General features: G+C 46.7%; 1 protein-coding gene across 4 annotated transcripts; it reads left to right on the forward strand.

Moving 5' to 3' along the window:
- Positions 1-8,452: 8,452 nt before the first annotated feature.
- On the forward strand, positions 8,453-120,943 carry CEP164 (centrosomal protein 164). Of its 4 annotated transcripts, XR_008598236.1 has the most exons (29): positions 8,453-8,630; positions 8,735-8,846; positions 9,622-9,841; positions 14,638-14,796; positions 14,926-15,045; positions 22,117-22,194; positions 39,291-39,365; positions 39,741-39,848; positions 40,252-40,337; positions 41,962-42,129; positions 44,240-44,458; positions 55,606-55,737; positions 61,095-61,311; positions 73,328-73,405; positions 73,597-73,728; positions 78,238-78,360; positions 81,827-81,970; positions 91,662-91,730; positions 99,161-99,339; positions 99,721-99,850; positions 104,454-104,521; positions 114,383-114,590; positions 115,829-115,936; positions 116,340-116,457; positions 116,999-117,370; positions 117,933-117,999; positions 118,560-118,682; positions 119,086-119,416; positions 120,688-120,943. XR_008598236.1 is itself a non-coding variant. In XM_054998624.1 (28 exons), the coding sequence occupies exons 1-28, from the start codon at positions 8,549-8,551 to the stop codon at positions 119,183-119,185; spliced, it is 3,795 nt and encodes a 1,264-aa protein (XP_054854599.1). In that variant the 5' UTR covers positions 8,453-8,548; the 3' UTR covers positions 119,186-120,619. The 4 variants fall into 4 exon arrangements, 3 of the variants coding, with proteins under 3 accessions (XP_054854599.1, XP_054854600.1, XP_054854601.1); XM_054998624.1 differs by lacking the exon at positions 120,688-120,943 and having other exon boundaries at positions 119,086-120,619; XM_054998625.1 differs by lacking the exons at positions 8,453-8,630; positions 8,735-8,846; positions 120,688-120,943 and adding an exon at positions 8,907-9,230 and having other exon boundaries at positions 119,086-120,619.
- The last annotated feature ends 2,601 nt before the right edge of the window (positions 120,944-123,544 follow it).

Below are 123,544 nucleotides of genomic sequence, written 5' to 3' on the forward strand. Positions count from 1 at the left end.
AGCCTATGTGCAATATGCTAGTACAGTGGCGTGCCCCGTGTGTGTGTGTTGTAAGGATTGCTGAGACAATGGCCGTTTCCACACGGCTTACCTTATTCTGCAAAATAGCGAAATCTCACGAGAAGACAGTTATCGCGCGAAAAGATGCTGTTATTGCATGAGAAGACGCGATAACAGCGTCTTCTCACAAGATTTCGCTATTTTGCAGAATATGGTAAGCCGTGTGGAAACGGCCAATGCTGTGCTTTTATTTTTTAAATGCACTATTGCATACAGCATGAAAATACTGTAGGAGGAGGCTGGCAAAAGGTTTAGCTTGTGTTAGACCTGAATTAAGCTACCCTGTGCCCTGAGTGGGCATTCACACTACAGACCACATCCAGGCCTTGAACTCGGCATCTGGGAGTTGCTAAGGAGTTGTCAGGACTTGCCAGATGATCCTTCTCCAAAACACTTCACTGCATCACTCACGTGAAAGAGTTAAAGTTGTTTATTTAAGAATAGAAAAACCAGTCGCAAGTAACTCAGACAAAGGTATTGACTGGAATACCTAAAGGTTAGAGAATACAGATAGATATGGGGTGGAGTTCCTCCCACCCAGTGGGAAAAGGGTCATGTGGAGTTTCCGCGGGCAATGTCTAGGTGGCCGGCCTGAGAACGAGGGAGGAGGGAAAGGGGGTTTGACTTCGCCAAGGTCAAATTTTCAGCTTGGCAGGAACAGTCTGGAAACATGCCTGCAGGGAAGATAAACAATTAACTGCGGCACATTAAACATCAGGTGCCTCTCTGCACTCACTCAGAGAGACATTCAGATGCATGGCAGATATGCAGGGCTTATCTGACAGGAATACGTGGTGCTGCTCAGCTTGGTACTCCGGGTCACATAATGAACTGGGAATCCCTTACAGCCAGTTTGGAGGGAAGTATTGCAAGCCCTCTAATATTCTATTGCTAGGAAGAGACATTTGACACCCCCCCTACAATGGCACAGACACCCCTTTCTCACTACCTATGGATGTGCTCTGTAGTGGACTCTTCTGCATTGGCTTCTGATGGGGGGGGGGCACAAGAAATACTTCTGCTGGCTTAGCCATTAGTACTCTTCAGATGGCTGCTGAGTCAGAGGCCTTTAAAAGAAGAGTGGACACTCTTGCGATGGTCAGCTCTGTCAACAGCTGCAGCAACTAAATGGAACCTCCAGCTGCAGAGGCAGTCCACCTGGCCACAAAGAGCAGCACTGGGCCGTGGGAGCTTCTCTGGACCAGGCAGTGTAGTAAAGCCGCTAATAGATGGACACGAGCCGCAGCCCTGGCGGTGAGTAACACTCCAGCGCTCCCCCTCCGCTCCCCGGCAGCCAGGCTTTCCAAGCCCACTGGGCAGCTTCTCGGGGGTTCTCTGGGGATGCTCGAGGCAGGGCCTGGAGCCCAGGCATATGGCGGTGTGCAGGCATGTGGCATTGTTGTGCACCCTGCATGGCAGTCACTGCATGTGCCTCTCCCCCTGCCCACAGTTACCACCCAAAGTGCCATTGGGGGATGCAGTGGGCAAGCATCGAAGGTGAGGTGGGGCTGCCCCTTCCCTGCCCCTACCCTGGGGCAGCCCCTCACCATGTGCTTCTCCATGTGCTGCCCCCTGCCCATTAACGGGGAAGATGCTTTCTGGCCCAGCTCCTGAAGGCTCCTCCCGGACACCCTTTGCCCCCTCCCTGCATGCCTCCCTGCCGGAGGCGTCTCTGGGGCGAGCTGCTACTCTGGGGCTGTGCGTTGCGATGCCCTCCAAGCTCCCGGACTGCACCGACTCCTCTCCGCCGAGCCCACCTGGGAAGGCCCCCACCCCAGCCGGCAGCAAGTGTGATGCGTTGGCAGGCCCCTCCTTTCTCACTAGCCCAAGCCCTGCTTTCGACCCCCCCACCATCACTCTGTGCTGTAGCCACCTGGCTGAAGGGGGTGGGGGGCTCCGCCTTGCAGGGCCCAGAACATCTGGCTCTCTTAGGGGACTACCCCATTGCCTTGAGTTTTAGGGGAAATGGTTCAAATGCAAACGCTGTAAGAAGCTTGTAGCTGTAGGGGTAACTGAATGGAGGTATATATTTCCATTTCCCCGTGAGCCAGTGGATTAGTGGGGGGGGGGGAGGATGAAAGGTGAAGGTGCAAAACAAGTTCTGTAGTAAATAAAATTCTTTCCTACACAGAATAAGTAGGGCTGTCAGCATGCTTGGATATTAAGCTAAGCTTTGTAATGTTCACCACACTGAACATTTACCCCACTGAACAATTTAATTATGTATTATCAAGCAGATTATCAAGCAGATTGCATGTGTGTGCATGTGTGTAGGGGGGGCTGGTTACACGCTGTTACATGCTAGAGGATGTGGCTTCTTTTACTGAGAACAAAGGGGAAAAAGCGGGGGGGAACTCAACCCAAAATAGTATGTGAGACAGAAGGGTCAAGCTAACATTAAAAACATAACAAAATTACATAAATTTATTAAGAAGTGTATATACAAACCACAATTAAAAATATTTAATTTTTAAAAAAACTTTAAAAGGTAACCATATAAAATACATGAGATTAAAAAACTTCATACATAAAAATGGATGACCCAATGATCAATAATAAAAACATCCAAATAAATAGTAAAACATATACACTAGATGGACTATCTAAGACTAATTAGACCACACTGGGTGGACCATATACAACTAAATGAACCATACATGTTTTGCCCCCTACAGGCCTCCTCAGTGGTCAATATTATTATACAGCCCCACACATCCAAGAGTTAATAATAACAGTAATAAATATATTCAAATTAAAAGTCAGGTATTGCTGACTGCAACTACTAGCGTGTGGTTGAGATTTATACCAGAAACCATGACTGCACTCCCATGGTATCTTTATCCACACATTTGGCTCTTGTACCCAATGTTATTCTGGTATAAAGTATTCCCTAACTCTGGAAGGGGAATTAAGATTTGATTTTTTCTAGAACTCACTTACTTGTCTTCTTGGCCATCCGTGATATCCACAAAACTCTTCTTCAGCACCACATTTCAAATGAACCAGTTTTCTTCCCGTCAGTTTTCTCCATTGTCCAAATCTCACATCCATACATAGTATTGGGGAATACCATAGAATCACAGAATCATAGAGCTGGAAGAGGCCATACAGACCTTCTAGTCCAACCCCCTGCCCAATGCAGGATGAGCCTAAAGCATCCCTGACCAATATTCATCCAGCCTCTTCTTGAAAACTGCCAGTGAAGGGGAGCTCACCACCTCCCTAGGCAGCTGATTCCACCTTTGAAGTATTCTGACCACGAAAAAGTTTTTCCTAATATCCAGCTGGTACCTTTCTGCATGTAATTCAAGCCCATTGCTTCGGGTCCTATTCTCTGTGTTCATGTGTTCCTATATATTTTCCACAAAATGCTATAACGCTTTTCCCTACAAGATGGCAATGTTTGTCCATGCCATTTCTCTGCCACTAATTCATTTCAAGAATATCTTCCCATTTTCCACAGAACGCTATAATACTTTTTACCACAAGATGGCACTGTCCGTCCATACCATTTCTCAAACTGAACCTCTTAAAAGAATTCATGGACTTTAAATTAGAATTTTTTTTACAATGTAATTAAATGATGCATTCCTTTACCTTTGCAAATTTTAAGTCTCTAAAAACAGGACGCTTAATAAAACTGAATGGCACTAGTGATGTATGAGGGTTCAGCTATGGTTTGGCAAGGCCTGGGGTTAACTTAGTCTAAAGTTATGGCTGGCCTAGGTTGTGGTAGGGTTGGGGTCAATATGAGGCTAGGGTTATAGCTGACCTAGGTTTGAGATAGGGTTGGGGTTAACATGGGTCTAGGGTTACAGCTGACCTAGGATTCCGATAGGGTTGGGGTCAACATGGGGCTAGCCTAGGGTTGAGACATGGTCAGGGTCAACTTGGGGCTATGGTTAGCGCTGGCCTAGGGCTAGGGCTACAATACAATACAAATACCAGACTAGAACTTTCTCTCATGTTTACTCAAAAGTAGACTTGTGGTTACCTGTTGCATTAAATGCACCGTACAAAAACCTAAATTCTGACATGCCACCTTAGGTTCTGCAGGATGCAACTGTACGGATTTTAAAACTGTTTTGTAAATTTATTTTTAAACAAGAGAAATGTGTTAAAAGTGGTGTTAAAAGTTCTATTGACGCTTTCATCTAGTTGAAATAGTTGGTGTCAGTGGCTTTACACCCTCCCTCCATATCCTTCCTCCCCCCTCAGCTTTACTTTATCTCGCAAGCAATTGTGTAGTGGTGCAAACCAGACACCCGATTCCTTAAAGGCTTCTTCATTTACGATAACTGCAGAGCAGGTACGATGGCTCGGAAGAAAAGATATAAGAATAATGAACTGAAAGCTGTTCCTTGTCCACTGAACCAGGGGTGTTCTTGGAAGGCCCTGAACTCCTGTGGGCTTGGAACTTGGAACTGAAACTATCCCTTCTACAATCCTTACAGTGAGTTTTGCTGGGAGAACTTCTTTAAGAAGCAGTATGCAGTACTTAGGGGAAAACCTCTACAGAGGAAGCGTGGGGCAGTGTTTAGAGTCTCAGAATGTTTCTTGGGAGGTACAGGTTCGAATTTCCCCTCCGTAAAGGAAACTTGCTCAAGTCAGGCTAGACCACCTCTCAGGGTGCTTGTGTGGAGATTCTAAAGTTGTGTGGAAGAGGAGAGAACTATGCTTTAAGCTGCTGGAGATTTCCTGGGGTTATGAAACCCATCTCTAACACAACATTTCATTAAATAACCAGAGCAGCAAGGTTATTTTTGGAAAAAAAATGAAAGCATTAGGTGAGAATCATGGGTTCAACACAGTGCTACTTAAATTAGTGGGATATACTGCCAATTTCAACAGAAAGTGGCTCATGTGTATCCTGAATTTTGAAGAGTGAAAATACTATTCAATATTGAAAATGTTTTTGGAGGAGATATCAATATTGGTAACATAAAAAGCAAAATCATTGAGCAGTGTTAACAGCAATTAGCCCCTCCCCTGCTTTTCAGAGTCTGTTCTCAGATAATTTTAGGACTGTGAATCCCTCCTGTTGATGCTTTCTCCTAAATTATCTCCTTTTCAATTAGCTTTTATTATTTTAATGAACGATCCTCCATCCCTCCCACAGCTTTTGGACTTGTTCACATAATTGCCTATATTTTATGTAAATGGAATTGCTACTCTGTAAAAGTATACAAACGTGTCTATCACACAAAATCTAATAAACAGCTTGAATAAACCCATTATTTGCAATATTATGGCATCTGATGGCAGCTTGGAAAACACAGACCTGACAGATACAGGCACCTGATAAGGCCTGAAAAATGTGAATGGGGAGGGCTCCAAAAGGCCACAGTTAATTGACTTTAAAAATAACTTGCTTCTTTACAGCTCTGCTTGGCTGAGTAGGATTCACAAATTGCTGTCTTGAACTTCTTAATGAGAAAAATAGCTGCCACTGAAAGTCTCAATGACATGGACTTTGAATGGAATGACAGACACTTGAGTGGAATAACGGCCCTTGGGTGCAGAAGACGGGCTCTGGGACTGAAATGACAGACCCATGAGTGGAATGACAGCCACTAGGTGTGGTAGAACACTCTGAGACTGGAATGACAGACACTTGAGTCAGCTCCTCCCCCCACAAAATGTGGCTCCAAACACACACATCTCAACTTGTCAGCAGACACAAAATTGCCTCGAGAATGTGCAGTACAGAATGATGGGACCCCCAAGCTGTTTCAGCACCAATCCAGCTGCGATGTGCAGAACGGGCCACGGTGCTTGTGGGCACTGTGGCACCAGGCAACATTTTAAGTTGTCAACGGCAGTGGTGGTCAACGGTGGTGGTCAACGGCGTTTCATCAGATTGGAGGGAGGTGTCCAGTGGGGTGCCGCAGGGCTCAGTTTTGGGCCCGGTACTTTTCAATATTTTTATCAATGATCTGGATGAAGGAGTGGAAGGGCTGCTCATTAAATTTGCTGATGATACCAAATTGGGAGCGGTAGCAAACACCCAAGAAGATAGAATTAAAATTCAACAAGACCTGAATACTCTGGAGAAGTGGGCAGCTGTGAATAGGATGCAATTCAACAAAGACAAGTGCACAGTATTACATCTGGGCCACAAAAATGAGAAGCACAAATACTGGATGGGGGATATATTTCTGGGCAGTAGTATATGTGAAAGGGATCTTGGGGTAAGAGTGGACTGTAAACTGAATATGAGCAGTCAGTGTGATGCGGTGGCAAAAAAGGCTAATTCAGTCCTGGGTTGTATCAAAGGGGCCATAGCGTCAAAATCGCAGGAGGTCATAGCCCCTCTCTATACTGCCTTGGTCAGGCCACACCTGGAGTATTGTGTGCAGTTCTGGAGGCCTGACTTCAAAAAGGATGTGGACAAAATCGAGAGGGTGCAGAGGAGAGCGACGAGAATGATCAGGGGTCTGGAGACCGAGCCCTACAAGGAATGGCTGAGGGCCTTGGGAATGTTTAGTTTGGAGAAGAGGAGGTTGAGGGGGGACATGATTGCTCTCTTTAAATATTTGAAAGGCTGTCATTTGGAGGAGGGCAAAGAGCTGTTCCAGTTGGCAGCAGAGGGTAGGACGCAAAGCAATGGGCTAAAACTACATGCACAAAGGTACCGGCTGGATATTAGGAAAAACTTTTTCACCGTCAGAGTAGTTCAAAAGTGGAATCAGCTGCCTAGGGAGGTGGTGAGCTCCCCTTCACTGGCAGTTTTCAAGAAGAGTCTGGATGAATACTTGTCAGAGATGCTTTAGGCTGATCCTGCACTGGGCAGGGGGTTGGACTAGATGGTCTGTATGGCGCCTTCCCACTCTGTGATTCTATGAAGTTTTAAGAAAGGGGGGGGCAGGTGGGACTTCTGCCCAGCAAGGCAGAAAATCATTCCTGTGACACAAGCAGCCACCACATTACAAAAATCTTCATTGTGTGCCTGGGGGTACGCTGTGGTCAGTCTTTCCTGGCCGGCTCACCTGTGGCAGCGGTCATTTTGTGTCTGCACCCACCTTAGTGTGTCAGAATTACAAAGGGGCCTGCAGGCTCAAAAGGTTGAGGAGCCCTGAACTATTTATTTTATTGGATTTATTGCAAGCAGGCTCAGAGCTGATAACAATAAACTAAGTACATAAAGGAATAAAACAGTAATAGCATAAAACAAGGTAAAACCATCTCTAGTGATTTTAAGTGGGTGTGTGTCTTTAAATGCTAGGTGTGGTACAGCTGAAGAGTGGGGGGTGAAAGAGAGGGAGAAGTGAGGGAGATGATTGGCTGAGGACTGAGAGGGTGGGCGGAGTGAAGGCAGTTTTTAGTTACTAAGTGGAGAGAAAAAATTCAGTCAGGGCAAGAGAGGCTGGTTGTGGGCAGCCTGAGAGTGTCTGTGAATTACTGAGAGAAATATAATCTGTGCGGAAATCTGGACTCTCTGCATCTGAGAGAAACCCATTCATTCTATCTGAAGCAGGCAAACTGTGTGTGCAGCCTGAGAAAAGATCGGTGTTTCCACGCAGGTGTCTTTCATTCCAGTCCCGGAGGCCTTCTGTCTCACCCAGAGGCCTGTCGCTCGTGTCCCGGAGCCCTCCGGCTACTCCTTGGGGCGGTCACATTCCAGTCCCTGAATAGTCTAGCTGCGTCCCAAGGCATTCCTGGGAAATCCTTTCCACCTTTTCTTTGCAACTTGTTTTGCGCTGTTGTGTATTTCAACGGAGCCCATGCAAATCAATGGGCCTTCCTGGTTCCCATTCCTTCCAACGGACCTGCAAGCCTCTCCGGTGGTTTCCAGCGGGCGGCCCCCGCCTTGCCTTGCAGGGCATCTCCCCCCCCCTCCCCGGGGCTCTTCCTTGCCCCCCCCCACCTCGCCGCCAGGCGCCCAGCAAGGGAAGGGCCGCGGCAACGCTGCTCCGTCCTTCCGCCCCCCACGACGGGGCCGCGCGCGGAAGACCCCCCCCCCTCCGCCCCCCCACGACGGGGCCGCGTTTGCCGCCGGGCCGGGGAAGTGACACCGAGGCCTCCCGGCCACTTCGGGGACCGGATCCAGAGGCGGCGGCGGCGGCGGCGGCGGCGTAACGTGTGAAGGGGGCTGCGGCAGGCAACGCGCGTCTGACGCCGAAGGTCGCGCGCGGCTCTCCCGCCTCCCGGACCAGCCGCGGCCCCACCTGGGCGGGCAACCGAGAGCGGCCCGGGAAGGGAGCCGCACGCAAGCCCCTGGGCGGGCCGGGAGGCCTCCAGGAATGCCGCCGCCGCCTGCGGGCCCGGAGAAAACGGCGAGGGCGGCGGGGCCGGGGCAGGCCGCCCGCCCGCCCCTCCCTCCCGGGTCCTGAGGCCGCTCTAGGCCTGCGCGGCGGCGGCGTTGCCAGGCAGGCCGGAAGGAAGCGCCCTCAGCTGCCGCCGCCGCCGCCGGTCTCCCGGGCAACGGCCAAGCGGCAGGGCCCGGCGGGCGGGAGCGGCTGCGCTGGGCCCGGCGGAGGGGGCGGCCATGGCCGGGCCGGCGCTGCGCGTGGGGGACCAGCTCATCCTGGAGGAGGACTACGACGAGGCCTACCTTCCCAGCCCGCAAGGTAAGCGGCGGCGGCGGCCCCTCGCCCCGGCCCCTCGCCCCGCTCCCGCCGCTCCCGGCGCCCCCGCCCGCTGACCCCCCGCTCTCCTCTCGCCCCGCCGGCAGAGATCGGGGACTTCGCGCGCGTGATCGGGATCGACCCGGACCGCGAGCCGGAGCTGATGTGGCTGGCGCGGGAGGGCATCGTGGCGCCGCTGCCCGCCGAGTGGAAGCCCTGGTGAGAGCCCAGCGGGGACGGGCAGGGCAGGGCAGGGCAGGGCGCTCTGGCGGCGGCGGGGCTGCCTGGCCGCGCGGGCCGCCTGCCGTGCCGTGCCGTGCCGTGCCGTGCCGGGACGGAGGCGCGAGAAGCCCGAGGCCGCCTCAGGCGGAGTCCGCGCTGGGCGGGCGGGCGGGGGCGCCGAAGGCCGGTGCTTCCGCGGGCAAAGCCGGCGCTCTGCCGCCCGGGCGCCCCTCCGGGGCCTGGCTGCGGGAAGGGCGCGGCGGCCAAGGCGATCCCGGCGCCCACAGCCGGGCCACTGGGCGGGGAGGAGGAAAAGCGCCTCCCGGCTGTGCCGTCCTGGTTTCCCAGCGAGGTCAACGGAAGGCGCCAGAGGCGGGCCAGGTAAGCCCCTCGCTCGCTTCTTGACCCCCCACCCCGCCCCGCCCTTGCAGGCACTGCCGCCGCCTGTTTCCCCCTTTTCCCAAATAAAGAAATCACGCCCGCCTCTCGCCAGCAGCAGCACCCTTCCTCACTAGGCTGGAATAGTCGAAGCCGCCCCCCAAATCTGGCTGCCCAGTGATCAACTTCGGTCGGCCATCTTGCAGTAAAAGTAGGGCCGCGCCCGTAGGGCACCCGTTCCCTTTTCCCGGCGTCTGGCCCTGTTAGATATTGTTCCCACCTTGTTTCTTCGGTACTGGTGCCATAGTGGCTCCTCGCCTACGCTAGGAAGGCGCTGTCGTTCTGCGCTTTTGGTGTGCGTGTGCAGTTTCTTACAGCCTGTGTTTTTTGTCAGCCAAGATATCACTGGGGACATCTATTACTTCAACTTTGCCAATGGTCAGTCAACATGGGACCACCCATGTGATGAGCATTACCGACAGCTTGTGCTCCAGGAGAGGGAGAAGCTTTTGGAACAGGGAGAAGGCTTCAAGAAGAAAGACTACAAGAAGAAGAAGAAAGAAAAGAAAGAAAAAAAGGAAAAGAAAGAGAGAGACCTCCTGAAACGGCCAGCGGTGAGCGTTTTGGTGGCTTATTCAGCTGGTTCAGACAGCGTGTTCCTGGAGCAGGGTCGGCCTGCCACATCTGGGTTTTTTTTCTTCTCTGCTCCTGGTCTCTCTTATCCTAATACTCATTTTGTGTAGTTGGAAAGCCCACTCTATTCCTGTAAACATTTCATCATGGGAAGTGCTTGCCCAGTCAAGGAGCTGTTCCTCTCTGCATGTAGAGCGAGAAGCAAAACCCAGCCTGTAAGTTGCTGTCTTGATCTGCAGTTTCTGTAGATCCACGGTCCAAACATGCTGAAACTACTGTGGCCCCTGTCACAGTGTGGCTTATTTTGTCTTCACTTTTCCAGATTGTAATCGCACGTTTTGAGAACAGGTTGTTTTGGGCTTGGGAACCCAATAGTCACCACTCTGAATTTCTCTAAGGACGGGCATGTTCTGAGAATATTCCAATGGGTGGGAAGGTGACTTTGTTAAATGCAGTGCTAGGGGCAGCAGTCAGCAGGGGAGGGTTACTTATGGGTTTCCTGTGGCATTTGACTGGCCACTGTTAGAAGCAGAATGCTGGAATAGATGACTGTTGATCTGATCCAGTATGGCTACTTTTATATTCTATAACCAACTGATCACTTTGTGAGTTTAGATTGGGCGGGGGGGGGAGGTTGCAGAAGCTGTTGGAAGCTGTTGCTCATGCTGTTGGAATCACTAAGACAGGTAGGCACATGTGTCTACATATAGTCTGCTTCCCAATAGGAATAAGGTCAGTATTTCTTTCACTTCAGTTTGTATATTTTTATTTAAATGTTACCTGATGGTATTTGTCTGATTAGGAGGTGCAGTCTGAGCCTGGGATTCTTCCTTCAACGTCCTTTTATAAAGTTTCATCCCCTGTCCTGTTATCGAGGCAGATGAGTCCTGATCTAGCGCAGGGTAATCTGATTGCGAGAAATGAAGGCTTCTTGAAGAACCAACAGGCAAAGTCTTCAGGGATCCTTCTAGACTCAGTTGACCAGCCACGGCTGTTCTTTGGCCCTGCCCCCAGTAAACTACAGCCTCTCCTGATAACAAAGTCAAATAGGACTCACCAAATCCTTTCAGATGTGGAAAAGATTCTTGGAAGAACTTCATCCTGTAATAGATCAGTCACTGGCTACCAGCCATGTGAAGTTCTTGGTGCAGATAGCAGTGATGCTACAGCTTTTGTCTTTTCAGACTCTGAACCTGAAGATTTAGATAATATCAAGGTCACAAAACCCATTTTCCAAACACTGACAGAATCCTTTCAGATTGCAGAGAGTGCTAAACCTGTGTTAGCCCCGAGCCCTTCCAAGGACCAAAATCTCTTTCTCAAGGGAGAGAATTTAGGCAAAGACCAGGGATGTAGTCAGGTGGAAGGGGTTGCTGATTCCTTGATTGAAGAAAGGACAAAAAAGTCTGGCAGCTCTGTGGTGAGGGATGGAGGCTTCCTGCATGCCTTTGAAAATGAAATGCTGTGTTCTCCCACTGTCTCTTCTCCCAAGTCTGTTATCCACAAATACAGCCTTGAGACCATAAGTGGACAAACTGACCTTTATTCTACACAAAATGGACAGAGGCTTCTCAGTAAAATGGTAGAGAGCAAAAGGGAGAGAATACTTCCTGAACAGGGCCAGGGTCAGATCGCTGAGCTCAGCCAGAGCAGCAACTCAGTTGGCAAAAGTGCAGGGGGGCAAGTACGACAGCCTGAGCCTGAAATGCCTGACCTCTGGGCTCAAGGCTATAATCCCCCACTAGAGATTTCTCAAGGGACTGCGGTTATAACTGAGCTCAGAAAAGAGAGTAGAATTGGTGAGGATGCCTGTGCTCTGCGGACAGCTGCAGATCTTCCAATTCAGCCCGAAGTGAGAAAGGCCAGTGTTGCAGAGCCCAACTGTGGCAGCAGCAGCGTGATGAGCAGTTTGGTGGACCACTTGGATTCCCAGGTCTTGGGAGAAGTGGACAACTTCTCCTGGGACCTACAGAGCTCTCATGAATCTGATCACCTGCTAGATCAACTGACTGCAACGAGGAGGCCTTATCTGGAGCCTCTGGACTCTCTGGATAAATCAGGAAGTGAATGCTCCTCCGAGGATCAGAAATGTGATCAGCCTGTGTTTCATACGATGAGGAGATGCGGAGCAGCATCTGAATCCCTCAAGCAACAGCCAGAATGCACCAGGGAGCCAGGGCTGGGACACTCAAGAGGTTGTCTGAACTTGGCACCTCACGTGGCTCAAGAAGGGCCTGAGGAAGTAGATGGGAGGCAGAAGCAAGCTGCTGCACCCTTTGAGAGGGAGGGTCTGCTGAGTCCAGGTGAGCATCAGGTGTGCAGGTTTCAAAACAGGCATGCAGAAGCAGATTCAGTCCAGAGCAGAAAATGGACAGAGAATGGCGGCAAGCCTGAGTCTTCACCAGGAGGAGACAGTAAAGAGGTAGGCAGCTTAGATTTATTTTCTGATTCTGTTTTTGTTCCATCCTTTTCTGGGGCAGCTCGGGAATGGTTGACTTACACCATCCCATCTTTATAATAATTCTGCAATGTAGCTTAGGCTGTGAGATGGTCATATGGCCAAGACCACCCAGTCAAGGTTAGGATTACATTATCCAGGCAATGGAATTTGGGTCCTGTAATGCTTTTGAGTGTGTGTTTGTGTCTTCAAATGCTTGGTGTGGTACAGATGAAGACGGGGGGGGGGTGAAAGAGAGGGATGAGTGGGTGAGATGATTTGTTGATGACTGAGAGGGCGGGCGGAGTGAACTGTTGTTTTTAGTTACTGAGCCGAGAGGAAATGAGGCTTTCTAGTTTAGACAGGCAAGCTGTGTGCAGCCTGAGAACGTCTCTGTGTTTCTGAGAGAAATACTGAGTCTGGGCAAACCTGTGTGGAAGCCTGAGGGGATTCTCATTCTAGTTCATTTAGGCAACCTGTGTGGAAGCCTGAACTGTGTATGTCTGTGAGAGAACTTTAGTTGCATCTGAAGCAGGCAAACTGTGTGCACCTGAGAGGGAAAGTTTATGTATACCTGTGTGACTGAACCTATGTGAGGAAACTGTAAGAACTGAGAACTAACTTTGAAACCATCAAGCTTAAGTACTAGAGTGCAACCAATACACTTCTTGTAAAAATAAAAGGTTTTTTATTATCCCAGGGTATCTGTTATTCCTATATCTCCCATTCCTGTTCTCACAGTCACATAGTCCCATGAAGGAGCCTGACACTTGGCCACGTTATTAAAAGGGAAATTTAAATTACTTATTTTGGAATATAATTTCTGGTGGCAGCAATCTACCCAGTTGGTATAAGAAGGTTAAAGGAAAAAGAAAAAGAATGGGGCTCGTTCCTAGTCAACTTTGCACCACCAGTTTTGTTGCATTGGAAAGGTCTTTTCTGGTATGTAAAAAAATGTGTTTGTGACTCGGTGATTCTGCAGAGTGGAGAGAAAGTGTAATCTCAGAATAAATTTGATTATCTGATCATGATGAATTTTTTTCTAAAGTCCCAATGAAGATTTAGGATTATTCTCATGAGGTGAAACAGAAAAGAGAGGTGAACTAGAGGTTTAGGGTAGCAATCAGTGTGTAGAGCCGCTGGCATTAGAAACAGTCGACGTGCTGTTCAATGATCCATAAAGATTTCTCAGTCCAAACATTGACTGTTGCAAGTCCTTTATGGGGAAGTGGTGTTTACATGATCTCACAGTAAGTAATGAATGCAGGAGCATCTTGCACAATTTCTGAGTGTGCTTGCATACATCTGTGCATGGTTGTCACTTGGATTACTGGTAGCTGTTCACCTGTTTCCCTGCCCTTTCTGTAAAGCATCTTTAACAAGAACTCTCCGATGGCCCTTGCGCAAACCGCTCTGTCTCAGCTTGCCATCTGCAATAGGTGGATAGTTCCAGAAACGTCCACACATTATTTTAAAACATTTCCCACCCAAATAGGATCCCCAAGGTAGCATGTAGGGCTGGAATTTGTTGAAGAAAACCCAGACGTTTTAGTGAAAATTGAAATCGCCACGTTGGGGTCAGGATGCAGATTTTCTCTAGGCCAGTTTGGCCACGGATCCTGGAGGTGTTTTGCCATCTTCTGGGCATGGAGCAGGGGTCCCTGGGGGGAGGGGGGAGTTGTGAATTTTCTCCATTGCGCAGAGGGTTAGATTTGATTACTCTGGAGGTCCCTTCCAACTCTATGTTACTACATGCAGTGTTGTGGTAGGGCTGAGTTTATTTTTTTGATTTCCCTTCATGTCATACATATACAATCCCATGGATATCTTAAGTGCCCATCTGTAGTGCGAACTGATGTCACTTATTAACTTCCCTCACTGCATGGCCCAGGCTAGCCCAATTTCATCAGATCTTGGGAGCTAAGCAGGGCTGGCCCTGGTTAGTTCTTGGATGGGAGACCCCAAGGAAGTCAGGTCACTCTGAAGAGGCCAGCAATGGCAAACTATCTCTGTCCTTCTCTTGCCTTGAACACCCTGTGTGGTTGGCATCAGTGAGCTGCAACTTGATGGCACTTTATATACATACAACCACTTTGAAAAGCAAGGAGACTGAGAATTGTGTTGTGACTTTAAAGAAAATTAAAGAAATCCATGGCTGGTATGCCATTCAATTATTAGGCATGACAGCTCAGCAGAGCATCAGTGTTTGGAGGGAGCATGCTTCTGGATACAAGTGACTGGGAACAAGTAGGGAAGGGTTTCTGTCTTCACGGCCTGTACCCAGAAACACACCACAGGCAGCCGTTGCAAAAACTAATTTTTGCCTCTGTTTGTCTCCAGTCTCCAGGTTCTGTACTTAATCCTGTTCAGGCTCCCCCAGGGAGTCTAGCGCCTTTACGTAGCTTTGCAGATGCTCCGTCTAGTGCAGTCCATGACTTGCTAAGTTCCAATGGGAGAAGCTCAGGGGAACCCAGGCTGCAGGGGCCAGCAACTGCAGTGGCAAGTATCTCAAGATTCCGGAACGTCTTGATGTGCTTTTGCTTATCAAGATGATTTCAGTAGCTTTCTGTCGCCTTTTTTCACATTGTTCTCTTAATGTCCCTCCTAACTTTTGTTTGCTTCCTGTAGCTCTCCCAGACCCTCAGACCTGCCAGCTGCAGGAATGATCTCTTAGGCTCCATTGAAGAGGCAGCATCATTGAACCAACTGATCCTTGATGGGACAGAGAAGGAAGAAGGCAGCAGTGAGGTGCAGTAGAAGATGTGGTAGTGCTTCATGACAGTGGGGAACAACCTTGAGCCACCTTGTCTTGTGAACAGGCTGGTGACTCATCATGGTTGGGAGCAAAGTCCAATCCATCTCTCAAGATATCTGTCACTGTTGGTTGAATCTCTTGACAGAGGAACATTAATCTAGATAGAGTCCACTATTTTAATTGACTGTCAGAAGATTAAAACACACCTGTTAGAGTTACCCAACACTCCGAAAAAACCCCCACAGGCGGTTCATCTAGACTACAAGTAAATGGCCTAGTATTGCTTAATATTGATTATTGTCATGTGCTTTTATCTATATTGGTGCAACACCTGGTATGTGCTCGTACTCTCAGTGCAAATTCTTCACAGTACATTTACAGTTACTCTCTGAGTAATGTACAGTTACTCTTACTTTGAGTTTGTTGTTCCTTATTAATTTTTTCCTGGAATGGTCTCTGTAGATTTTCTGAAACTTGTACCTTGATTCCACAAATTATTTGTTGTTCTAAGGAATCTTTGCTCTTGTCAGTTCTGTGGGGTGCCTCTCCCAAGAAGTCATTTAGTCCCCAACATGGAAAGTTTTTGCCTCTGCTGTCTTGAGTGTGTCCTCTGGAAGGTGGGTATTGTGAAGTACAGGAATTTCTTGGGTGGCACTGATTTATCTGGAACTATCAGTCAACTTCTGCCATGTTGTGAACTATTATTTATTTCCTTGTTTACATTATTTGTAGTCACCTTTCTCACTGAGACTTGAGGCAGATTACGCAGTGTAAGTCAACACGATCAGCAGATGGTTCATTCAATAAACAGTAGAATAGTGTATAGACTGCAGAAATTTGAAGGCAGTTGAACATGACATATTAAACGATGCAGAGACTACTCAGTAGGAGCATACTTACAGCGACAGACAGTACACAGTACTATAGTCTACTGTTCCTATCCCTTTATTTATCAAAGTGTCTCTCTGAACCATTTACCTGAGTGTACAGGCAGCTGTTGATTTTGCCCACCTGCAGGGTGGTATCTGCAGAAGGCCCTGTTCAGATGAGTGAAGCTGCCATGGGGGAACATAGGGATAGAGGTGGCCCTGCAGATACGAGGGACCAAAGCCATAAAGCGCTTTGTATGTGATGGCCAGAAGCTTGAATTGAGCCTGGTAACTGATGGATGGACAATGGAGTGACTGCAGAATTCAAACAATATGCATGCTTATACTAGCTCCTTATAGTAAACGAGCTGCGGCATTCTGAACCAGCTAGATTCTCCAAGTTGACTTTGAAGGGGACCCTATGATGAGTCCATTACAGTAGTCTAATCTAGATCCATGGCATGGATCCACGTGGCCAGAAAGGCTGTGTCAAAGAAGGGGGCCGCCTTGCGGGCCGGACTGAGTTGGAAGGAAGTGTTTTTTTTGTAGTTGCCTTAACTTCTCCAGCAGCACTGGATCCAATATAACCCCCAGGCTTTTGATCGAGTCTGCGATGGTCAACTGAACCCCATCGAAAGTAGGGAGTGCAGTGTCCTTCGAGATCTCCACCCTCCCAGCCACCATCACTTCTATGTTGTCTGGATTCAGTTTCAGGTTTTTTTGCTTCCAGCCAATTGAACTGAATTGAGCGTTGTTGCTGTGATTCGTGGCCTGTGTTGTGAGGGGATTGCCCCTGTTGATTGTTCTGGACTTCCTTGCTGCTTACTACACTGGTAAATGTTGTATCCTTCTGGACCAGTGGGCCAGGTTCGGCATCTGGGGCACTAAACTCAAGTGCTTCTGGTTTCTTAATGAAATACTGAAGGATAACTACTCAGCCACAGTGTTCCAGCTTCTCTCCTATCTACATGAAACCACTGGGAGAAGTTTGGAGTAAAATGCTGCTAGTATCTGATGATACTCAACTTTGCTTCTCCTTTACAGATAAGTCAGTTTCAGAGGACTCAGTTTTGATGAGTCAGGATATCATGCATAAGTGTATGGAGGCTATGGTGGTCTGGATGAGGACAAACTCTCAGTCCCTACAAGACTGAGTTGCTGTTGCTTTGTTGACTGAGCGACTTTGCAGGCATCAGGACATCAAACTGTGAGGAACAAAAGCTTTATTGTTAAAACTGACAAAACTGGATAGGAAAGCACAGATGTAAGTCTAGCTGCCTAACTAGTTTGAGAGAGAGAGAGAGAGAGAGAATATGTGTGTGCGGAAATGACAGCGTAAGACCAGCATTCTGTAGACAGACAAGGGAGAAAGAGTATTCCCCCCACAGTCATGTCTGCCTAGAGCTGGCTGCCTCCTGCAGGATCATCTTCTCTACTCCTTCATTGTATACTAGGCATTGCTGTATTCCAACAGTTTGTTGTACAGGCGATTGATCACAGGCCCGAGTCATGAATGGGATCACCTTCCCTGCTAAAAAAGCAGGTTCACAGCTACAATACTGTCCAATCTGTGCTTTTTTACAGGGGGGAACTCAGTACCCCTTTGTAACACATTGTATTTAAAAAACTTCTATACCTTCTTCTGATAGGGGTTTAAGTCAGCTTTGAAAAGGCTAGAATATTATTACAATAAAATACATAAAACAGCCAAAATGACACACAAAAGTAACTTGCAGTTATGTAGTACATTTTATCCTGTCTTTCCTCAAAGTAGGTCAGGGTGGCATATGTAGCTCTCCCAACCCCGTTCTATCCTCACAACAGCCCTGGGGAGTAGGTGGTGACTGGGCCAAGGTCAGCCAGTGACCTAACATAGGAGGGTGGGGATTTGGGTTTTAACCTAGGATCTCTCACATGCTGTAGGATTGACAGATGAGTGGTACAGGCATGTGCACATTTTTGCTTATTTAGTTAGTAAATTTTTATGCCACCTCTCTAGAGTCATGTTTGCAGCAGGTGCTTCAGCTTTTTGATAGGAGGTGAAGCCTGTCTTTGGTCAACATACATTGCCCAGAAGACCCCATTTAGTAAAACCACAAAGTGTGTCAGAATGCTCTTAGGGCAGATCCACAGAAATGCCCACCTGTTGAAAATTGCTTGGAACCCATTCAACTGGATGTGATGGTGGCGGTTGTGCCAGTGACCCGGGGCATCTGCTCTTTGCTGTTCAGCTAGAACACCCAAAGGGGAAGCTTATACATCTTCCCTGTGGCAGGAATCATGAGTTCCCTGGCACCCGCGAAAAGCAGGTGAACTTGGACATCTGCTGTCCTGACTTCTGTGTAGAATGTGAAGTCACCTGAACACTCCAATCCTGTTCAGAGGCAAGTTTACCCTGAAATCCGTGGTGCTTTTTTCAAAAGGAAGTGAATGTATGTTTTATGATTTGTAAGTGTAAACTACCTTGTACTTTTCCAGGTCTGTTTCTGTAGTAGTTCTTGAAAGGGGCCTGAGAAGATACTACAAATTGGTCTAGGGTAGAAAGGCTGCAGAAGAAAAAGACAGCATGCTATAGCCAAACGTTACCTGGAAAGGGTTTGTTTTGTTTTTTCGGTTGTCCACGCTGTGTTGCTTTTAGTTTCACTGAGCCTTATTGCATCTCCCCGTCACATTTTTCTGCCAAGGTGAAGATAAATGGGAAGAGTTTGGCCTGGAGTAACAATGCAATCCTATGCAGAGTTACTCCCGTCTAAGCCTGCCTATTGACCGGTGGACTTAGATTGGAGTTACTCTGCGTAGGAATGCGCTGTAAGTGGCCGTTGTCTTTCTTGAAGCAGACAAAAGGAACTGGTGGATTGTCAAGCACCTTGTGTGTGGATGGCAACCTCTTTGTAAGCTTGGGAAGAAAGATGCAGAGCGGAAGGTGCATGACAGGGCTGTGTCATGTTAGAGGAGGCACGCTGACGTTCATTCTCTTCAGTTGAACACCCTGCCAGTGGAATTCCATCTGGATTTCTTGAGGGCCCACTTCTTTTCAGTAACTTGCTAGACATGGAGCACCTTCCCTATGAGAAAGCACAAAGGAGTTTGGGGCTTTTTAGGTTAGAGGAAAAAACAATGGAGGTGAGGTTGATAGAGCTTCATGAAGTAAACGTTTCATGGAGGAAATGAATAAAGATGCCTGTTTTCCTTCAGCGATGACACTAGAACTTTTGGGCTTCAGGTTACGTCTCTGAACTGTAGATTCAGGACTTACAAAATTAAGTAATTCTTCACTCAAAGAGTAATACATTTGTGGAATTTGAAGCCACAGGAAAGGTGTAATGATGGTCACTTTTAGCAAGGCGTGGAATATGCAGAGAATTAATATCAGATAATGAAGCACAATATACATCTTGACACTTCAAAATATTTGCTAGGGTGTGAGGTTTCAAAAACACGTGACCGTGGGTGTGTATAAACTCTCTCTTGCTCTCGCTCTCGCTCTCTCCCTCTCCCTCTCCCCCCCCCCCCCAGTTGCATTGTTTGTGGGATGTTCCAGCCGTAGTTCCTATTGACTTACACCATGTAATCTGCCTTTAGTCTCACTGTGAAGAGCAGGCTAAAAATAATGTGAATAAATAAGTGCCTCCAAAAGTTCTGTTTTGCATAGTTTCCAAAAGGCAGCACCATAGGAACCTTTCCGACGCAAGGGCAGCTGCTGATGAAACCCCTTGTGGCTGCTGCTGCTGCTGTCTGCAAGAGGGGAGGACGCGGTCAGGCCAGGCCAGATACCACCCTTGATGCTGTGGATAATAGTGGCTGGTCCATAGAAATCTTGCTGCAAAGAGCTGTCTGAGGCATCTCTCTGCTTCTTGTAGCCGGAGGTTGGTTCCTGCAGAGACCTAGAAAGTGGTCCTGTCCTTCTCCTGGAGACTGGCCAGTAGGACTGGCCAAGATTCCAGGTGTGCGCAGTTTGCCTGGCCCAGGGCTTCCCTCTGACGCTCCAGTCTCTGTCCCTGAGGGACACTGGGGAGAGGGCTGGGAGTGGATGGGTCCTCTCTGGGCTGCTGACCTACTTGTTCCTCTGCCTTTTGAATGGGAACCTGCTCTAGAAAAGAAGGCTGGGGGGGGGGGGTTCCCCTCGAAGCTCGGGTGCGGGGAGCCTTGGGTATGGGGATGCCATAGGTGGCTCTCTCCTAGGTTGAGGTGCAGCTAGGAGAGGTCTTGACAACTGTGATGGATCACGTCCAGGTTTGATTACTACTTTATGTGGAGTTCCATTCGCTGACTCTAAAGAAGCTTAAAGTTGTGTAACTTGCTGAAACAATTTTGCCTGCTGGAGTGATTCTCAAGGAAAACATCTTGCCTCTGCCAGAAGACTCATGCTGGCTACTGTTGTGCTGAGAAGCAAAACTGAAATTGCTACTTATTATTTATCAACCCCTAGATGGCTTACAAGTCCAGTGTCCCTGAGCTGCTTCTGCTTGCCATACAAACGTGGCTGTTGTTAAGGTCTGCTCAGTAGATCTACTCTGTGCGCCCTTACTTGCAGAAGTAAGAGGGGTGAACGTGAGTAATATGGCCTGTTCAGTTGTGGTTCTTCAGCTCAGAACTCTCTCGCCACTTTAATTTATGAATGTTGGATGCTGGATAAGGCCATGTTTCTTTTTCCAGGTCAGTTGATTGGTTTGTTTCTTCTCCACAAGCTTTCAACTGTTCTGTATACTGTTTTATCCTGATCTCTGTTCTAGGTTTTGTTGAAGGTTTAGGTTATAAACAACAAATAAATTATTTTTCATCTTTAGGCAGTATTTCTAACTAAGTAGGACTTCAAAGACGAAGGCAATGTCTGTGATTCCTCATAATCAATAACACTTTTCTAACTCTGTTGCCAGATCCCAGTATATACTTATGTTTCTGTAGGTATGAAATGCTGGCATCACAAATGGGCAAGCTAAGTAAAGGCTGTTAGATTATTCTAATTATTTCTAATGTACACCATCATCGTTGTCATCATCATCTAAAAGCACCATTAGTTAAAAAAAAGTGGTGTTACACAATAGATTAGGCACGGTATATGTGAGTGTTCAAGAGTTATAGCAGATTAATAATGAACACTTTGAATTACATCATTGCCATCTTTTTAAAAACTTACTTCATAACAATCATACTGGTACTTGGTTATCCCTGTAGATCAGTATCAGTATCAGCCTTGCATGAGCTTGAAGGAGGCCCACTTGTTCACTCTTGATTTGGTAGGAGCCTTAAAAGAATTAAAGTTAATGTAAAATGAACTGGGCATGAAAAACCACACCCTTTAAATCAGTTGTGGGGAACCAGTGGTCTGTAGGCTGTATTAGGGCAGTGCCTCAAGTGTTCTGTAGCCCATCCATATCTCCTGCTTCAAGGAGGCACAGGCTTGTTGGGGAAGAAGTCAAAAGCTGCTGGCTTCATGAGGCTGTTGCAGTTTTCTTTCTCCTTCTGTCCCAAAGCCTCTCCCTGTTGTACAATGAAAGGAAGCCTCCGAGATGTTGGTGTGTGGTGTTGTGTCCTTTTGTGCAAGGCACCCGTTAAGTGAAAAGCAGCAGTTTACATGTAGCCATGCGCTGACCAAGGCGTAGCTTCTTTCAGGAATATTTGTGCTGGCTGCTCATTGGTCTACAAGCAGTGCCTTGTACAACTCAAAAGGCCCTGCTTGGCATTTCCTAAGTGCTGTATGTGAAACAAGATACTGTCCAAGAAGCGCTCCTTATGCTTGGAGATTGGAAGGGGGGGGCACACAGTAAAGCCTGGAAGAAGGCAGGTGCTCTGGCAGCGGGAAGCAGGCACGGGAAAGGAAGCCTGAGAGAGGTGCCCAACCAACTCAGCTGTTCCCAGTCCTCTTTTCCTTATGACTTGTTCTGTTCTCAGACCTAAAGTTAGAGGATGTACCAACAGTTGGTGCTTGGGGGCTTTGGGGGGCTGGATTCTCTGCAGCCAGTGTGGGACTGGAGCTGCTGTGGCCCAGGAGTCCAACCCTGAGCATCTCAGTTGAGTAAGAACGCACTTGTTCTGAGGAAGCTGGATAGCCATACTTGGAGCGAGCATGCTCTGCTGGGTCAGGGGCCGCTTTGCATCGTTGATCCTGAGTGTGGCTTTTTGAAGCATTCCTTGGGAGCAGCCCCGTGGCACATACGAACCTGTTACCTGTTCTACTTACTGTTGCATGTCTAGCATCTCCGTGGGACAATGGGACTTCTCAAGAACCTGCATATGGATTTTAGCGCTCTTGGCACCAGCTTTGACAATGAGGTACGTGTTGCCTATTTGGAAAACATACTTGGTCTTTCAGAACAGAAAGTGTCTGTCTGCCTGTCAGACCTGCTCCTCTGAAAAAGTTGTAGTGTTTGAGAATATGATCTACCATATCATAGTCTGAAATTAAAATAACTCTGTGTAACTGTGTTTTGCTTTGTCTTGTTTTCTTTGAAATAAGAGAATTGTGTTATGTTCAATATACAATTGAGAAATGAGAGTTGTTTTGCTAAAATTTAAGCGGAACTTAGCTGTTCTTTCTTTTATTGGTCATTGTCAAACGTTCCTTATGTTGGCCAAAATTATCTGGAACACTTAACTCTCTGGTAGCCCCAAGCCACATAGTTCCTCCCCTGCCCATACTATAGTTGTGAGTGTAGGCTGGTGCTCGGGCACTAGAGGGAGCCTGTGCTGGTACTGTAAAGAGGGACACAGACGACAGTAACGGTTTAGAAGAGTATTGAATGGCAGTGGATGAAAGATAAACCAGTGGCAAGTGACAGCAATTCCGTGGAAGGAACTGATGGTGGTTGGTCCTGGCCAGCTGCCTAGATGGCCCCAAATGGGTACAGTGCAGTCACTGGGAATCTCCGCAAGAAGGCCAGAAGTGTGCCAGCTGCTTGAAGAATGCCTAATTTTCCCGGTTCTGAACAACCTCTTTTTCATGAGGGGGAAGGTGCCACTTGATCAGGACAAGTGTTCATGTTTGTGGTTCCCATCCAGTCACACATTGTTGGTACTGCACATGTGCAGGCTGACCGTGGAGATGAACGTTCTAAAGCTTTCTAAATGAGCAGTCACACAAGGACTGCTCATCCCTCCCAGTTGTGTGATGGCATTTCCTGCCTAAACCAACATGCAAGCAACAAGGGGAAGCGCTCCTCCACGCAGTTGTCCTTTTGCCACCATGGAGTGAAGTTCAGTCCCTGCACTGCTTTCTTCAGACCTCTGAGGAAAAAAAATTGCCTTCAGTGGTATTTGGTGGCTTTGACCTTACGTTTGTTCTTCTGCCACCTGGCTTCAATAGCCTTTAGTGCACATCATTTCTTGCCTCAGAAGGTATCAAGAGGGCTTTCCCAGAAGGGTGCTGATTACAGTATAAAGGTGGCCCAGACCGACAGTTGTACTTTGTGACTTCTGTGTTGTGGGAGGATCTCATAGAGAGGGACCTGAACCACCTGCAAACCATTTTAGGGACTTTGTTGGCCCCAAGACCCTCCCCTTCTAAGTGCCAGTCGGGTTCTGAAGTACTGGCCTGTACACTTTGGGTAGTGTCAATGCTCTTGGCTCCAGGGTCAAATCCTGTCTAGGTGCTCAGCCCCCTGGCCACTGTTCCAAGTGCTGCTCCCAGCCTCTCAGACCCTTAGCGGCCCTCCTGCAGGGTTGAACTACCTGGTTTTGTTTGAGACTTCTCAGTCTCTGGGTTCTTTACTTTGGGTGGATTTGCACACAGCTGGTCAGAAACTCAAGACACAGGCTTAAATATGATGGTTGTTCATTTGCTTAGGAGTGTACGCACGGTTGCAGGAACCACTCTATTAAGGCACAAGCAAAGGCAATACAATCAGGATCGCCTCTCCCCATATGTTCCCCAGAGGTCGCTTCGATCAGCTAATAAGCAGTTGCTGATGGTCCCTGGCCCCAGGGAGGTCCGCCTTTTCAGTCCTGGCTCTGACCTGGTGGAACTCTCTGTCTGAGGAGACTAGGGCCCGGCGGGATTTGTTATCTTTCTGCCGGGCCTGCAAGACGGAGATGTTCCTCCAGGCATTTGGTGGGGGCTAGGCTGTCCTCTTGCCAGCCATACCACTGAAGATTGTCCACCACCCATGCAGGAGCTCATAAAGTGTGACAAATACTTATATCCGCCATCCGAGAAATTTTATTGCGCATAGATAATGTTTTTAAATGTTTATTTATAATGTTTTTATTGTTTTAAACTGTATGTTATAAATTGTATGTTGTTACACCGCCCTGAACCCGTCCGACGGGGAGGGCGGTCTAGAAATGTAATAAATAAATAAATAAAATAACAAACAATGGTTGTTGTGAATTTTCCGGGCTGTATTGCCGCGGTCTTGGCATTGTAGTTCCTGACGTTTCGCCAGCAGCTGTGACTGGCATCTTCAGAGGTGTAGCACCGAAAGACAGGGATCTCTCAGTGTCAAACTGTTTGACACAGTTTGACACAATGCCAAGACCGCGGCAATACAGCCCGGAAAATCCACAACAACCATTGTTCTCCGGCCGTGAAAGCCTTTGACAAAATAACAAACAACTTACCTATTTCTCTCTAAAGCTATCTGACTAAAGACATAAGCTTGCATTTCTCTAAAGAGGTTTGAAGAGGCTTTGTAACAAACAAAGTCCATTAGCCATGCCAGGCAGGTCTGGTCATCTCAGGCCTGGCCTGGAGCAATAACGTAGCATAGAATGGTCAAACCAGGTCTCAGTGAGAGTGTGTAGCGCGATGATGAGTGCAGTGAGGAGCCATCTTTTTTAGTAGTGTCAGCCAATCAGGGCACACTTCTCTATCACGTTGCTAGCCTGAGAACAGAGAAGGAGGACATGCAGAGCCAAGACTCCCTTGTGCCTTAAAGACACCTAGCTTGGGCCACAGCTCACAGGTGCAATTAATTAACTCAGCTGCACATTCCCCTCCCAGGGTGACAAGCCAAAACTGGGCCTGTGAGATCTTTAGAAGCCTGAACCAATACATTGGGCAATTGGGCTTAATTTGGCTCTCCTAGACAGATGTGTCTGCTTGATTGGCTCTGAAAGCACCATTGGTTCCTAGGAATGCATTAGGAACATCCCCCCAAAAGGCAAAACTAAGTTTGGTGTAGTGGTTAAGAGTGGCGGGACTCTAGTCTGGAGAATCAGGTTTGACTCCCTACTCCTCCACTTGAAGCCAGCTGGGTGACCTTGGGCTAGTCACGGCTCTCTGGAGCTCTCTCAGCCCCACCCACTTCACTGGGTGTTTGTTGTGGGGATAATAATAACATACTTCGTAAACCACTCTGAGTGGGTATTAAGTTGCCCTGAAGGGCGGTATATAATGTTGTTGTTAAGTCAGTCTCGGCTCTAGAGACTCGGTCGTACCTGTGCCTCTTCTTCTGACTTCTCTTCCACCTCCCAGCAGTGACTCTCCTACCAGCAGGGAGAGATGCTTGCATCCTCTGTGATGAAATGCCTTTTCCCCCAGGATGTGCCAAAGTCTTTAGGCCCAAATGATCATTCTTGGGTTTGTATGTTGTACAGGATCAGAGGATCTTTGCTTTTTAGCAGGAGGAAAGCTAGAAAAAGAAGCCGGTGGATGAGTGGCTTCTCTAGGCACAGCCTTTCAGGGCTGTCGGCATTCTGACGACTGTGCCTTCAGGAGGACAGCTGTAATAACCTCCACTACTTGGATCATTGACTGCTAATGGCATCTTCTTCTGTTTTATCCACATTGTCCTTCACCTTGTCCAGAACCCCTAGGCTTAATAGAAAGTTGACGTAAATCGAGGCTGCAGTTTGCCCAGTACATTTAATTTATGGGAGCAATGTTCAGTTCTATTAGAGCAAGCATTCCTTCCCCCGATAGGGCGCAAGAGATGCAGTGACTGGCAACGTCATTTACCAAGCCTTGGTTTCTGTTCACCTTTAACATTTGGGGCCGTGTGTGTCTCACGGCCTTAACCACATCTGTGATGCCCCCCCCATGCATACTGGCACATGTGTGCTGTGCAAAAGTGGATTCTGAGAAGGGTAACCTTTCTCATCATGCTCAGAGGAAATTTTTTCTCTGTCAGCTTTCTTCACTGTCCAACTTTCACATCCATACATGGCAGTGGGGAATACCATCGTTGGGATCATCTTGATCTTGGTTCCCAGAGAGACATCTTTATCTTTAAGGATCTTCTCTAGCTCCCTCACAGCTGCTCTTCCAAGCCTCAATCTTCTTCTGATTTCTTCATTGCAGTCTCCCTTTTGGTTGATGATTGAGCCAAGGAATAGAAAATCTTGAACAACTTCAGTTTCCTCACTGACAACTTTAAAATTGTGTAATTCCTTGGTAGTCATTACTTTTGTCTTCTTGATGTTCAGTTGTAATCCTGCTTTGGCGCTTTCTCCTTTAATCTTCATCAGTAGTCGTTTCAAGTCTTCACTATTTTCTGTTAGTAATGTGGTGTCATCTGCATATCTCAAATTGTTAATATTCCTCCCACCAATTTTCTCTCTACCTTCTTCTAGATCTAATCCAGCTTTCCTTATGATATACTCTGCATAGAGGTTGAACAGGTAGGGAGATAATATGCATCCTTGTCTGACACCTTTGCCAACTGGAAACCATTCTGATTCCCCATATTCTGTCCTGACAGTAGCCTCTTGTCCAGAGTACAGGTTGTGCATCAGAACAATCAGATGTTGTGGCACCCCCATTTCTTTTAAGACTCTCCGTATCTTTTCATGATCAACACAATCAAAAGCTTTGCTGTAATCTATAAAACACAAGCTAATTATCTTCTGAAATTCCCTGGTGTGTTCCATTACCCATTGTACATTTGCAATGTAATCTTTGGTGCCTCTTCCTTTTCTGAATCCAGCTTGAACATCTGGCATTTCTCGTTCCATATATAGTAAGAGTCTTTGCTGTCTAATTTTGAGCATCACTTTGCTTGCATGGGAGATTAACACGATTGTCCGATAGTTGCTGCACTTCTTGGCATCCTCTTTTTTGGGGATAGGAATGTAGACTGAGCACTTCCAGTCTGTGGGCCATTGTTTTGTTTTCCATATTTATTTTACCTTTTTCAACTTTGAAACCTGTTATTCTTATGAGTTCTTCCTTGCTTTTAGTCTCCATATTTTTCGTTAACATTTTTGTTTTCTAGTCATTTATTTTGAAACCTGCCAGAGTACCAAATTCTGTCAACTTCTCCATCAATGTTTCAATTCCCTCTACTGGATCTTCCAACATTAAAACTAAATCATCTGCAAAGGCTCTTAGTTTATATGACTCTTTCTTATTTTTAAGCCTCTAATCCTTTCCTCCTGTCTAATGTCTCTGTTCAAAATCTCCAACACCAAAATAAAAAGAAGTGGTGACAATGGACATCCTTGATGTGTTCCTTTTTGTATCTCACATGGTAGAATTTAGCAACTTGACATGTAATCATAACATTTTTATCAGATAAAAACCAGTGAAGCCTTGCTTTATTGGTAGTTATATGATCAGGGATCATATCAAATACTGGGGTAATAAATCTAAGATGAACCTCCTTATAAAAAGGACAGCTAAAAATCATACAGTCTACAGACTCGACTTCTCCTAGAGGGCATGAGCCCTCTTTCCTTTCTAGGTAGGGGATTTTTATACCTGCCTCCGTTAACCGCAGATGGAAGAGTGGAACACCTCGCTGGAGCAAACACCCTTCTGAAACTATATACTTCCACTGAGGTCCAGTATGCTGCCGGCTCAGCAGCGCATTTGACATTTAGCAGGTGCATACAGTGTTATCCACCGTTTACCAATTTCCATGCAGATATGGTGGTCCTTTCTCCCAGGCTTGAGCTCCTCCCCAAGGTAGTATCTAATTTCTTCCCGTTCCAGGATACCGTTTTGCTGTTGTTTTTCCACACCTTAACATAAGACATGCAAGTATTCTGTGCTGTAGATGTAAAAAAAGCATCATTATTTTATTTGGAAAGGACAAAGGGCATTTGACATGTTTCGGGGGTTCCAGGAAGGGGCAATGTGTGTTGGTGCAGTCTGTCTCTTGATGGGTGATATCGCACACTCATATCACCTAGTGCCTGTCCCTTGTCCACTATCACTCTCTCCACACTCCACCAGAGCAAGAGGATTGTCTTACTGCCCTCTGCAGTGGTCTCTGCATCTCTAGAGCTGCCATGTGGTCCTCACCTTTTTTTTTTGTTAATAAATTTTTTTATTTATTTTGGTAGGTTAGCATATACATCCAATATAAAAACAATTATTCTTCCCTTAACTAGTGTATGCCCCCCACCCCTCCGTCCCCCCTTTTATTTTGACTTCTAACAGCGCTAGAACCGTTCTATCCCTGATCATTACATCTAATTTACATCTAATCTTTTTGATTACAGGTAAAGTCACTTAATATCTATCTTTCAGTAGTTATCAAAGATTACTAATTTCCCTTTTATATCCCATTCATTTTCTAAGTAATCCTTCATTTTCTGCCAGTCTTCTTGAAATTCTTTTGAGTTTTGTTCTCTCAGTTTTCTTGTCATTTTGTCCATCTCCGCCACGTATAACAGTTTTTGAATCCATTTTTCAATTTCCGGTATCTTCTCTTGTTTCCAGTATTTTGCATATAACAACCTTGCTGCCACAATCATATAAAATAACAATGTTCTATCTCTAACATTAATCTTTTCCATATTTAATCCTAACAGTAACAGTTCCGGATTTTTACTCAAATTAACCTTCAAAATTTGCCCCATTTTCTCATGAATCTTAGCTCAAAAAGATTTAGCTTTTTCACATGACCACCACATATGATAAAAGGAGCCTTCATGTTGTTTACATTTCCAGCACTTATTTGACATATCTTTACTCATATTGGCCAACTTTTTTGGTGTCAAATACCATCTATACAACATTTTATAACAATTTTCTCTTATGTTGACACATGTTGATATTTTTAACGTATTTTTCCACATATATTCCCAGGCCTCCATCGTTATTTCTCTATTAAAATTTATTGCCCATTTCACCATCTGCGTCTTAACTACTTCATCTTCTGTGTCCCATTTCAATAACAATTTATATATCTTAGAGATCATCTGTGGTCCCTCTCCTAGCAATAACTCCTCTAGTTCTAAATTCTTTCCCCTAAACACCACCTTCCTTTTATCAACTTCATATATATCATTAATTTGTCTATATTGTAACCACCCATATTCAAATGGTAGATCTTTTTGACTCTTCAATTTGTAGACATTCCCTTCTGCCATCAGTAATTCTTTATATGTTAGCCATTCTTCTCCATTATATTCTGAACGTGGGCATATCTCTTCTTCTGGGACAATCCACAATGGTCTTTTCTCCCCTAAAAATTTTTTATATTTTTGCCAAATCTTAAATATATTACTTCTTACATAATGATGCTGGAACATACCGTCCATTTTATGCTTTTCATACCATAAATACGCATGCCATCCAAATACATTATTGAAACCCTCTAGAGCTAACAATTTTTGATTAGCTAAGTTCACCCATTCCTTCAACCAGAGCGGACATCCGCTCTCACCTTCTACCTTCATGAAGTGTTACTCTATGGATATCAACTCTAGGGGTGAAGCAGCGGTTGGGAGTGTTCTTCTCCACTGTCTCTTCAGTTGAGAGCTCACATTCATCTCCAGAGTAAGTGAGCTTCTCACTTTCACTGTGTGTCTGAGACTGCAAAGAAGGCCAAAAATGAAAGTAGGGTTGCCCTTACGTGTTACAGTGGTTCATCAAGTGATCTTCTGTGCAGACACATCCTTCCTTGCTTGGGACTCTGCTTTATGTGCCGTGAAGCTCCGCAGTGGCAAGGGGGACCTGAGGGGAAGAGCGTCCCCCCTCCTCAGTCACATGTCAACTTTTGCAGGAAGCACCATCTTTGGCCAGTCTTCATGCTCCTGAAAGCTTTTGAACTTCTGTCTCTGTGGCCAGCCTGCACATGTGCTTGCACAGAGGACTGCTTGATGAACAATAGTTAAAAGGTAAGTACAACCCCGTGTCCCCCTGCCCAGTTTTTCACTTCAGGGTATCTGGAGTAGCTTACAATGACTTTTTCATTAAGAAAATGGCGACACAGTTCCAGGCATATCTGGACAAGAGTTCTTCCCTTGACTTTTTCTAGTCATGTTTTTGCCCAGGTTACAGGTTAGAAAGCTTTAGTTGCAGCGGTAGATGATCTGCTGCTTCAGGTCAATAAAGAGCATTGCCTCCTTTTCAGTCCTGTTAGGTCTGTTTTCCAAATATGATATGATATAATCAATCAATCCTGTCTTGTTGAATTGATTGAAGCAAAGTTTTGGGGTTTCTGAAACCACCCTCATTTGTTTTGGTTCTTAGAAAGTAGAGAGTTTCTTATGAGAGAGAAAATCAGTGCCTTGGGAGCTACTGTGTAGAGGCTTGTCGCTCTTTCTTCTGCTTTTTAATATATACATGCGACTTAAATGAGATCATCTGGAATTTGTCTGTTGTTGTGTGCCATCAATAGGCTCTGAACATCACTCAGTATATTACTGTGACAAAATCCTCAGATCCTGCTACTTGTGTCCTAAAGCAGTGTCTGTATGATGTGATCTAATGGATTTATTATTTACTTGAATCCAGACAAGACAGGCGGTGTAGGTTGGGAAGCCCGATGTTCATCTGTATACATACTTACATAATGTGAAGTTTAGAGCTTTGGGGAGTGTCCTGCAGTCAGCATTGCTTTTCCAAAAGCAGGTTGACATTGTTGCTTAGAGTTCTATCAACATCTGACCCCGAAACTTTCCTCTCTTGTGGGTTCTGCTGACCTGGTCAACCTGATCTGTGCTTGCCTAACTTCCTGGTTAGACTATTGTAACTTGCTCTGTGTGGGGCAGACCCTGAAGGTAACCTGGAATCTTTATCTTGTGCAGAATGCAGCCATTTTTGTTTGGGGCTGCGTGGTGTACATATGCATATAATGGCAATTTTTCAGCAGTTGCCATCAACCTACTCTTAAGCTATGTCCCTTTAGTGTGGGAACTCTCACTGGGCCAGAAACTAGATATTAAAAGCCGCTGTTACTGTTATATACCTTATCCTTAAATGCAAGAAAGCTGTAACTCCACCATATATAGAAACCCCATGAATGACTAGATTTACGTCTGATACACGTAAGAATGAAATTCAGTGCCCTTGAGGCTGCATTGTTACAGCTCTAACAACAGCACCCCCAGGAACAGTACTTCTGTTATTTAAGTGTTTTAGCTGACAGGCCAGGAGTTTTCCAGTTCTTTATGTGGCTTTGTTTAGCAAAGTTTATTAACTTCGTATCTCAGTTTGACCAGTTGCTGATACTGGTCTGTCAGAGAATTTTCTGTGAATTCTCCTCGTATGGGTTGCAGAATTATTTTTAAGTTCATCTTCATGGTTTCTGTGCAGTCTCACATTGGGACTGCATATGTGCAGGCCAGCCACGAAGATATCCAGAACTTTCTAGAAGGAGGAAGGACACTATTCCTCAGTTTTCTTTTTGCTGCTGCAGAGAGAGGATCTCCAATGCTGTTCTCTGCTTTTCCCTCACCTAATTCTTGGGGCTGAGGAGAATTATTTCTTTTAAAAGAGGGTACCCCAGGGCAAGAAGTCCTTGACACGCAAACTTTCATTGAATTGACTACTGTCAGGGCCCCTGCTGGAATCCTTTAGCAGATTTATACTTAATTCCAGTGCTCATTATTGTTGTTGATGGCCTGCAGATTAAATAGCACTTGATCTGTAGTTCAGTCACTGTAGACTGTGAATGCTGTAAGCTGTTAGCCCATGTGGGAAGCAGAATTCCCCTGCTGCAGTTTTTTCTTTTAAGCTGCTAATCCACAGGGCATTATGATCCTTTTACCATCCCCTTTGAAGGGAGCATGGAGCACATTTTAACCGCATCCTGGGGCATAAGGGGTATTGGCCAAAGTGTTATGAATGGAGGTTATTGAATATCTCCAATAGCAGATTGCATCTTTGTAGAATAAGATAAAAGCCCAGTGGCTCTCTAAGGACTAGCATTTATTTCCTATGAGCTATTGTCAGTTCAGATATCTCTGTGTGTCACAGCCTATAACTGTAGTGCATGTGACAGGTCTGTTTCTTTAATCTGGAGCTGGACTGCCCTAGCTCATTCTAGGAATTAAAAGGAAAAAAATGTTATGGCTGTTACTGTGACTCTGAATTCTTCAGTCCAGATAGACAATACTCTATGGAGAGGAATAGGCTTGCTGTTAAATCCTTTAAATTCATTTGTCTATCTTTATTGAAGACTTACTATAGAAGATAAAGTAAAAATTCAGTGATCTGCTGCCTTATCCACCACTCAAAGTTTTCCTACAATTCTTTTTCACATCTGTGTTGCTTTATGGGCTCAGAAGTCCCAAGTTCTTCCCCCCTTGTCTCTCATGGCCTCCCATTAATTGAACTACTTAGTTCATATATCCCCTGAGACTGAAAAAAGCATGTTATTTTTGAGTAATCCTCATTTGTTAAGGAGGACAGATGGAAAAGCCTAATTTAGGTTTAGGTCATCTAACTTTGTGTATTGTAGTCTTTACAGTTGTGCTTCGCTGTCTTAATAACACATCTCTACCCTTCCTGCAGACAGTCCCTCTGCTTTTGGGGGTGCAGACTGCTAGTGGCAGAATCCCAACACCATGGATGTTTATAAAATGCATGACAACTAGAGTATCCCCTTTGAGGTTGTGATATACTTTTTTCCCTGTGCTCTGTTGATGGTCGGTTACAGATTGTTTCCAGGCCAACACTTTTCCTCTACTACTTCTTTGTCCTACTCGTTGAAAAAGAGTCCTTTGCTTTTTCAGTCTGTCAATCCACATTTTAATAAGATTGTTCAGTGTTTTCACTTTCACAATTACAGTTCTGCGTTCTTACATACCTGTATGTGTCACCTTGGCAGATTGTGGTCTTCAGTTTAAGTTTCACACTTCACGGAATACCCACGTTTGTTTTTCTTCTTTCCTAGACAGAGCATACGTGCACCATTCTCCTGCTTTCAGTGCTCTTCTCGTAATGCTCTGACTCTGTGGTTTAATACCATTTCAGGGGCTGCCCCTGCAGTGTGGGGGCTCTACTGTGAGTGTGTGCCTCCAGGTGGCTCCTGGTCTTCTGCCAAGTGACTTTGTCATACTGCTACTACTTTCACCAAGAATACTAGACATACCTTATTTTGCTTTGTTTTTTGTTTTACTGCAAATGCTCCATGTCATTGCAGTAATGTTTGCAGTGCATTGCAATAATGTTTCCAGTTATGTGTAATGTTGTAGTGGTTAAGAGCACGGGACTCTAATCTGGAGAACCAGGTGTGATTCCCCACTCCTCCACTTGAAGCCAGCTGGGTGACCTTGGGTCAATCACAGCTCTCTCAGAGCTCTTTCAGCCCCACCCACCTCACACGGTGTTTTGTTGTGGGAATAATAATGACATACTTTGTAAACCGCTCTTGAGTGGAAGTTAAGTTGTCCTGAAGGATGGTATATAAATTGAATATTATTATTATTATTATTACTTACACTAACTCCAAGATACTCTGATTGGAGGCATGGGATATTTAGCCTTGTGACACACTGAGTTGGTCCATGGCCTGCCCTTTTGTTTGCTGCTTTGCTGCCAGGGACAGCTGTCATTGGAGAATGCTCTTGCTGATCCACTGGCAAGGAAATCTGTTTTTATGTTTCATCTCCTGGCTGTTCTTTGCTTTGCAGATTGTTCTGCTAGCAGCACAAGGTTCATTGATGGTGTACAGTGTCTGTCCTTTCTTTGGCCCCATCATGCCTCCTTCATTGTTTTCATTATTCTGGTATGGATATGCTATGTTTTCATTCCCAATGATGGCTTTGGCAGTTTTGGTCAGCTCCTTTTCCTGCACTATAGAAGTAGTCTCAGTTTTGTTTTTTACTGGCTCAAGGACTGGCTCAAAATTTGTTGAGCCAGTCCTACCAGTCCACCTGTCTCCCTCCTCTTCAAGTTGCTGTGTGAGATTGAATGGCAAGCTGCTTCTTTTTGAGGGCCATGAAAGAAGAAGTCAGAAGGGACTTCTGGGCAGGAGGGGTCTATTTCAGCCTTCTGCCCTGGACCCTCTCCTTCTTGAAACTTACCATAGCGAGAAGTGGAAATATGAGGCTTGGAGAGTTCTGGAACCCAGGCCCAGCACCTGAGTAGGAAAGATGTAGCTGAATTAACCAGGCCATGTGTTCACCAGCCTTGTTGCCCACTTTGGAAAGCTCCGTTTATTTCCTCTTTGCTCCTATCAAATTGACACAATTAATTCCTGGCCCTGTCTCTCAATTATGTGGATTATACATCCTTTAAGAGGAGGGACTTGCTCTTTTCTGCTCAGTTTCAGCCATCTATTCATTTTCATTTTATGTCACTTTGTTGTCTCTGGCATTGAAACAAGTCTGTCTGTTTTTTGTCTTGCCATATTTTTTTCTTTGTTTCCAGTGAGCTTGATAAAGCTCAAAGTGTAAAGTTTTTGGCTTGTGTGGGAATTGAGCTCTGAAAAATCTGTACAGTGTAGAGGGGGGCGGGGCACGGCAGGGCAGGTCATAGCATACTTTTACTTCCAAACACACAATTCCAAAATAAATGCAGTATAGGGGTGTAAACAGTAAACATTTAAATGAGGAAGCAATAAAGATGTCTTTAAACATTTTTCAAGGCAAAAGGGTTTCCTATATATTCCAGGATAGACTGTGCATGTGGAATCTGCAGTTTTCTAATGTTGGCCTTATTGTTAATCATGTGTGCACAAGACTGATACTGGAGCACATTTACATATTAATGCTTCTTAATAAATTAAATCAGTAGCAGAGCTGATAATATTTAAAAATATTGATATGGGCAAGATTGTGAGTTTGGACAGGGTCTTACAGACCATCTAGTCTAACTCCCTGTCCAGTGCAGGAGCAGCCTGAAGCATCCCCGACAAGGATTTGTCCAGCCGCACCTTGAAGACCGCCAGTGAGGGGGAACCTACCACATCCCTAGGCAGCCGATTCCACTGCTGGATTATTCTTAACTTGAAAAGAAAATTCCTAATGTCCAGCCTGTATCTTTCCTCCTGTGGTTTAAACCTATTGCATTAAGTTCTGTCCCTTTCAGCTCCGCTCGCTGTGATTGCGTTTAGGCCGTAGTTGGTGAGATCTCTGCGTTACGGCTGATACAGCGCTCTTCAAAAATTACGCTACTTGCGCTACCAAGATGACCAAGACAGTTGGAGAGTGAATTCCGTCATTGGGACTCGACGAGATCCGACTGGTCCCGTCCAAGACTGTCCAAATACATGCTGGACCTCAGGGAGCCTTACCGCACACACTTTTATCACTTCAGGGTTCGATACCTTTGAGAAACACAAAAGGGCAAGATCGCCATATGAGATCCCTGAGTCTGCTATGTTGTACCATTTGTCGGATAGACGCAGGGAGCAGAGTCCTAGCCCAGTGTCCGACCCGTCTCCCGATGAGATCATTGCCAGAGCCAGCCAGGTCTCTTCCACCGAGGACTACTGCATATATACAGAGCAGCTCCTCAGGATGACCCGCTCCTTAGAAATTGAGGTGGCTGCTGTAGACGCTACACCCAATGATAAAATTCTGAAGCACATCTACTCTGGGAACCCCTCTACAGTGATGTTCCCAATTATCAAGGGGCTTGTGGATCTTATTAATGCGGTATGCGAGAAGCCTGCTTCCATGCAACCCACATCCAAGAGGTCGGAGGACCTCTAGAAGACGAGCGAGGACATTTGCTCCTTTCTTTTCTAGCATCCCCCTCCTTCATCCCTTGTAACGGAGGAGATGCAATCGCGTCAATACCGGGGTTCCTACCACACTCCGTCGGACAAGGAGAGCTGAAAGTTAGACGCCCTAGGCAGAAAGCTATAGTCCTCAGCAGTGCTAAACATTAAAATTGCCAATCATATGGCTATCATGGGGGCTTACCAGATTTTTCTGTGGAGTCGTCTGTCATCCTTCATAGACAAGCTACCCCAGGATCAAAAAGTACTGGCGAAGGTCATCCAAAGGAGGTGCTAAAACTCTCCAAGCAGCAGATTAATGTGGACTGAAATTCTGCAGACACATCTGCGAGAGTGCTGGCATCTTCGGTTGTCCTCTGCCACCACGCCTGGTTGCGTACTACAGCCTTACCTTTGGAAACAAGGAGCAAGATTGAATAACTGCCATTTGAGACCGCCACTCTGTTTTCTACCAAGATGGATGATTACCTCTCCCAGAAGAGGAAGGATTGTTTAATTGCCCGTTCCTATGGTGTACTCCCCAAGTATCCACAAAACCAGCATTACCCTTATCGTCAACAATGCCTGGACCAACAGCCTTATTGTGGGCGGTCTGCCAGATACCAACTGCATCCTTAGTATGGTTTTCACCATCAACTATCGCATCAGGGACAGTTTCAGAGGCGATGCTCTAATAATCATAGCCGGCAGAACCAGCAACCCCCCTCCAATAAGGAGGCATCTAGACAGAAGCAATTCTGACTAGAATTGAAACCATCTGTTGTTTTTGGAGATAGGCTGGCGAATTTCTTTCCCGCTTGGGAGGAGATAACCTCCAATAGATGGGTTTTAAGTGTTACTCAGTGTGGTTATAAAGTTGAATTTAAACATTACCCACCTCAGTACCTAAGAGTGCGCCATGCTCCTCATCGGAGGAATTGCAGGCAGAAATTGAGCTCCTCTTGGGCAAGGGGGTGATACAGCAGGTTTCTAGGGGAGAATCCTTGTTAGATTTCTATTCTGTTTATGGTTGATAAGAAAGATGGGGGTACGAGACCTATATTGGATCTCAGATGGCTTAACATTTTTGGCTGAGGAGATTTAAAATGATGACGCTGAACATGGTGTTACAACTCCTCCGTCAGGATGCCTGGTTTGCTGTCTTAGATTTGAAAGACGCCTATTTTCATATTTCAATTCACCCCCCACATAGGCGATTCTTGTGCTTTAACTGCAATGGCAAAATATATCAATATCAGGTGCTGCCCTTTGGTCTCTCCACGGCTCCTAGGCCGTGTATGGCCGTAGTTGTGGTTCACCTCAGGAGGCAGGGTTGTTTCTTCTACCCTTACCTGGATGACTGGTTTCTCACTGCTTCATCCGCTGAAGCCCTACAGGAGTTCATGGCACTCGTGGTTAGTGAGTGCCAGAAATTGGGCCTGCTTAGTAACTTTAAGAAGTTCTCCCTCACCCCATCTAGGAGAGTTCAGTTTATCGGGACAGTTTCAGATGGTATGATGAACAGAGGTTTTCTCCCGATAGAGTGGGCCAGAAGGATTTCTGGTCCTGTGAGATGTTTTCAGCACTGTATGTTTCAGTCTGTCCTTGCCATCCAAACCCTACTGGGATAATGGCAGCGACAACATTTGTCACCCCTTCGGCGAGATTACACATGCAGGGGCTCCAACTATGGTTTTTGTACATACTATGTACATACTATGTACAACTATGGTTTTTGACTTTGAAACTCAGGGTCTTAATAGGAAATACTCCATCCTCAGACGTGTTGTACATTCTCTGTCTTGGTAGACTGAGGAGGTGAATTTATTGACAGGTATAGAGTTTGGGGCCTCATGGGTCGATGTCTCTATTTCTACTGATGCCTCAACTTCCAGGTGGGGGGCCCACTGTGTGGCTCTCACCTCACACAGAAGGTGGCTTGCTCATGAGAGACAGTTGCATATTAATGTTTTGGAGTTGTGTGCCATCCGTTATGCCCTTATAGTGTTCGCAGATACTGTTCAAAACGAGAACATTCAGGTCTTAACAGACAACTGCATGGCCATGTTCTATTTGAACAAACAGGGAAGCACCACGTCCAGAAACTTGTGCAGAGAAGCCATGAGTATATGGGACTGGGCCATGCCCAGGGGTGTCTTCCTACAGGCTGTCCATGTCCTGGGCACGGTGAATGTGACAGCAGACACTCTGAGCAGACTGAGATCGGAGAACCACAAGTGATCTTTGAAGAATGTGTATCTGGAACCTGTGATCGAACAATGGGGTTATCCAGATGTGGACCCTTTGCAAGAGAGGGAAACCAGAAGAGATATTATATGAGGGAAGTGCCTCAGGATAAAATCTGTGGTTTTTACTTTGTGGATGAAATCAGCCTATATGTGGCAAGTTAACTCCTGGAATCTCAGAGAATTCGATGTTCTTCTCTTTTAGGGATATTTGTAGAGTAAATGGGAAGATTGGACTTGTGACTGAGTCTGTGGATAAACATTTAAAGATCTGTACATATTTTGAAACCACCAAGCTTATGAACCACTCTGAAACCAAGACACTTATAAATTACTCTGAAACTGTTTTGCATAGGTACTTGTAAATAAACTATTTCTGGTTCAGCAAAACACCTCTTACATCTAGAATAAAGGCTCTCTATTTTACGTCACAGCCACCTCCACATGCTAATGGTTCTGTCATATTGCTGTCTATATTTAAGACTTCCTGTACAGTAAATCACCCTGAGAGAGCACTAAGGCGAGAGCCTTCGTTGGCGACTAAATCTAAGGGAACGCTGAGAAAGGCAGAGAAACAGCAATATATAGGTCACAAAAGGGGGCAAAATGCCACACGATCTAATAGAGACCAGAATTTAAAATCTCCACTGTTGATAGAAGGGGAATCAGATTGCAGAATGTGAGCATGAAGAGCTTGGAAGAATTCAGGTGTGTCCATGCTTGGCCCAGAGGCATTGAATGATAACTGGTAGTCAGAGTTAATTTGTGTTTCTAAAATTATATGTCTGAAAACCTCTGCAAAGATGGTGTTTTCAACTATTGAATTGTTTATGGAATAGTGTTGCCAATCCTCTGGTCCTGTTAGAATTGCTTGTACAGTAATAACAACGACAGCAACAAAATTAGATTTATATACCACCCTTCAGGACAACGCCCACTCAGAGTGGTTTACAAAGGGTGTTATTATTATCCTCATGACAATCACCCTGTGAGGTAGGCAGGGCTGAAAGAGCTCTGAGAGAGCTGTGTCTGACCCAAGGTCACCCTGTCGCTCTTAACCTCTTTGTTCAACCAACTTTTTTGCAAATATTGAGAACTGCAGGCAAGTGTGTGCATCTTTCAGATAAAGGCAGTATCTGCTTTCAGACCTCTAAGATCCCTGAGTTCTTGCGTGAACTTATTAGGGGAGCTAATTCCCTTGATGTTTCACGTAATAATATTTACCTACTCGTTATGCGAGACCCGACTTGTTTTCAAGGATTGCCTTTGAAAAGATTGTACGCAGATCACTGACAAGATTAGGAGTGTCCAAGGCTGCTAATGTTTGCCCTTTTTCTTCTCAAAGGCTTCTGAAGGCAGTAGTCGCATGAATGAGTGGCAGGTGTCGGACCAGGTGGACCCTGAGCCCAATGATACTGAGGTGAGTCTGCAGCTGAGAGTGACCGTTGCCTGCAAACAGCTAGGCAGGGGGCCGTGCTAGGGGTCTCAGCAGTGGCTACTTTGCTTCTGGCAAGTTGAAGCTTCTGTGGCGGAAGAGCTGTCTGCCTGGGCAGGGCTAGATGTCTCCTGAGAGGAGAAATTACAGTTTGGTGTCAGGAAACACCTTTTGGGATTTTGGTTCCGTTTTGGAAACATCTAATTCCAAGACTGGTCTCCTGAGTTATCTCGGGCAATTTTCAGACGGTACAAATTGTACTCTTCTAAGTTAGCAGGTGACGCATTAAACTTCCCAAGCATTACTTAGAAAGTAAGAAAGCTGGTCTGCCCTGCCCACTTTTTCTTGTTTGGTTTTCAGATTCCAGTCTTGGAGGATGTCTTGGATAAGGATGTGTTTCCTCCAGCTGTGGGCAGTACTAAGTTTGGGGTGAGCAGAGCCGTGGTGGAAAGAACGTGGGAAGAGGCGGTAAGTAGGACAGCTGAACGACTTGAGTTCTTTATGGTCTTGACGGACTCAGGTGTCTTGGAAAGAGGTGAAGGTGAAGAAAAAATGCCACTGGCCTCCCTTGGAATCAAAGGACAGGCTAAGGGAAGGTTTAAGGTGCAGAAAACATACTTTTTAAGAGGTTGGTGACAATACCCTTTCCGTGAGTTCTCTATCTGAACACCTGCCTGTTCTGCAGGTTATGTTCTGGTGTGTGAAGGGGGGTAGCAGAATTGCATTTTTAGACTTTTAAACTTGTATTTCTAGCTTATTGCCTCTTCATTAAGCAGTTTTCTGGTCTCCACTCCAAAAGTTGTGGCTCTGATTGCCTCTGTCTTCTCACAGAGCGGACGGTGTTTTGGCAAATCTTTGCTTTCTCTTGCAGGCTGATGGGTCGTTGGCACAGGAGAAAGACAAAAGCAAAGAGGAGCAAAGTGCAGGAGGCCGAGGACAGGTGGAAGCAGATGAGCGGTACAGCCCCAAGACTTGCGTGTGCCAGCCTGTCCCAGTAACACCCCCACTACAGCTTTCATAGTTGGGGCACTTGAGAACACACCAAGAGCCCTGCCATGCCCATAGTGTCTTCCTTTATGTCTATCGTTTCCCTTTTCGTTGCCAAACTTCCTCTGTCTGGCACAGCAAGCCAGTAAATGACTGCTCAGACGGCAGTTGTGCTACAGACTTTTGGGCTGTCCAAATAATCTGGTTGTCATTGCGATACCTGGCAAGCTTGCAGCAGCTTGCATGTGCATTTACTAGTAGAACCATTCCCCTGAGTGGAAGCCCCAGAGCCAGGTGGCAAATGGTTCTGTTCATTGGCGTCTATGAGAACACCTTGCCATGCCCCTGTTTACATTACAAATGTTTTCTGTGTCATACACAGAGCTGTTTATCATGCAGTAGGAAACGGGGTACAGTCCGGAACTGTATTATTGAGAGTTGTGGATTTTGCTTTATTAAAGCAAGAGTCTAATTTACATGGTTGCAAGAAAAAATTTGAGAGCATTTAATCCTGGTTTCTTGTGATCTGCTGCCTGGTCCCCTTTTTTCACTTTTCCTAAGACAATAAGAAGCCGAAACAAGAGGACACAGTGCAATTCCTCTGTTGTTCCTTGATACACAATGCATTTTGAGCTGTAAAGCAGAAATATTTTCTTTTTACTGTCAGCTCTTTGGGCTGTGACCTTCATCTCTCTCTAAAAACTTGCTTTTCGCTCGTTGGTTTATTGAAAACGGAATGCCGCTTGGTCAGTGGTACACAGATGTGTGTTTAAAGAGATGGCGCAGATGGTTCGCATATTTCAGCTCTAGGCAGCATGCAGCAGCTTGTTGAACGCCTGCCTGGACAGAGGAGAAGCTGACTGCTGAAACTGGTGGGATGTGGGTCATACGGGACTGATCCTCCTCTTGGTGCACCATCTGTGGGGATGCTTGGAGGGGTGTCTTTGATCTAAACCAGACTTCTGTCTTGGATTTGCTGCTTTGCGTTTGCCTCTGTCCCCAGAGCTGTAATATTAGGATGTGGGCATGGCTTCCATTCTGTCTAACTGCTGTACAGATGTCCTGCAAGAAGTATTGGGAGCAGGGCTGGTTTGGGGAATGCTCCAGAGAAAGGACCTGGCACGGAGCAGAGAGCCAGTTTGGTGTAGCGTTTAGAGTTGCAGGACTCTAATCTGGCGAACCAGGCTTGAGTCCCTGTTCTTCCACTTGATGCCAGCTGGGTGACCTTGGGTCAGTCACAGCTCTCTCAGAACTCTCTCAGCCCCACCCACCTTGTGAGGATAATAATAACACACTTTGTAAACTGCTCTGAGTGTGGCATTAAATTGTCCTGAAGGGCAGTTTATAAATTGAACGCTGTTGTTATACACACCCAAGTCTCTTGCGACTGAATTTCTTGCTCTAGCGGCCCCTCCTCTTGCAGAAAAAATACTTTCTTTTTAACTTATAGATGATCTCTTGCTCTGAAGGCATTTTTCATTGCAGGGTCTGTTGATTATTGAATTGGACTTTCTCCTCACCGTCTGTTGTAGATATAGTCACAAAAATCTCCAGCATGCTAAACTTGTTCTTTTGTCTTTTAACTGCTGCCAAGTGAGAGAAGTGAAAACCGTTCCAGTGCTCGTGAAACTGTTGAAGAAAACTATCCCAGCATGGAGAAGATGGGCTTGGTAGACACTGGTATCCGGGAGGAGGATGAGGAGGAAAGAAGAACTGTAAATGGGGGGAAGGACACCAAGGAGCCCGACACGCCTTGCCAGGAGTAAGGGCCAGGTCTGGGCAAGCAGCTGCGTATACACCTGTGGCCACAGAGTTTGCCCGTATGGCAAGTGGGGCTTTGCCCCTTCCGATGCTTCCTTTCCAGTTGCGGCAGAGCTCTGATTCATACCCACAGGGCTGGTTCACCACCTAAGCATGTGCTCAGGATGCTAGATCAGCACAGGGCAGCAACATGGGAAGGGACATCCAGTATGGCATGTGCCTGTCACTTCCCAGATCTGGGCTGCTGCCGCCCAGGTCCAGGGTTGGTTATAGAAGGGGCGACATGAGTGGGTAGCTGAGCTGCTGCTGCCTTGTTCCAAAGCAGACCCAGCTGCCGCAGAACAGGAAGAGAGAGCGGTGGTTTGGGGAAGCAAAATTTGTTGAGCCAGTCCTACCAGTCCACCTGTCTCCCTCCTCTTCAAGTTGCTGTGTGAGATTGAATGGCAAGCTGCTTCTTTTTGAGGGCCATGAAAGAAGAAGTCAGAAGGGACTTCTGGGCAGGAGGGGTCTATTTCAGCCTTCTGCCCTGGACCCTCTCCTTCTTGAAACTTACCATAGCGAGAAGTGGAAATATGAGGCTTGGAGAGTTCTGGAACCCAGGCCCAGCACCTGAGTAGGAAAGATGTAGCTGAATTAACCAGGCCATGTGTTCACCAGCCTTGTTGCCCACTTTGGAAAGCTCCGTTTATTTCCTCTTTGCTCCTATCAAATTGACACAATTAATTCCTGGCCCTGTCTCTCAATTATGTGGATTATACATCCTTTAAGAGGAGGGACTTGCTCTTTTCTGCTCAGTTTCAGCCATCTATTCATTTTCATTTTATGTCACTTTGTTGTCTCTGGCATTGAAACAAGTCTGTCTGTTTTCTGTCTTGCCATATTTTTTTCTTTGTTTCCAGTGAGCTTGATAAAGCTCAAAGTGTAAAGTTTTTGGCTTGTGTGGGAATTGAGCTCTGAAAAATCTGTACAGTGTTGAGGGGGGGGGGCACGGCAGGGCAGGGCAGGTCATAGCATACTTTTACTTCCAAACACACAATTCCAAAATAAATGCAGTATAGGGGTGTAAACAGTAAACATTTAAATGAGGACGCAATAAAGATGTCTTTAAACATTTTTCAAGGCAAAAGGGTTTCCTATATATTCCAGGATAGACTGTGCATGTGGAATCTGCAGTTTTCTAATGTTGGCCTCTTGAATTATTTTTGCTGGCTAGGCTTGGTTTTGAATGGTTGAAACAGCATTTTGTATATGAATTTTGATTTTAAATTATTTTGAATACTTTGGTGAGAGAGCAAAATAAAAATTCTAACACACAGCTGCTTAACTTTTCTTCTGTGAAAGCCTGCCTTGCTGTTAATCTCATGATTTGTTTCTCCCCACTCAGTCAGCACCAGCTGTCTCTGGCAAGTGCGTTATAGAGGCATGTTGGGAGGCTAGCTGCTGTTCCAGAAGCAGTATGGTGGTGTGGTTAGTGTGGTTACTGAGTTGGACTAGGATCCGGGCGTCTCAGGTTTGAATCCCCGCTCTGCCGCCGAAGCTTGCTGGGTGACTTTGGGCCAGTCACAGGCTCCCAGCCTCACCTACCTCACAGGAGGATAAAACAATGCAAGCTGCTTTGAGTCCCGTCAGAAAGAAAAGCGGAATATAAAAGAAGTAAAATAAAATAAATACGCAGCCACATTTCTTCTTGTCAGGCTTGTTTCTCTTTGCTTTAATGGGGCAGCCATGTTAGTCTGCTATATCAAAATAAAACAAAAGTCCAATGGCCCTTTAAAGACTAACAACATTTATTTCAATACGGGCTTTTGTGAGTCAGAGGTCACTTCCACAAATATGTGGACAAAGATTAAACTGGGAATTCTACCTAAAAGGAAAATGGTGTGTGTGTGTGGGGGGGTGATGTCGAGACAGACAGCTTGAGTGTGAATTCCATCAAGATTCTTTCGTCTAAAAATTCTCCAAGGGAGTAGAGCAAGATTAGCAATTACAAACCGACAAGCCAGGTGCCATCCTCCTCGCTAAACTTTCTCGTCACAATTAGTTTTCAAAATTGGGCTCATTAGTTCCCAGGTACAAGCCATATGATGAAACAAATTTTTTCTTCATTGCAGGGAGTTTAGGGCTGCAGTTAGGGAAACCGAGCCTTGCAAACAACATTCTGGGGACTCCCGGGAGGAAATTTTCAAGGAAGAACAGGAGGCAATGGAGCAGTTAAAAATACACCTGCGACAAGAGAAAGAGGCTCAAGTCCGGCACATCCAGAGAGAGCTGCAGCGGGAACAGGAGGAGGAGGTTCAGCTGCTCCGCCAGCAAAAAGAGGGCTTCCTCAGGTGAGAAGTTTCCCCACGCTACACCACCTCTCTCTCTCTCTCTCTCTCAAAGCAGAAGCTGCTTGGCAAGTCTTTCAAAGAGTTGCTAGTGGAGGAGTCTGCCAAGTTTGGCTGGCCTCATGAGTATGAAAGGTTTATTGTGTTGTCGAAGGCTTTCACGGCCGGAGAACGATGGTTGTTGTGGGTTTTCCGGGCTGTATTGCCGTGGTCTTGGCATTGTAGTTCCTGACGTTTCGCCAGCAGCTGTGGCTGGCATCTTCGTCAGGAACTACAATGCCAAGACCACGGCAATACAGCCCGGAAAACCCACAACAACCAAAGGTTTATTGTATTTAGCCATAGGCCATTACAAGTCACAAATAACAAGAATAAAAACAGAAACACATGCTTGAATGAAATTGATGTGACATTGTCAAAACTAAAATTTAAAACTAGATAAAACCATTAAACCATGTCCGGTTGTCAAATTCATATAGGACAATAAAAGTATACACAGTTAATAAAAACAGTAAAAATCCACAATGTTCAGTGTTTTTTTTTTAAAGAATTTTTATTGGATGGGTTTACAAACAAACATAAAAATCATTATCATTATTCACCCCATTGCATTTTCCCCATCCTTCCCCCCCCCCCCCTTTTCTGGTGACTCCCCGCAGTTTTCCATACCCAACTTAATCTAAAAAGTATATCATATAAATTCATAAAATCTATAATATTAATGTAATATATATCTGTATTATACCTACTATCTACTCTAACTATATTACTTATCTTAGTTAAAAATATAAAGATTACATAAGTAATAATTACATATGCTAAGTAAAACAAAATTACATACATATCCCCTGTAAATATACTATACTAATCCCATAACATATAGTAAAATATACCCCTTTTTAAGCTTAAGTAAGTTTCTATCTCCCCTACTTCTCCAAAGACCACAATTTCCCCTTCATGTCCCACTTTTTTCCCACATGTTTCTTAAATTTTTCCCAGCTTGATGTATAGTCCAATTCTTCTTGTTCTTTCAATTTCCTTGTTAATTTGTCCATTTCTGCCATGTTCAAAACTTTCAAAATCCAATCTTCCATAGATGGTATCTCCTGAGTCTTCCACATCTGTGCATAACACATTCTGGCCACCGTGATCATATAAAACACCATAACTCTGTCCGTTTTATCAAAATCTTCTAGGTTCATACATAATAACAGCAATTCCAGGGTTTTATTTATATTCCTTTGTAAAATATCTGAAATAACTTTAACTATATCCCCCCAGAACTGCTTAGCCTTATCACAAGTCCACCACATATGATAGAATGAACCTTCATGCTGTTTACATTTCCAGCACTTATCAGACATCTGGCTAACCACAATGTTCAGTGTTAATTTAATCCCTTAAGCACAGGATTGGCCCGTATTTTTTTTGCAGCCAGGGCATATAAAGCCATTTTGTAGGATATGTTAGCATCAGAATCGGCTAGTAAAACTACGATCTTCTCGGGATCTGAGTGGGTACAAAGATCAGGCAACATCTCAGGAAAAAATGTAGTCCTAGGTTGGGCATACAACGGGCAGTTAAGAATATAATGAGGTAAGTCCTCAATTGCAGATGTTCCACAGGGACAGAAGCACTGGTCCTTAGGTATTTTATTGTAGCGGCCTGCTAAAACTACGGTTGGCATTGTTTCGAAGTATAGGGATGTGAAGGCTGCTTTAAGGTTATAGTTTGCAATACTAAGTAAGATGCTCTAGAATGATTGCACTAGAAGAGTTTGAACCAAGAGGCTGACAGTTCAAGACCGCCTGTCTTATCTAACAGGGCATCACCCTTATAGACCCAGTCTTGAAGATGTAAGTTATTTGCTGAGGGGTTGAGAAGATTGTCGGGGATGGAATATCTTTTAATATATTATGAAGAAAACAGTGGCGCACCAGGTCCTTAGATAGCATTTGATTAAATGCCAGGTATCTGAATGTATCAGATCTGGCTGCTTTGTTTCCCCCCCAGAATTTTAGTACCACAAGTTGCACCTGTGCCCTCAAAGAGGGCAGACCTGTTTCTGTTCTCATTAGGGCGACTGGCGCTCCTTTGGGAAGAGACAGAATTCGACGTAGAAGCTGATTTTGGATTGTTTCAAAACTGATAATAATATCGATATATTGTCGAAGGAGGATAATAATATCCTCCTTCCATCCCCACACCTCGGCGCCATACGAAAGGTGGGGAATAACCTTACTCTTAAATAATTTTAAAGCGGGGTCTATAAGTACTCCACCCTTGGTAAAAAAAAACCCTCAAAATAGATCCTACAATCCTTGTCACAGAAGCTTTAACTGTGGCAACATGTACATTCCAATTCAGATTTTCTCTGTATGTAATCCCTAGGTATTTAAAGCAGCTACACTGATTAATTGGTTTGCCCAGTATATTCCGGAAAGAGATTTGTGCCCTTTTTCTGAAGACCATGACTTTAGTTTTTTCAAAATTAATGTTAAGGGCCTCTTCCTTGCAGTACAATCCTAATTGCTGAAGCAGTCATCTCATCCCAATTTTGGTAAGAGATACCAATGCTGTATCATCAGCATATAATAGAATTGAGATTTTGTGTCCGCCAAGACACAAAACCTCTCACCAATGTTGTTTGTATATAAGTTAAACAGTACTGGGGCCAACACACAGCCCTGTTTCACACCCTTAAGAATTGGAATTTTGTTAGTCATAGAACCCGCCAAACCCGCTCTGATTTGAGCCCAGATGTCTGAATGCAACTCGATGTTCAGTTCTGCCAGTTTTTGCCAGAGTCTATTCCTGTCAATAGAATCAAACATGGCGGCCAAATCCACAAATGTTACATATAGAGATTTTCTGGGTCCATTTAAGCCTGCATAAGCCAATTGGTACAGAGTTTGGCAGTGATTGACTGTACAAAGATCTTTCCTAAAGCCTGCTTGGTGAGGATGGATAATACAGTTCTCAGTGACCCAGTCCTCAAACTTGAGCAATAAGTATCTGCTATAGACCTTTGCTACTATGTCAAGTAGGCTTATTGGTCTATAATTCTGAGGGTCTGCTTTGTCTCCTTTCTTATTAATAGGAAAGATAATACTTAGCTTCCAACCGGGTGGTATTATGCCAGTTTTGTTAATTTGTGTAAAGACTGGGGCTAACACAGAAGACCACCACTCAGGAAATGTTTTATAAAATTCTGGGGGAATCAAGTCTTCCCCAGGCAATTTCCCAGAAGCCAATGAAGAGATCAAGCCTTTAATTTCTTTCTCCAAGACAGGATCCCATTCAGGCAGATCTGTAATGACTGGAGTAGGGCTCTGTATCTGAGGAGTAACTGCCGTGGAAGAAGGGGCACATGACCCAAAAACCTTGCTAAAATGCTATACCCAAACTTTAGGAGGAATATGCGCATGAATCTGCCAAGAGGGGTCACCCATATCACAAGAGATGATGTCCCAGAAGCGGGCTTCATTTTTCTTTAATACAGCTGGTTCTAGCTCAATCCATTGGGATATGGCATAGTCCCTTTTCTTTAGTTTAATTAAGTTTTTGTAATAGGACCTAAGTTTCAGTAGGTAAGGCATCAAAGAATCGTAATTATTGTGCCTTGACGCATTAGGAACATTAGTTCTTTTTTAATTGCTTTGCATTCTTGATTGTACCAGTGACTATTAAGAAAAGGTAGAGGATTGGTAGGCCTGCTGTTGACAAAAACGGTTTAAAATGGTCAATTATGGCTTGAAAAATTTTAATCGCCTCCTTACCCGATAGAGAAAGAGCTAGCTTCAAATCCTCCAATTCAGGGTCAGCTAAACTTTGAGATAATTTAATACTTAGCTGCTCCGACCACTTGAGTCTCCTAAAACCCGGAGTTCATCTTCTTTCTTCTGTGCAGCCCCACATGGGACTGCGCGTGCGCAGGCCTGCCGACGGAGGATTTTACAACGCTTTCTAGGACTCCAAAGGGGCTGTTGCTCACGTGCCACCGCAACCGTTCCCGCTCGAACGGTCACTTGATTCAACGGCAAGCAACGACCCCTTATTTTATTTATTTATTTATATTTCAACTTATATACAAGGTTTGAAAATTACCTAAACAACTATTTTCCAATACTAAGATGTCGACATCCAGTTCCACTGTTATTAAAATTGCTAGACCTCCAGCACCCCGACCTTTAGTGTGGAATTTTATTGCTGGAGCTATAATGGCCCTATATCCCTTAATAGAGGGCTCCTCCAAGACCTGACACCAGGTGTTATGACCCTTACTTTCTCTTGGGTAGATTTTTCCTTTAATCTTTCCCTTAACACCCTCTGGGTAGTTTGCTGCCACTAGGAATATTATATTCCAAGATATTTTATTTAAATTTTCCCTTTGGTAACGTGCCTAAGCGTCAGGCTCCTTCGTGGTTCTATGTGGCCCTGAGGATAGGAATGGGATATAGCAATGACAGCTACTCTGGGATATAACAAAAACAAAATAAATTTTTATTTTTTCAAGAAGTGTATCGGTTTCATAAATGTAGTTCTCGGTTCTTAAAGTTACTTCCTATAAACTCATTCATACAGATTTCTTCTAAGGTTTCACACACAGTTAGCCTCTTTCTCTGACTCAGTATTTCTCTCACGGAAATGCTTAAAACTCCTCAGGCAGCACACAGCTGGCCTCTCTTTCCCTGACTGAGTGTCCTTTCACAAACATGCTCAGTTCAGGTTCCACTCAGGTTATATTTCTCTCATAAATACTTCAACATACTCAGGCACCACACAGCTAGCCTGTTTTCTTCTGACTGCAACCTTTGCTCTCCACTCTCTGTCTAAACTGCATTCACTCCGCCCACACTCTCAGTCATCAACCAATCATATCACTCACTCATCCCTCTCTTTCACCTCCACTCTTCACCTATCTCACACCAAGCATTTAAAGACACGTGCACACATTTACTTAAAATCATTACACCAGGTCTCCTGAAAAAAAAGTATATGCAAAAAACTGAGAAAGTCCAGGTCATGGAGCTTGTTCCACCAACCCCCAAGGTTCCATAAAAGGAACTTTAATTGTCAGACCTCGGATGTTATCTTATTTAAATTGTCCTCAGGATCTAAAAATACATCACCATTTTTAGAAGATGGTCCAGTTGCCTGTTGACCATCTCTTACAGCCACTGCAGGCTTGCTGAGTGGACATGAACCATGGGTCCTCTGGGTAAGATTGGAGTTTGGGGGCCTGACTGTCTGATTCGTAAGGGACTTATGGGTCATAGTATCAGGAGCAGTGAGCGATGGTGGTTCGGCTTCAGACGAACAGTCAGAAGATTCAATGGCTTGTTGACAAGCGACAGGTGCTGCTATTGAAGAATCTTTTTTGATGCTCAGGAGCCTCATTCTTAGACGTTCCAATCTGACAGTGATCTCGGTTTGTTCTGTAGATGGGAGGCCTGAAAAAGAGTTTAAAAGGTCCTCTTCTATTGTGTTTTTTGATAAAAAGTGTTCCTGTTGTTTTGGTTGTTCAAGCTCCATAATCAGGTATGCCGGAAGTTTAGTCCCCTGGTTAGAAGAAGTTAGAACATTCAAATCTCCTCCTTCTGGAGTCTTGTTGGACTTTGGAGGCGCCCGCCTATTAAGTGCTTGCTGTGTAACCTTAGATGGCGGAGAGAAGTCCATAGTAACAGATGGATTGACCTGTGAGTTAGAAATCTCAGGCTGTTGGGTAGCATTGTCTTGAGTATTACAACATTGCAAAGAGGTTGAAAAGTTCGTTGGAGAAGTGTCCTTTGACAGCCCATAGTCAATTAGGTCCTTCAAAGGTTCAGCCCTTTTTAATGTTGCTTGTGTGATTTGTTTCAACTCACTGACCAGATTAATGGATGTTTTACTTCCATTCAGTAGTTCTCCACTGCCCTCCGTAGGGGATACCATAACTTTATCCATGCACTGTTGTTTCTGAGTTTTCCGAAGGCCTCTGGCAGATGGAGCACAATCACCGCCTCTTGAAAAGAGAAGAGAGTCCAGTGGCACCTTTAAGACTAACCAACTTTACTGTAGCATAAGCTGTCGAGAGCCACAGCTCTCTTCGTCAGATGCGTGATTCTCGAAAGCTTATGCTACAATAAAGTTGGTTAGTCTTAAAGGTGCTACTGGACTCTTTTCGATTTTTCTACTACAGACTAACACGGCTAACTCCTCTTGAAAAAAGAGGACTCTTACTTGTGTCCTGAAAAGTTCCAACTGGACAAATACCAAAAGTGCCTTAAAATCCTCTCATTTTTAGCAGCATCTGTGGGATGGTAGGCTGCCGGAATGAGAGAACCATGCTTCTACTTGAGAAACGGTTAGGAAGTCTTTTAATTAATTCAAGATCCACCTCCTCAGCCTCCAGCCTCAACAGCCAGCATAGTGAGTAAACCACTTCTTGTCTATTAGACCAACGGCCTGCATTCGCTGCAACTTGAGCAATTTCCAGAGTTATCTGGAGCTTTTCCACATCAAAGTATCTTTAGAGGAAAGTTGCTCTGCTGCTTTAACATTCAAAGTGGGAGGATGGCCAGAGGCAGCTCTAGAGCTTCTCGGTTTGTAGATGCAAGGAAACAGCCTCTCCTTCAAATGGGTGTTTTGTTACTTCTGTTTGCAACAGACCTCCATCCAGGTTTTTCTTTAGCAGATTTTCCAAACTAACCAAGTTGGCTGATAGCTTAAGTTGTTGGAAAATGGCTATAACTGTGTCTGCTGTGAGAAGACACTGATCCCCTATGATTTTAATTAGGACTGCTTTTGTAATTTCTCCTGCAGAATTTAAGGGACTTTAATTTGGGGTGGACTTCTGTTGGAGAGTAGAGGTCTCCCCCACCCTGACAGCAGAGACCTCATTAGCTGAGGATGGAACTTGTGTTAGACTGGAGGGGTTCAGGTTCAAAGCAGCCAATACATTAAACCTGTTATTTGAAGAAGGAATAGTCTCCCATGGGGCTCCGTCTTGGAAAAATAAATCATCTATGTGAAGCTACTTGTGAGTTTTGTGGCCAGAGGTTACCAGGGAATCAGAGTCCAAATTGTTTCTGTTCCTTTTTTTGCTTTTAGTCATTTCACCAGCAGCAGGTAAGACACAATAACAGAAGGCTGTGTCAACACAATAACAGAAGGCTGTGTCAACTAATTACCCTAAGATTGGAGGCTTCCAAAGAGATTTACAACTACGGCTGCAGAAGTTTACTGTGGCCTCTTAGAGGCTTATTGGAAAGTGAAAGGAAAATAAAATCTAACTAAACTGCAGGAAAACACACTTATACTATTCTAGCTTTGAGTGTGACCTTGTAAAATAAAATAGGTCCACAGAATAAAAAAAAAGACCTTAATGCTTCAGAGCTCCACAAAAGCATCCCCAGCCGAGCACTACCGGAAGCAGCTCACCTTAAAACGTTACATGCAGCAGCCTCGGCTGGCCTTAGTAGTCAACCCAATTTTGTGCTTATCAGGACCTCAACCCAAAGAATAATGGTTACGTGGTGGTAGCACAGACCCACCTGTGAGGGAGCCGTGAAACTGCCAAGTGGAAATTTATTTATTTATTTGGCTGAATTAAATCAATGTATTGACCACTGTAAATCACACTGCTGTGTAACTGAATGTGGCCTCACAATGTTCTATCCTTCCACAGCCCTCACTTTTAGGAAGACGTTGAGGTGTCTTTATTTCTTCTATGTTCAAAGTGAAAGTTCTGTATTTGCCTGGCAATAAACTGTCAATGTATTGATTAAAACTTTTTATTTTTAAAAATGTCTGATAACGGTCAATGTGATTAAATAAAAATTATTAAATAGATAACAGAACATTGGCATATCCCTTAGAAATTAATCCTATATAAGCATGCATGTCCTTCTTATTCTGCTTTAATTGATTTTAAGGGGAAGCAGTTAAATTTCTAAGCTGCTTATACAGGGTTTTGTCAAAAAAGGAGAAAGCAGAATTTGACAGAATTCCAATTCTGAGAGATTCTGAGGTTATACGGTGTGATAAGCTTATATGCGCATTATTACAAGGTCCAACACATCGCAATGACTGAATTTTATGAGCTATCTCCCAAGCATGCCATGGGGCTTTCTACCTAAGTAGCAAACTTGTTCCTGAGATTTTTCTGTGAATATTATTAGCTCATTGTCATAACGAACAACAGATTTTTATAGGACGTCAAAGCCTCCTTGTCCCACAAGAGGGCTTTGGGATGAGGGACAAGAGTGAAATGTTCAAAGCTGCAGCATGATTCCTCACTTCCCAAGGTAATGGAGCCACCACCAGCTGTCTGACTAACCCTTAGCTGTGAGACCGAGATACAGGCCTCCAGTCCCACCATGCATGAAACCAGAAGTCAGCCCTGCAAGTTGGGCTGTGCAGAGATCCACAAAACAGTTGCTTGGGTAGTTGTAACAAAATAGGCCAAAGTACTGAATTCAGATAGAAGGGCGAAAACCCCAAATAACACCACAGAAAAATAATAATTTTTATTAAAAGAGGTGCAACAGGTTACAATTATAAAAGTGTGCAAACAGGAAAGGAAAATAAAAGATAAATACCTATTCTAACTATACTAGACAGGCTTTCAGTCTTCTAACCAAATGTTACCTTGTCAGGCTAGAGCACAATAGTACTTCAAAGCCCCAAATCCAAGAACAAGAGTCCTGAGCTGGCACCTGTCTTGCTCATCAGGCCCAAAGCAGAAGGAAGGTGTATGGCCACAGGCATCCTCCAGCAACCATTCCTGGGCAGGAGAAGACTAAAATGAAAACCCTTGCTTGGTGGCCGTGATGATGGCCTCATCGGCTTGAGCAATCCCTGAGTAGCTAACCTTGTGACAACATGCCCCTGCAGCAGGCACATATGCGCAGTTAGCGCAGCTCTCTCCACTCCCAGGGTTTTTTGTTAATGAGATGGAATGCAAGTGTAAAACTCCCTCTCTGGTTCTGTCCTTGAAGATCTCTGATCTGCATCTGTGCCTGGTTCCATCCCATTGTCTTCTGAGAACTTGCAGAGCCATTGTGACTGCCCTATCCCAGAGAGGAGCCTTCTTTAGTTATGACTAGGGCCGAAAACAGTAACCAAAGTCTGGAAAAGGCCAAGAAACAGAGTAGGCAAAGTCAGTTTCTTGACAGTGACATCTGAAATATTTGCTTGTAATTTCAACAGGAAGCAGTCCACAGTACTGAAAATCCAAAGTAAATCCAAGCTGCTTATTATTTCAAGGAAATATATAAACTACATAGCAATATATAATCAGCAGTAAATTCCATCACGGTGTGGTCTTTTGTGATACTGTGTTGAGCTTCAGATTTCAGAGGAGTCCAGGTCCCCAATAAGGGAGAAAGAGAGTATTTCAGAGAAGTTACCTAATTGGGATTCTTTAGCAGAGGTAACATGGTGGAAAGTCACGTTCTTTCTAGGATCTTGCTATGCTTATTTAGCGGCTGCCACTGACAGTTGAGAATGAGCCAGGCCTGTCCTGATTAGATCTCATATTCATTATAGCGGCTTTTGTGTCCCATCTAATAACACTGTGATAATACTGTAATGATACAGATTGAGTACATGGCCTTACTTTGTAAAAGATTATTGTTTTTTCTCTCTGTAGGTACCTGTTAGGCGAGGGCGCATTGTGCTCTTTGACTCTAGAACGCTTAAGCCATAATAAGTTTGTTCAGCCATTTGGAAGTTTGTTCAGAAGTTTGCTGCTTCAAAACTCTCCCTTTTTCTTTGAGTTGCTGAAATGCTCTGAGCCCCTTCTGAATGAAGCACAAAGTCAGGGACAGTTCCTTGCTCTCCCCTTTCCCTCCCTCCGTCTCCAAGCTGAAGGGAAGGATTGGGGCCAATTGGGAGCAGGCTGTACTGCCGCTGAAGAGCAAGCTGGATGAACCTTTCCTTCACCCAAAGAGCTACACAGAGTGCCTAGACATTGCGATATAATGGCAGGAATGAGCAGCCCGCCCCCTCCTGCGCTCTGGGTCACCAGAGGGGGAACAGATGATCACCACGGCATGCTTGGAGAGCAAATACTCGTGCCCCTATTATAGCCCTTGGCTGGGATCCAGGGCAGACGGTTATCATGTTGGCTTAAGAAGGGATCCACATCCTGAGGGAAGAGTCTTGGAGTGACAGAGGGATACGGCTAGAGATAAAAGAGAGGTTTTCCTTACTGGGGGGTGGGGGGGGCAATGCGATGCTAGAATGCTGGACTAGGACTGAGGAGCCCCTGTCTTCACTCCCCTCCCTCCGCTTGGCCATGAAGCCAGTCACTCCTGTTCAAGGAGGAGGAAACCTTGGATGTTTCCCAGAGTTGCGTGGAGGGTGAGGGTGAGATAAGAATTTGCTGGATAAGCAAATGGACTGGCAGCCACACCCCTTCGGTTTCCGTAAATAATAACCAGCTGGCAGTCTGCACGTCAGTTCCATCCAGCCCCTGCCCAGAGATGCACGCGGATCCCTTCCACGCTAACCAAGATGGAGGAAGGGAGGGAGGGTTAGGGTTTCTGTGTGAGCCAAACGTCACGAGAAAAATAGAGACCCATCTCTTACAATGGAAGGGCACTCTTAAACGATCACCTTTGTGGACTCGGAGCTTAGGCTCATCTCACGCCAAACGAAGTTTTAAATATTTGGGTCTCTGGCATGCTTTAGCAATGGGCAGGGACAGAAAATGGCGTGTGGAAGCAGACTAATAACAACTGCGCTTATATACCACTCTTCCAGACAGATGGTGAACAAAGTCAGTGTTGTTGTTGTTATCCTCAAAATGCAGCTGGGTCTGAGAGGGGGGGCTTCCCCAAGGCCACCTGCTGAACTCATGGCAGTAATGGAATTTGAACCAGCAGAGTGCCAACTCACAGCCCAACCACTTGACCGCTATGATAAAGCAGCTCTGTAGACTAGACGTGTGCCAGGAGGTATATTTTGGAGCTTTTGACTGGTAGTTTCTTTTCAGTCTTGATCTCTTCAGATCTTTTCTTCCAGGTTCTTAACATTGAGTGAATCTTATCTAACTGTTTGAGCCACCTCATCCTGTTCTTGGAAAAGATAGAAAGGCCTTAGCAGTGCTTATCAAGGAAGGGGTTTTCAGGGGATGCTCAAACTGTCTTCTGCTCATCTTTTAGGTCACTGAAAACAGAGTTGGAGAAGACTAGGCAAGAGGAGGAGCTGCGCTTGAGGGAGGAGTTGCAAGACAAACTCCTGAAGTTGCAGATCCAGATCCAATCTGAACTGGAAGCAGAGAAGGAGAAACTCAGGTGTCACTTTGAGCGGGTCGGGTCTGTGAGTATTGGCCTCTTCATGGCCTGGCCTTGGGAGGGAGAGCACAGGCATGGGGAACTTGGTTTCAGTTGGGTTTGTGTGTGCTCCTTTGCTTGGGAAATTACCTGCAAGATTTCTTTCCTGGGCAGCATTTTGAAATACCCGGCTCTTCTTCTTTGTGGTCTCTGCCTCACATTCGAGCCTGCCCTCAGGGCCTGCTCAGAGTCTTTGATAACTAAGCTAAAAGCTTGAACTGGCAACCATCTTGACTGATGGCGCATGCAGGCATGGAGTGTCTGGGGACACACCTTCCCAATCAGGTTCTTTGCAGCAACGTTGTGGATTTTTCTTGCTGTCAGCTCCATTTTGTCTGTTTTTCGTCATGCTTTTACCTCACACTGTGCTTATCATCTACACTTTATGGAACCTCCTCGTTCTCTTTGCTCTTGATGTTGGCCAGTTTTGTTTTCCCTTCTGTCTGTGGCTCTGAGGAGTGTGTTTGAGCACAGAGAAAATTGTGGGAACAAAGTGCTTCACACAAGTGGACGGTCTGTGCCTTTTGCTTGGGAGGGGGCCCCAGAGTGAATCCTGGCTTCATTGACAAAGATTCACAAAACATGTGGGAAGCAGTTGTTGATCGCACAGCCCTCCCTTTGGATTCCACGACTTTAGGACTGGCAGGCACAAGCTCCGGCCCTCTGGTTCCATCGTCCGCTCAGGTGCCTTCTCGCCCCCAGACTGAATCGCTTGTGCCCACTCCTAAGCACTCATGTGCAGAGGCTAAAGATGAACCTAAGTCCTTGAAGACAATTCAAACTTTCCACTTTGCTAAAGCCAGCAAAGAAGAGAAGGAAAAATTCAGAGCTGTTGCTCCTTCCTTTGACTGTCTCCACTTCGTCGTCTGTGGTTTCTAAATCAAATCCAAGAATGGGCAGTTCAGCACTGGCCTCTGGTTGCAGGACAGCCTGGATCCTTCCATCATCTTATTGTTGGAACATTTCTAAGATGTTACCACGGTTTCGGATGCGCCTACATAACCAAATCATGGTCCTAGATTGAGAGAGCACATGACTAGAGCATCAGACAAGGATTTGGGAGACTGAGGTTCAAATCTCCACCCTGCCACAGAGCCTTGCTGGGTGGCCTTAGGCCAGTCACACACACACTCAGCCAGCCTGACCTGCTTCGCAGGGTGGTTGTGAGGATAAAATGGAGAAGGGGAGAATACTGTAAATAAATCTTAGCCTCTGTGGAGGTGCAGTTCATGTACACCTTTTCAGAAGGCTGTCTGGAGTCAGCGCCTCAGGCGATAGGGCTCTGTCCCGTCACTGACATGTCACTCCTGGGACTGATGGTCTGAATAAGGCTCTGCACCCTGAGGTTTCTTTCCTCCCAGAATGAGACAACTTCATTGGTATTATGAATCCTCAAACTTCTGCTATAGTTCCAGTGATGCTTGAAACTGAGAGTTGGATGCTTATACTCCTCCGAGGTATTGTTCTTTATCCCCTCACTGGTGCCCCTTATCTTGGTGGGGAAATGGCTGCTCTCCTGCCGAGGCTCTTAAGCCCTGCTCTGAACAGCTTGTGCTCCTGGCCCCACACTTGAGGCTTGAACAGTCACGGCCACCTCTAGGCGATCTTGTTTTCACCCAGTCAGTTTGGAGTCTGAGTCTCCGCTAGCACTGCGTGTGTTACCAGCATTGTTACAAGTGGCTAAGGATTCCTAGGATAAGCCTTTCACTACACCTCCAAATAGATGCTTCAAAAACATGTATAAAATTCAGAACAGAAATTGCTCTTTTCATAGCCTGCTCCTAGCTCGACTGTTATTGAAGCATCCCAGAAGAAGGGCAGGTAGTAAGATAAACAAATAAACAAACACATAAATAAAAATGAAAAGGAGTTCTACTAAATCTCCCAAAATAGTTTACCCCCCACCAAATGCTTTCTGTTATAAAACTGTTGTACGTGGCTGTCTAAAGGTAGTAAGTAAAGGCATCCTCCAGATCCGCTCTGGTAGGTCATTTCAAAGGTCTAGATTCCCCATGGATAAAGCTTGTGACCTGGCAGTTGACATCTAGCCAATGGTACTCAAAGGAGAAGACCATCTGAAGAATGTAGTTAGCATGTCCTGACTAGCTATACCAGAAGATGTGGCTTAATAACTATGATCATAAAAGGCTTTAAAGGCATTGACAGTTTGAATTGGGCCCAAAGGTAAATTTATTTATTTTTGTTTGTTTGTTTTAATTTATGCTAATTATATTCTGCCTTCCTCACTGAGATTCAAGGTGGATTACACAGTGTAAGTCAATACGATCAACAGCTGGTGTCAGACTATGGCATCCCAGTTATCCAGAGTCTGCCTTCCTCCCTTCTGCAAGAAGCCAAGGTCTCTTGATTTCAAAAGGTTTATTAGAAAGACAGCATTCATGAATAGGGGCCCTCACTCCAGAACCAAGGTAGTCCTGGCTGAGCAAAAGCTTTGTTAGGAATGAGTTACAAAACGAAAGTTGTTACAGATCAAACCCTCCGTTCCCAGCCTCCCCCCAGAGTTCACATTGCTGGGCGCTCTTCTGTGGGAAAGCCGGTCCGTCAAGGTCGGCTCTGGAGAAAAACAGATAAGACGCAGCATCCTCTCCCATGGAAAGTGCGGTCACGGCTTAGCTGGACCTGGAGGGAGAGAGAGACTACACAACTACCCAAATTAACACGGTGTGACTTAGGTTAAGCTCTCTTAGCATGACAGATCCTGACAGCTGGGACATTCAATAAACATTCAGAAAATGATGCAATATTTATTTATTTATTTATATTCAATTTATATTCCGCCCTCCCCACATCAGCAGGCTCAGGGCGGATTACAACAAAGTTTAAAATCACATTTCACAGTTTAAACAGTTTAAAAACATAAAGCACCTTAAATACCATAGATTAAAATAACACACACATATATATAAATATAAACACAGCAGCACATAATTTGGACGACCACCTTTTTCGCCATTTCCAGAGCATTTTAACAGGGAGATATGTGAGAAATGGAAGGTGTCACTAGAAGGGAGGGCATATGCTTTACTCCCCTGGCTAGCGGGCACCACCTCGCATCAACCATATGCCTGGCGGAACAGCTCCGTCTTGCAGGCCCGGCAAAAAGCTAACAAATCTTGCTGGGCCCTGGTCTCATTGGACAGAGCGTTCCACCAGGCTGGGGCCAGGACTGAAAAGGCCCTGGCCCTGGTCGATGCCAAACAGGCCTTCCTAGGGCCAGGGATCTTTAATAGATGTTTATCGCTCGAGCGAAGAGTCCTCTGGGGTTCATATGGGGAGAGGCGGTCCTGCAGATATGCCGGTCCCAGTCCGCATAGGGCTTTGTAGGTTAGTACCAAAACCTTGAACCTGATTCAGTATTCCACTGGCAACCAGTGCAGCTGGCGCAATACTGGCGTTATATGTGCACACATTGGCATTCCGGTGATGACACGCGCTGCCGCAATCTGTACCAGCTGTAACCGCCGGATCAGGTTCAGGGAAAGCCCAGCTTAGGGTGAGGGTTGCAGATATTTGAAAAGAAGCAGAAATCGGATACAAAGCTGAAATCAATGCTAAAACAAAACAAGCAAATTGACATGACGTATTGCACAATGCTGAATTATCCAGCAGGACCATAGTTACAGCAACAGACAGTACGCAGTAGTATAGTCTACAGTCCCTGTCCCTTTAACAAATGCATCGTCTGAACCAGTTCCTTACAACACAGTCCTGTCACCTGCATAAAAAAGCCCTCCTGAATGATTCAGTTTTGCATAGTTTACAGCAAGCCAGGAGACTGGAGTGCTTGAGGGTTGATGACCCATCACCCTTCCTGTCCTCTTTGCCAGCCATGAACTTGCAGCCAGTCTTCATTACATTGCAGTTATTGAAATATCAATCATATCTCTAGGGCTGAAGGTGTTTTTCCACAGCCAGCATAACCACACTGTCATATCCCCCAACTTCTTCCTAGTCCCAGCTCCCTAGTAAAGCAAGGCACTGGAGCCTGTTTTTTGCAGGGGGAGTGGTGGAGAAGGTACCAAGGACCCGTTCTGTCAACAGCTCCCGCATTTCAGCATGGTTCAGAGGCTTGTGCAGAGTTAACCTCAAGGCTCTGCTAAGTCCCCCATAACTATTCGGAAACCAACTGGATCCATCCGTCTCTGGGGTCAGACCAACATAGCAGGTTGTCCATCCTTGTAGAAGGCCGCAACCCTGTGCCCTCCACACTAGAGATGAGAGTCATTCATCTTGTGGTCAAGCATTGCTAACCTCGTATTTGATTTATGCCCCCTATTCCTGCCTCCAGGGATGTTAGCCCACCATTCTTCGCTCCGTATGATGCACACAGGCAACCACTAAGAAGAACAGGTTGCTTAACTGTAACTCTTTTAAGACTAACCAACTTTATTGTAGCATAAGCTTTCAAGAACCACAGCTCTCTTCGTCAGAAAGCTTATGCTACAATAAAGTTGGTTAGTCTTAAAAACGCTACTGAACTCTACAATTTTTCAGCTACCAAGTAACATGGCTAACTCCTCTGGATCTATTAACTGTAACTGATGTTCTTTGAGTGGTCATCTGAACACCTGCCTTCCCTGCATTTCCATGGGTGCAAGGACCCCTGAAACACAGGGGGGCGTGTCTTTGCTGGCTCCCCCCTTCAACAGCAGCTTGAAATATCCCTTGCAGTCTTGCTCCTGGTGGAGAGGGGATTCACAGCAGCAGGATTTGGGGGATCATTTGGGGCTGCCGCAGGGGAAGGGAACTGGGAAGACCGTGGGCTGTGGATGGAAGTCCTTGTATGTGTGGAAACACAGCATTGGGTCCACCCACTATATGTAATAGCACAGATGGCCATGCAGGAGTGATCAGTCACTGGTGAACAACCTGTTCTTATCTTAAACTGATTCTTTCAGAGTTACACACAGGCTGATGTAGATTCTTAGGTCTCTTGTATAGCCAAAGTTTGGTGAAAATCTCCAAAGCTAGCAGGTGTTGAGCCACACATGAGCTATATTGACCTGCATATCACGTGTCTGCATATCATGGTCCCTGCAGTGTACTTATTTCTCAAAAGTGTGCTCTTCTAGTATTGTATGCAGCAAGTTGTCACAGCTTGGATGCCCAAGGATGCACACTCTGGATTGACGTGCCTTTTCTGGCTTAACTAGGAGTTTCTGTTAAGCGGCTACCTTGCCACCTCTAAACATATAGTTCTCTTTTTTAATGGGGCACTTGAGAGCCTCAGTGCTGAATGGCAACTGCATGAGCTGGAAGGGCGTGCTTCTGACTGGGTCTTGCTGGTTATCTTTCAGGCTGGAGCAGGAGGCTGCCCTGCACAACCTCAGGGAGGATCTGGAATTGTTGCAACAGTCGGAGGAGGAGGAGTTTCAGAAGCAGAAGCAGTTTGCTCTAGAGAAAATGAAGGTGGAAGCAGAAGCTCTTCAGCAGGCAGAACTGGAAAAGCTGGAGCAAGAGAATGTGAGAGCCATGGGCGAGATGAAGGAGAGACTGCAGAGGGAAAAGGAAGCGGTGAGGGCGACCTCTCAACAAGCCTCGGTGCCTTGTGATGGCTTAAGAAGCTGATCTCTAGCGAAGCCCTTATTAGATAGCTAGTAGCCTCTTTCTTGCACCATGATGGTTGCAGAGAGGTTACGTTATTTTTTCATCTCTTCCGGTTCTCTGGAGCCACTGTCTGGTCTTCCCCAAGCTGTCAGCAGGGTGCATAGTGCACCCTAGAAGTCAGTGTGTGGAAGTGCATGCACCAGTGTGTGGCTTATGAATGCAGAGGGGAGATTCCCTTGGTGGTAAGTGATGTTGCTGAATTACATGGGAACAGCTACAGCAGAGGTTTTAGCCTCAGCATATGGGTGAGTAGTTTTAAGTTTCAGAGGGTGGATCTGGATTAAATAAAAGAAAGCAGAATGTCATCGAATTTAAGATTCCATCAGGAATCATGGAAGTTATTGAAAACCTGTGGGGGCAGCAGGCAAGATACTCAGATCACCACCTGGCATTTAAACCTGCTTTGTAGCAGTGGCCATTCTCTGTCTGTGTGTGTGTCTCTCTCTCCCTCTCTCCCCCCCCCCTCTCTCTGTCACTCAGAGTCTAATTTACCTCCCACGATTGGTGGAATACATGCCTCTGAGTTCCTAAAATATTGGAAGAAAATATACTAGAAGCTTAGATAAAATGTGTAGCCTAGATTAGAAAAAAAACAAAGAATTCTAAAAGGATTACCCAAACACATTGCAATCTGACTTCAGGCCGAAGTTTGAATCAGAAACTATTTTTGTCACCGTGACTTCCTGCTTGGAAGTGGCTGCATTTCGCTGAACTCTTCATTTACTGCCTTGCCTGATAAAGAGACACTATCTGGCTGGTATTTGGATACCTTTGCTGGTATGAAAACCTCCTAAGGCACCACAAGGCCCAACAAGTACAAGATATTTCATCTTTCTGGCCCTGCTCAGGGAAGTGTTTAAAAACACACAGTTTTTTAAAGAGGAACAGGACTCTATAAGATCTGAGGTGGTAAATTTAAAATCTTTTATTAAGCGTCCACCAGAATGCATACAGCTCAGGCCTGGAAGATGAGACTATTGCAGATAGAATCATATAATCATAGGGTTGGAAGGAACTTTAGGGTCATCTAGTCCAACTCCCTGCACAATGCAGAAACTTCACAGCAACACCCCCCCCCACTGACCCAGTGACCCCTGCTCCATTCCCAGAAGATGGCAAAACACCTCCAGGATCCCTAGCCAAACTGGCCTGTGGAAAATTGCTACCTGACCTCAAGGTGGCAATCAGCATTACCCTGGGCATGTAAGAAGGGCCACGAAAACCAAGCACTTCTGTCCTTCCCCTCATGATCTTTCCAGGTTCACAGAATCAGCATTGCTGTCAGATGGCCATCTAGCCTCTGCTTAAAAACCTGCAAAGAAGGAGCATCCACCACCTCCCGAGGAAGCCTGTTCCACTGAGGGACCACTCTAACTGACAGGAAGCTCTTCCTAATGTTTAGCCGAAAGCTCTCTTGATTTAATTTCAAGCCGTTGGTTCTGATCCGATCTTTTGGGGCAGTGGAAAACAACTCCACGTCATCCTGTATATGGTAGCCCTTCAGGAACTTGAGGATGGTTATCATATCACCTCTCAGCCATCTCCTCTCCAGGCTAAAGATTCCAAGCTCCTTCAACCTTTCCTCATAGGACTTGGTCTCCAGACCCCTCACCATCTTCATTGCCCTTTTCTGGACACGTTGCAGCTTGTCTATATCCTTAAATTGTGGTGCTCAAAATTGAACACAATGTTTTCGGTGAAGTCTAACCAGAGTAGAGTTTAGTGATACCATCACTTCTTTAAATTGAACTAAGTCCTCAGGGCCAGATGAATTGCACCCAAGGGTACTAAAAGAACCCACAGATGTAATTTCTGAGCCTCTGTCCATTATTTTTTGAGAATTCTTGGAGATCAGGCGAGGTGCCAGAAGATTGGACACGGGCAAATGTCCCCATCTTCAAGAAGAGGAAAAAGGAGGATCCAGGTAACTACCAACCCATCAGCTTGACATCTATACCTGGAAAGTCTTAGAACAAATCATCAGTCAGTCCTTGAGCATTTAGAAAGGGTAGCTGTGATTACTAAGAGCCAGCATGGGTTTCTCAAGAACAAGTCATATTAGACTAACCAAATCTCTTTCTTTGAGAAAGTTGCTACCTTGCTGGACCAGGGGAATGCTGTGGACATAGTTTATCTTGATTTCGGTAAGGCTTTTGATAAGGTTCCGCATAATATCCTTGTTGACAAGTTGGTAAAATGTGGTTTGGATCCTATAACTATTAGGTGGATCTGTAACTTGTTGACAGATCACCTCCAAAGAGTGCTAGTTTTTTTTTTAAAAAAAAAAACATTTTTATTGGTGAGTATACTTTTCAATTTCCGTACATACATTCCCTCAATATCTAATTAACCCTATCCCCCACCCTTTTCCTCCCCCCTCTCTATCGACTTCCAACAGCTTTCCAACCCTTACCCCCTCTTATTACTTAATGAATCCCTTACTCTAAGCACATTCTATTTTTTTTCCAGGTGTTCTATCATATATATCAAATATCCTATCAATGAAATATACTTCTATCAATTATACTATCAAATATTCTATCAGTATAATATACATCTATCAGTTATACTATCAATATAGTATAAATCTTATACCCCTCAGTATAGCAGACCAGTCTAACATAATATAATATAATATAATATAATATAATATAATATAATATATAACAAAACTCTTAGTTTAAACATATTCTATTTCTTTTAGATATAACATATATTCTATCAAATATACTACCGTCATTAAAATCTGTATTAAAACCCCTACTGTGTGCCCTGCCACCAATGTGGCACAGCACACAACACCATACTACACATTCATTATATAATACACAATCTGATCCACTAACATAATAGTATATATAGTATGCCCCATCAATATATTTATTTAACTATTCCCTTATTCATATACTCTGAAAAAAATATTACTTATCCTAACCTCCCTATCTTACTCTTTAAACAATCAATTCTAAATTTCACCCCTCTTCTACTATATTATAGTCCAAGCTTAGATTAAAATAAATATAAATTCTTAATGGTAAAGTCACTTCTCTCTTCTGTTTAAAATGTCTTATTTTAAAAATTCTCAAACTGCCACAGTTCTCCTTTCACATCCCATTTTTTTTCCAAAAATTGTTTCAATTTCGCCCAGTCCGCCAAATACTGTCCCGGATCCAGGTCTTTAAGTTTTCTTGTCATTTTATCCATCTCTGCCATGTACAACAATTTGTAAATCCAGTCCTCTTACGGTAGGTACTTCTTGCACTTTCCATTTCTGCGCATACAGTAATCTTGCTGCAGCTGTCATATAAAATAACAATGTTCTATTTTGCACTGGAACCTTCTCCATTCCCAAGTTTAGTAGCAGCAGTTCTGGGTTCTTATTTATTTGGGTTTGTAACACCTCATTTATTACTTCTATTATATCTCCCCAGTACTGCTTCGCTACTTCACAAGTCCACCACATATGGTATAATGATCCTTCGTGCTTTTTACATTTCCAGCATTTGTCTGACATATTAGCGTTCCCCAGCGCAATTTTCTTCGGTGTTAGGTACCATCTGTATATCATCTTGTATATGTTTTCTTTAATATTCGTACACGTTGTCATCTTAATTGTATTCTTTCACAAGTGCTCCCATGCCTCCATTGCTATTTCTTTATGAAAATTTATTGCCCACTTCACCATCTGTACTTTCACTGTTTCGTCCTCCGTGTACCATTTTAGAAGTATCTTATAGATCTTTGAAATTTGTTTCTTGCCTTCTTGTAACATTACTTCTTCCAATTCTGAATTTTCCATTCTTATTCCTCCCCTTGAACAGTCCGATTTGTAAAGATCCCTAATCTGTCTGTATTGAAACCAACTATAACAAGGAGACAATTCTTCTTCCGACTTTATTCTTAATGTTGAATGTTGTATTTGTGTTATCTCCTTACAAGTTAAACGTTGCTGTTCGTTGTCGACAGTTCTCGGGTCTATTACTTCATACGGGACCAACCAAGAGGGGATTTGATCTTCCAGATACATCTTATATTTCTTCCAGATTGTGAAGAGGCTTCTTCTAATATAGTGATGCAGAAACAGAGAGTCCGCTTTTATTTTATCATACTATAGGTATGCGTGCCATCCAAATATTTTCTTGTAACCTTCCAATGCCAGAAGTTTGCGATTTTTCAGCGTTATCCAGTCCTTTATCCATGTCAAACAAATTGCTTCGTAATATAGTCTTAGATTGGGCAGCTGCAAGCCACCTCTTTCTTTCGCATCTTGTAATACTTTCATTTTAACACGTGGTTTCTTGCCTGCCCACACAAAATTCGAAATTTTTCTTTGCCATTTTTCAAATTGTTTAGAGTCCCGAATAATCGGAATCGTTTGTAGCAGAAACATCAGACGAGGTAAAACGTTCATTTTTACTGCCGCAATTCTGCCCAGCCATGATAAATTCAACTTATTCCATTTTATCAAATCTCTCTCTATTTGTATCCACAGCTTTTTATAATTGTTCTTAAATAAGTCTATATTTTTTGCAGTTAGTTCAATTCCCAAATATTTTACTTTGTTTGTTACCTTGCAATCCGTTAGTTCCATCAACTCTTGCTGCTTTTGTTTAGTCATATTTTTGCATAATATCTTCGACTTCTGTTTGTTTACAAAGAAACCAGCCAGGTCTCCAAATTCCTTTATCTTCTTTATTACCTTTGGCATATTATCGACTGGATCCTCTACAATCAACATTATATCATCCGCAAATGCTCTGACCTTGTAGGTAAACTCTTTTATCTTTATACCTCGAATTGTCTCGTCCCAAAGAGTGCTAGTTAATGGTTCATCCTCTTGGAAAAGAGTGACAAGTGGAGATCCTCAGGGATCAGTCCTGGGACCTGTTCTGTTCAACATTTTTATAAATGATTTGAATGAAGGAATAGAGGGAATGCTTATTAAATTTGCAGATGATACTAAATTGGAAGGGGTAGCAAATTTGGTTGAAGACAGAGTAAGAATAAAGAATAATCTTGACAGGCTGGAAAACTGGGCTAAAACAAATACAATGAATTTCAATAGAGATAAATGCAAAGTTCTGCATTTAGGAAGGAAAAGTCAAAAGCATAATTATAGGATGGGGGAGACTTGGCAGTAGTATGTGCGAAAAGGATCTTGGGGTCTTAGTAGACCATACACTGAACATGAGTCAGCAGTGTGATGTGGCAGCTAAAAAGGCAAATGTGGTTTGGGGCTGAATCAACAGAAGCATAGTGTCCTGTTGAGGTGTTTAGAAACAGAAGTGGGCATCAAAGGATGTGCCTTGTACTGGTTTAAATCGTTCCTTGTGGAACGGACTCAAAGGGTTGCTGTTGGAGATCAGCTATCACCAGAATGGGAACTATCTTGTGGGGTCCTGCAGGGCGCAACCTTATCTCCCATGTTATTCAACCTCTACATAAAACCTTTAGGAGAACTCATTCGCAGCTATGGTGTTGGGTGTCATCAATATGCAGATGACACCCAACTCTATTTCTCACTATCCAGGTCCCCAGAGGATGCAGTAGAAATCTTGGATCGCTGCCTGACAGCCGTAGTGGAATGGCTGAAAATAACAAATTAAAATTGAACCCAGACAAGAGTGAAGTGATGCTTGTTGGGAAGTCAGAGATCTTGAAAAACATTGTACTCTCCACTTTCGATGGAGTTCGTTTGACCCTTGCAGACTCGGTTAAGAGCCTAGGGGTTATACTGGATCCAGTGCTACTACTAGAAAAACAAGTTAAGGCAGCTGCAAAAAAACCTTACTACAATCTCACTCTAGCCTGGAAAATGGCTTTTTATCTCAACACGGCCGACCTGGCCACCTGGATCCATGCTATGGTAACATCAAGGCTTGACTATTGTCATGCATTATACATTGGTCTCCCATTTAAGTTAACTAGGAGGCTCCAGTTGGTACAAAATGCTGCGGCTCAACTATTATCAGGAGTGAGCAGGAGCTTGAACATCACTCCCATCCTACAGTCACTCCATTGGCTACCCATCAGTTACTGTGATCAGTTCAAAGTATTGGTTATTATGCTCAAAGTTCTTCACGGCCTTGGTCCAGCGTACCTACGGGACTGCTGGATTCAGTATAACCTCTAGGCTTTTAACTGAGTCTGCAAGGGTCAAACAAACTCCATTGAAAGTGGGGAGTACAATGTTTTTCAAGATCTCTGACTTCCCAACAAGCATCACTTCACTCTTGTCTGGGTTCAATTTTAATTTGTTATTTTTCAGCCATTCCACAACGGCTGTCAGGCAGCTATCTAAGATTTCTACTGCATCCTGTGGGGACATGGAGAGCGAGATATAGAGTTGGGTATCATCTGCATATTGATGACATCCAACTCCATTGCTAACCTGAGTAGACAGGCACATGATGGGTCGAAGGGCTGATTAAGTAGAAGGCAGCTTCAGGTATTCATGTCTCCATTTATTTCTGCTCTCTGCTTCCTGTCATTTAACCAATTTTTGAGACCCAGAACGGTGTAGTGATTAGATCTGGTAGACCCAGGCTTGAATCACCAATCTGTCATGATTACTTGCTTGTTGGCCTTGGCCCAGACATGCACATTCAACCTAACCTACCTCATAGAGTTGTTGTGAGGGTAAAATGGAGAAGACCCATGTAAACTATTTGCAGTCCCCATTTTAAAGGAAGGTGAGGCATAAGTAAAGCAAATAAAGAAATGAAAGCTTCTAAACAGTCATCTTTGGTCCTGAGATTGCAACTTATCCTACTGTATAAAAAGCAAGTTGTATTGGCGATGACTCACTTTTTATCCTTGTGCAGGCGCATTGCCAACGACTCTGGCCTTGAGGCTGCTGCAAAGCACCCGCTTGCCACCAGGAGAGGGCCTGTTGAATCAATGGCCTAAGCGCTCCTCCCCATGCCTCGCCTGAGTGCCCTCCCGCTCTGGCACCCGCTTGCCACCAGGAAGGGGCCTACCAAATCAGTTTTCTAGAACCTGTTGTATTTTTTCACACGATGGGCATTGTTGCTAGTTAAAAATAAAAGTTCATTGGACCCCAGATAGGTTTGATAAATTCGGTATCATGGACCATAATAATTGCTGAAGATACGCTGTACCTGGAGGTATATTGTCTTATATGTTATGGACTTGCCATGTCATGGCACGATTTTTTCCTTTTAAGAGGCAGGAAAATCAAAATGACCCCCAGGTGGGACAGACTGTCCCAAGAGGAGATAATAAATTCTGAGGACATAGAAAAGCAGCTCTCCTCCATCTGGAGCAGCCCTTTGGAGAGGCACAAGCCATGAAGGACTAAATCTTCACCGAGGGATTCCATCTTGTCTATATGATAAGGGACAATGGGGAGAAATCCCACCTATGAGAACTGGTCTGGGGTTGAACTTCAATGGCTGCGATTTCAAGTCATGCTAGCTTGCCCCAAGTAAACATTGCTGAGGATAAGCACCAAGTCTAGGAAAGGGCACTGCATATTTTCACCTTTTCTTTGTACCCTTGCTGAGCCCAAAGGTGTGAATGGACCAAATGTAGTCTTTTTATACATGTTTTAAACATTTTGAATGCTCTGAGCCTGATCTCTGGAAACACACTGTGCCTTGTCAGTCCTGCTGTCAGAAGTGCAGTAATGGGGAGGGGTAGCAGATAAGCTTGCCATTTTTGGAGCTTCTCAGCTCAAAATTGAGAAGTTGTGAGATTCTTTCCATGCTAGCTTGTAGGAGTGAAGTGTAAAGCACAGCACCTACATGGAACCTCTAAATAGCAGTGTAGTTCTAGACTGCTAGATAGAGGTGTGTTGTCCAGGGAACCAGGGGGAAAATCCAGATTTATGCAGATCTGGCTAAATCCAGCTTTCCTGATTCCAGTGGAAGAACTCTGGATCCATTCGGAGCACCTGGATTATGCTGGGCTGGGTTATTTGGCCACAGCAGGGGAGGGAGCCACGGGCAGCAAGCGGAAGGGCAGCATCACGAATGGAGCCAAGCCAAGCTCCACACCACAGCAGGAGAGCAGTGCAGGGCTGGCAGAGTGGGGAGGAGGCAGCAGGCATGCTGGCTGCCTCTTCAACTCCGAAGCTTGTCTTAGCTTCTACCCTTGCTTCAGCAAAGGAATTATCCTTAGGGATTGTCTGGTTTGACAGTAGCGTTTTCAGGTTTGACAGTAAGCTTGCAAGGGAGTTAATGTCAAACCTGAGAATCCCATGGGGGGGACAGGGGGGGCATGGAGTTCAAAAGGCTTGGAATTTTTTCCTCCATGGAGAGTGGCTGGGGGCAGCTTCTTCAGGGCCCCATAGAATCGGACCCCAGAGTCCAATCCTCTTGGAAATTAGAGGAGGGCCATTAGGGGACAATGAAGAGTAAGTGGAGATTGCTAAAAAAAATGCCCCCCTGGACAGTTTTCCCCTTAAGGAAAAATGGCTGATTTAATTTGACATTATCTAACCCAGATCAGAGAATCAAACTCAAATTTCAGAAATTCTAGATTTTCAAAAAACATGAAATCCAGATCACTCCCCACATTTTTGTTGCACTTTTTTAGTGCTAGATGTGATACTCGATCTAACTGAACATATTCTCAGAGTTGTGATCCCCAGTTTGTCTTTGGAGCAGGTAGTTTGAGGTCAAGACAGGTTACCTACAGGCTGCAGCTGCCACAAGACAGGGAAGTGTCCTGGGAACCAGTATAGCAGCCTTTTGTTTCTACAAAGTATTGAATGAAACTGATGGAATTGGCTCTTGACGTTCCTTGCACAGGAATCTTATAGATCAATGGGACTAGACAGAGGTGATGGTTGAACTTTTATTGGCCTTGGATTATTGCCAGTCTTTTGCAAGATGCCACTGAGTGTGCAAGAGCGGTTGCCAAGGTTGAAACACCTCTGCAGGCAGCTGTGTTGGCTGCTGTTGAATCCTCAGTGAGAACAGAAGCGCACTCATCAATGTCTTTTGTCAGCTAAGTGCTCTGTCAAAACTTTGATCAGGAGGGTAAAAATTTCTGGAAATGTTGCAGGGTGCAGCACCTTAAAACTAATGCTTATCAGCCTTGGTCTAATAGCTTGACTTCGATGGAATGTCAAAAGGGATGCTCAGGACTGCTATGAGAAGTTGCTCTAGCAGTCCCTGGGCTCGCCTCCTTTCAACTTACGCTTTGGACATGGCTGTGCGAATTTTAAAATCTTAGTAAAGAGATGAGGGAATACAAGCTTGGCAAGGCAAAGGAGTCAGTTGTGGATTGTGTCTAGACTTCCTGTGATAAATTGCAGGTTCCCAGAGTACTCGGATCGGGGCTCTGGCTTGCAAAGCATTTGTTGAGTGCCACACAGGCCTGATACAGCCCCCCCCTTCCTTGCCCACCAAGCCTTGGCTGACTTTGCGCAAGGAAGCCTGGGCGAGGGGCAAAGCTGGGAGGCAGCCAGGTCTGTAGCAGAGGCCCCGTCAGCCACCTCACCCAGCATTAAATGATGGACACAGGAAGCTTTGTGTTGAAACGGCATTCAGCTGCAGCACATTTATTCACTCATTTATACTGTCTTATAAGCCGTCTTACATCATTCTCCTCTCCTCCTCCATTTTATCTCTGCAACTCTGTGAAGTTGGTATGTCTGAGAATGTGAATGACCCAAGGTCATCCAGTGAGCTATGGCAGAGTGGGGATTCGAACCTGGTTCTGCCAGATCCTGATCCAACACTCTAATCATTATAACATGTTGTGTCTCTAGGCCGGAGGAGTGATCAGCAAGATTCCCAGGGTTCTTTGGTTAAGAGTAGGGCTGGAAGAATAGATGGGCACAACCTGCTGACCCCTACTTCCTCTTACCGGCCTGTGCTGCTCCCTCCGCCACACCGCCTCCTGCCCACCTGTATTTCCAACGGTGGCACCTCTCCATTCTTCCGGAAGTGCTTCCCCGGCACATGATAACATATAGACGACTAGCAGGAGCTGCAGCCGCTGGAGGATCAACAGTGTGAACGTCAGTCCCGGAGGCTTGGTTGTGCCAACCGCTAGAGGAACACGGTCGCTCCTGGGCACTTGGTAGTCTGCTCTCGGTCCTGTGGTCCGTAGCCATGATTCTTCTCCTTATGCTTTTGTACTGGCTATCCAGTTAGGGGAGAACATGGGCAGCTGGGCTCTAACACCAGTCATGCTACCTTTCCTCCCCCTGCTGCCACAGTCGTATTCCTGCAGCTGTAGTCCGGTGTGTCCCAGGGCATGAGACAAAGGCTAGGAGCCAAAAAGTCAAGAGCCCTTTTGTACTCGCCCTTCAGCTCTCACCAAAGGCTTGCGCCCTTGACAAGTTACCTTGATTTAAAAAGATGTTACCTGTTTAAAGAGGCACTATATGTTAAAAGTTAGCTACGCTCAGATTAATAGTATTGGATATGAGTATTAAAAGAACTGCTTCAGGGCACAGTTGAGTATGAAGGTTATTGCCTCAAAAGCCTTCTGTTGCCTGGATGCAGTTTTGTCTAAATGACCTCCAGCCGTTACTCCCAGCTGTGCCTTTTCATCTGCTGGGGCCGTTCTCACCGCGGCCCCCACCTTCAGAAGTGAGTTCTGTGGCTACCAGAGAAAGAGGGGGACAATCCTGTTACGGCCTCCTCGTTTATCGAATGTCCTTCCTTCAGTTCCACACATAACACCTGAAGATACTTTCAGGTGAGTAGCCTTATTGGTCTGTAGCAGAAGAGCAAAATTCGGGTCCAGTCATGGTGTGAGCTTTCAAGAGTCAGAACTCCATCAGATACACGGAGTGGAAGAGAGTAGGAGTTTGTAATCCAGGCACAGGGTGGGAGAGACATTGCACATTAGAGCATCAGGAAGCTAGCTATAAAGCACGTTGTCGTCAGCTTGATAGAGCAGGGGTGCAAAGAGCAGAAATTAGCATCTGTAGCGTGAGAAAAATCCAATGCCCCAATTCACTTTTCTCACACTACAGATGCTAATTTTCTGCATTTCACACTCCTGCTCTATCAAGCTGATGACAACATGCTAGCTAGCTTCCTGATGCTCTAATGTGCAATGTCCCTCCCTCCCTCTGCCTGGATTATGGACTCCTGCCCTCTTCTGCTCCATGTATCTGACGAAGATCACACCCTGGAAATTTATTTGGTGTGTAAGTTACTACTGGACCCAAACATAGCACCTGCTCATCTTTGTTTCAGGTGTTAATTCACTTTTATTACACAGCTTTTTAGTTAATGTTGAAGAACAGAAGGGCCATCCCTCCCCGCTCCCCAGAAATGGTTTTCTAATACGGCTTTTTCGCGACTTGCTGCTGCTGCTGCTACATATGATGTGTTTTGAACTATACCTCTGTGGGGGCAGCAGGCAAGATATTAAACATACTCAGATCACCACCTGGCATTTAAACCTGCTGGGTAGCAGTGACCATTTTCTCTCTCTCTCTCTCTCTCTCGCTCTCTCTCTCGCTCTCTCTCTTCTCTCTCTCTCTGTCTGTCTGTCTGTCTGTCTGTCTGTCTGTCTGTCTGTCTGTCTGTGCCGCTCAGAGTCTAAGTTATCTTCCAGGATTGGTGGCGTCCACCAATCCTGGGAGGTAGTATATAAATTACTAGATTGTATATTGTTTGACATGGGAACCTGTTGGTTGAGGCTTGGTGAGTATAAATCCTTCAAACAAATAAATTAATATATATGACTGTTGTTCTATAAAGTCAAATAAATTATAAAGTTAGGTACCCTTTCTTTGAAAGTAGAACTCTTAGCCAGTAGTGAAAAGACAGAAGGTATTCTCTGGCAGTAGAGCAAGCCAGAAAGGGATTTGAGAAGGCAATTGTTGTTGACAGTCAACCCAAAAAACCCCACTAATAAAATGTCTTTACTTCTGAAGAAGTTTAAACTTAGAAGAGATTTAATTTTAACATGCTGTTTCATGGTTTTGCAGGCTATGGAGGAACTGAAGAAGCAGTTTGCAGCTGAGATCCAGCAGCAGAAATCTACAGCCATAGCAGAGCACCACAAGGTAAAATGCCTGGGGAGCAAGAGTTTTTCTCATTCCACTTCCTGGCACCCACCATTGTCCCTCTTGAAGGGAAGTGTTCGGTAGCTGAGTCAGCCTTTCCACTGGCCAGTAGAAAGCATCAGAGAGGATGCTACATAGTGGGAGAGGCAGGGAGAACTGTTTGCTGACCATCTCCCTCTGTTTCTGGGCAGGTTGTCTCAAGCCCCCAACGGGAGATCACAGAGGTGCCCAGAAGGCAGGATGCTGAGCTGCAGGTGGATTTGGAAAGCACAGAGCAGAAAGCCCAAAGGAAGAGTTGCCAAGTAGCTGAATACGAGCAAGAGGTAATAATTTTCGATGACAGAGATTTTCCTAACTGCTGGTTTGCTTTGTGCTGTGGTGAGGACTGGGGAGCAAGACAAAGCTCCCAACTCTGGACTGGCAAGGATTAGTGCAGGACTTAGAGTACCTCTTAGCACCTACCTGGCCAACATACCCATACCAATGTGCTCTGTGCAGATGCATGCTTTCTTTGGGGGCCACGTGGCGTATGGGAACGGAGGAGGAACAATTCTGTATAATGGTACAAAAAACTAAACCATACAACGTGGCTGATTCTCGCACCACGTTGTATCCAAATACAGCCAGTGCCAAATGGGGCTTTGGACTAGAAGACCCTAGAGGTCCCTTCCAGCCCTATGATTCTAAGAACCGAAGAACTAGGAGCAACAGCAGCTTTCTCTTTCCACAAATCTCCCTCTCCTTCCAAAGTAATGTAACATTTTTGCAATTCTGCTTGGCTTAGTGAGAATGCCAAGACGGGAATGGATGTAGCCGGAGAGGCAGCAACTGGAATGGTTCTCGGTCTTCTGGTGTGCAGGTGGACGTAGTGAGGAATGGGTAATTCCCAGCAGAATCACAGTTCTGGGGGGCATGTTCCTATAAATGTAAACACATCCTTCCAGTTAGCCCCCCACTCAACCCATAGTTCCTTGAAACAGCGAGCGCTGAGTTTGTCCTTTGTTTTGGGGTTTTGTAGCCTACTTGTAGTATTTACTGACACCGTGCTGTTTCGTTTTTGGTGATACTGGTAGCCAAATCTTACGAGGGAGAGAGAGAGGATGTAAAAGATCCTAAGTGAAAATAAGAGTGTACTGTTCAGAGAGCTCTGGTGTGGTATGGTTGTTACAGTGTTAGACTAGGAATGGGAAGGACTGGATTTGAATCCCTGTTCTTTCATGAAGGCTGCTGAGTGGCCTTGGGTCAGTCATACACTGCAGCCCAACATACTTCTGTAGGTGGTTGCAAGAATAAAATAGGAACGGATGAGTGGGATAAGAGGGTAAACACACACAGTCTCCTGAGGGTGGGGCGTGGCACTTGTCTTCAGCCACAAGTCGTGCTCTGGCTCAAAGGGCCTGCCCTCATTTTGGTCTCTTAAAGTAGTCATGTCTGTCTTAAACAAACACATACATGGCAAGCTGCCACCTTGGTCCTGCCCCAGTCCAGCTGGACACAATCCTGTACAAAACATTTCAGTCTTTCTCTTTCCTCTAGAACAAAGTCAAAAGGCTGCTGCTGTGGCTGCTGGTGGTGGCGGCAGCGGCGGCGTTAGTAGGATTTCCTGGTCTAAGGGAAATCAAGAGCATGAATGTTTTCAGGAATCCCTTTCCAGACCAGTGACCATAATGAAGACTGGATTGGGCTTCTTTGAGAGAGAATGAAGAGAGAAGTATATCCCCCATCCAGTATTTGTGCTTCCCATTTTTGTGGCCCAGATGTAATACTGTGCACTTGTCTTTGCTGAATTGCATCCTATTCACAGCTGCCCACTTCTCCAGAGTATTCAGGTCTTGTTGAATTTTAATTCTATCTTCTTGGGTGTTTGCTACTCCTCCCAATTTGGTATCATCAGCAAATTTAATGAGCAGCCCATCCACTCCTTCATCCAGATCATTGATAAAAATATTGAAAAGTACCAGGCCCAAAACCGAGCCCTGCGTCACCCCACTGGACACCTCCCTCCAATCTGATGAAACGCCATTGACCACCACTCTTTGAGTGTGGTCCTCTAACCAGTTCCCTATCCACCGAACTGTCCTATAGTCCAGTCCACAATCTTCCAGTTTGCCCATCAGAATGTCATGGGCTACCTTATCAAAAGCTTTACTGAAATCCAGATAAATCACATCAACAGGGTTCCCCTGATCCAGTAAGCTGGTCACTCGATCAAAGAAGGAAACCAGGTTGGTCTGGCAAGATCTGTTAGGGACAAAACCATTCTGACTTCCCCAGATCACTGAGCGGTCCTTCAGATGCTTACAGATTGATCCCTTTAAAATCTGTTCTAATATCTTCCCAGCAACAGGAGTCAGACTGACTGGCCTGTAGTTTCCCAGGTCATCCTTCTTCCCTTTCTTAAAGATTGGGATAACATTCGCTCTTCTCCAATCTCGTGGGATATCCCCAGTCCTCCAGGAGGCCTTGAAGATGATGGACAGGGGTTCTACAAGTTCTCTAGAAAGTTCTTTCAGCACCCCATTCTGCCCAGGGGATTTGTATTCATCCAGTGCAGCCAGATGCCTCTCCACAACCTCTCAATGTCAACTAGTCACTCTGGTGTCCTGTCACATTTTCTGCTATCTCTAGATGTGCCTGAGTTCTTCAGAGAGAGAAAACAGAGACAAAAAAAGTCATTAAGCCTGTCTGCTTTTTCTCTGTCCTGCATCAGAGTTTCTCCATCTACTCCCAACAGTGGTCCAATTGCCTCTTTTACCTTGCGTTTGCTTCTCACATATCTGTAGAAGTTTTTCTTATTGTAGTGAGCCCTCCTGGCCAGACCCAGCTCGTACTGAGCTTTGGCCTCTCTGATGGCTGATCTGCAGTACCTAGTAACCCTCATACACTCCTCTTTAGAGGCCTGTCCTTCTCTCCATTTCCTGAACATTTCCTTTTTCTCCCTTAGCTTATTCTGGAGCTCTCTGTACATCCACATCGGTTTCTTGAAGCCCTTACCATGTTTCTGTCTTGCTGGGATAGTGAGGGCTTGAGCTTGCAAAAGCTCGTGTTTGAGAAGAGCTCACCCTTCACTCACTCCTTTCCTTTCCAGCACACTCCCCTACGGAATGACTCTCATCAAGCCTCTGAGTTCATCGAAGTTGGCCCTACAAAAGTCTAACCTACAAGTCTGGCTACAAACTTCCTTGGCCCCCCCACAGTAACTGGAATTCAAGGAGGACATGGTCACTTCCCCCTAAGGTCCCCACCACCTTCATCTCATCTACCAATTCTTCCCTGTTGGTTAATATCGAGTCTAGTATGGCAGAGCCCCTTGTAGCTTCCTCCACCTTTTGAAAAAGGAAGTTATCGGCCAGGCTGGTCAGGAAATTGCGTGATTCATGACGCTTTGCTGAGCCTGTCTCCCAGCACACATTGGGGAAGTTGAAGTCACCCATAATTACAAGGTTCTGATGTCTGGATACTCTACCAATCTGTTCAAAGAGGGCAGTATCCATTTATTCTCGCTGGTCAGGTGGTCTGTAGCAGACTCCAACAATAATACCCTTTGTCCTTCCTCCCCTTATTTCTACCCATATGCTTTCCACTGGGCTGTCCACCTGTCCACCATAACTTCTTGACAATCAAGCCCTCTCCTCACACACATCGCCACTCCACCTCCTCTTCTACCCTTCCGGTTTTTCTTGAACAACTCATACCCATCCACTAGCACATTCTAGTCATGAGAATCATCCCACCAAGTCTCAGTAATTCCTAGTATATCGTAGCGCTCTGTTTGCAAGCTGTTCTTTCTTACTACCCATACTTTGGGCATTGGTATATAGACACTTGTAGCGTGGTACCTTTGTTTGACCTGTCCTACCCAGGTGGGTCCCCACTGTTTTCACTTCGTCATTGAAATCGCCATGTCGATCGTCCCCTTCCCCTTGCGGCATCAGTTTAAAGCTCTCCTGATGAAGTTCTCCAGGTTCTTTCCAAACGTTTTCTTCCCTGCCCTTGAGAGGTGAAGCCCATCATGTGCTAGAAGGCCTTCTCTAAGAAAACCTATCCCATGGTTCCAGAACCCAAAGCGCTCCTGCCGGCACCACCAACTCAGCCAACGATTCACCTCAAGTATGGTCCGCTCCCTGCGTGTTCCTCTTCCTGTGACTGGAAGGATGGAAGAGAATACCACTTGAGCTCCCAATGTCTTCACTGCCTTCCAAGAGCTTCGTAATCCTCTTTAATTCTTGCAACAGTATTCTCAGCCGTGTCGTTCGTTCCCACATGAATCAGCACAAACGTGTACTTATCAGCGGGCTTGATGAGCAGGATAATCTTGTTTGGTGTATGAAATCATAAGATAATAAGTTAGCCAAGAATTTTAGTCTCTGAAGCAGCCATTGTTAAGAAAAGGTTCTGAAACCCTATAAATACAACAAGCTAACTTGATCCGGAGCTGCTGCTTTGGAGGAGCTCCTTGCCTGTGACCGTCGTATCTTTGGTAAGATACATTTTTGGACTCACATAATTGCTCTCTTTTAATGATCTGTGTAGTTATAATGGATGGTATGATGTTCTGTTGATTGAGTCGACATCAAGAAAACTGAATAATTATTTTGTAATAATAAAGGCTTAAAATGGAAGCAGAGACTCTTGAATTATACCTGGGAAGCACATCGGTAACCACTGCAGTTTTGAAGGGCACAGCATCTCTGCCTCCCCCCCGCCCCCCCCCCCGGCCGTTGTGATCAGTGCTGTCTGCAGCTTCTCAACATTTTTGCATGTGACCCTGTGTAGCCTTTTGTGGTGTTAGCAAATGATGGTGTGACGGCATGCCTTTGCCCCAACTACAGCTTAGCTACCTCTTGAGGGAGAAACGGCAGGAAGTTGAACAAGACCATGCAAGGAGGATGGAGAGAACGAGGGAGGCACACCAAGAGTCCCTGGCTAGGATCCAGCAGCAATACGAGGATGAGGTAAGCTCATCGCCAGACCCTTGAGGAATGAGCCATGCCAAGAATCTGTGCCTGGTGGTGGGTGTAGAATAGAAACACACACAGCATAGAGAATGGTGTGGTGTAGTGATCAGTGAGTTGGACTGGGACCTGGGAAACCCAGGTTTGATGCCCTACTTTGCCATGGAAGCTTGCTGGGTGGGGAAAAAAAATACGTAGTGCCTGCTGGATCAAACCCACGAGGGTCTATATAGTCCAGCATCCTGTTTTACACAGCAGCCAACACCTTGCCCTGGGGAGCCAAACAAATGGTGTAGGGGCCAAGGCCTCCCCTGACTCCGGCCCTCGCACTGGGCTTTAGAGGTTGAACGTCTCTGCATCTGGAGACTCCCTTTAGCCACCGTGGCTGGTGGCCACTGAGGGGCCTCTCCTTCATGAATCTGTCCGGTCCCTTGGTCAAGCCTTCCGTGCTCATGGGCATCACTGCCTGCGAGTTCCACAGTTTAATGGCTCGTTAAGGAAGGAATTTCTTGAACCTATTTCCCAACAATTTCATTGGGTGTACCTGAGTTCTAGTATTTTGGGAGAGGGAGAAAAAGGTCCCTCTATCTACTTTCTCCACACTATGCGTAATTTTATAAAACTCTTACCGTGTCTCCCCTGAGCTGTCCCAGCCTCTCCAGCCTTTCGTCATAGGAAAGGTACTCCAACCCCTTAAGCAACTTGATTGCCCTCCATTGTATTTTTCTCAACTCTGCAGTCTCCTTTTTGAGCTTTAACAATATTTTGAGCAATAACAATATTGGCTGTTTTTATCAGGGAGACTGTCCACTTTTTAAAACATGTCTCTGTCTTTGTGGCTTCCGTGACTAGTCATTAACCACACAAACGTCCTTTTAGATGTACTGGCACCTCTCTTGACTTGAGGGATGCATTCTACTGGGCCTCAATTAGTGTAGTTGTAAATAGTTCCCAGGTGTTCTGTAGGGATTAGACTCTCTTACTTCTCCTTTTAACATCCATTGGCCTAGTTTTCCTCATTTTAACAAAGTTTCTTCTTTTGAAATGAAAAGTGATTGCTCTGGATTTGGGGGGCAACTTTCCACTGACAGGAGTGCAACTGCGTTGAATGATCTGATTCACATCTGATCTCAGGATCTGCACAGTGCTCAGGTCTAGGAAAGCTGGCCTCAGTAGGCGAACACAGCGGCAGAGCCTGCACCAGACAAGCTCTCTGCGAGAGACCTCTCTCGTGCAGCATTAGGGGTCTGACGTCACGTCTCTGGCCAGCAGAACAAACAGAGGACTCATTTGAGTTAATGATTTTATGTAAAATAAAGCATAACTGTTTGAATTAGGCAAGAATTTGATACATATAAACAGTTGCTAATTAATCTTACAAATATAGAAGAAACACATGCAATGAACTCGGTTTTGATCAGGACGGCAATAGTACACACCTACTATGAAGTAACCCTTCGGACCTGGTACTCATACTGATTCAGCAGAGGGGGAAGGTTCTTCCCCTTCTGTTTTCTAACTTAAGTCTCTTTTGCACTTACGGTTTAAACCGCCATTTATGAGAATTTGTCTTGGTTGCAGTGGCTTTTGTATGGCACTCTGTTGACAGTTCCACACTGTCTGAGGCAGTTTCGATTTGGCATCTTGTTTTTTCATTTTAGATGGGCTTTGAAACTTCGGTGCAGTTTCAGGCTTTGCAATTCATGTCCCCCCCTTTTTTTTAAACTTTGAGCAAGCGTAGTGATGTTGCAATGTTGGAACTCATTCCCCCACCTATTTGCTGATTGGGCTGTCCCATGCACACTGGAGAGATAATTGGTAGCAGAGTTCTGGGGGGAAATGTGTACTTTTTGTGCTTGTTCCACTCTCATTTTTTTAAAAACTAAGCCAGGAAAGGGTTAAAATGCTGCTGCTTCATTCTCTTCTGGCAGCTTCTCTGCCACTTTGTAAAACACTTTTTTTCCCTTTACTCTTTGGCATTAGCAGAAGACACCAGGTAGGAGGCAAAAGCAGCCATTTAACCCTTTCCTGGCTTTTAAAGCCAGGAGAAATGAGCTATAACGTTGCAACCGTTTCCTAGCTTTGGGAAAAAATAAAAGAATATGTTCATACCACTGAGGGAGGAAGGGAAAAGCAGCCATTTAACCCTTTCCTGGCTTTTAAAGCCAGAAGGGAAGGGAAGGGCAGTAACACAACACAACAACAGTGCAACTCATTCCCTTATTTGAAAAAAAAAGAGTGTGTACGCATACCCTCAAGGGAGGGAAAAGCAGCCATTTAACCCTTCCCTGGCCTTTAAAGCCAGCAAGGAATAAGCAGCAACATTAGGAATCGTTCCTGTCTTTGAAAAAACCCAATAAGAGCGCTTGCATACCTAGGAGGAAGGAAGCCAACAAAGCAGCTTTATGACCCTTACCTCGCTTTACTGATAAAAATGGCAGGAAAAGAGTTCAGAGAGCTGAGGAGGGTGGGCGTGGTTAATTCCGCACAGACCAGTCAGCTCCTGGGAAAAAGGAGAGGTGAGAGAAGAGAAGCAGAGGGGGAGTATAGAGTTCGAACTGACATTAATCAGACGCAACTCGGCAGTGGTTTCAAAATAAAATTGCAGTATATCCGCGGTGTGTGTGTGTGTGTGTGTGTGTGTGTGGAAATCATGGATACCATGGACAGACTTTGGTTCTGCATCCCATGACTACCTTGCAAGCGTGAAAATCCTGCAAACATGGGAAACAGAACAGATACGGAAACGCTTTAAAGTCCCAGTGCGAAAAGGACCTAATTTATGTGCTTTGATGTGCAAAGTAATGCCGTCCCCAATAAGACAGGGCCCTCCATGACCTATCTACAGAGTTCATATTTAGAGATTACAGTGTCCTGTTGATATTCCCCATTCCACTGAAATTTTCTGAAATGTTCACCACCCTGTTGTTTAGCACCAAGCCTTCCTGCACCCGGATCTGGGCTTGGAGACTTCTAGCAGTGGGGCATATAGGCACGTGTACTTCATTCCCCTCTACAAGCACCCCTGCCTCTCTCAGCCCTCAGGTTTCCTCGCTCAGTCCTACTTTCATCCTCAAGTTCTCGCCCTGTCCCCAAGAATTCACCACCCTCCATTTGGTATCATTCATTCCAAACTGGCGGCTCTCCAGCGCCTGTTGGCTTTCCCCCAGTCATTAGTTTAAAAACTGCTCTGCAGCCTTTTCGATAGTAAACGCCAACAGCCTGGTTCCTTTTCAGGTCCAGTGAGGTTGGGCCAGTCCCGCTGTCTCAGGTTAACCACAGGAGAGGAGAACGATGTCAGATGCGTGGGGGGGGGTCCCCCCACTGAGGAGAAAGGTGGGGCGTAAAGTAGACAAATGGATACAAACGGAGATAACTGCCGTGCAGACAGATGGTGTGCAAGGAAGGAAGGTGCAGCTGACCCCACGAGAACCACGGATTCCCTTTCTTTCTTTGGTTCTTGCAGGAGAGGAAGCGGCGGGAGGAGCTGCTGGTGGCCCTGAGAAGTGAGCACCAACGCCTTGCAGTGCTCCATGAGGCAGAGCTCGAAGCTTTGCAGAAGAAGCAGGTGGAGCAGCTGAAGGACTTGCAAAAGAGCCACCAGGAGCAGGTAGGGCAGCTGAGGAGGGAGCAAAGGCAAGGGGGTGTTGCCTTGAGTGCTCCAACAGGAAATGGAGATGATGCTGTATGTGGGGGGGGGGCTGACTGCATGGGAGGCTTTAGGGTTAGCAGGGGCTTTAGGAAGGGTCTGTGGATAGTGCTCCCCCTCCCCACACACACACCTCTGGGCCAGGCTTGGCAAGCTCTGTCCCTACACCTGTCTTCCCTCGCTAGAACGATATTCTCCCCTCCTTCCTGGGTTCAGCAGGAGATGTCCTGTGCTGCTTCTCCATCTGAACATTAGCTAGCAAAGATAGTTCCTTTTTCTCCCTCACGCTGAAGTAGCATGTTGCCGTGTCTGATTCTTGGTCTTGCAATAATCCTGTCATGTCTGCATACCATTCATCCATGCCAGTCATATGTTCTCTGTTCCCTGAATTGATTTGATCATACTGTGAAATTATATGCTCTCTTGTTATGCTCATGTACTTTCCTCCTTGCTCATGTCAGACATAAGCAAAAAATGGGAGCTGGAGCTCAGGACTACAGACAAAGGGAGAAGTGTGTCACAGTGGGCGGGATTTGGCTGGTAGAAGCATAGACATTCTTCTTCACAGAAATATTTTGCAAGGCCCACTGAGTTGGGAAGGGAGATATGTGTGGAGTTTGTAAGAAAGATCCCCTGATCAGAACACAATTATCTCAACATATATCAAGCCATGTTAGTCTGTCTGTAGCCGTAGAAAAGAGCCAGAGCTGTATTGGGGGGGGGGGGGGGCAGGGGCGGTAGTTTGCCCCAGGCGTCGCCGAAGAGAGGGTGGTGGATGCTGGGAGGCCTAACCACCGGCCACGTCAGCAGGGTGGCCGGCTCGCTGGATGCTGAGCTGGCCTTGCACCTCGTGGAGTGGCTGCTGGCCGGGAGTGCACTGCCAGGTGACAGGCAGGGAGGCCTGCCTCCCAAATTGTGGGAGTGCTCCTGGGGGGCGGGCGTGCCTTGTGCAGTGATGTCACTTCTGGGAAGTGGCGTCATCACGCGGTCCTGGGAGCATATGTGTACTTTGTGTGTATGCACATGTGGTGACAGGGGTGCCACCGGCTATGACTTGCCCCGCGTGCCTGGAACCCACGAGCACCTATAAGTCTAACAAAATTTGTGGTAGGGTAGGAGCTTTCGTGAACTGTGACTCACGAATGCTCATAACCTACCACAAATTTTGTTACTCTTGTAGGTGCTCCTGGACTCTTGTTCTTTTCTACAAATACCTCAGCAGATCCTGCTGCCGGTCCATGTGGAATTTCACTCCCTTAAATGTTTATAGAATCATAGGGTTGGAAGGGCTCTCCAGGTTCAACCTCCAGGTTTCTTTTAGACGTCGCTCTACCTGCTTTCATTACCTTCTTTTTTACTTGGCTGCTCAGCCTGGATTAAAACTGCAAAAAGCTTGACCCTTTTGCAATGCTCCACAGAAACCATTCTCAGTCCTTCACCAGTCACGGGACAGTGGCTGAGGGGTGGGGGTGGCGGTGCTCATTTGAGAGTGTTTCTCCATCAGTCTGCTCCCCATGCCAGATTACCGGCATTGATTGTGTGGGCCTGGTGTGGGATGCCGAGGAGATTATAGCCATCTGTCTGGTGTACCGATCGCCCAGTGCACCAGCAGATGCTGTGCCTGGCCTGTTGGAGGCGGTGGCTGGCTGGGCCGTGGAGTACCCCAGGCTTCTGGTCTTGGGGGACTTCAGTTTCCATGCTGATGATGCTACTTCCTCATGGGCCATGGACCTGATAGCCTCCATGGCGGCATTAGGACTCTCCCAGTTTGTATCAATGCCCACACATCAAGCAGGACACACGCTGGATTTGATCTTTGGGGTGGGGATACAGGTGGATCTGGATAAACCTATAGCAGTGCCACGGTCAGACCACCTTGTCCTGAGGGCTTGTCTGGGCACCATGACACCCCCCGCCCTCGGCTTGGGCAACGAACTGATTTATGCTTGCCTGCAGAGTCAAATGGATCCAATTGAATTCCAGAACAGTCTGTGGGATCCGATGCCCCCTGGTGGCTCCTTGGATGAGCTGATAGAGGACTGGAATGCCTGTCTCTCTGAAGCTATCAACGAGATCCCCGTCGCAGTCTCTGCCCCCGAACTAGAGTAGCTCCTTGATATACTGATGAGCTACAACAAATGAAACGGGAGCTGAGACAGCTAGAGCGAGTGTGGCAGCGACTCCGTGACGAAGTGACAAGAACATCTTATAGGACATTTATGAAGGCCTATGAGATGGCAGTGAAAGCTGCAAAGAGAGACTACTGTGCAGCTTCCATTGCGTCCGCTAGTTCTCACCCAGCACAACTTTCCAGAGTGATTCGGTCTTTAACGTCCCTCACACATGGGACAAATAAAAATGTAAATTCAGCTTCAATTAACATTTGGCTTAAGCTCAGACATTGTCCATCGGATATTACTTCCCTAATTCTTAAGGATAGGTACTGTTCTGCCTGGCTCAGGACCATCTATCAGAAATTAACAATGTTGGGCTTCTCATATGAATCCTTACAGATGATGGCCCCGGACCAGGCAAGGGCTGTGGTCAAACAACGAATAGTGGATGTCGAAAGACAGAGGGATCTTGCTAGGGTCTCCAATTTCCTAGCCCCCCCCCACAAACAAGATACGTGGTTTCTCCAAACTCCTATTTATCAAGTCTGGAAATCCTGTCCCATCGTAAGGCTTTATCATTGGCCCGATGCAACACATTTCCATCTGCACTACTTGAAGGCCGGTACAAGAAGATCCGAATGGCTGAGCGGGTCTGTCCATGCAAGGCAGGGAAAGTAGAAACAATTGAGCATGTTATACTTGCCTGTAAGTTCTACCACGAAATACGTATAAAATATATCCAACCTGTATTGAAGAAGTTTTCAAGCCTTCCTGATACAGAGCTAACTAATAAGCTCCTGTTAGGTGCCAATCCCCAGATCATGTTGGCTAGATTTTTAGCAGCGGCCTGTAGAATTCGCAGGGAATGTACAAAGGAGTAACATCTGGTTTTATCCTTAATCCTGAAAGTCCACACTTTTGTATTTATATTGTCAAGCTTTTATACAGTTATTTTTACAAGTAGTGTATTTTGTGTATGATACTCTCTTATACTTTTACAAGTCTGTATTGGTTATTAACTGTAAATAAACCTATTGATTGATTGAATTCGGTAATAAGCTGTGAGGCTTTTGGAGACTATTTTGCGGATAAGATCTTGACACTCCACCGGTATCTGTCCACCACGGTTGATGCAGTATGTGTACTGGAGGCCCCTTGGTCATCCTCAGGGTTGATATTAGATCAATTCAGGCCACTCTCCCAGAAGGGGGTAGGCAGGATCCTGCATGCTGTGAAACCTACCACATGCCCATCGTGGCTGGTGAAAACTGGTGGTGATGGGATTCGGGCACCATTAGCTGACATCATTAATCTTTCTCTGAGTTCTGGTTTTTTTCCAGACTCACTGAAGGAGGCAGTGGTGCGGCCCTTATTAAAGAAGCAATCATTGGATCCTGTTGATCCAGCCAATTACCGGCCAGTTTCAAATCTTCCATTCCTGGGTAAGGCAGTTGAGAGGGCGGTAGCAGAACAGCTGCAGGTATACCTGGATGATGCCTCTATCCTGGATCCATTCCAGTCTGGCTTCAGGCCTGGCCGTGGTACAGAGACGGCTCTGGTCGCCCTCACAGATGATCTGTGGTGACACCTGGACCGGGACGGGTCGGCACTGCTGCTACCTTTAGATCTTACAGCAGCCTTCGAAACGGTCGATCATAATCTTCTGACCCACCGCCTTGCCGATGTGGGGATTCGTGGAACAGCCCTGCAATGGCTGAACTCCTTCCTTCGCAACCGGGGACAGAGGGTGGCACTCGGGGAATAGATGTCCGCTCGCCATTCTTTGGTATGCGGCATTCCTCAGGGGGCAATTCTTTCCCCGATGCTATTTAACATCTATATGCACCCCCTCGCCCGGTTAGCCTGCAGCTTTGGGCTGGGTTGTCACCAATATGCAGATGACACTCAGCTCTATCTGCTGATGGACGGCCAGTCTGATCTCTCTCTGGATTCCTTGGCCAAGGGTCTTCAGGCTGTGACGGTATGGTTACATCAGAGTCGCCTGAAATTAAATCCCCTGAAGACGGAGGTTCTGTGGCTGGGTTGTGGGGCAGTCGAGCTGGGGACCTGGCTCCCAGCCCTCAACGGGGTACAATTGAAACTTTCGCCGACGGTGAGGAGCCTGGGTGTGACCTTGGATGCCACACTTTCAATGGAGGCCCAGGTCACGACTGTTGCCAGGTCTGCCCTTTTTCATCTTCGACAGGCCAGGCAACTGGCTCCCTATCTTTTTCCCCGGGACCTGGCTACAGTAATCCATGCAACGGTCACCTCCAGGCTAGACTACTGCAACTCACTCTACGCTGGGCTGCCCTTGGGCCTGACCGGAAGTTACAGCTGGTCCAGAATGCAGCGCCTTACCGGAACACTAATCCAAGCACACATTCATCCTGCGCTGTGTCAGCTGCACTGGCTCCCAGTGGAGTTCCGGATCCAGTTCAAGGTGTTAACCTTGATGTTTAAAGCCCTTCACGGACTGGGACCTGCATACCTGTGGGACCGCCTCTTCCATTATGTCCCCTGCAGGGTGTTGCGCTCTGCAGACAGGCAACTCCTGGTGGTCCCCGGCCCGAAGGACATCCGTCTGGCCTCAACCAGGACCAGGGCTTTTTCTGCCCTGGCCCTGGCCTGGTGAAACACTCTTCCGCTGGAGATCCGGGCCCTGCGTGACCTGTTACAGTTTCACAGGGCCTGTAAAACGGAGATGTTCCACCGGGCCTTTGGCTGAGTGCTGGTGGGTGTCCTCCTCCTTCCATCTAAGACCACCACTTCTGGGGCTGCCCTCGGCCATCTGCTATGCCCGTATACGAACTCGCAATATTTGTTTAAATAGCCTGCTCCTGGACTATTTTTATGATTTTTTAAAAATTACTGATTTTATGTTTTTGTGATTTTAATGTATTTTTAATGTTAGCCGCCCTGAGCCCATCTGTGGGGAGGGCGGGGTATAAATTGAATTAAATAAATAAATGATCTCTCCAACAGCCCTAATGGGGGACATGGCCAAGCTGAGCTTCCTTTGTTCTTCTGAGAAAGGGTGAGGGGCTACACTGAGGCCGGTGGTGCTCTTTGTGTGGATGCAGGTGTGTTCCTTTTTAGCTGCAGGTTGCATATGTGTTTACTGAGATGAATGAAGGTGTTGGGTTGAGTGTTTGGTGGCTAATTGATTTGTACTTGAGAGTTTGTTTTGGTGCTTTTGTTTTTGTTATTAATTCCAAAATGGACTGTTTCTTTAATGGATTATTTTATTTATTATTTTTATTTATATTATTTATACTCCACCTTTCTCACTGAGACTCAAGGTGGATTACACAGCGCAAGATTAGTTTAGTCAGTATCAAGGACTTCCATAAACAATGCCATAGGGTAATAAATACAAATGTACAAAGACATAGCATTAGCAAGAATCCAATACAAAGCTGAAGAAATGCTGAAACAGAGCATAAGCAGTTCCAGGACTGACATGAGACAACGCATAACTATCAAGTTGGGTCATACTTGAAGCACAGGTAGCACATAGGAGCGCATACTTAAAGCAACAGATAGGACATAAGGCAACGTAGTGGTGAAGTCTGTGGTCCCTAACTCATTAGCGAAGCATCTGAGACCCTCTCCCTACAATGCAGCCTTCCTATCTGAGTAAAAAGCCTTTTTGAATATTTCGGTTTTGTATCATTTGCAGAAAGCCAGGAGGGTGGGGGCTCTCCTGACCTCCTGAGGCAGGCTGTTCCACAGGGCAGGGGCCACCACAGGGAAAGCCGCTGCTTGTATGGGCTGCTGTTGATTTCGCCCATGTGCAGGGTGGCACCTGCAAGAGTCCCTGTTCAGGTGAGTGAGGCTGCCATGGAGGAGCATAGGGAAGGAGGAGGTCCCACAGGTATGCAGGACCATGGCCATGAAGAGCTCTGTATGTGATAACCAATACCTTGAACTGAGCATGGTAACTGATAATTTATTTTATTTACTTATTTATATTCAATTTATATTCTACCTTCCCCACACCAGCAGGCTCAGGGCGGATTACAACCAACATACAATGTAAAATTACATTAAACAGTTAATACAGTTTAAAACCATAAAACCTTCAAATTTACATATTTAAAATACATATATACATAGCAGCACAATATTCCAACAGACCACTCTTTACCATCTCCAGATCATCCTAACAGGGAATATTTAATAGATGGGGGGTGTTACTAGTAGGGAGGGCATGTTCTGTACTCAACTGGCCAGGAGGCACTGATAGCCAATGGAGTGGCTGCAGGATGGGAGTTCATGCTCCTGCTCGCTCCTGATAAAAGCTGAGCTGCAGCATTTTGCACCGATTGGAGTCTCCTAGTTAATTAGGAGCCAGTTTGGTGTAGTAGTTAAGAGCGTGGGACTCTAATCTGGAGAGCCGGGTTTGATTCCCCACTCCTCCACTTGAAGGCAGCTGGGTGACCTTGGGTCAGTCACAGCTCTCTCAGAGCTCTCTCAGCCTCACCCACCTCACAGGGTGTTTTGTTGTGGGGATAATAATGGCATACTTTGTAAACTGCTCTGAGTGGGCATTAAGTTGCCCTGAAGGGCGGTATATAAATTGAATGTTGTTATTATTATTATTATTAACTTAAATGGGAGATGCTCACTTCTGTTTCTAAACACCTCAACAGGATGGCATGGTCTGCTGTGTCAAAGGCTGCAGACAAATCCAGGAGGAGCAATCAGGAGGCATGGCCTTTGTCTATATTCAAACAGAGATCATCCACTAACACTGCTAAAGTCATCTCTGAATCCAGACAGGAAAGGCTCTAGAGCACTAGAGTTTTCCAAGAAGAGCTGGAGTTGGTCAGCTACTGCTCTCTCAATCACTTTGCCCAGAAAGGGCAAATTAGAGTCTGGGAGATAATCGGCCACATCATTTTTGCCTAAGAATGGCTTTTTAGTTAGCGGATGGATAATAGCCTGTTTGAGCGGCTGGGGGAAGGTGCCTTGAGTGAGCGATTGATTTAGAATAGGCTTCATTGGTTCACTTATGTGGTCCTTACTTGATTTGAACAGCCAAGATGGGCAAGGATCCAGCACACAAGTAGTGGCTTTCATACGTGTCAGTATCCTGTCAAGATCCGTCATTGTAACTGGTTCAAGGCAGTCCATATTTGAGTCAGGTGGTGTATTAAGCATTTCTTCCGTCTCGTCTGTATTGCAGCTAGCATCTAGATCGGAGAGGTTTTTTTTTTTAAGAATTTTTATTGGATTAGAAACATATAATAACAATTATAATCACATTCTTTAATTTTTTCTAATTCTAACCCCCTCCCTTTCCCCCCCTTTTTATTGACTTCCAACAGTTTTCCAACCCCCTATCCACTTTCGCTCTACTCCTTCATATTTATTTTATTTGTTTATTATAATATACTTTCAGATTCTTCTAAGCACTATTTCCACTTCCTTTCACATATAAATTGTCATATAAATTGTCATATAAATAAAATCCTCTTAATCTATCTTCTTCATTAAAACTACTAATAATATTCATTTTGATAACCTGTGTTTTATCTTACTCCTTCTATTCTCTTCAATATGGGACAAACAATTTGCCCCCCTTTATACATCAATTCCAATACTTCTATACACATACTTATTATTAGATCGGAGAGTATTTTGTCGCAGTCTGATTATGCTACACAGGCGTCAGTGGCAGGGTTCAAGAGAAGACACGACACACCAAGCTTCAGTACAAATGGTGTATTATACAATTTACAGGTGGATACATTACAGATATATTACGTTGGCTGACGAAGTGCTCCGCCAGCAACCTGCAGAGCTGGAGCTCTTTACAATACAAGACTCTGCATCCTTATATATTACTTAGTAGCCTATCCCCACACAGTGCTGACTCACTGTGCCAGCCCAGGTGTCCTTGACATTTACAGAGAAGTACATCACCTGGCTGGTGTCACATGATGGCTATCTGTCATCACTCTGTTACTACTGATGACACAGATCAGTCACTGCTAGCTGCCTCATCTGTTTGTTTACTTTATTATCGTGACATATTTGTGCTATTTTATCAGCAAAAAAACTTAGCAAAGGCCTCACAGCTAATTATCTGTTCTTGAGACTGTAAAGGTTCAGATTTAGGGATTAGAAGGTGTCGGGATACCTTAAACAATTGGGGGATAGTCATACATTTTGTTGTTGTGTTATTTCTTTTGTTGTTGTTATTCCATTTTCATAATTCTATTTTGTTATTATTCACATTGTTTTCAACCAGAACTTGTTTTCCCAGTTCTGTAAGTTCATGGTTTTCCATCCAAATTGGACAAAACTCACAGGGATTGTAGTATTCCCCAAGGACACCCGCGTTACTATCTGAAGAAGGGATCTCTGACACTCGAAAGCTTACCCCTTGAAAATCTTGTTCATCTCTAAGGTGCCACTGGACCCAAATCCTGCTGTTCTCCCACAGAACAACATGGCCACCCACCAAAAGCTATCCACATTACCGTGTTTCAGACAGGTAGAACCCTCCCCTGCCCTCCCCCGGCTTTTGAGGCAATAGGAAAGATCTCAAACGGTAAAACAGACAGGCCTGCAGCCACTTCCCTTGAAGAACAAAAGCAGGAGGAAGAGGCAGACTGGCAAGGTTAAGGACATTGGTGGGACAAGGAGGGTAAGGCTTCTGGGCAACAAGGCAGCAAGAGGAGAACCTTGAGGCAGATTTGCTTGAATAGGGGAGTACAGTTTGGAAAGCAGCAAGCATGTAGGGGAGAGCTGCAAATGGTTTTGGAGGAGAGAGGAGGCAGTCCTGCCCTGTATCTTTCAGGATTGGAGTACCTAGAACACATACGTGATCCTAGCAGGTACAGTTTGCAATCAGTCAAGAAATCCCAGAGCCTCTGTCTCTTTTCCTCTTAAAGAGAAATTACTTAGAATCATAGAATCATAGAGTTGGAAGGGGCCATACAGACCATCTAGTCCAACCCCCTGCCCAGTGCCCATATTTTAATCTCTGAAAATATTTATAACCTGCTGTGGTGGTGATCCCTCACACAAGCAGCCTTTCTCCCATGGTCCATAAGCTTTCGGGAGCCCATAGCTGTCTTCGTCAGATGCTGTTGTGTTATGTTGATGCTGTAATGCCAGCGTGGCATCTCCAGCTCGTCAGTGCCATGACCACATTTTCAGTTAATTTCAGTGGCTAGGTCCTTATCTGCTAGGGAAACGACTTAGCCAGGTGGCCGGTTTTAACTGGGCAAAGGCCCTGTTGGTTATAACTGTCACATGACCAATCAGGAGCAGTGTGTCCAGGGGAGCCCCCAAATGGTAAGCTCGTGTCAAGGTTGTCCACAAGGGCAGTGGAAGCTAAGATCTGACAGAACCAAAACCAGGCTAAAAAGAATATGATCACATTCTTCCAAGAATCTCTAAATCTTAGACTTGGCCTCCTGCTCCAGGAAATAGGAGAACTGAGGCTGATGTGTTTGCTTGCCAGAGTGGCCATAGAGCTTGCTCAGGTGGCCTTCTTCACCTTTGCTCTCTTTCACATGCAGGAAGAGGTTTTAAAGAAGAAAAAGCAGGAAGCGCTTGATGAAGGGAAGCAACTGGAACAAAAAATAAACGTATGTGATTACCAGGTTTAACGGTTTCTTCTCTCCGTTCCCCCTTAATTTACCCAGAATGAGAGGCATTGAGGTGAGAGCAGAAGCGGGCAGATTCCAGCTGCAAGCTTTCATCATTAGGAAAGTCTCCAGGGCAGTCCATGTATGAGTGCTGGAGAGGGAGAAGGAAGCATGGTGCTTGTGGAAGGCAGTAATCAGACGTTCATTTGTAGTGTGAGAGGCCAACCTAGGTGTGGGCCACAGAGCCCCTCCAGGCCAGAGAGCATACGGGAGGTCTTTAAAGAGAAGGCTGATGAGTTAGACCACAGTGGCTGCCTTGTACCTGTGTGGTAGAGCACTTGCTGTTTCTTAGATAAGGCCCAAGGTTTAGTTCCTGGCAAGGGCTGAGAATGCCTAGAGGCCCACTCACAATAGTGTAGGGTTGGCAATACCAGCCTTGGTACATGATTGTTGTGATACTGCATAAGGCCACTCTTGGAAAGGGACTGTAGCTGGCTGCATAGTTGTGTTCCTTGCAAGCAGATGTGAAAAATGTAGGGGTGATATTTAGTCTTTCCTCCTATTCCTTTTGGCTTATACCATGTGGAGCGATCAAGACTCGGTTGTAGAGCATCTTTTGTGCATACAGAAGTGCCCAAGTTCAATCTGCTGCCAGTCAGGATTGACAGTACTGACCTTTGTGAAACAGTATTCTGACTCAGTATAAGGCAGTGGACAACCAGTTGCCTTGAAGGACCAAGGAGCAGGGCCCAGAGGTCAAGACTTTCCCCTGATCTTGCCTCCTGTCGCTGATATTCAGGGGTTTGCTGCCTCTGTGGATGTTCCTGTAAGTCACCATGGCTAATCTCTGCTGATGGACCTCTGCTCCATGAACCTGCTCAGCCCCCTTTTAAAGCCTCCTCTGCTCATGATCATTGCTATGTCCACTGACAATGAATTCCACAATTTAGTTACTCACTGAATAAATATTTCCTTTTGTCTTTCCTGAATCTCTTATCATTCATTGAGTGCCTCCAAGTTCTATCAAGTTCTAGGAAGAAAAAGTTCCCTGTATCCATTTTTTCCACAGCATAGATAATATTTATTAATATCTATCATGCCCCCTCCTTGGCTGTCTTTTTTCTCAGTGGAAAAGCCCGAGTTCATTGTCAGTCTTGTGCAGTCCCACACGGGACTGCGCATGCGTAGGCCTGCCAGTTGGGAGTTTTTGTAGCTTAAAAAAGTCACTAGAAGGCGCCCAACACCTCCCAGAGCACAGGCGCTGCTGTTTTCCCACCGACACAGTCTATACCCAGGAGGCACCGTGCCCTCCACCCTCAGTTCCTCTTTCACCGCTGGCAGGAGAGGCTAGCTCTCTGGAGACTTTGAGTCAGCATATTCTTCCGTTGTTATCTGGAAAGGAGAAGATTTCTGAGTGATGGCTGAAAAGGCCTTATATAAGCATTGCTCCAAATGCAACGTGAAGGTGATCCTGGAACCACCAACGACCCCATCACCTAGACCTAGGTCCCCATCTATATCTTCAGAGGAGGAAGAGGAAATCTTAAGGGACCAGACATCCAGGAGCCTTCACTCCACACACCCAGTGCGATGCTGTTCACATGGTGGCTCTCCACGGTACTAACAACCAACGCTCTGTGGAGTAGACATGGAAGAGCCATTCCATACGGAATAGCTCTTTTCTCAAAGTTCCCCTTCAGAGCCAGTGATAAGACCACGCTCTGTCCAAGGATCAGCTATGGCTTTTCAGCTCCAAGATCCAGAATCTGGAATGGAGGGAGGGGAGGCTAGTTCCTGCGGACCTTCTGACCCCTCATCAGATGAGAACTTGGGTGACTGGTGAAATCTCACCGACTGGTAATTTCTGCTCTTATTCAGAGCAGCTCATGAGGATGGCCAAGGCTCTGGAGATTGATATTTTATCAACCAACCCTAAACCTAAAGACAAGATACTCCAGCACTTGTACTCAGGTACCTCTTCCAGCATGACTTTTCCTGTAATTGAAGGATTTATTGAGTTGATGAACACATTGTGCAAGAAGCTGGCTTCCAACACTCCAACAACAAAAAAGGCAGAGGCCGTGTATAAAACTAAGGACAAATCCTGTCCCTTTCTCTCAATGTACCCTCCCCCCTCCTCCTTAGTGACTGAGGAGATGCAGTTGAAAAAAAAACAGGGGTCACATGCTGTAACGAAATGGTTACCAGGGGTGAAATGAGTGCCAGTTGCTGTTAATCTGTCTTTAAAGAAAGGGGAGGAAATGTTCCCCATGAGGTCTGATGGGCTGTGGGGCCAGGGAGAGGCCTGCAGGAGTCTTGGTGTGGGACGCCCTTCTTCCTGGACTACAACTCCCAGCTGCCCCGGGCTAAGAAAGGGCGGGAAAAAATAAGGGGTGGAGCCGGAATGGAGAGACTCAGCCGATCCTGAGGGGGAAAAGTCAGTCTCCTTCTTGGTTGAAGGAGGAGAGGCTCCTGCTGCTGGGTGAAACCCGGTTGCCTAGGCCCTAAATGTGGAGGGCCTCAGAGGCAGCAAAAAGGGAATAAAGAGAGTCACCCTTCTTGGTTGAAGAGGGAGAGGCTCCTGCTGCTGGGTGAAACCCGGGTGCCTGGGCCCTAAATGTGGAGGGCCTGGGAGGCAGCAGAAAGGGAATAAAGAGAGTCACCCTTCTTGGTTGAGGAAGGAGAGGCTCCTGCTGCTGGGTGAAACCTGGGTGCCTGGGCCCTAAGTGTGGAGGGCCTGGGAGGCAGCAGAAAGGGAAATAAAAAGGGGGAACCTTCCCTCAGACCACCACCTCCCTTAAAGTAGAGTAGGGAACAGTGTGGTAGGGAAAGCAGACAGTGGTTCTCTTCAGTTTGATTTTCTGCCCTATGAGTTCTGAACAGGAGAGGGGGTCTACCCCTGTGTGTTGTGCCTTTACCTGCTTTGTATATAGTGCTCTGTATATAGTTATTAAATTACACTTTTTTGGAATAGAAAGGACCTTGTGGTGATCTGACTATGTAAGCTCCCCCACTTGGCATGCTACAGGAAGGGAGAGAGCCCAGGAGAACCTGATCAGGCCAGACCTTGGCGGGTTGCCAATTCTCCAGGGCCCACCCAAAGATTGGGGAATTCACTTCCCAGTAAGGGAAATTCAGCCAGAGGGGTCTCACTGCCCCTCAGTCAGGCGGTGTACAATTCAGTGAGTGGTGGCAGTGACGAAGAGGGTGAGCCACGCCCACCAGGGACGGTGGGAGGCAGATAGCGGGGCTAGCAGGCCATTGACGGAGGCTCAGTTGCCCGGACTGAGAGCCAGCGCCTGTTCCGCCACACATGCTGTGCCCTCCGATAAGAAAGGGAGAAAACTGGACGGCATTGGCAGAAAGATCTACGCTTCAGCGGCTCTGGGCATAAAGATTGCCATTTATGCTGCCATGATGGGAGTTTATCAATTTTTTCTGTGGAGTAGGTCAGCTGCCTTCCATGAAAGGCTACCAGAGGATCAAAAGTCTCTCGCTAAGGTCATCAGGGAGGAGACATTACATCTTGCTAGAAACCAGATCAGTGCAGGCAGGAATACAGCGGATGCTGCAAGCAGAGCATCAACATCGGCCATAGTCTTAAGGAGGCATGCATGGCTGAGGTCTACGGCGCTGCCAGTGGAGACTAGGAATAAGGTGGAGGATCTTCTCTTCGAGGGCAAGACACTGTTTTCTAAAAAAACTGATGATTACCTCTTGTAGAAGCATAAGGACGAACAGACTTCCCGGTCATACGGAGTCCTTCCACCAACTGAGCAAGGATCTGGCAAGCCACAGTTTAAACAGCAGCACTCCAGGGGAAGACAATATCATTCTCAGCCCTATCTGAGCTACACAAATTCGCAAGACCGCCTCTACCAGGCAGGCCAAGGGGGCTTTTCAAAACAAGACACCACATAGATCCAGACATGGTTCACAGCTTCAATCTGGCCAGGAGCAGCAGCATGGTCAGAAACAGATCGCGACCGGGTGCAACCCTTGGGAGGGAGGCTCTGCCCCTATTACCCAGTTTGATGCTCAGCCACCTCAGATGTGTGGGTGCTGGATATAGTTCGGTTTGGTCACAACATTGAATTTAACTACTTGCCATGTTTGCATGTTCCTGGTAAAACTGATACTACTCCTCAGTCTGAGTTGATAGAGGAATTAAAGGCACTCATAGACAAAGGAGCTGTCCAGCAGGTGTAATTACACCATGAGCAGCTGGGGTTCTATTCCAAATTCTTTCTAGTAGGAAAGAAAGATGGGAGGTTTGGACCCTTATTAGATATAATAAATTCATTAAATTGCAAAAAATCAGAATGACCACACGGAACGTGGTAATGGCATTTCTGTACCCTGACTTATGGTTCACTGTGATTGACTTCAGGGATGCTTATTTCCTTATCTTGATCCACCCCTCTTAGAGGAAATATCTGAGATTTGTCTGTGCAGGAAAGATATATCAATATCAGGTGCTTCCCTTTGGGTTATCCATAGCCCCTAGGGTGTTTACCAAATGCCTGGCGGTTGTTGTGGCCCACCTGAGAATCCTAGGCTGCTCCATACATCCATATTTGGATGATTGGCTCATTTCAGCACATTCAGAAGAAGAATTACGCAGACAGATGGAGTTAACATTACACACCTGCTCAGAGCTAGATCTAATTATTAACCATAAAAAGTCCAAGATAACTCCCGCCAAAAGAGTTCAATTCATAAGTGCCATCTTAGATGCCTCTTCTAACAGAGCGTTTTTGCCACCAGAGAGGGCCTGAAAGCTGAAGGGCATGGTCAGGATGTTTCTAAGACAGATTTCAATCTGCTAGGAGGTTACAAACGCTCTTAGGCCTCATGGCCTCGACTTCAGCTGTGACAGCTAGATTACACATGAGGGAACTACAGCTGTAGTTTATATCTGTTTACTGTGCTGTAGTTCATGCTCAAGAAAAGAAATTCTCTATTCCCAGAACAGTGCTTAAGAGCCCCCACTGGTGGTTGTTGGACGTTAATCTGATGGAAGGGATTCAATTTGGTTCAACTTGTTTTGAGGTGACTTTTACCACAGATGCCTCCTCATCTGGGTGGGGGGCATGTTATGGAGATCTCACAGCCCATGGCGCTTGGGCAGAGGATAAACTTCCATTACATAGTAAAACACTCGAGTTGAGGGCAATTTATTAGATCTTAATTTTCTTCTCAGATATGGTCAAGGGCAGAAACATAAAGGTGCTGACAGACAGCTGTACAGCAATGTTTTATGTAAACAAACAAGGGGGAACAACATTGTGGTTGCTGTGTCTGGAAGCCATAAGGCTATGGGAATGGGCTATAGAACACGATGCCCATCAACTGGCAGTGCACATACCTGGACCAGAAAAAGTCATTGCAGACAGGCTGAGCAGGAGATGCACAAACACACATGAGTGGTCCATCCAAAACCGCTACATCAGTGTTCCAAGAGTGGGGCCTTCTGGAGATAGATGTGTTTGCCACAAAGGAAAACAAGAAGGCACCATTGTTTTGCTCCAGGAGAGACCTAGAACTCGACTCACAGGGGGACTCTCTCCAACTCACTTGGTCAGGAAGCCTCTTTTATGCCCTCCTTCCAATAACACTGATTTCAACAATGCAAAGCAAGATGCAGGCAGAGGGGACAACAGCTATAGTGGTGACGCCCTTATCGATTGTACCAGATGACGAACCAGACCTGCCACCTACCCAGGGAACCAGACCTGATAGAATGGCAGGAGGTGTTCCACCATGCAATTGACAAACTCAAACTGACAGCATGGCTGCTGAAACCATAGGCTGTCCATCCGCGGGGGTGGCAGAGGTGTTACTGAATGTCAAATGACTATCCACAAGCCAATCTTATATGTATAAATGGGAGAGATTTACGAACTGGGCAATGGAGAGTGAGATTAACCTGGTCACTTGCCCCTTGGCTAAAGTCCTGGAGTTTCTTTTGGAGTTGAAGGAAAAGGGACTTTATCTTCAGTGAAAGTCTGTTTAGCAGCAGTATCAGCCTTCCATGAGCCAATTTACAAAAAGACAGTGTTCTTATACTACACCTCAAAGCTGCTCTTAAAGGGACTAAAATATATATATTTCCCCCAACAGGGAAAAGTCCTTTGAGCCCCTAGCCACATGCCCATTGAGTTCACTGACTCTGAAAGTAGCATTGCTAATAGCGGTGACTTCAGCTAGGAGAGTTAGCGAGTTAGCAGCCCTTTGCATAGACCAACCATTCCTTAAAATTCATGCAGAGAAAGTAACAGGCCAAAGCTGGACTTCTTTCCTAAGATAGTGTCAAAGTTCCATGTAACACAGGAAATATCCCTACCAGTCTTCTTCCCAAACCACTTGAATGAGGCAGAAACTTCACACACTGGACGTTAGAAGGGCAATATTGTTTTATTTGGACCATACAAAAGATTTTAGGGTAGATAATTTTTCGTCTGTTATGCTGGACTGAAAAAAGGGAAGGAGCAAGTGCTCAGACTATCTCACGTTAGGTAGTGCAGGCCATTAACCTTTGCTATGTGAGTGCCAACTTACCTTGCCCACTAGACATACATGCACATTCTACTAGGTCACAGGCGAGGTCAGCAGCACTCCTTTAAGGGGTTCCTCTGCAAGATACCTGCAAAGCAGCGACCTGGTTGTCGGCGGACACCTTTGTGAGACATTATGCCCTGGATGTCCTCAACAGAAGGGAGATGGCAGTGGGCACACCAGTGCTGCGGTCAGTCTTTACTTGAAGAGCAAGCTCCACTACCCAGGTAAGAAGCTTGTTAAGCTCCCATGTGGGACTGCACAAGAAGACCAACAATGAAAACAGGGTTGCATTAACCTGTAACTGTTGTTCATTGAGGTCTTCTGTGCAGGCACTCATACCCTCCCTTCTTCCCCACTGTATGCTCTTCACAGTTACTGAAGGAGGAACTGAGGGAGGAGGGCACCGCACCTCCTGGGTGTAGGCTGTTTTGGAGACAAAACAGCTGCGGCTGCACTCTGGGAGGCGTTGGGCGCCCTCTAGTGACTTTTTTAAGCTACAGAGCCTCTGATCAGCAGGTCTGCACATGCGCAGTCCCATGTGTGCCTGAGCAGAAGACCTCAATGAACAACAATTACAGGTAAGTGCAACTTTGTTATTCTTCACAGCCTTTCTTTACAGAAAAGGTGTTCCAACCCCTTAATCGTCTTGGTTGCCCTCCTTTGTACTTTTTCTAGCTCTATGGTATTTTTTTTTGAGGAATTGCAACCAGAATTAGACATGGTATTCTAACTGAGGGCATTGTTATAGCGGCCATTTTCATTCCAATCCCTATTCATGCATTCATCATTGCGCATGAGGCATCTCATAAAAGCACTGCGTGCATGGGCACGAAGGGAGCAGCTTCCTTCTCTGACATTTCCTCCCTCAGGAAGCAGCTTTGACAGCTCAGCTCCACATTGCGGAGTCCCAAAGAGAGCAGGAGGATCTAAAAGAGGCTGTGCAACAGCTGCGTCGCACTCTGCTGGTGCTGCAGGAGCAGAAGGCAGAGCTGGAGTCGCAGGTGGAGCAGCTGCACTTGCAGAGGCAGCGGCTGCAAATGCAGGTCAGGTATGTGTCTCGGCAGCAGGTGGAGACATTTCAGGCTGGATGGCATTTGGCTCACCTCCTGTGTTCTGTCCCCAGGCCTGCTAGTAACTGTGGCTTGCCTCAGGGAGTTACGGCAGGCCCCTCTTTGAGTGTTCTTCTGCCATTTCTCAGTGAGAGAACGAGAAGAATTTGGGAAGTTTGAAGCCTGATGAGGGAGTGTGGCTCCTGTTGAGTGTGGCAGGCTGTGCTGACAATCTTTTCCCACCTCTCGAATGTGGAGGGAAGATCTGTTTGGGGCTCTATGTGGCTGAATGAAGGAGCAGATCTGGCGGCCATCACACTGCCCAGGGGATCACTTCTTGCCACACGTGGTGCTTTAGCTCTCCTGTGGTTTGTTGTTAGTGAGCTGGAGGCTGCATGCAAGAGCAATCAGGAGCTGCTGAAGGAGCTGGAAGCGCAAAGAAGTGATGCATCTCCAAGGAAAGCGGAAGAAGACCTCCGAGTGGAAGACCTGCGAGAGAGTGGTGCAGTGGTTAGTAAAACCCAGATGTTGAAGTGTTAACAAGGGTGGGCAGGGCTTCATTGGGATGGGTCAACCACATTCAATCTCAGACCTCATCTTGGTTTTTAAAAAAAATTTGTTGAAATTTTTTTAAAACCAATTAGTAAAAAGAAAACGAAAAGAAACATAGCTGAAAGCGAACAACTAAAACATAAAAGAACAAGAGAAGCAAAAATAAAGAATAAAAGAAATTAGGAATAAGTACCAATTTTCTCTGTGAAAATATATATAAGCATTACATATTATAAACTCCAAATTCAACCTTATAATCAATATTATTCCTTAACCCGAAATTAACTCTAAATGACTACATTTCCTTTCCCTCTAATACATTTTTATCCACTTCCTAATCTTCAAAAGTCCAAACCATCAGTTCATTTCTCTCTGTTTACCACAGAACGTCTAAAAGGGACTTCCAGGTAACAATATTCCCTAATCAAAGACATAAGTTCAGCCATCTCAGCATTATCATCTCTCCAGCCATTCCTCTATTGTAGCTTTCTATTTTTGAGCATATAACAGTCTTGCTGCTGTTGCTATGCAAAAAGAGTGTACTGTGAGTCACTTTTTTTAAATATAAATTTTATTTTATTGAAATAAAAAGGGAATACAAAAAGGAAGGGGGGGACAAACAAAAGAGATATGTAGCTGTGTGAGTAACTTGTAACTGTCCATTAGCCCCAATAAGAAAGCCTCCAGTTTAATATGTACATTCATCTTCAAAATCTCCTCAATAATTGAATGTATTTGTATTTAATTTTTTTAGCTCTGTTGCATGTCCACCATAAATGAAAAATGTCCCCTCCTGCTGTTCACATTTTCAACATCTGTTTGAAACATTTTTATACATTTTTGCTAATCAAGTACAATTCTAACACTATCAACTAACTGCCTCTTTGGTAGAAATCTACATTGATCTTCATGAATAAATTCTTGCAAATTTTTAATTCCTCCACTTTTCTTTTAATCTCCACCAAGATCTTTTGTATTTTCTTTTTGTCTCTTCTTCACCTTAATATTATATTGTATTAAATAGCCTCTCCTGAAGGCTTCTCATATCAATATCTTTATTTACATTAAGTTCAAAAAATATTTTAATATTTCCTTACAGTCTCTTACAATTGCCTTTTTGCAATAAGGTTTCATTTAATTTTCATCTAAATGTATTGGATGTTCTTTTACAACTCATACTGGATTATGGTCTGAAAAAGTCCTTGGTAAAATTACTACCTTACTAGTTAAAATCTTATCTATTCTTGAGAATGATCTGTCTCTCTCTGAAAAATAAGTATATTCTTTAGAACCATTTTTCAATCTACAGATGTCTACTAAAACTAAATTACCCAGCAAATAAAAAAGTCATTTGTAATTTACCTTGTGTATTTCTAATATTTTTTCTGAAGATCTATCTATTTATGGGGAGATCACTCCATTCCATTCCCCCATCAAACACCAGCTTTCATAAGTCAAATCTATTAATCTGTTCATAAGTTGTTTATAAAAGAAGCCCTTTTCTTCATTTGGTGCATATAACCCTAACACCAAAGTCTTTATTCTTCCTGAAATAAGTTTTACTCCTACAAATCTTCCTTGCTCATCAGATATCACCAACTCTGGTTTCAACTATGGATTTAGCTCAATAAAAGAATCCACTTCTTCCAGTTTGCAAGATCTGAGCAAGTCTGTTAATGATAGGGCATTCTGGAGATCTTTCATTCATAGGGTCACCATAGGTTGGAGGCAACCTGATGGCACATAATACACATACAATACTACTCCATCTTTCTTTTTAGAATCAGCTGATAACAAATTCTTTCCCCAGCTGTTTATAAATTAAATATTTTATATCCTTTTTTCTAACACAGGTCTCTTGTAAATATATATTAATTTTTTCAAATGACAAAATATCTTTCTCTTTCAGGGAGATTTTACCCCATTTATAGTTCACGTTATAGATTTGTATTCCATATCTAATCTTCATCTTCAGGAGAATCCATCTTTGCATCCTTCTACTGGTTTTCCAATGCCAGTTACAGCTGTTATCGGTCTGTTGCAGATTCTTCTGGTGCTCCTATCTCCAGATCACTTATGTATCTTTTTAAAAAATTCCCTTGCTTTCAAAATGGAGTTAAATCTGAATTTCTGTTGCTTGTAGGTAAAAATTATCCCTTCAAGCTTGTCCCACCTGAATGAAATTCTTTTCTGTTTTAATTTCTCAGTTAACAAGTCATAATCTTTTCGCTTATATAAAATTCATATAGATATTTCTTTCATAACAATTATATCCATGTTATCCGACTTCAAGCTTGCTTTGAAATGCTATTGTAGGACTTGCCATGCAATCTAAGCAGAGTTACTCCCATCTATGTGCACTGAAACCAATGGGCTTAGACTGGAGTAACTCTGTTTAGAATTGTAGTGCTGGTCTCTAACTCTCCTCCTTACATAGTGAACCAGAATGTCTCTCACGTTTTTTTTATTGAAGCAAAATGTGAATTTATTCTGAAGATATTGTCAATTTCTGAACCCATGTCCTCTTCCTCCACTTGTAATAGTTCTGCTAGAGCTTCAACAATCTTGCCTCTAGTATCTTCCACAGAATCTTCTGATATACCTCTAAACCTCAGGCAGAACTCTCTCTCTCTCAGTTCCAAAAGTGCCAGATTATCCTATTGTTTTGTGGTTAGTAAAACCTGAATGCTGGACTGTTGACAGAGTGGGCGGGACTTGATTGAGATTGGTCAACCATGTATCTGCTGAGGCCTTGGCTGCCACCTGTGGGAGGGATCCATCAAGCACAGCATCACTGCATTCACCATTCATGTTGCAAGAGAGGATGACGTCCAGGTGGAGGCTCTGTGGTCAGGGCACAATGGCACATATATGGACTATCAAGAACAATTACTTGAATTTGCAACAGTGGAGCTGCCCAAAGGTGGACATTTGTTACATGCCACATGCCTCTAGTACTGGAGGGAGTAGATATCCATCATGACTAGTAGCCATTGATGGATGCATCCTGTATAATTTTTCCACTCCCCTTTTAAAGCCTTCCAAGTGGGCGATCGTCACTACGTCAATTGTACAAGTTAACGATCCTCTATGTGAAGAAGCACTTCCTGTAACTGTCTTGATCTCCCACCCCTCAGTTGATGCCAGGTTCTAGTACTATGGGAGAGGGAGAATTGCTTCTCCTGTCCACTTTGTCCACATCATGCATTATTTTATAGATCTCTATCATGTCTCCCCTTACTCGCCTTTCTAAGCTAAATTTCTAAGCTAAATAGCCCAAAGTGTTTTAACTGATCATCCTAGGGTGGTTGCTGTAGGTCCCAGATCATTTTGGTTGCTCTTTTCTGTGCCTTTTCAAGCTCTTCAATGCCCTTTTTCAGGTGTGGTGATCAGAATTGTGCCCAGTGTGGTCTCACCATAAATTTGCATAAGGGCAGTATGAGAGTGGCAGTTTTGTTCTCTGTTCCTTGTCTAATTATTGCCAGCCAGGAATTTGCATTTTTTGCAGCAGCCGCATATTGGGCCAACAGTTTCATCATGCTGTCCACCCCCCTCCCCCAAGATCCCTTCCTTGGTCTGTTGCTGCAAGTTCAGATCCCATCAGTTTGTAGGTGAAGTTGGGATTTTTAGCCCCAATATGCCTCTCTTTACACTTGCTCATACTGAATCTCATTTTCCATTTTAATGCTCATTCCTTCACCTTCATCAGATGCTGAAAGAGCCCCTAATTTCCCAGATATTAAGAAGCCATTTTCCTTTAATGGGAACAGAACTGTTGTTTTTTGTCAATGCATCAGTCTTTGCCTTCTGTTCTAGTCTTAAAAATGGACAGGCTGCGTTCTCTCAAAGAATAGGATTAATCGTTAGGTTTCTGACACCCTTGAACTATGCTCTGACCTGGCTTGTATGCTGTTTTCACAAAATACAAAGGCTGACTCCTCTAGAACAAAAGCTACATCTTCTTCCTTTGGTAAAGGGGTCCCTTTTCCTGAACTCTTCTAGCAGCCACCTGGGTCCAGCCTTCCACCTTTGTGAGGTATTTTGTCCTAGATGTCAGAATGAGTGGATGCATCCTTTGGCAGAATTGTCCTCAACTCCCTGCTTTTCTGAAGCACCTGTACCTGCCTTCAGGTAGGGTCAGCTTGGTACCCTGTGCCCAGCAGGATGCTGAACAATGAAGAAGTAAAAACAAGTTCCTTGCAAGTAACATGATTAGAATGGTGTCCTGTGCACTTGCGCCATTTCGCACCTTCCCTGCAACAGATACCTTGAACTTGGTGTGGTGTACCTTTATTTATTTTGGGAAGAACTGAGCATTTCTTTCCTTTAGGCCTGTGCAGTCTGAATCTCTGTTGCTGAGCGGGAGCTTTTAAAGCCTCTGGGTGGTTCTGAAGAGAAACGGGGTAAAGCAGAGTTTCTGTGAAAAACTGCTTCATGGTCGGGTGAACTAGATGATAAGCTGTCTCAGTTAAAAACTCAGGTGCTGTAGTTATCCTGGGGTGGAGTCTAGGCTTTCATTGCATATTAACTAACTACATTTTAAAACCCTTAAACCCTCAAGCCTTCCCCCAGAGAGATGGCATCTGAAACTACACAGAGCAACGAAGAAACCAGCCTCATTCTGGAGCAGTAAGTGTCAGAAGTCTTTGGTGACCTAAGAACACAGCACAGGTTGTGTTTTCGTCAGTTCTTCCTGTTGAAGGCCGGGTTAGGGTTAGGGAAGGGAAAGAAGAATGCTGCAAACACGACTGGCTACATAGATGGTGTCATCAGGAGCAGTTTGTTTTTTTGGACTATAGCTTATGCTTTCGAGATGAAGCACTTCTATCGAGAGATGATTTGCACTTCACAAGGGTAGGAAAAATATGTTTGGTAAGAGCCTTGCAAACCTGATGAGAGCTTTTAACTAAATCCTATGGGGGAAAGAGACAAAAATTCACCGCCTATAACTGGAGATGAAAACACTGAACATTTGCAGGGCATGGAACGCATGCTAGGCAACATTAGTTCGCAGGTAAGCACAGAAACAAAAACCTCAGGGCATATAACTTGTGGCAGAACGGGCGCTGGCTCTCAGTCCGGGCAACTGAGCCTCCGTCAATGGCCTGCTAGCCCCGCTATCCGCCTCCCACCGTCCCTGGTGGGCATGGCTCACCCTCTTCATCACTGCCACCACTCACTGAATTGTACACCGCCTGACTGAGGGGCAGTGAGACCCCTCTGGCTGAATTTCCCTTACTGGGAAGTGAATTCCCCAATCTTTGGGTGGGCCCTGGAGAATTGGCAACCCACCAAGGTCTGGCCTGATCCAGTTCTCCTGGGCTCCCTCCCTCCCTCCCTGTAGCATGCCAAGTGGGGGAGCTTACGTAGTCAGAGCACCACCAGGTCCTTTATATTCCAAAAAAGTATAATTTAATAACTATATACAGAGCACTATATACAAAGCAGGTAAAGGCACAACACATAAGGGTAGACCCCCCTCTCCTGTTCAGAACTCATAGGGCAGAAAATCAAACTGAACAGAACCGCTGTCTGCTTTCCCTACCACACTGTTCCCTACTCTACCTTAAGGGAGGTGGTGGTCTGAGGGAAGGTTCACCTTTTATTTCCTTTCTGCTGCCTCCCAGGCCCTCCACTTTTAGGGCCTAGGCACCCGAGTTTCACCCAGCAGCAGGAGCCTCTCCCTCTTCAACCAAGAAGGGTGACTCCCTTTTATTCCCTTTCTGCTGCCTCTCAGGCCCTCCACATTTAGGGCCCAGGCACCCGGGTTTCACCCAGCAGCAGGAGCCTCACCCTCTTCAACCAAGAAGGGTGACTCCCTTTTATTCCCTTTCTGCTGCCTCTCAGGCCCTCCACATTTAGGGCCCAGGCACCCGGGTTTCACCCAGCAGCAGGAGCCTCTCCCTCTTCAACCAAGAAGGGTGACTCCCTTTTATTCCCTTTCTGCTGCCTCTCAGGCCCTCCACATTTAGGGCCCAGGCACCCGGGTTTCACCCAGCAGCAGGAGCCTCTCCCTCTTCAACCAAGAAGGGTGACTCCCTTTTATTCCCTTTCTGCTGCCTCCCAGGCCCTACACATTTAGGGCCTAGGCACCCGGGTTTCACCCAGCAGCAGGAGCCTCTCCTTCTCCAACCAAGAAGGGTGACTCCCTTTTATTCCCTTTCTGCTGCCTCTCAGGCCCTCCACATTTAGGGCCTAGGCACCCGGGTTTCACCCAGTAGCAGGAGCCTCTCCTCCAACCAAGAAGGGTGACTCTCTTTATTCCCTTTCTGCTGCCTCTCAGGCCCTCCACATTTAGGGCCCAGGCACCCAGGTTTCACCCAGCAGCAGGAGCCTCTCCCTCTTCAACCAAGAAGGGTGACTCCCTTTTATTCCCTTTCTGCTGCCTCCCAGGCCCTCCACATTTAGGGCCTAGGCACCCGGGTTTCACCCAGCAGCAGGAGCCTCTCCTTCTCCAACAAAGAAGGGTGACTCTCTTTATTCCCTTTCTGCTGCCTCTCAGGCCCTCCACATTTAGGGCCCAGGCACTCGGGTTTCACCCAGCAGCAGGAGCCTCTCCCTCTTCAACCAAGAAGGGTGACTCCCTTTTATTCCCTTTCTGCTGCCTCCCAGGCCCTCCACACTTAGGGCCTAGGCACCCGGGTTTCACCCAGCAGCAGGAGCCTCTCCTTCTTCAACCAAGAAGGGTGACTCTCTTTATTCCCTTTCTTCTGCCTCCCAGGCCCTCCACATTTAGGGCCCAGGCACCCGGGTCTCACCCAGCAGCAGGAGCCTCTCCCTCTTCAACCAAGAAGGAGACTAACTGACTTTTCCCCCTCAGGATCGGCTGAGTCTCTCAATTCAGGCTCCACCCCTTATTTTTCCCACCCTTTCTTGGCCCGGGGCAGCTGGGAGTTGTAGTCCAGGAAGAAGGGCGTCCCACACCAAGACTCCTGCAGGCCCCTCCCTGGCCCCACAGCCCATCGACCCTCAGGGGGAACATTTCCTCCCCTTTCTTTAAAGACAGATTAACAGCAGCTGGCACTCATTTCACCCCTGGTAACCATTTCGTTACATAACTCATGGATTTCGATGTCTCCACTAAAGCACAGAGTTTGGCTAGGGATCCTGGAGGTGTTTTGCTATCTTCTGGGCATGGAACAAAACCATGGAAACAGTAATGTCTTCAAAGGGCACCGTGCCTAATTATTACAACTGTTTGATATCACTATTTAATGTCAATAACGTCACAATCCTAGAGTCTAAAGTGCACAGTGCAAAAAATGAACTCATACAGTCACATGCTCACATCCAAGAATCTAAGCAGTAAATTACAATGTATTCACATCTGAAAATCCACATATTATTAACAACACGTCAAAGAGTCTTTGAAGCTCAATTGCACATTTTTCTCTTTCTCAATTATTCAATAGAGACTTGCAGTCCAACAACATTCTTATAGCAGTGTCCTCATGTGATTTCTTTTCTAGGTGGACTCCTGCAACCAGAAGCAAGGCGGTTGCCGTCTCCTGGGTGGGAGGCCACTTAGGGACTCACAAGTCTCGATGTGAAGGAGATTAAACAGCTGTTCAGACCCACTCGACAGGAAGCCAGCACTTCTGTTGTTTCGCACTTGCTTTTACAAGAGTGTTCCACTAGCGATTATCTCTAGTTCATCTTCGTTCTTCTGTGCCTCCACACATGGGACTGCGCAGGCGCAGGCCAGCCGCCGGAGAATTTTCCATAGCTTCTATAGCTCCGAAGGGGCCGTTTGTCGCGCGCTTCAGCGACCGTTTTCCCGCCCAAACGGTCACGTGCTCCTCCAGCGACCAACGGCCCCTTCCCTCAGTTCTCTTCTTGCCGCCGCTTGGGGAGAACGTTAGCTTCGTTGCTCTGCGCTTATTGCTTGTGATTGATCTTCTGGTTTTTTGGACATCGGTTTGGACTTCGGACTTCGCTTTTTGGATACTGATTTGGACGGTAATTAAAGAACGGTTTTGACTCGGACTGGTTGACCTCTCTTATTTGCGCGCCCCTGAAGATGGCCTCAAAGGCGCTCTTCAAGCGTTGCCTGAAGTGCCATACTAAAATGGCGCAGACCGATGGCCACGACCTGTGCCTTTTTTGTCTGGGGGAGACCCATAATGTGACCGCCTGTAAAATCTGCCAGGGGTTCACGAATAAGGCCCGTCAAGATAGGCAGGCCCGGCTGAACTCCTCGCTCTGGAAAGCGGTCATGTCGACGGCAACACCGCTGCCCTCCCCCAAGGCTGGCCCAAGCCCCTCTGTCGGAGGGCGCTCGAGAGCGGGTTCGGTGTCCTCCGCCCGGTCTGCACGCCCCGCAAGTGCCGCGGCGTCGAAGACAACCTCTCCAGCGCAGGGTTCGGCGCGGCCGCCCCGAAGCGCTCCTTCCACCGCGTCGGATCCGAGAGCTGCCGCCTCGGGACCGAAGATCGTGGTTCCGAGCCCTCGGTCGGAACCGACGGCTGGGTCGATTCCGGTGGCTAAGCCGCGCTCGTCGTCATCCAGAGCTGCGTCGGTACCGAGATCTTCTTCGGAGCCACCGGCTAAGAAGAAGAAGACCAGACACCGTCATCGCTCTCCACGCTCGGTTCCGACGGAGGAGGTCATCCTGATACCGCGCACACCATCTCCTCACCTGGGCTCTCCGGTTCCGGAGGATGTGCCGGACCCGGGCGCGTTCGAGGTCGTACCATCGGCACCTTCCCCGGTAGCTGATCCAGGCCCGCCTCTGAGTCACCGGGATCGGTCGTCTTCTGGTCACCGCTCGCCAGCAGCTGCTTCCAGTCGTGAGCGACGTCGGTCCGAGGAGGGGAGTGTCGGTTCCGTGCGCTCGTTGGCCTCCCGTCATCGTCAAGCTTCGGATCTGCCTCCCGCTTTCCATTGCCAATGGGAAGGGGCTCCTGGTTTTGCATACTCGGAACCGAGGCCCTCGACCTCTAGGCAGGCATGGTTCCCTCCGCCGGCCCGGGGAGAGGAATCGCACAGTTCCGAAGGGGAGGACATCGGCAGCATCGGAGATTACGGTTCCGAGTCCTGTTCCGAGCCTTCACCGGACGACAACGTGGCGCCGAGCAGTAGTTCTCCATATGAAGATTTGAGAATCTACGCAGATCAGATGGCTCGGATGGCTCAAGCTCTAGAAATGGACATCTCCTCAGCCGTCCCCCAAACCAAGGACAAGCTGCTCAGGAGGGTCTATGCGGACAATCCTGCAACCATCGGCTTCCCCATGCTTGAGGGGATAGAGGAGATTGTCGAGAAGGTGTGGAAGGTGCCCTGTGACCAACCTGCCACCTCGAGGAGGATTGAGCAGCTTTACAAGATTAAACAGGGCACCTGGCCGTCGTTGTTGAAACACCCTCCGCCTTCATCGCTCGTCACGGAGGAGTTCCAGTCTCGCCGCTCTGGAGCACCCTCAGCGCCACCTGACAAGGAGGGAAGGAAGCTAGATGCCCTGGGTAGACGGCAGTATTCCATCGCGTCCCTAGGGCTAAGGATTGCCAACTACCAGACGATTATGGCTGGGTACCAGCTCTACCTCTGGGAAAAGTTGGCATCCTATGTTGGCAACCTCCCCCCTGAACAGAAGGCAGTGGTGTCGCTCCTGCAGACGGAAGCTGTCCGCCTGTCGAAACAACAGCTAAATGCAGGGAGCCATGCGGCCGACACGGCAGCTCGTGGGATGACTTCCGCCATCGTCCTCCGACGCCACTCATGGCTGCGGTCTACGGCCCTTTCCCAGGAAGTGAGGTCCCGGGTGGAAGGCCTGCCTTTCGAAGGGGAATCACTGTTCTCCGCATCGACCGATGAGGCCTTAAAGAAAAAGAAAGAGGACAGGCAGACGGCACGGTCCTTGGGCCTAGCTCCCACGGACAAACCCGCCTACAAGCCACGGTACACTCCCAGGTACGGCCCTTACCACTACCAGGGCAGGTACCAGCAGCAGCGGCCGAGTTACCAACCGTTCCCGGCTTATCAGCAGCGACACTACCCTCCTCAGCAGCAGCCCAGGAGGCGTAGGCCGTTCAAACCTCGTTCCTCGCAGCCTCCAGCCCAGCAGAAGGAGCAGCAGGGCCCTGGGAGGCAGTACTGAAGGGTCAACCCAGCCGTACCACCGAACTTCTCAGACAGACTGAGGCCATTCCTCTCGGAGTGGGAGTCAATAACATCTGACTCATGGGTCTTAACTATTGTTGAGAAGGGGTACGGGCTGGAATTCATTGAACTGCCGAGATGCGGTTCACCGCTGACCGCTGTCAATAACACTATGGCCGAGCTGGACACTGAAATAACATCGCTCTTGGCCAAGGGGGCTATAGGGGAAGTGCCCTATGACGGCTCTGTGAAGGGGTTCTTCTCCAGGTTCTTCCTAGTCCCCAAAAAGGACGGGGGGTTGCGTCCCATTCTGGACTTACGAGGCCTTAATGCCTATTTGAGGGTGACTAAGTTTAAAATGGTAACGTTGGCAACTGTGATTGCCCTGCTCAGGAAGGGGGATTGGTTTGCGGTCCTGGATCTGAAGGACGCATATTTTCATGTGGGGATACGTGAGGAACACAGGAAATACCTGAGCTTCGTCTACCGGCAAAGGGTTTTCCAGTACAAGGTGCTCCCCTTTGGCCTGTCCACTGCCCCACGGGTGTTCACTAAATGTGTTGCTCCTGTGGTCTCCTTCCTTCGGGAGCAGGGTTGTTCAATCTTCCCGTACCTTGATGACTGGCTCATCGTGGCTGAGTCTGAGCCCAGATTAGTCCAGGACATTGATCTGGTGCTTACCACATGCGACCGATTGGGCCTCGTGGTTAATCTGGAAAAATCTAAATTGGTCCCCAGTCGCACGGTCTCCTACATTGGTGCACTTCTGGACTCTGTGAAGGGTAAGGCTCTGCTCCCCCAGGAGAGGGCTAGATCCCTAAAGGGTCTTGTGTCCATGTTTAAGAGGAACCGTTTTCAACCGGTACGCACTATCCAGTGCTTACTGGGCCATATGGCTGCTGCCACTTCTGTAATCCCCCTCGCCAGGCTGCATTTGCGGCCTCTCCAGAACTGGTTTGTACGAAGGTATGATGCCTTTCAGCACCCTCCGTCCCTCAAGCTCTCCGTTCCTAGGAGCGTACTGTCCTCGCTGGATTGGTGGTTGTCTGAGGGCAATTTGTTTGGGGGTTTCCCTTTCGGTTATCAACATCCTGACATCACGGTGACCACTGATGCCTCTCTGCTGGGATGGGGGGCTTACTGTGGGGATGTCTGTGTCCAGGACGTCTGGACTGAAGGTGAAAAGGCGCTCCATATCAATGTTTTGGAACTAAGAGCCATTCGTTTTGCGCTTGTGTCCCTTACAGCTCTGCTGCGAAATCGTCACGTTTTGGTACAGACAGACAACACCACTGCCATGTACTACGTGAACCAGCAAGGGGGCACAGCGTCCATGACTCTCTGTCGGGAAGCCACGCTCACCTGGCAGTGGGCGGTCAAGAATGGCGTCACTCTGCGAGCCATACATGTGGCTGGGTCAGACAACGCTCGGGCGGACGCCCTGAGCAGGGTTCTGTTGATAGACCACGAATGGGAGCTCAACGACGGGTGCAGTGGGCTGATCTTCCAGATGTGGGGACACCCGGTTATAGATGTGTTCGCTACGGCGGAGAACGCCAAAGCCCAGACGTTCTGTTCCCGAGCAGGGAGCGACCCGCTCTCTATTGGGGATGCCTTCCTGTTTACGTGGAACCGGGGGTTGCATTACATGTTTCCGCCCTTCCCCTTGATAGCCAAGGTCCTGTGCAAAATAGAGGAGGACAGGACAGACTGCATCTTAGTGGCCCCATTTTGGCCGAGGCAAGTCTGGTTCCCAAGGCTCCTGCAGCTATCTCAGCGGACCTATGTGAAGCTGCCCCCTTGGCAGGATCTTTTGAAGAACGGGGACATTCTTCACCACGACCCCGGGAAGCTGCATCTGGCAGCTTGGCGGATCGTCCCTCCTCGTTGAATTTTTCTACGCAGGTGGAACGGGTCCTCCTGAATGCCCACAAGCCATCTACTCGGCGCTCTTACGAGGCCAAGTGGCGGAGGTTTGAGACCTGGGCACGTGAGAAAGGGGTGGTGCCTACGGATAGCTCCCTAGGGCTGATTTTTGACTATTTGTGCCTCCTGAGGGACCAGGGATTAAGGGTTACCTCCCTCAAGGTTCACCTGGCAGCTATCTCTTCTACCCACTCTCGAGTTGATGGTAGCACGGTTTTTTCCCACCCAAAGTCCCGCCAGTTCCTTAAGGGAATGTTCAACCTCTACCCACCAGTGTCGCCTCCTGTACCACAATGGTCACTGTCTTTGGTGCTGGCACGGCTAATGTTGCCTCCCTTCGAGCCTTTGGCGACCTGCCCCTTGGACCTGCTATCGTACAAGGTGGCATTCCTAGTGGCTATAACCTCTGCCAGGAGGGTCAGTGAGCTCTCTGCGCTAAGGTCTGATCCCCCCTTCCTTTTATTCCATCCCAATAGGGTGGTATTGCGTCCCTGCCTGGGCTTCCTGCCTAAGGTAGTGTCCACTTTTCATCTGTCGCAGGAGATATCGCTTCCTGCATTCTTTCCTCACCCCTCTTCCAAGGGGGAAAAGGCGCTGCACACTCTGGATTTGAAGAGGGCGCTAGCTTTCTATCTGGACAGGACAAAGGGCTTCCGAAAGTGTCCTCACCTGTTCGTGTGTTTTGGGGCCAAGGACAAGGGCAATAGGGCTTCCTCGCAGACTCTGTCCAGGTGGATTGTGACGGCCATTAGTAAGGCCTATTCCCTGGCTGGGGCGAGTTGCCCGCTGCAGGTTAGGGCCCATTCCACGCGGTCCCAGGCTGCCTCTTCGGCTCTCCTCCGGGGGGTTCCGTTGGCTAGCATCTGTAGGGCAGCCACCTGGTCCACGGCTGACACCTTTGTCAGGCATTATGCTGTGGATGTGGATACAGGGCGAGATGTGGCTGTGGCCAGGGCTGTATTGCATTCCCTTTTTTCCTAAGGGGTTCTGAGATGCTACGATATGATGCTACAATTTTGTAGTTGTATGTTTTATATGTATATATGCTTATATATATATTTATTGAATATATCCTTATACAAGTGGTGTATATATGGGAGTATATTGTATATATGTGTTATTTTTGTATGTATATTTGTGTATAGTTATATTTGTGTATAGTATAGTTTACACTTGTTGATGGTTCTTGTGTGATACAATAAAATTGTGTTGGACTTCACCCCACCTTCCTTATTGTGTGAAGCTTGGTACACTCCCATGTGTGGAGGCACAGAAGAACGAAGATGAAAACAGGGTTGACATACCTGTAACTTATGTTCATCGAGTTCTTCTGTGCTGACACACAACCCTCCCTCCTACCCCGCTGTGAATTCCAATGCACAATGCTGTGTGGGCTATAACAAATATTGGTGTCTATGCAGGTTGTGGCTATGTGTATTGGTTAAGCGGCGGCAAGGAGAACTGAGGGAAGGGGCCGTTGGTCGCTGGAGGAGCACGTGACCGTTTGGGCGGGAAAACGGTCGCTGAAGCGCGCGACAAACGGCCCCTTCGGAGCTATAGAAGCTATGGAAAATTCTCCGGCGGCTGGCCTGCGCCTGCGCAGTCCCATGTGTGTCAGCACAGAAGAACTCGATGAACATAAGTTACAGGTATGTCAACCCTGTTCTCCAAGTGTTTGAAAACTTTTTTAGCTTCTCTTGACCCGATTGGGAACCCAGATACCCAATTACATATTGTAATTGTGATTTGTGACTGTATGAGTTCATTTTTTGCACTGTGCACTTTAGACTCTAGGATTGTGAAGTTATTGACATTAAATAGTGATATCAAACAGTTGTAATAATTAGGCACGGTGCCCTTTAAAGACATTACTGTTCCTGCAGTTTTTTCTCTGTTCCTTGTTAGCAGCCCCGTGGGGCCCCTTTGTTTAGTTATCTTCCGGGCATGGAGCACTGGGCAGTCGGGGGGGGGGCGTAGTTGTGAATTTCCTGCATTGTGCAGGTGGTTGGACTAGATGATCCTGGAGGTCCCTTCCAACTCTAGGATTCTAAGAAGAGTTACGTGTTCTAGACGGGGCCCTGTTCAGAATTTTGGGCGAATATTGATGGACAAATCGTGGTAGTTTTTCCTCGCTGAGGTATCTTAACAATGGGGGGGTGATAATCAGATGCCCTGTTGTGCTTGCTGTTTCTGCATCCCATGGTTTGCACTGCATGATTCACTTTACCACACGTTGGAATGCGGCTTGCTTGGGACTTGGCATGAAGCCTTACAGGTGGAGGGTCCAGAGCTCAGTGAGTGAGCATCTGCTTGGCACGTAGGAGATCCCAGGCTCAGCCCTTGGAGTCTCCAGTTAAAAGGATCTGGTGTGGTGAAAGCCCTCGACTGCCAGAGTGGGACATACCGAACCTGATCAACTAGTAACTGAACGCGGTATGGCAGCTTCATGTGTTTCTCTCTCTGCAGGGTTCGTCATTACATTTCTGCCGAAGGAGCTTCCATAAAGAATGCCAAGGAGTTCTTGGTGCATCAGACCCGTTCCATGCGGAAAAGGCAAACCACCCTGAGAGCGGTTAAACAGCACTGGCGCCATGACCTGCAAAGGGCGCAAGAAGCCATGCAAGATCCAAGCCGTTCCCAGGTTCTGGAGGGTGTGCGTAGGAACCTGGAGGAAGTGAGTAGTCTTTTTGTGTCGTTATTTATGGACTTCTTTTCTGCTCTACCTTTCTCCTCGATGAGGACTCAAAGCAGCTTACATTGTCCTGTTGTCCATGTTATCCTCACATTTGCCCTGTGAGGTCGGCTAGGGTTCCTGTGAGGCAGTCCCTTGCCAGTAACTCTGGGGGCCCTCTTTGTGCTGAGGGATTTCAGGGGTCTGTAACAGAATTCTTCAAACCACATTGCAGTCTGATTGGGATGATCCAGCCAGGTCCAGGACACCAAGTGGTTTGGTCCTCTCTGTGGAGTACGGTTCTCTCTCTCTCTGTTCCTGCAGTCGGAGTTGGCCAGTCTGAACTGACCTCTCCAGGGTAATGCTGACCTCCAGAGCTGCAGGACCTGGGATGTTGGTGACAGATCTTGGGGAATCAAAAGAATGCTGCCGTCTCATGCATTTGGGCACCGTCATCCACAAATGCAGTTACTTAGCCACTGCTGCTTTCTGTCTGAACCTTGAGCAGCAGCGGCGGCAGCAGCACTTCTCTGCACCCAACAGCCCCAGCCCTGCTTGCAGGCCTTTCCTGAGGCAGGTCCCATGAGAGGGTGAGGAAAGCCTCTGCCCTGATACTTCTCAGGGGAGGCTGCAAAGCTGACCATGGGATCCATTGCAGAACTGCCACTGAGCCAGCACAGCATAGTGGCCGGAGTGATGGACCAGGATCTGGGTGACCCAAGTTTGCACCCCTGCTCTGCCACGGAAGCTCGCTGGGTGACCTTGAGGAGGTCACACAAGCTCTCAGCTTACCTACGTCTTGCAGGGTTTGCATTGTAACAAACCCTGAGCCAGTGGCATGGTGGGTGGGTGGGTAAGGGGAAGCAGAAGTCTCTGCGGGCAGGTGGTGGGCTATGAGTGGGGTGGAGTGGGGTTTGCTGCTGCCACTCCTTGACCCTGTGGGGCTGATGCAGTACTCTACAGTGGGGGGTGGAACTCTTGCTCCCTCCCCCCCCCCCATGCTGCTGGGGGAGCAGGCTGGGAGGGTGTGGAGAAGGAGCTGGTTGGACCAGTAGCTGCCGTGCCAGTGAGACAGCAAGAGGGCAAGATGGGATCCGTGCCCAATACGTCTTGTGGGTTGCTACTTATAGATTTTATTAATAAGTAAATTGCTGCCCACCGTCTTGCTGCCAGAACCGAAAGGGCCTTTGTAGTAAAACAGACTTTCTGCTGAAATATTCACAAGGTACCTTTTCACACAGGAAGCGAAGCAGTTGGATGAAATGAAGTCTGCCATGAGGAGGGGGCAAGCTCTGCTGAAGAAGAAGGAGGAGAAGCTCGGCCAGCTGGAATCATCCTTGCTGGAAGAGGTGATGAGCAGCAGTTCCTCCTGGTGCAGCAGCGAGTCTGGAACAGGGGACGGGCGAGTCATTCCGGGGGACCTCAGCCTGGGCAGAAGGAGCCCTCCCAAGCTTCCAGTAGACAGCCCAAGAGGAATCCCAGCCCTCGCTGCTGCTGCTCATCCCTGTGGGCGCCCCCTCTGCTGTTTCCTGTGGGGATTTCCTGTGACCTGGTTGCTCATTTCTGTGTCTTGAACAAGGGGGCTGGGGGAGCGGGCAGGTCTGCCATTCTCCAGAATCCCAGCCCTGCCTTCTCAGTGGCTGTGGCTGGAGTGATACGCCTGCTGCCCACCTTTGCCCTTGAACCACGGGAGCAGGAAGGGGTGTGCTGGAGCAAATGGTGAGGACAGCCTCTCTGCCTTCTCTCCTGAAGCTCTCTGAGGAAGATACGCTACAGGGAACAGCATGCAAGAAGGTGGTGACCTTCGACATCAGCGACTCCGAAGACTCGTGTAGTAGGGGGAGGAAAGCAGAGGAGCCTCTCCGCAGAAGTAAGAGGAGCATCCCAGTGCCAGTTGCCAAGGTCCATTTGGAACATGTGGCGTGGCGGGGGCCAGGGGTTCGCCCGCTGCTTTTAAAGCCTCGTTAGAGAATCCCTTCTATGGGGGCCAATTAGAATGGCGCTTTGATGCATTCTCTTTCCTTGATGCTGCCACCAGTCGTTCCAAGCTGCCAAGCAGCACTCTTGCTTGTGGTTTGTTTCCCTCCTCCTCCTGCTGGCAGAAAGAAGGGGTGGGGTGGGAGACTCTAGCCCCTAAACAGATGTGGTTCCCAGCTCTGGAACTCCCGTCCTTGGGCACTCAGAGTGTTTCATTACATCCAGTCTTTTCTGGAGGTTTTAGCTCCTGTTCTTCAGACCGGGAGGGGCGGGGGGGGGGGGCTGGCAGTCTTTTCATATCCAACAGCTCTTTGCACCCAGAAAGTGCCGTCCCCTTGTGCTGCCAGATACTCTGTTGTGGGCCCTGAAGACTTGTAGACCATGAAATACCTGCCCCTTCCCTCATGGGTCTGCTCTTTTCCCCTTCCCTGCAGCAATTGACTTGAAACCAGACCTGCAGTTTCCCCACTCTGACAAGATCCAGTACTTGACTGAGTCCCTGCGGCGCATCACCCATGACTTGGACAGTGTCCTCAGCCTTCTGAGCACCTTCAGCAACCAGCAGCCCTCTCACTCCACTCCCCCCCAGGGACCACTGCCCCCACTGCTGCCGAGGGATGGCATTCCTCTGGCTGCCTACCTCTCCCTGGCGCGTGCCCATTCTACCACACCATTGGGACCTTCTGCTGGGCCCCCTTTGACTCGCCAGTGGCCCTGGAGTGCTGGCTTGGGTCCCAGGCTTGCAACATCTACTGGTCAGGCTGTGGACAGCATGTTGGCAGAGAAGTGGTGCAAGTATTTCCCAGGTGAGGAGCTTTGGGGCATCTGGTTTACATGTAACTATTCTGAAGCTCTTTCCCCATTCCTCACCTCCCAGGAAAAAGAAAGCACATCTGACAGCTGGAACACACAGGGCCATGCTGGGGAGCAGGGGAGAAGGACGGGTTGGTGGGGATCATCAGTGAGTGGCGCGCTTCTGTGCGGGTGCTGCTGAGAGATTTTCCCTCCCTGGGCCTCTTGGTAGTGGCAACAGCACCAACGTGCCTTGAATGCTCAGTGTTTCCAAGTATGGTGGCCATAAGGGCCATGCAGCCTAGAAAGGTCAAGTCTGGAAATGCAGCTTGGGCATGACTTCTGGGATTCTGCCTTCGCTTGGCTTTTAGGGCACCTTTTCTCCTCCCTTGGAGGTTGTGGATTTGGAATAAAAAGTAGGCTGTGTGATGAGTGATTGAAATATGTTAGCTTATGCGGAAATGTTTCTTGCTCATACCCGTGCAGCTTTACAGCGACCGGCACACAAGGGCGGGGAAGATGGGCCCAAGAAGGCTCTGGGCTGAGCTTGAAAGTGAATTGTGTGATCTGTTCTAGGTGGCTTCTCCTTGCCCTGCAGAACTCCCGGCTCTCTGGATGGCAAGCTGGGTTGTATGGCATCTGGGTAAGTACGCTCTTCACTGCCCAGTCCGGCTCTCCTCAGTAGGACAATGGCTCACCTAGGCATCTTGTCCCATCACAGTGGCCAGGTTCGCATCCCTGAAGTTGCCCTTTCAGCCTTCTGTGTGGTCCCTTCACATGGAATTTCTCATCCTGCCTCTCTGAGATGGCTGGACTTAGAGCAGCCATTTTGTGTGGCAAAGCAACTGGTTTCTCTGCTCTCCTCAAGATGTCTTTGCATGATGAGAGTGGCAGAGCAAAGGAAGCCCTTTTGTTCAGGCCACACAGCCCGAGGCATCTGCTGGGGCACCCCTTTCTCTCCTCGGGAAAGGAGTTCGCTTGACAGTCTCCTGGTAATAGCACAACGAAAGCTCCTTCCAGCTTGGCCTCTGGGGAGAGGGAGCTGGGGCTGCCCCTCCCCCGCCACACACGTTGGCTTGTTTGCAGCACTGTTTTGATAGACTTCCTGGGGGCGGGGGCGGGGAGAGGCTTCCGCCATTCCTCTTTCCACCAGGAAGGCTGTGCTCCTCAGTGATTCCTCTCCATCCTCCTCCTCCTTGGCAGCGAGCAAGTTTGCCTGTTCCAGCAGCGCCATTTCCAGGCCCATGAGACGGAAAAGCCGAATATCCAGGGTATGATTGAAGCCAACAAGAAATGGCTGGAAAGTTTCAGGCACGATTCCAGAGTGTATCCTTTTGCAGGGCTCTTACTCCGCTCTAAGGATAGAGCCCCTTAGGATCTGTAGGGGGGTGGCGAGGGAGAGGGCACCTCGAAGGCTGCCTGCGGGACAAAGACCAGCTGTCTGTCCCCGTGGGTCACCTCGCGAGAGGAGGAGAGTGAACATCCCCCAGGGAGTGCTGGCGTTGTACCGAAGAGGCCGTGAAGCTGCCCCTGCCCAGCAGCTTCAGGGTGGTGCTGGATGTGCTCGTTGGCAGGGGGTGGGGGTGGGAGGGAGCGGCAGGGGCGGGATGGCCTTTGCCCTCTGCTTGTTTGTGCTTCCTTGGCGAGGCTGTCCTGGAGCAGCTTCCCTCCCTGCCATTCAGGAGCACTTCTGCCACGGCCTTTTGTTTTTCCTTTACCCACCCGCCAGCCCTCTCTTGCCAAGCTCACCAAAGTCAGCAGCCAGCCCCGCTGGCCCTGTGCAGCTTGGCTTGGATGACAGCAACCAAATCAAGGTCTTCCACTTCTAAACCATGGCTGCGGAGCAGGGAAAATGGCTGGAGAGTTTCTGGCCTTGTCACAATTCCCAGGCCTGCCCTACTTAACAGCCAAATCTTGATGACGTTGTTGAGAATACACGGCATCATCTCTGTTCCTGCAGCCTCTGTGCATGGTTTGGTTTTATCCCCAAAGAACACCAGTCCTGAATCCCCAAGAAACAGAGCCGGAAGGCTAATCCTAACTCTGTGGCAAATACACAGGTTAGTGCGTATGCGAGTTGATGGCTGTACCAACCCGCAGTTTAGAAGGCGAGTCAGCCCAGGGAGGGAAGTCAGTCACTCCATCAGGGGTGGGGGTGAGTTCCAGGTGGAAGGTGCCCGTTGGCACAATCAGCGGAATAGCTGAGCCAAGCAGACAGCTCAGGACTTCTGAGAATTTGACAGAATTCAGGTTTGAATACTATGGCAGAATGTTCTGTCAGTTTGCCCAGAGGCCAGCTATCTCAGAAGAAACATTTCTCTGCCCTCGTTCTGATTTACGGGATAGAAACTGCAAAGGGGAACCATGAGCCACTTAAGATCGTTATTTCTCTTCTCCAGTCGCTGCCCTGTCCTCGCTCCCCCCCACCCCCCTTCAGCCAGGCACATCTGCCGCTTGAGTGATAGATGGCTGCTCTTAGCTTCTCCCAGCAGTTTCTGTGGCTGTGAAGGGCAGAACCAGGCTTCCCCCGCCCCGTCCATGTTGGAGGGCATATCACCATAAAATCGCCCCAAATGCTCGGTCTTCTTAGATTTGGGGGAGGTGTTCTCAGGGCTGGGCTTTGCGTTTGCCGTGAGGTAAGACCTGGTGATTCTACAGCAGCAGCAGCAGCAGCAGCAGCAGAGATTGCTCTTCCAGTGCTGTTGGAGACTCTGTAGTTGTGTTCCTCGCACGTCACCCACTCAGATGATACCGAAGGCTGATGCTTGCCTGGTGGCACTGCCAGTTGGGATGGAAGAGCAAAAGAGAGATTGCGGAGCATGTTCCTTTTCAGGCCCTCATGCTGAATGGAGGCACAGTCCTTCCTGAAGCTTCCTCTGTTGAGTCAAGTTTCGAGCATTTTCCTTCTTTGCTGGATGCTACCACAACCAATGGGCACATATACCTAATCTTATTCTGGATGGGGTGACCAGTCCTGGGTGATCTAGCATCCCCTAGAGGTTGGGCTGCCAGAGTGCCCATGCTTGGTGCCCGGTTCTGACCCAGCTTCCTGCAGCTCTCCTTGCTGGCAGTCGGGCGTTCTGGAGTGGAGATCACGGCTGTCCGTTGGGCCGAGCAGCTGCCCTCCTGTGTGTTCAGCCACCCCTTTCTGGGGCATATTTGAACAGTAGGACAGGGTGATATTTTTGGCATGTGTCAAAGTGTATCTTTCTATAAAAAGCTTTTCATCTTTGTATACCAATTAAATCAACGGTTTTGCATAACTCTGGTGGTCTGTCCATTTTCCTCTCCGCTGTAATGGTGTGTGGTAATTTCTCCACTCTCCCAACAGCCTTCCACTGGGTTCTGCAGGGGAGAAGAGTTGGTGTGCCTTTTCCCCCATCACCCACCACCATGAAGTTGACTTCTTGAACCAGCCGAAGTGTGCACAATTCTGCTCACAGGAGTTTATTAGTAATAGAGAAGCTTTTTTGTGCTTCTCCAGTTTTCAGCTGCAATTCAGTTGGCCGCTTGCTGAGCATGTAATCCCTGGGAAGGCACTTGAAGCCACTGGCCCCTCTGCGACTTTATAATCCCTGATCTGTTAGTGTGTGTGTGTGAGAGGGAGGGAGGGAGGGAGGGGTGTGTGTGACATGCCCTAAGCTCAGAGATTAAAAGCTCCAAAGGACAAACAGGCATTTCCACCAAGGCGGGCTTTCTCCCAAAGCTCATCAGGTCGTTGGGAGACTGACTGCTCTGTCCCAGCGCCCAAGGAGTCCTTCCTCACAGACCAACCTGGGTCAAGTGGGCCTCTTGCAGGGGGCTTCCTTCACCATGCTGGCCACACTGATGACTGCACTGTTCTTCATGGTGAAAGCTTTGAGGCAGGTAAGGATCTCTTGACTTTAGAGGCAGGCCTGAAAGGAGGTGGAGGGTTCCTGCCTTATGGCTTGTGGCTGTGCTGGCTTTACGTGCCTTTCTCCGTGCAGGTAAGAATCCCGCTGATCACCTGAGTGACACACCTGGAATCCCTCCCCTGAGAGATCTGTGGAGCTCTGGATTTGAGGCTCTGCAGTGCTGCAGAAAAGCCACCAGTGCCCCTGGACCCATTAGTTTGCCCTCAAGCATTTTCAGTGCCATTTCCTTCGCAGTGGACCTTTTTGTTGCTGGGCTTCCTTAAGCACATGGCTACGCTCTGGCCCTGCCACAGCTGTCCTTCCTTAGCTGAGGGCTCTTCTTGCCCCAAGCGGCATCTCACTTGTTGAGGGTTGGGGGAAGAATGCAAACGACAGATGGCCTGTCTCTGCCCCACTGTCTCAGCCTCCAGCAGAAGAGGATTGGAGGGCAGGGGGCAGACCTTGGCATCCCTGCATCTTGGGAATCACTGTGGCCCTTTGTAGCTGGCACTGGCCTCTGCAACGTGGTCTTCAGAGGCCACGTAGCTGATGGGTGTCTTGCGTGCTCAAAGTGTTGCGAGGGTGGGGCGGAATGCCAGGAAATACTTGCTCTGCTTTGTCATAAGCACTCTCTTGCCTCCTGCTCAGCTGAGCCATGGCTTGTTTCATGAGGAACCACCCCCGTACCTTGTGCATCAGCCCCTCCCGTGGCAGGTCCAGTACGTGACGCAGAGCCGCCGGACCAGCCGGGACAGTGGGGTATGTGAGTCTCCCTCTCTTTTTTGTCAAGTGGCTGCAGGGGCTTTTTAAACTGGTAGGAAGGTGTGGTGTCAAAGATTATTATCATCTAGTGGATATGACAGCAATGGGATATACATAACCAGGAAAGCCAGTTGGTGTAGCGGTTAAGAGTGTGGGACTGTAATCTGGAGAGCCGGGTTTGATTCCCCACTCCTCCACTTGAAGCCAGCTGGGAGACCTTGGGGCAGTCACAGCTCTTCCAGAGCGCTCTCAGCCCCACCCACCTCACAGGGGCCGTTCCCACATGGCATACCTGAACCCGGAACGCTGAGCAGCATGCCGGAAAAAACGCGAAAGATCGCGTTTTTTCTCTTGCGAATTTTGCGTGATGTTGCACAACATCGCGCAAAACTCGCGAGAGAAAACGCAATCTTCTGCGTTTTTTTCGGCATGCTGCGCAGTGTTCCGGGTTCAGGTAAGCCATATGGGAACGGCCAGGGTGTTTTGTTGTGGGGATAATAATGGCATACTTTGTAAACCTCTTTGAGTGGGCATTGAGTTGTCCTGAAAGGCAGTATATAAATTGAATGTTGTTGTTGTTGTGATGATGATGATGATGATGATGATGATGATGATGATGATGATTGGAAAAGACTGGAAGCTCAGTTTCAGCTTTATAAGATTTTTAAAAACTTTTGGAGACTTCATACAGTTTGGCTGTGTTATAGAAAATGTGGGCCTGCAGCTGAGTTGGCATCTTTGGCATCTTTGTTAAAGATGACAGGAGTAAGCAAAGGTGTCTTTCTGTGTCCTGTATGTGTGTAAGCGTGTACATGCCCCTGCTTGCAAAAGTGGTCACACACGGAGAAGGGGGGGGGGAGGTTATTGGGTGGCGACAGCAAATCAATGCCTGTTACAGCTCAGCTTGGCCAGTCACCATTTTTTCTACGTGCAGTTATGGGAGTTTGGCCATTTGTGTGACGCCTGAGTGTGTGGTGGTCACCTGGATGCAGGTGAAATGGCTTCTCAGTTCTTGCGCTAACAGTGATTCCAGAATGGGGAGACTGACCAAAGCGCGTTCCTGGGCACAGAGGCACCTTTAGCCTGGTCTCTTGCTAGCTTGGAATTTGCACCCATCAGGTCAGCGGTAGGACAGTTTCATACAACGCGTCCTCACATCTGGACTTCATTGCTGCAGGCTGGGGTTGCGGGGGGTTGTGGCGGCCACTCCTTGGCATTGCTTTCTCAAAGACGTAAACGAAGTCCAGGTGGACACACCTCTCAGCCAGGATAGCTACCTGCAGGCTCATAAGTTGTCATCGGGGACCGAGTCCTCTGGCTGGCCACAGAGTTTCACCCACCTCCTTGTTCCAGGCAGGGTTGTTGGGTGTGGGGATACAGACACCTTGCTGAAGCTACGCAGGTTGGCATCCAGTGAGTGCTTGGGCCAGGTAAACCGAGGTGAGCAACCATCCGTTCCGTAATGGAAGAAAGATGGTGTCTCTGTGTTGCTAGTACTGACTGTGCTTCTTGTTCTTTCCAGAAAGGTGGGAGTTCTCGACACAACAGCAT

Source organism: Eublepharis macularius, chromosome 14 (genome assembly GCF_028583425.1).
Source record: "Eublepharis macularius isolate TG4126 chromosome 14, MPM_Emac_v1.0, whole genome shotgun sequence".
Lineage (NCBI taxonomy): Eukaryota > Metazoa > Chordata > Lepidosauria > Squamata > Eublepharidae > Eublepharis > Eublepharis macularius.

Coding starts and splice junctions, on each gene's coding strand:
- CEP164 (XM_054998624.1), top strand. CDS start 8,549: ATGGCCGGGCCGGCGCTGCGCGTGGGGGACCAGCTCATCCTGGAGGAG. Junction 99,851..104,453: donor TGCGAGAGAGTGGTGCAGTG/GTTAGTAAAACC, acceptor TAAACCCTCAAG/CCTTCCCCCAGAGAGATGGC. Junction 116,458..116,998: donor AGAGGAGCCTCTCCGCAGAA/GTAAGAGGAGCA, acceptor CCTTCCCTGCAG/CAATTGACTTGAAACCAGAC.